This window comes from Moschus berezovskii, chromosome 3 (assembly GCF_049115385.1).
Source record: "Moschus berezovskii isolate FMDL1 chromosome 3, NW_MosBer_1.0, whole genome shotgun sequence".
In the NCBI taxonomy this organism is placed as follows: Eukaryota; Metazoa; Chordata; class Mammalia; order Artiodactyla; family Moschidae; genus Moschus; species Moschus berezovskii.
The window spans coordinates 124,627,962-124,771,402 of NC_142462.1; the positions used below are offsets into that span (position 1 = coordinate 124,627,962).

A 143,441-nucleotide genomic window follows, 5' to 3' on the forward strand; every position below is an offset into this window, starting at 1 on the left:
AGCTGGTGGCTCAGATGGTAAAGAGTCTGCCTGCAGTGCAGGAGACCTGGGTTCGATCTCTGGGTCGGGCAGATCCCTGGAGAAGGAAATAGCAGCCCACTCCAGTACTTCTCCCCTGGAGAAGGGGAGCAGGGCAGGCTACAGCTCGTGGAGTCACAAAGAGTCGGACACGACTTTCACTTTCTTCAGTTCCAGAATCCCTTTCAACCTGTCTTGAAATCAGCAGTTGACCCTGTGGTTTTTGATTGAACGGTTCACATAGTGGAGTTAATAACAGTACCCGACCCTCAAAGGTGTCTTTGCATTTTTGCTTTTTGGCAGAGTCCCTCATAAAGCTAATATATTTAAATTGCTGTGAAGTAGACAATTGAATGTCCTCCCCTTCACCTCTTTACAATAGGGTTCAAAATCCTTTCTTTAGCAAGTGGAACCTGAGACAGAGAGGGGAGGAAAAATGCTTTGAAATATGGCCTCACAAGACGACTAGACAACACTGCCTCCTAGTGTCTAATATAGGTACTGCTTCACATCCGAGGACAGAACCGTGGTGACCTGGAGACGCAGGTTCTGGGGTTGGTTTGAGTGTGTATTTACCCATAGTTTAATCACAAACTGGATCCCAAACAAGGAACTTGGAAATTTTCACAACCAAGATTCAAACCAGGTCTTCAAATTCACATCCCTTCCTGAGCCTGGCAGGCAGGATGCACAGAGCTGTGGTAAAGGCATTCACTTTTCTCAGGGTTTACAGTATCATTCATGTGTATGTTAGTGCGTGCATGCGTGCTCAGCCCTAACTGTTTGGACCCCATGGACTGCAGCCCACCAGGCTCCTCTGTCCATGGTATTTCCCAGGCAAGGATACCAGAGTGGGTTGCCATGTCCTCCTTCAGGGGATAACGCAGAAATGGAACCTGGGTCTCCTGTGTTGCAGGCAGATTCTTTACTGATGAGCCGCCTGAGACGCCCTTAAAGTATCAGGGGACCTCCGTGCCCTCCCCGCCCCCAAACACTTCAGAGGCCCACCTCAGACACTAAGCCACCTGTATACACTTGAAAGACTCTATAAGATGCGACAGAAAAACCCAAAAGAATTTTTTGGCCAACCCATCCATGGGAGAAAAGAGATTTGCTTTCTTTTGGAGTTTCTTTTTTTAAGAGTTTCCCAGAACCAGTGAACCGGGCTCCAGAGTTTGCAAATACAGGCTAGATGTTTACCCAGTCCCAGGTACTGCAGACGTACGGCAGGGTAGGGATACTGTGGTCTTGTAAAGAGGATGGCGGCTGGAACCCACAGGGCTCCATGCTGAGGATGCTTCCACGCTGGGTTCAACATGCTGATGCTAGCTTGAGCTTCTTAACACTTTCCGAACCAAGGTCCCCACCTTTTCCTTTTGCACTGGGACCTGCAAATCATGTACTTGGTTCTGCTTTTAATAGAATTTGCTACCTTTCTCTTTTCTCCCCACTTCCTGCCTTGACTCTCTGTTCTCAGCACCGTGCTGTGCCCTAAGCCTTGCCCGGAAAAAGAGAAGAGTCTCGGTGATGGCAGTCTGGACCCATCTTTTCCTCCCCAACCCCAACCTCTTAGACTAGGAGTGTGTGTCTTCCTTTGAAGTGCACCTGCCGTGGTCACGTGACGGCCCGGACAGGGACGCTCAGGCATCGTCACGGTTTGGACCCATCGTCTCTTACTGGACCCCGTCTGGCTACCATGTTTATTCTTGCTCGCCAGCTGTGTCTTTAAACAGTGTGACCCTGCTGGCAAACCTAGGGATCAGGTAAAGAAGCATATGGGGCTGAACGCTCTTCGGCTCAGGCTACTGTTCTGACATATCTGCTTTTTTTTTTAAATTGTATTTTATTGAAGTATAGTTGATTTTCAATGTCGTGTTAAGTTCTGCTGTAAAGTTGATTCCGTTATACATATTCTTTCTCATATTCTCTTCTACTACAGTTTATCACAGGATATAATTCCCTGCGCTATACAATAGGACCTTGTTTATCCCTCCTGTATGTAATAGTTGCAGCTGTGGGTCCCAAAATGCTAGTTCATTCCTTCCCGCTCCCTTGACCCCTTGGGAACCACCAGTCTGTTTTCCACGGACATATCTCCCTTTTCCCCCACATCTCCTTTTGATCACAGACTTCCTTATACAACTTGTCATCGCCTCTCCCCGCCCAGATCTGGCAGGTTTCTGCTCTCCTACCGGACCGTCAACCACTTCTATCTTCCTCCTACCTACCTGCCTGTGAGATCACACTGAACACCACCTCTATGCCAGACACTATTAATAGGTTACACACGTACCCTTCATATTCAAGATCAGGAGTTTTTTCCCTTCACTTTGGTCTTGAGAAAACTGAAGCTTGGAGAGGTTAGATAACTTGATGGGGTTGGAAACTGATCTCAAATCCTTCTAAGCGTAAAGCTCCCGCTTCTTCCTCTACACTAGTGGTTTTCAAAGTGTGGTCCCCAGATCAACACCCGGAAACTGGTTAGAAATGCAAATTTTAGACCCACCACCCTAGACCTGTTGAATCTGAAACTCTGGGAGGTGAGCCCAGCAATTCCTCAGAACACACCCTCGGGGTGATTCTGATGGATGCTCAAGTTTGAGCCACTGCTTCCCGCCACAATTTATCCCATTGCTGTCTGCCTTCTCTGCATCCTAGAATTGGTAGCCCAGGTTTGGGCCCTCCCCACTCCTGCTCCATCAGAGTCGGAACATCGCTGCAGCGGGCAGGTTGCAATCTGGGTCTAGGTCCCTGCCTTTCCGTCTTCTCTCTTCCTGGGTGTCTGCACCTTTTCAGGTAGCATTTCCAGAAACCCAAGTCATCTTTTCCCCTCCTCAGAATGCCTCCTCCTCGCCTCTTCATTTTGGTTTCTTATTTCACTTCTTTCCCATATATTCAAACTGAAATTTGAAGTTCTCCTCAATTTTTTATTCCTTTTGGTACTCCATCTATGGGGGCTTCCCTGGTTACTTAGTAGGTAAAGAATCCTCGTGCAATGCAGGAGACTCAGGTTTGATCTCCAGGTCAGGAAGATTCCCCTGGAGAAGGGAATGGTTACCCACTCCACTCTTCTTGCCTGGAGAATCCTGTGGACAGGGGAGCCTGGCGGGCTACGGCCCACGGGGTTGCAAAGAGTTGGACTAAATGACTAAACCACCACACCCTATCTATATCATCTTATAAAATCTCTCTCAGCCTACTCTTCCAGCCCTCATGCCAATTTTCTCAGAGTCTTATGTCATCTAGCCTTTTAACTCTTCCCCTTGTCCCTATTTCAGCCTGTCTTACGAGTGTCTGTGAGAGCTATTCCGAAGAGCAGGTCTTGACCCACCAGTCAGAGATAAAGAGCCTCAGTTCTCGGGTCTCACCTCCCCCACAGCCCTGTGTATGCCTTTCAGGGAAACTCACTTGAACTGCAATAATATGTGTGCTTGTCTGACACGATGGCACAGTAAGAAAATGAGACAGGTTTCCAGAACCATTCAGTATAATCAGCTTCAGTGTTTTGTTTTGTTTTTTTATGTAGTCATGTCAACTGGCTGATTAGACACCTGCCATTGGAAGAGAATTTGGTGGGCATCACCAACGTTTTTACGGACCCGTAATGAACATTTGCAGTGACCCAGAACAAACTCCCAATAACCCAGAATTTTCAGGGACTGCAATAAGAAAAGCTCTACTGCTGAAAGCAGAAAGCTTTTTAAATGACCACAGAATCACCTTTGGAAGAGTTGCCTTAGGGCCAACAGAAGAGGTAGACAGAGTCCCAGTATTAGTGCCCTAATGACACAATTACCACCACGCTCCTCATTTAGCCTGATTCATTAAGCCCTTGGTTTCCATTAGCTGAATCCAGTCCTTTTGTTGCTGGTAGAGGTAATAAATAGTGAATGGCACCTTTCTCCAGCCACCCATCTGATTAGCTTAAAATGACCTCATGCTAGTTTTACACACTAGCGTGACTCACACTGATGTCATCAGATCCTGTTAAACGATTGTTGATTCCCCACGGCCATCAGCACCTTCCCAAAGGCTTCCACAGGGACGATTACTGAAAGCCTTTTGTTCTAACTTTTTTTTTTTTGGAAGTTGTACAATAAGCTTTACCCGTGAGTTAATTGTCTCTGTTGACATATAAAGTCTTTACTTTTGAGTGCCTTGAATGCAAACAACTTGTTGAGAATGAGCCACCCTTACATTTCCAGGTTTTAGTGAAAGCCGTGTTCTAATAAGACTAAGTGGAATAAAAAAAAATCCAAGACCAATTTTCTCTGGTTAGAGAATATTCCTGTTTCGGTTCATGAATTATTCATCAGAGCACCTGACGTTTGTGTCACTCTTCTCATTTCATCAAAACGTGTATTATCTCGCTTGCCCTCCCAATCATCCCTTCAGGTAGACGGGGAGACAGTTAGCCCCCTCTGCTGACAGCAAGGATGTGTGAGTTGATCCGGGTCGCTGAAATCCTGCAAGGTCAAGTAAGTAGCAGAAGAGCCCCAGCCTTCTGTCTGCTTCTGGTAGAGGCTGATGCTAAAAGCCTCTCTTAATTATCAGTAAGCAATTGCTTAAAAAAGTTCTTTTTACATTGTGGGGGTGATCCTAAGAAACAGAGTTAATAGGAGGTAAGAATAGGAAGAATAAGGTGTCTGGGAGGATGACAAAGGAAAAGGAAGAAACTTTTTTGAATGGACATCGAATCTCAAGCAGTTTCAAATTTACGGCCTCTTCTTTTTATGGAAAACTTTCGATTTAAATATTACCATAGAGGAGAGCTAGAATTTTAATGGTGATTGATGTTAAAAAGTTAAGAAATGGGAAATCAAAGAAGCAAAATCCTTGATATAAGAATCTCTCTGGTCAACAGCTAGAGTCAAGCTGACCTTAATGGAAGAAGATTCCACTGCTAAATGAGATCCCTTCCACGGTCCCTACATGACTGCCAGTTGCTCCTGTCTCTTCTCTACTGGGTTAGCTGCTTCCGGTGCAAAGAATAGCCTTCCACCCACACTTCAGCTGCGGCTTGTTTCTCTCTGACTTAATCCTGCCCATTTTGGCCCATGACCCAGTTGAATAGATGGATCTTGTGTTTGACTCTCCTGTGAAGACTTGTTGCAAGGTTGACTTGGAAATTTAAACAAAACTGGCAACTTGCTGCTGGTGTTGACAGTGAAATGTTTAAAAGTAAGTTGTACTGAATTTGTGTCTTGCTATGGTTTCCTGAAGCAGCTTGGCCAGCTGGCCAGTAATAACCAATCCATTATTCAACTGTTTATTGAGCACTTATTTTGTTTTCTGCCCAAAGATAGGCACCAGTTACAAAAGCTTAACATTTGACAAGTGCATCACCGGTTTCTAATGCATGTTCATTGCTGCCGGGAGGGAGGGGTTATAAATTAGGAGTTTGGGATTAATATATATACCATATTATACATATTATATTATATACTATATATTATATATAATAGAATATATATATTCTATATATACATATCAAGAATCAGACATGACTAAAGTGATTTATCACACACTGCTGCTGCAGCTGCTAAGTCGCTTCAGTCGTGTCCGACTCTGTGAGACCCCATAGACGGCAGCCCACCAGGCTCCCCCGTCCCTGGGATTCTCCAGGCAAGAATACTGAGTGGGTTGCCATTTCCTTCTCCAATGCATGAAAGTGAAAAGTGAAAGTGAAGTCGCTCGGTCGTGTCCAACTCTTAGTGACCCCATGGACTGCAGCCCATCAGGCTCCTCTGTCCACGCGATTTTCCAGGAAAGAGTACTGGAGTGGGGTGCCATTGCCTTCTCCCATGCACTTAAATTTTCTGTTCAATTAGAAGGTATCATTCATAAATTTTATTTATTTATTTGGCTGGTCTGGGTCTTAGTTGAGGCATGGGGGATCTAGTTCCCTGAGCAGAAATTGAACCTGGGTCCCCTGCATTGGGTGGGCAGAGTCCTAGCCACTGGACCACCAGGGAAGTCGCCAGGTATCTTTTTTTTACTCATTAAATTTCCTAAATGCTTAATTTAAAGCAGAAATTGATGGTGCTTTTTCTATTAAGTAAACACTGTACTATTTTAGTTGAATTTTACTTATACCCTTGTAAGTAAAGGAGTCATATTAACGAATTAAATCTTCTAATTTTCCATGTATCCACCTAAGTCATTGACCGACAAGAGAGTGATATCAATGGCTGACAGCAATCAATCAACCAATTACAAAGCACGATCATGAGAACAAGACTTGTCAGTCCCTTTTAATTTTCTTCTCCAATGGAGTGACTGTTTTAATTGCTAGATGTAGTGAAGCAAAAGACATGCAATATTTTGATTTTCATGAAGCATTGAAGTTTTATATTTTGAGTAACATAGTCATCACCAGATATGAATGTAAAATATATAAAATTCTAATACATGTAGTATATATATATGTATGTATGTATTATATATTTTTGAATTTTTCTTCTAGATATCACAGCAATATAAGGTAAGGGGAGGGGTGGATAAATGACCCCTACATGGTTACACATCTTGATTAAGGCTTTTCATTTCTCTTCCTCTGAAGAGCCACTGGGATGAGAATTTAAAATAATTAGGATTTTCACTTGAAGGGGGCCTGAGAAAATACAGTGAAAATAATGGAAAATTAACGTAGTTCATCCTGCTGCCTTCTAATATTTGTGAGACCAGATTGTTATAACAAATGGTCAGTTAAAATACATGTGTCTCCCACTTCCTGGGTCAGGAAGATCCCCTGGAGAAGGGTGTGGCAACCCACTGCAGTGTTCTTGCCTGGAGAATCCCATGGACAGAGGAGCCTGAAAGGCTACAATCCATGGGGTCGCAAAGAGTAGGACACGACTTAGTGACTAAACAATAACAAACCTAGCTTTATATACTTTATATCTGCTTTAAGATAACTTAATAAAATCAAGTAGGCTGGACTGTAATCTCTGGACATACTTTGCTCTCGTTTTCTATACACAGGCAGTATATTTATCAGCTCCAGCTCTCCCCCGGAGAAGGCAAGCCACTCCAGTACTCTTGCCTAGAAAATCCCATGGATGGAGGAGCCTGGTAGGCTGCAGTCCGTGGGGTCCCTAAGGGTCAGACTTGACTGAGTGGCTTCACTTTCACTTTTCACTTTCACACATTGGAGAAGGAAATGGCAACCCACTCCTGTGTTCTTGCCTGGAGAATCCCAGGGACGGGGGAGCCTGGTGGGCTTCCGTCTGTGGGGTCGCACAGAGTCGGACACGACTGAAGTGACTCAGCAGCAGCAGCAGCTCTCCCCACTTTTGATTCCTAATAACTACTGTCTTCAGCATCTTACATTCTCCAGGTTTCCAGCAGGACGTTAATGCAAACTGCCTTTAGAAATTCAATATGTCAACAGCAATCTCACTCGGAGCAAAAACAACCTGAAGAAAATGTGGACAGAGATAAACAAGAAGTATCTTATCCTCTTCTTCTGGAAGAAGCTGTCCCATAATTTCTGCTTTCATTACTGCCTGCAAATAGTGAACCAAGGAATAGTAAGTCTTGGCTCAAACGTTCCCTTCTACCAGGATTGTGTTCAGACAGGCACAACCTTAATGCTCACTTTCCATTATGAACAAGGGATGGGGGTGTGTGTGCGTGGAAAGTCGCTCAGTCGGGTCCCACTCTTTTCAACCCCATTGGACTGTAGCCCACCTGGCTCCTCTGTCCACGGGATTCTCCAGGCAAGAACACTGGAGTGGGTTGCCACACCCTTCTCCAGGGGATCTTCCCAACCCAGAAATCGAACCCGAGTGTCTTGTGTCTTCTGCATTAGCAAGCGAATTCTTGACCATTATGCCACCTGGGAAGCCCCAGTCTGCTTAGTTCTAATTCTGAAAATGTTCAGAAAGCCAGAGGCAAAGATCTCAAGCGCTGATTTTGTAAAGGACACTCTTTGTCAGGCCAACTTGAATTTTCTTCCACAACAGAGGTTAGCTACGAGAAGAGCTTAGGAGGAGTATGAGGCATTTCAATTTTAGTGAGTTTTTGGCCTTTAAATTCTGAATAATGCAAGAAGGCTTTGGTAGGTTGCGAAACATTTGGGTTTTACTAATAGGTTGATTTACATCACACGCACACACACAGTGATTACATAGGGGTTAGTAAGAGTGAGGACAGACCACAGGGCTGTGATCCCCTGGGGCCATTCTGAAGTTCAAAAGGGCTCTGAAAACAGAAGGGCTTTTGTTTGGTCTGTGGCAAACTTTTTGGCCCTAAAACCGGACCTGAACCGATGTGAGACTATTTTTAGCCTGTATCCTATTTAGTGTGAGAACTCCTGTGTTTCACTGCAGAAACATTAGCGTGATTGATTACAGCGCTGCTCCGGCCCTTGCTGTTACCCGATGGGCTGTACCCGCACCGTTTCCTTTCTAAAACCCCAAATCCTAAGTTCTGAAAGGCAGCTGGAACTAAAGGCAGTGGATAAAAGATTGTAGAAAAGTATTAAATAGTTTCTCTTAGCTTTTTTAAAAGAAAGGATAAAGAAGGTGCAATTAAAACGTATGAAAGATATTAAATTCCCAGAGATAGTTTGCACTGGACTCTTTTAAAAAAATTTTTAAAAAGTTTATTTGATCTTACCTGTTGTGTGCAGGATCTGTTTTGTTTTTTTTTTTAAGTTGCAGCATGCAGGGTCTGTTTTAGTTACAACGTGTGAACTCTTAGTTGCCTGCATGTGGGATCTAGTTCCCTGACCAGCGATCGAACCCTGGGACCCTGGAGTCTTAGCCACAGGACCACCAGGGAAATCCTTGGCCTCTTTTTTTATTTCATACAATTAAGATTTTTTGAGATCATCTGGTCTAACCCCTTCATCTCTCTAATGAGGTAGCGATCTCCGGAGGCTATGTGCTTTGCTTAATGTCCCATATTTCAAAATCCAATAGAGGACATTGAAAATGATTTTCTCAGTCACTTATTACTGCAAAATGAAAGTGAAAGTTGCTCAGTTGTATCCGACTCTTTGTGACCCCATGGACTATACAGTCCATGGAATTCTCCAGGCCAGAATACTGGAGTGGATAGCCATTCCCTTCTCCAGGGGATCTTCCCAACCCAGGGATCAAACCCAGGTCTCTGGGATTGCAGGTGGATTCTGTACCAGCTTGGCCACCAGGGGAGCCCAGGAACACTGGAGTGGGTAGCCTATCCCTTCTCCAGGGGATCTGCCCCACCCAGGAATCGAAGCGGGGTCTCCAGAATTGCAGGCGGATTCTTTACCAGCTGATCCATGAGAGAAGCCCTATTACTGCAAGGCATTCCCTATAAAATAGCCAGGTCCAACTGCAGAATCAAACATCTGTAGCCTTTTAGTTTGGTTCTCTGCAACCCCTGAGTTAATGAGAAAACAACACAAAGCAAAATAAAAAACCACTGGGATCAGCCTCTTCCCCAGTGGGTGGGGCGAGGGCTTGGCTTAGTTGCCATCACACCTGCAACCTGGGACCAGAGGCCAAGACCTGGGGCTCTGCAGTCAGGGCTTGGGGTTTAGTACCCACTCAGGGGCATCTGCTGGGTGACAAGCCGGAGGCTTGGTGCAGGGACTTTTCACAGCATATTGAGGGCTTGTCACCTCCCTGGAGCTTGGACATCCAAGAAAACTCATGAGGTTGCAGGGAAAGCAGAATTCTGATCGGATCTGTCACACTTTTTATATAAAAAGACGTAAGCAAAGCTTTGCTCGTATCTAAGAGGCTGGTGGACACAGGTCAGCACTATAGCTGGTCATGGCCACCCCCAGGGGCTGACACAGCCTCTCCATGGCTCCTTGCTCTCCGCACTTGGTGAAGATGGCAGTTTACCTGCAAGGGGTTAAGCGACTTTATACATTGTATTATTGTTTTACAACTTATTAACAATTTCATTATTTTTTATGGAGGTACCGTTAATGTTCAATGTTGTGTTAGTTTCGAGTGTACGGCAAAGTGACTCAGTTACACACACCCACACACATGAATCTTCTTTTCCATAGCCTTTTACATTACAGTTTATTATAAGATATTGAGTACACTTCCCTGTGCTATACAGCAGGTCTTCGTTGTTTATATGCTTTGTATCCCGTCGTGTGTATATGTTAATCCCAAACTTTTAATTTCTCTCTCTCTACCCCTTGCTTTCCCCTCTGGTAACCATGTTTGTTTTCTATGTCTGTGAGTCTATTTCTGTTTTGTAAATAAGTTTAGTTGTATCATAATTTTTTAAAAAATTTTCCACAAATAAGTGATATCATATTTGTCTTTGGCTTTTTTCACTTAGTATGAAAATCTCTAGGTCCATCCAGTTTGCTGCAAAAGGTGTTATTTTTGTCTTTTTTTATAGCTGAGTAATATTTCATTACATACACACACACACACACACATACATACATACACACACCCATATGATCTTAAATTGTATGGTCTTCACAGAAGTTTTGTAATGAGATGGGGAATGACCCTTAACATGTATTGTACCACACTTCATTTCATTGGTTATTTCATCCCAGAGTACTTCAAAGAATCCTTGAGTCTAAAGAGCAGCTAGCTGTTCAGGGGAATTCCCTGGTGGTCCAGGGGTGAGGACTCGGCGTTTTCACAAGGGTCCAGGGACCCCTGCTGGGGGAACTAAGATCCTGCAAGCCATTTGGCTTGGAAATCACCCCCACCACACACATACCCCCCCAACCAAATAAAGAGGAGCTATTCATTTCTCAGCTTTCGTGAAGTATCTTTTTCAGCAAGATAGGCAAGGTTTAGTAGTGAAATGAGCACAGAAAGAAACCAGATTTGATACTAGACTTTGAATAACTGCATCAGTGTTAAATCAAGATCTTGTGAAATACACAATCACAGAGCACAGCCGCAAAGTAAAGTGTGTTTTATTCTATTAATAGATGAAATGAATGAGAATTCTTGAAAAATGTTATTTTATTCATTCATGTTTGAGAATAATATTAATGTAGTAGCATATACACAAAACTATGTTTGTGTGTGTGTATACACACACGCTCACACAGAGAGAAACACATATATATATATATATATACAGGGAAAGCCCAACGTTTCCTTAGAGCAGCGTATGACCAAGCATTTGGAGGCCAGTTCCCCTGGACTGGCTTCTGCTCTGTACCCTCAGCTGACTCTGAGCCTCTATAGCTGGATTTAGTGAAGTGAAGTCGCTCAGTCGTGTCCGACTCTTTGCGACCCCATGGACTGTAGCCTACCAGGCTTCTCTGTCCATGGGATTCTCCAGGCAAGAATACTGGAGTGGGTTACCATTTCCTTCTCCAGGGGATCTTCCCGACCCAGGGATCGAACCCAGGTCTCCCGCATTGGAGGCAGACGCTTTAACCTCTGAGCCACCAGGGAAGCCCTTTTATAGCTGGATTTAACCTTTCCTTATTAATGCCAAATACCGATCTGGAAAAAACTGCAAAAATATATTTGCTGAGATGCACCAGGCCTGTGCAGTGTGTGTGGGAGGGATCTCTTCAGGTTCCTACTCTATTGCTCTCCAGCCTCGTGCTCTTGGACAAATTCTTTTTCTTTTTTAAATTATGAAAGTATGATAACACATTGACAGGAAACTAGGAAAATACAGAACGAAGTTACATAGAGTTCCACTATATATTGCAATTACATTTTACGTGGATAAAGATGTTTAATTGGAGTTTCACTATCAAAGCCTCAAAAATCAATAGAATGAAGATACAGAGTTTTAGAACGATAAAGTAGAACTGAAAAGCCCTATGAACCAATTCAACCTAATTAAGGTTTATACACTTTTCACACAATAGTAGGATAGAAATTCTATTCAAGTTCCCATAGACTATAGACTAGGAGACGCTAGAACAGATCCAGGAACATAAAGCAAGTGCAAAAGTGTCATGGTCTAAAGGTTCTGAAACCATACCAAATCTGTTCTCTTATCACTGCAGAATTACACTAGAAATCAGTAGACATTTGAAAATAATCCATGTATTTTCAAATGCAGCGTAACATTTACCAAGAGAGATCCTGACTTAGCCATTGAAAGCGTCAATACAGTTAGAAGACTGAAAAAAAACACAGAGGGTGATTGCAGAGAAGAAAGCATTTATACGAGAGACTGACATCAAAATGAGAAATTAGCACTAAAGGTACTTCAGAAACCTCATGCATTTGAAAATTAAACGGCTCTTGGACAACTTCTTTGCCTCTCTGGAATTTTTGGCTCCCTCATCTGTAAAGTGATGACAATGCATCTTCAGAGGGTTCTTGAAGTTTAGGCTCAAACAAGGTAGACTTGAAGTGTCTCCAGCATCGTTAACACTCTCACATCTCTCCATGGATCCCACTCCTGAGAAACGTCCTTCCCCAGTTTTCTTTTACACGTGGGCAACACTCTCACCTAAAGAGGCAATAAACTCTCCGCCGAAGGGGCCTGTCGGTTTCCGTTCATCACCCCTTCCCTGGAGCCCAGAGCGTCTGTGCAGAGGAACAGTGGAAGGAGCTATTAAATGCTGGCTGACCATTTAACTTTTCCATGTCTGTAAAGAGGGCATTTCCATACTCCAAAGTTGCAGACGAGGAAACTAGAGGTTAAGTAATTTGTCCAAGACAGTAGAGCTGGTCGGTGGTGGAACAGGGCTTGTTGACTGAGCTATTTAGGACTAGCACACATAACCATGGGCTTCCCTGGCAGCTCAGTTGGGAAAGAATCCGCCTACACTCTCGGAGACCACCTGCAATACAGGAGACCCAGGGTCAATCCCTGGGTTGGACAGATCCCCTGGAGAAGGAAATGGCAACCCACTCTAGTATTCTTGCCTGATATATCCCGTGGACAGAGGAGCCGGCAAGAGTCAGACACGACTTAGCAACTAAACCACGTGTGTAACCATAAAAATCCATGGAAAGGTTTCTGGAATATCTTGTTATCTTTTGTGTTTCCTCCCTTATTTTCCAGTGCCTTCTATCCCATGGACAAAATAGCAAAGGCATAAGACTTCCCTGGCAGTCCAGTGGTTAAGACTGCTTCCACTGCAGTGGAGAATGGGTTCAATCCCTGGTGGGGGAACTAAGATCTTGCATGCCCCTGGAGGTCAAAATAGCAAAGGCTACTACAGGACGCGGTGATTTTTTTAACCTGATTGATCTCAGCCCAACCAGTTGAGCTTGAGAATTTACATCAGTTTTCTCTCGTCAACTGTAGGGTTATGAATAAAACGGCGTCACTATGAGGTTGGCTACTGCTGTGTGATCACACTCAGTTTTGTTCGACATTTTCTGACCCTCATGGGCTGTAGCCCACCAGGCTCCTCTGTCCATGGGATTTCCCAGGCAAGAATACTGGAGTGGGTTTCCATGTCCTCCTCCAGGGGATCTTCCTGACCCAGGGATTGAACCCGCATCTCCCACATCTCCTGCTTTGAAGGTGGATTTTTTTTTTTAACCAGTGAGAAACCAGGGAAATTAGTAAAGACTGTATAAAAATGCTTCTGATCTTTTGTCTGCTTGTGTATTACTTGGTGCAGGAGGGGTTCTAAGAACCAGGAGGCATGAGCTGACTCCAGTTCCAGTGAAACCCTTGCAGTTTCTTTGTAGATGCTTCATGTTTGCAGATACTGCAGAGCTTACACACCTGCCACCAAAGCAGAGGTGCTGTTAGCATTTCCTGAGTGCCTACGAAGTTCCAGGCACTGTTTCACCAGCTGATTAAACCTTCACACTGTTTCTGTATGGCTGACTCGTTGCCCCCTGTTTTACAGATGGAGGCATTAAGTTTCAGACAGAATGAGAAACTTGTCTCCTGTAACTTAGATTGTAAGTGGCAGAATCTGAACTTGACCCCATGTCCACTTGGCTCAAGATCTCCATCTTTAACTGCTCCTCACACAGCCTCCTGTGAAGATAATGCCCAGAGCTGCTGTGGTGATGGACAAGCTTTTCTCATTTCTGGAATGAAAGCCAGTGACGGTCACTGAGCACTAGTGTCTTGCCTGAGGAGTGTGTGGTTTCAGAGTCTGATTGCTGCCTCTGAACCCCGGATCTATGACTTAGTTCTAAGCCTGCTTTCCTGTCTATAAAATGAGCATAATAACAATAACAGCAACCTCCTGGACCTATCCTAGAGATTAAATAAAATTACCCATGTAAAGCATTTAGCACAGTGATTAGTAAGTTTTTAAAAAAATGTTAGCTATTTTTCAATATTGAATGCCCTGTGATAAAACATAATGGAAAAGAATATGAAAAAGAAAGCATATATGTGTGTGTGTGCATGTATGTATGTAACTGAATCACTTTGCTGTACAGTATAAATTAACACAATATTGAAAATGAATATTTTGTTAATTTATACTTCAATAAAATATATTGTTAATTTATACTTCAATAAAATAAAAATTAAAAATACTAGCTATTTTAATTATCAGGCAACTCCCAATGTAAACATGGATGGAGTTCCAAAAGTGCATCTTACATTTGGTTGTTTGGACTCAGAACATATAAAGAATAGTAGAATTTCTATCTGCGTGTGCGCATGCTCAGTCACTCAGGTGTGTCCCACTCTTTGTGACCCCCTGGACTGTAGCCCACCAGGCTCCTCTGTCCATGGAATTCTCCAGGCAAGAACACTGGAGTGTGTTGCCATTTCCTCCTCCAGGGGATCTTCCTGACCCAGGGATCGAACTCGCATCTCTTGTGTTGGCAGGTGGGTTCTTTACCACTGCCCCATCTGGGAAACCCAGAGGTTCTATTTGATTCCCCCATAAAATGCTGTTATTGTGTGTTGCTGGCAATGTATGCTCTTAGATTTGCATCCCAGAGCGGAGGTTTTGCAGGATGAGGATGGAGCCGGGAACCATCTACTTTTCCGCGGGGTTGTTCTTCCTGGGTGGGGGCGCGGGGAGGGTAGGGGGAGAAGTCCAAGGGCTCTCAAGCTGCCGTGAGCCCTTGCTCCGAGGTCCTCTGAGGTTTGCTGCTTCAGTACCACGCTCTTCCTGCGGTGGTCATGAACTGGTCAGCGCCTCTGGCAGCTGTCCAAACCTTAAAAAACCAACAGTCCTCTTTCCCCCTGCACCCTTGCCCTCTGTGCCCTGAGTCAAACATCCCATTTCCTCAGTAGCTGGCTCAGGAAAACAGCCGCTAATGTATGATGATCTGTGAGCCCTTAACCTCCCCAGAGCTGTTTGCAGTTTTGAAGAAATGGAATCTAGAGTTTCAGGCGGTGAGACAGAGAGCAAGCCCAGCACCGCAAGTGCTGGGGTATTAATGGCGCCCTTCTTCCAATGCGGTTTTGAGAACGACGGGGCTGATTGATGCCCCACCTGGTTTCTTACCTAATACTTTTATGACGAAGATACTTTGAGGCAGACCAACTTCATTTGGAAGTTTGACCTGGGATCGTGCTGATGCTGAAGCTCCAATACTGTGGCCACCTGATGCGGAGAGCCAACTGATTGGAAAAGACCCTGGTGCTGGGAAAGACTGAAGGCAGGAGGAGAAGGGGACGACAGAGGACGAGATGGTTGGATGGCATCGCTGACGTGATGGACATGAGTTGGAGCAAACTCTGCAAGACAGTGGAGGGCAGGGAGGCCTGGCCTGCTGCAGTCCATGGGGTTGCAGAGTTGGACACAATTGAGGGGCTGAACGACAATGACATCTCTCTTAAGCCGATCTTGTCGTCTTCATCACCCCTTCCCTTCTTCCATTCCTTAAGCCAGTTTTTTTTTTTTTTTCCTAAGAGCTCCTGGATTAAAAAAAAAAAGATGGTTGTAAGGTAGACTGACTCTGGTAAAAACTGGGACCTCTGATAGGGTTTGTGCTTGTTCAGTGACCAAGTCGGGGATTGTCGATGTATTTATGCGGGACACAAGCAATACATGCAGGCCGCTGACGGAGTGTGAGGGTGACGGATCACTGATGACTCAGTTCCCATCTTGTCCAAGCCAAAACTCAGGACACATGATCTGACAAGTACAAATAAACTTATGAGACAATGGAGCCAAAGAATTGAAACTGGGATGCATGCCAGAGATATGACAGCTGAAAGAGCCAGACAGATAACCAGAGAGAGGAGGCTTGCGGGGCAGCAGGAAGAGTCTTGACATTTCTATATTCCCGTGTCATGGGCAGAGACCAAGATGAATAGCCCAACGACCCACGGCGCCCCTTCCAAACAGAACCGGGAATTAGTGATGCCCTTTCTACAGCACTGGAGCAAAAAAGACTGCATGCCTGCTCCGCTCCCAACCAGCACTTCCAACTGCTTCTCAAGCATCTTTCCTGGATGTCCAGGAAGTGCCTCAAAGGGAACTTTGATCTTTGGTCCCAGTTCACGGCTTCATGATGCACAGACCCATCCAAACTAAATATAGTGATTTTCTTGTCTCCCTCTTCCTCACTTAAAAATCCAGCTGGCCCCTGAGATACATTCCTACCACTGCAATGTCTTTTCTATTCCTACTGCCATCATGGTCCTCTGTTTTAACTGCTTCATTGGTTCCCTAGTTGATACCCTTGCATTCCATCTCCTTCTCCCTATTTTTCTCAGACACACATGCGAGACACACACACACACACTGTCCTCCCAAAACACTTTGCATATTTATTGTCTAGAATAAACTACAATGCCCCATAATAGTGCTGAAGGTTTTCCTCGATTTAATTTCAAACTCTTCTTTCTAACTTCATCTCAGTCCCTGCATCCTGCATTGACTTATACGGGACTAGTCATTTCCTGAAATAAGCCTCTGTGCCTTTGGAGAAGGAAATGGCAACCCACTCCAGTGTTCTTGCCTGGAGAATCCCAGGGACAGGGGAGCCTGGTGGGCTTCCATCTATGGGGTCACACAGAGTCGGACACGACTGAAGTGACTTAGCAGCAGCAGCAGCAGCCTTTGCAAATGCTATTCTTCCTTTTCCACTTTTTTCTGTTTTATTTTCAAATGTCTCTTTCTCTGTGGAGCTTATCCTGGCTCTCCTGATAAGAATGCATCGTCCTCTCCTGGGCACTCCCTACATTGTCCCCACGCGATTCTAGCACAAAGACTAACGTGCCTACACCTGCTCTTTGACATCCCCTCACAGGTGTGCATCTTTAGACCCCCATCACTTAGCCCACTGTCAGCATCTAAAAAGTACAAGTGCAAGTGTTAGCTGCTCAGTCATGTCCGACTCTTTGAGTCCCCATGGACTGTAGCCTGCCAGGCTCCTCTGTCCATGGGATCCTCCAGGCAAGAATACTGGAGTGGGTTGCCATACCCTCCTCCAGGGGATCTTCCCCACTCAGGGATCAAACCCTGGTCTCCTACACTGTGGGCGGGTTCTTTACCGACTGATCCACCAGGGACTTGCTAATAAATGCATGAAGTCAGAGCTGAAATCCAGATTGAGGGAGTTTGGCTTCAAAGTCTGTACTTCTCACCATTAAAGACTATTTAGCTTTGAATCACAAAATCTTTAGCATCATGACAATGAAGTGTCCTTGGTCACAAGGGAGAGCTGTTAGGAGACATGAATGATTCAACAAAGCTCATCTCCACTAATGGAAAATGATTACTGAGGGCAGGTCAGTCCTTTTTAATACCTTAGTTATCACCCAAACAGCTGGATTGGAGCCATGTGATGTGGCCACAGAAGTCTAGGTTTAAGAGAATTACTAATCAAGGGAAAGAAGCCTCTGAGAATCAGGACAGTGATGATACTGAACACTTTCCATATTATAATGCCTGGTATTTTTATAAGCTAACTTGAAAACTCAGAAAAATCCCTCCTTACAGATAAGGCAGTGAAAGCTTAGAGATATTAAGCTACCTATGCAGAAACATATTTAAGTTCCTGAGATGAGATTTGGACACAGTTCTGAAAGACCTCAAAATTTAGACTCTTTACATACGTCAATAAACAAGCAAAATTAATTGTATACATTTTCTGTTGGTACAAACTATTACAACCAAAAATATCTGGATTAAGAATATGATGTAATTTTTAACTGATAGCTATTTGTTATCAGTTATAATTATTGGGAAAACAGAGAGCAAGTGTTTTTCTGCAAACTGGACAGAGAGGCCTGGCGTGCTGTGATTCATGGGGTCACGGAGAGTCGGACACGACTGAGCGACTGAACTGAAATGAACTGAACTCTTGCTTTGAATTCATCATGCACCTTGATAAGTGAGAAGCACAAAAAACAGTAAGATAAGACTGGAAACATTGTGATGGTGAGTCCAGTTTTCAGGTACACATTGTTGCAACCAGAGTTTCAGCCAGAGGAAAAGACAAATTCAGCAGGCATGGGTTCTCACTTTACACCTTCTTATCTGTTACTGTTCAGATAGAAACTCTTTTTTTTTTTTTAATTTATTTTTAGGCTTCCCTGCATGTGGGATCTTAGTTCCCTGACCAGGGATTGAACCTGTGCCTCCTGCAATGGAAGCATGGATTCTTTTAAAAAAAAAAAATTTAGTTTTTTTTTGTTTGTTTATTTTTGGCTGCACTGAGTCACTGCTGCTTTGTGAAGACTTTCTCCAGTTGCACCAAGCAGGACCTATTCTCCAGTTTTGGTGTTTGGGCTTCTCTTTGCAGTGGCTCTGCTTGTGGAGCATAGAATCAGGAGAATGGGCTCAGCAGTGGCGGTACATGGGCTTAGTTGCTCCATGGCATGTGGAATCATCCTAGACCAGGGATTGAACCCAGGAAGCATGGATTCTTAACCACTGGACTGCCGGCTGAGTGCCAAAGAATCGATGCTTTTGAACTGTGGAGTTGGAGAAGATGCTTGAGAGTCCCTTGGACTGCAAGGAGATCCAACCAGTCCATCCTAAAGGAGATCAGTCCTGGGTGTTCATTGGAAGGACTGATGTTAAAGCTGAAACTCCAATACTTTGGCCACCTGATGTGAAGAACTGACTCATTGGAAAAGACCCTGATGCTGGGAAAGATTGAGGGCAGGAGGAGAAGGGGATGACAGAGGATGAGATGGTTGGATGGCATCACCGACTCGATGGACATGAGTTTGAGCAAGCTCTGGGAGTTGGCGATGGACATGGAAGTCTGGTGTGCTTTAGTCCATGGGGTCACAAAGAGTTGGACACGACCGAGCTACTGAACTGAACTGGACTGCTGGGGAAGTCCCTCAGGTAGAAATTCTATAAGTTTCCCTGCACATCTTCTACTGTCCAAAGGGACCAAGTCAATATCCAGTGAAGATAACTTGAAATGGTACAGTCTTGCTTTCTTTATTCTCTTATATTAATGAGTGTGTGCTGCGATGCTTCTAAACAATGAGTGTGTGCTGCGATGCTTCTAAACAATGAGTGTGTGCTGCGATGCTTCTAAACAATGTTCCAGAATGAACATCAGTAAGGAAACTGGTGGCCCCGGGAAGGCAGCTCCTCCAAAACCTGTTGCTTGCGAGATTGCACAGTGGCAAGAAGCATTTGGGCCAAGCTCTTGGCAGAACGTCCTGTCCAGATTGCCTGGCGTCCAGTTCTACTACTCAGCAGTTTCATTCCCATTGGCAGAAGAATTAGATTTTTATTGGATGCTATTCAGTCTTGAGAACATATAGTGATTGCCTAATGGGAGTCCTTGGGCATTTGTTACTGGAAATAGAAGACATTCAAGGTGAAGAGCTCAAAAAATTTCAAAGTGTATTTGAAATTCTCAAAGGACTGGATTGTTCTGAAGGACTGAATGTTGAGATTCTTTCTGGCTCTAACACACACTGAACCTCTGCTTACCAGATGCTGGCTTCAGACACTTTCAGTTCAGTTCAGTCGCTTAGTCGTGTCCGACTCTGCGACCCGATGAATCACAGCACGCCAGGCCTCCCTGTGCATCACCAACTCCCGGAGTTCACTCAAACTCATGTCCATAGAGTTGGCGATGCCATCCAGCCATCTCATTCTCTGTCGTCCCCTTCTCCTCCTGCCCCCAAACTTTCCCAACATCAGAGTCTTTTCCAGTGAGTCAACTCGTCGCATGAGGTGGCCAAAGTATTGCAGTTTCAGCTTTAGCATCAGTTCCTCCAATGAACACCCAGGATTGATCTCCTTTAGAATGGACTGGTTGGATCTCCTTGCAGTACAAGGGACTCTCAAGAGTCTTCTCCAGCACCACAGTTCAAAAGCATCAATTCTTCAGCGATCAGCTTTCTTCACAGTCCAACATCTCCCTATTTTCTCGAGAATGCCTAAAGAAAGTGCCCAGAACAAAATTAAAGTTTTACTGGCTTCCCTGGTGGCTCAGTCAGTAAAGAATCTGCCTGCAATGCAGGAGACCTGGATTTGATCCCTGGGTCAGGAAGATCCCCTGGAGGAGGGCATGGCAACCCACTCCAGTATTCTTGCCTAGAGAATCCCATGGACAGAGGAGCCTGGCGGGCTACCATCTATGGGGTTGCAAAGAGTTGGACAGGACTGAATGACTAAGCACATATCTTAATTGAAAAGTACAAGCCTTGGTTTCCTTATTTGATTAAGAGAGGTTTTCATAATATCTCCCTCTTGGGATTATGACAATTAAATGTGTGATGGACTGAAAAAGCTTCTGTAAATTATTGCTGTCATCCAGTCTTCTCCCTAAGAAGTGGCTGGGAAATAGTTCCAGATAAAACCATAATACTGTTTGGCAGAACAGAAGACCTCATTAGAGTGCATCTCTCCAGACCTCAGCTGTAGATGCTGACAGAATAGGTGCTTGATTCTGATGAGAGGCATAAAGATGCCCCTGTCCTGAATGAGAAGATGAAGTGGATTTGCGCTGAAATTGGAAGGATGAGTGAGCTCTGCACGGAATCGGGAAGGGTGGAGAGCATGGGGTAGGCAAAGAAGAATGTTCTAGATGGCAGAGCCTGCCTGAAGACCAGATGATAGAGAGGGTTTGGTCTGTTGTCCGTCGTGTCCAGATGTGTCAAGGATGTCTCTTGAGATGAGATTAGAAAGGTGACTTGGGGGACGTCTCTGGTGGCCCATTGGCTAAGACTCCCGGTGCAGGCGGCCTGGGTTCAATTCCTGGTCAGGAAACTAGATCCCACGTGCTGCAGATAAGAGTTTGGATGCCACAACGCAAAGATCCTGCCTGACGTCACGAAGATCCCCAGGGCCACAACCAAGACCGCGCGGCCAAATTGAAAAAAACAAAACAGGTGACTCGGGAGCAGATTCCGGAGGATCTTGGATGCCGCCTGAGGGTTGGGATCAGCTTCTCCAGCCAGAGGGAGTCAATGAAGATTGTGGGGAAAGGAGACAGATGTGAGGGACAGAGCTCTGGGTTTCGCCAGGTTGCTTCTAGCAGCACAACTCACCTCAAAGATGTCTTGGATGGGGAAGCTTGGAGATGGGCCGGCGGTGGGTAGCTACGGAGTAGTTTAGCAAGAGTGACGGCAGGAAAAAGGCAGAGGGATAGGCATCAGGGATGTGAAGAGACTGAAGGAACAGTGCAAGTGGGGAGGCGGTGGAGGGTCAGCTTTCCGGTTGAAATCTTCGCCGTGGGTGCAGGCAGAAGCAGCAGGACTGATGTGAATAAAGTCAGTGTGAGTCGCTCAGTCGTGTCCGACTCTTTGCGAACCCACGGGCTATAACCCACCAGGCTCCTCTGTCCATGGGATTCTCCAGGCAAAAATACAGGAGTCGGTTGCCATGCCCTTCTCCAGGGGCTCTTCCCAACCCAGGGATCAAACCAGAGTCTCCTGCATTGCAGGCAGATTCTTTATCATCTGAGCCTCCAGGGAAGCCCCTGGTGATTTCCTTCCCAGTCTTGTGGTTTTAAGTCGGTTCCCAACTCAGCACACTCTGGCCAATCAGCTGCAGCTTGGACCCCTTTTTCCCACCATTGCCAAGCCCTCTGGGAGGTCCATTGAGTGCACTGACAGGCCCTTCCTCTTGAAGGAGGGTGCCAGCTACTTTCAAAGGAACGGGCCCTACTTTGGGGGCACTCCTTTCTCTATTTGCATCCTCATGGCAACAGAGAACACACTGATGGCTTCTGCCCACAGCTTTGCAACTTAAGATTCACAGAGCTGGCTGGGCAGCTTTTCAGGACAGCCTTTCGTTTTTGTGTTCTTTTTCCTTCTTGGCCCAGCAAGACCAGTTAAATGCAGGAAATGAAGATCCCATTGTCTGAGTGTGCCCTGACTGAATTCCATTAGATTGACAGGCTCTGTAAGTCCTGATTATTTTAAGTTGTCTTCGTATGCATAAAAATGCATTGTAACCAGCATCAAAAATGTTTGTTAAAGGTTCATTGGAGAGTGATGCTGGCTTATCCAGATCTCAGGAGCGTAGTTATGAGACAGTCCTGTTGTCTGCCATGGAAGAGATGCTGAATTCTATACAGGAAGGCTTCCTGTTCCCACGTTTCTGGCCCTTTAGGAGTTGGGGGATGGAGGAGTAGGAGGTCATTGTTGGGTAGAAACATAGTGAAGAGAAGCCTCTTTCTGCCATGGAAAGTCAACTAAAAAGTCCTCTCATTACAAGGAGAGAGTAGAATTTTGCAAAGTATATTGGAAGGAGCAAACCTTAGCAATACAATTAACAGATTGTACTTGAAGCGCCTCTTACAGAATGGGAGGTTTGTTTCTCTGTGGGTGTTTCGGCCTTTGTCAAAAGGGATGCCATCAGTCTCTGATCCATAGGAATTTATGACCTCAGAAGAATAACAGAGAATATGCTTTGATATATAGAAAAACTCAGTGAAAACACTAACACAGAAATCTCACAGAAGGCTCGCTTTTATTTGCTTTTGATGATGACAAGAAAGCAAGTAAAACAATGTTACGTGTAATTGAGAGGCTTAACAACTGCTGATGACTTCCACTTATTTAGGAACCTTCCATTGAGTGGCCACAAAACGTCAGAAGTGCCCGATAACCCAAAGACATAAAATTATCGGAGACATGCTTCCACTCTCAGACTGGTGTGCCAGGGGCGATGGAAGCGCAGCCGTCGTGATGCCATCAGATAAGCGAACACGTGGACGGACGTAGGAGGCTGCCAGGGTCCAAAGGAGAGCGCGATGGCTCTTTCTGGAAGCTGAGGGAGAGCTTCAGAGACAGGCAGAGCTCCAGCTGGATCAGCAAGGAAGAGGCTAGAGGAGTGAGCGACCATATGTGGTTTCATCAGGAGAATTACGAGTGAGGCAGAAACTGTTCATTCCCCATGCATGGGCTAAGTTGCTTCAGTTGCGTCCAACTCTTTGTGGACTACCCTACTGTAGACCTGGAGAAGGAAACTGCAACCCACTCCAGTACTCTTGCCTGGAGAATCCCATGGACAGGAGAGTCTGGTGGGCTATAGTCCCTGGGGTCGCAAAGAGTCAGACATGACTGAGTGACGAACACTTTCACTACTATAGACTGTAGCCCACCAGGCTCCTCTGTTCAAGGGATGCTTCAGGCAAGCATAATGAAGTGGGTTGCCATGCCCCCCTCCAGGGGATCTTCCCGACCCTGTGTCGGGATCGAACCTCTGTCTCTTTTGTCTCCTGCATTGGCAGGTGGGTTCTTTACCACTAGCGCCACCTGGAAAGTCATTCCCCTTACGCTCATCAAATCCCATCCGCCTCAGGTATGGGTACCATATGCTTCTGAAGACATGATGAAGCTCCTCGCCAGCCCAGGGGTGTCGTTTTAATCTAAGGCATCAATCTCCCTCACCAGTGACCGCTTTTGGTACAAGCCGGTGTTACCATGAGCTAAACTGTCTCCCCCAAAGACATGCTGGAGTAGTTACCCCAGTACCTGTAAAAGGGATCTTATTTGGAAACAAGGCCTTTGCAGATGAGATCAAGGTAAGATGAGCTCATTAGGGCAGTCTTAATCCAATGTGACTGGTCCTTATAAGAAGAGAACACCAGGGACTTTCCTGGTGGTCCACTGGTTAAGATTCCACGCTCCCAATGCAGGGGGCCCTGGTTCGATTCCTCATCAGGGAGCTAGACCTTGCATGCAGTGACTAAGTCTGTGCAGCCAAACGCATGCGTGCTCAGTTGTCTCCGACTCTTTGCCACCCTACGGACTAGAGCCCACAAGCCTCCTCTCTCCATGGACTTACCCAGGCAAGAATACTGGAGTGGGTTGCCATTTCCTCCTCTGGGGGATTTTTCTGACCTAGGAATCGAACCCGCCTCTCCTGCATTTCCTTCATTGGCAGGTGGATTCTTTACCACTGAGCCACCTGGGAAGCCCGGAACAGCCACGTAAATAAATTTTATAAAAGAAGAGAACGTCAGGTGATGATGCAGAAACAGAGGGAGAGCACGGCGTTGAGACGGAGGCAGAGACTGGAGTGATGCCTCTATAAGCCAAGAACACCAGGGATTTCTGGGAACACCGGGTCTCCTCCCCGAGGCTTCAGTGAGGACTGGTCCTGCTGACATCTTGATTTTGACCTTCTGCCCTATCGTGAGACGATAAATATCTGTTGTTGTAGGCCATCAAGTTTCTAGTACTTCCACAGTGATGTCATCCAACGGTTGAATTACCCTGAAATTTCTGGATTTTCTTTATATGGAATAATAAAATTTGCTCCTGTGCCCCCTTAAGAGGACTCTGTTCCCCGCATGTGAAAACGCCTTCACTCAAACATCAAGGGTTAGTGGGGTCGAGAGGACACATTTGAAGTCAGGAAGTCTTTTGCTTGCTACCAGTTGCTGGCCTTGGTCGCCATTTCCAGTAAGTCCTTTGCAGAAGGGACACTCCCTGAAAAGGGACCGCCTTTACTACTAGCCAGTTCCAAATCCCACTAAGGCTTCTTCCTGGTGAAGGTGACAGGGCCATCTATGAGTCTTGAGGTCCTCCGGCCGCCTCGTCCCAGAGACCCTCTCCCGCCCCACCCTCTCCACTGAGTGTTCCTCCATCCACCCTCTGGGTTTCTGCTTAGGCACCGTTGCTCTGAGAAGGCTTCACTGACTCCTAAGACAGGTGTAGGTGCCCTGTTTGGCTTTTTTTAAAAAGAATTCTTTATTTATTTTTGGCCACTCTGTGCTTTCTTTGCTGTGAGGCTTTCCTCTAGTTGGGGAGGGCGAGGGTTCCTCTCTAGTCGTGGTACTCAGACTTCTGCTGTCTCTCACAAGACTCGAAAGTCTCGTGGGCAGAGGGACTTCCCTGGTGGCCCAGAGTCTAAAACTCTGTGCAACTAAAGATCCTGCGTGCTACAACGAAGACCCGGTGCAGCCAAGTAAATAAATAAACATTAAAAACAAAATAAAAGTCTTAGGAGCAAAGACTGCGAATGTCCCACTTACTGTTTCATGCCCCATCTAACGCAAGGCCTGTCCCATAATAGGCACTTGATAAATATGTGTTAAGTGAATGAAAGAGGCGGCAGTGCTGACTGTCTGCAATCTAGAGTTTATCCACAGCATTCTGATGAGGGCCATGGAACAGTGGGGTTGGCCAGGGCTTTGGCAAAACACAAAGGAGGCAAGTGAGCCTTTGCCCCCAGCCTCGGGGTCCTATACAGGGTTTCCTCCACACTCCTCACCTTTCTTTTCTTCCCACCTTCTACTCTTTCTAGGTCCCCCAAAAAGTTTCTAGATCTGGGCCTTATTTGACCTGAATAGGTTAAGAAAAAAAAACAAACAAAAAAAGGAATCATCATGGGTTATCTAACGTGATCAAGTAATCTACTACAACTTCTCATTCGGAAAAAGTTTAAAAATGCTTTTAATACCAGTTACACTGCGTGGAACTACGTCTCCAGAAGAGTCCTAAAAAGTAAGGTAAGGAATACATCATGGTGGGGAGGAGGAAGCAAGTGGGACCTTCGCGACCTTCATAACATAGTTGGTAAGTGGTACGTACTTTGGTCCGGGTTCCAGGAAGATCTTTTGGACATCACTCCACCTTTGATACTTGAAAATATGTTCCATAATGATCCTGGTGTAGTGTCAACCTCATCGACGGTCAATCACCCCTTAAAGCTGTCCGTGCATTTGTTGCACAGGCTTTTCTTCTATAGAGGAAAGCATGCAGTGTTCTGACAGGTGTAAGAATTCTAAAGTCAAGTTTTTTTTTCTTTATTCAGAAAACATTTGGGTGTTTCCCATGAATGCACCAAACACTGTGCTTCGCATCCTTGTCATCAGTGGGAAGACATTCAGAAGCTGTATGTAGCGGAGCTTATAGCCTGCTATAGGAGTACAAATAAATATATATACACGGTATAAATTTGCTCCAAATGTTGTGAAGCAAAGCAATAGATTGCTGAGAGAGTGAGTAAGGTGCAGGGGGGAGGGGCACCTAGCAGATGAGCAGGGACAACTTCCCTGAGAAGGTGACATCTGAGCGGAGACTTAAAAGGATAAGGAGTCAGGCTTCGGGGTCAAGTTCACCGCAAGTCAGTTAGAGCTCACAACCTCTCCCGCAGCAAGGTGGGACGTACGGGCAACCCGGCCCCGCTGCCAGCACTAAAGATGGCGGGCGTGCGGGGGCGTGGTCAGGGCGTGTCCGCGTGGTGATTGGTCAGGCGGGGGTGGGCGGGGAGTCACGCGGGCCGGCGGCGAGCATCCGGGCTCCCGGCGGCGGCGCTGCGGAGGCTCCCGGGAGCCCGGCGGCGGCGCGGGGCGGTGAGCGGGCCGGCGGCTGGGGCAGCGTCCCGGGCCGGCCGTGTGGGCCGAGCATGGCGGGCTCCCTGCCTCCCTGCGTGGTGGACTGCGGCACCGGGTAAGAGCCGCGGGCGCCCGCTGCGGCCCCGCGGCCCGGCCCCCGGTCTCACCTGGGGAGGCCCGGGCCCGGGTCGCGGCCCTCGGCGGTGCAGGGGCCCCTGACTCGCTCATCTTGCTGGGGAGGGAGCCACGGGGAGACGCGGCCTCCCCGCCTCGTCCCCGCGCTCGGCCGGGGCTCCCCGCGACCCCTGCGCCTCCCGGGGGTGCCGGCTGCGCGCCTCGCTGCCGTCCCCTCGCCTTCCCTGCTTCACGGCGCCCCTGCCTTCTCATTCAAAAGTGGCCCTCGTCCTGGGTCCCCAAGCGCATGCCCTTTCTCCTCGCTGATAGGGCTTCTTTATCACTTACTTGTGGGAGGTTTTTACAACCGTCTCCCAAGTTGACATCTTTAAAATTTTTTTTTTTTTTGCAGCCCACTCTGTCCTCTTCCAGTGTTGAATGGCTCAGTCAGGCTAAGGTCTTGCTTGAGTTTGCCTAGAGTTGCCTTTGCACTTAAGAATGTTAAAAAAGACTCCATTTTGAAAAACAGAAAAACCTAAAACGTGGGAAAGGATGTTGGTGGTAGTATAGTTTCTATCTCTGTCCCCCAACCCCCCAGCCCGTTATTGTGGGCCGTGATTGCTTCTTTTGATGTTGAGATATGCCAGAGAGACTCTTCGGAAATCTCCCGGTCCTTTCCAGTGGCCCACGCTCGGCTCATTTTTAGGAAGGTGCTCGCTGAATCCATTTAGCTTTTGGTTGAGAAATTCAACCTTGCCTGGTTGCACTGTAGGTGAAGTGCTGAATAAAATAGGCTGGGAGTAAGTTTAGCCTCTTAAAAAGATTTTTCAAGATGGGATTTTAGTCTTTTTTTTTTTTTTGCCACAGAATATTCCATGACACGTTCACCTTAGCCTTGATTCTTCTCTGTAGAGAAATGCACTTGGTTTAGTTTCCTTGACAACCTTGTGGGGGTGTCTTCCTTAATTTGCTACAGTCCATCTCCTACGGATTGTTCTTTCCTTTTGCTGCAGAAAAAGGAGTGGTTTCAAGCTGGAAAAAACTGCCTCTTTGCATGTGTTAATTTTCCTTTCATAGATACACGTTGTACCAGAAGTTTGGGAGCTGTTTATTTCAGTGGTGGTTCTGCTAACCAAAACCCGAGCCAAAAGCGGTGTTGATGCGAACACCCTCCCAGGTCCTGGCTTCCTTCTGTGTCCCCTTCTCCCTCCATCTAGTGTTCCCCCACACCCACCTGAGGTCTGGTTGTATCAGGAGAGAAGGCAGCTGGTCAAAGAATCTTTCATCCCCACATTTGAGGTTTTTGTGGTTTTGGTCTCATAAAACTGTTGAAATACAAAGCATTTCTTAGTAGGAGCAATAAATTGCGCCCACAGGGTTTGCCATACCTCTAATATTAGTAAGCAGGGAGCCTTACTCATCATCCTTGCTATAAATATCAAACGTGTGGTGCTCAGTTATGACCGTTTGAGGTAGGTGCTATCGCACCTGGCGGTATAACTTCAGGATGTCTTTGTTTTCTGGCCCCAAGTTATGTTATCGTCTTCAGGCTGTTGTAGGCGTTGTGTCAGGACTTAGAAATAGTGGCCAGGAATCCTCCCAGTGGGCTTCACATGGACATAGTCTGTTGTGGAAATGGTGATGGTCAGCCAGGAATTTCCAGTGTCCAGTGTGTGGCCAGGCGGAGGAGCCTGGAAGAGCCCAAGTTTATTTAAGCATATTACTGCTTCTTATATTTTCTGCAGAGCCAAGTGATTTTGGATTGACCTTTAACTCAAAATAGGATAAAAAGGGATAAAATGCAGATAAAAATAACTTGGACCGAAGAAAAGAAGGAGCCTGGAAAATCACCTTAAACTGTGGGCCCTTAGTGCAGCTGGTTTGGCCTCAAGCTTGGCCTTCCTGTATAACGAGATTATGAGAGAGTCATCATCAGTAATGTAATTCCTGTCATCAGGGAAGAAGAGAAATACCTGTTTCTCAGGTGAAAAAGCTTTTTCTAGTACTAAATTCTAAAAGAAAAATTCACACTGAATTATACATAGTGGGCATTTATGATTGAGAAGACAGTATACTGCTGCTGTTGCTGCTAAGTCACTCCAGTCGTGTCCGACTCTGTGAGACCCCATAGACGGAAGCCCACCAGGGTCCCCTGCACCTGGGATTCTCCAGGCAAGAACACTGGAGTGGGTTGCCATTGCCTTGGTGCTTTTTTAAAATAGCAAATAAATTTCAGCCTGGGAGCCTGGCCTCATCTAATAAATCCTGAGACCAGCTTGGTGAGCACAGGTGTTCTGGGGGCTGGGATGACATGGACCACGGCTCTGCCTGCTCCACAGACAAAGCTTAAGTGAGTTACTGGGCTGCAGAGTGTTTGGAGAATAGCCTCACTTTTCCTAACTGAACTTGTCGTTTTGAAGATTTTTGTATTCTTTAAACTTATTTTGAGAAATTTCAAATCTACTGAAAAGCTGCAAGAAGAGTACACAAAAAATGCTATATAGTCTCCATCCAGCATTCTGACTACTAACGTTTGCTTTATTGTTCTCTCTATACTTGACACGTTATCTTTCTGAACTGTTTGTGAGTTGCAGCCATCCTGCTGTTACCACCAGGGTACTTCAGTGTATCCTTTACGAGAGCAAACAATCACAGACCAGTGATCAGAACCAGAAGATGTAACGTTTATGCCGGAGTGTTGTCTGCTCTGCATTCTGGGTCCCGGGAATGGTCCATCTGTGTCTCTGGACGCTCAGCTCTCTGCCCTCATCCAGCACCGTACACCGTGTTTGCTTGTCATTTTTTTTAGTCTCGTTTCCCTGGACCAGCTCCTTAGCCTTTTTCTGTCTTTCAGGACGTTGGTATTTTTGGCAGCCAGTTGTTACGGATAATGCGCCTCAATTTACGCTTGTCTGGTGTTTCGTTACAGTAGACAGAGGGTGTGTGTTTTTGTCAGGGGTACCAGAGAAGTTACGTCAGAGCTTCTTAGTGCCTCAGATCAGAAGCTTCCCACCCCTTCCCCACCGCCAGCGTTATTGAGATGTAATTGACATATTACATTGCATAAGTTTAAGGTTACAACGTGTAGATTTGGTGTATTTGTGTGTTGCGGAATGATTATCATATTGCATTACTGACACCTCCATCCTGTCATTGTAAATACCCTTTTCTTGTAATCTAAGATCCACGCAACTTTCAAGTATATAACAATACAGTGTTGCTAATATCATCTCTGTGCTGTCCGCCATCTCCCTAGAACTTAACTCCTCCTATCAGAGGCTTAAGGCAGTTGATGAAGTTCACTTGGATCATTGGATATAGTGCCGTCCACTAGATTTCTCACTGTGTGGTTACCGTTTTCCCCTTTGTAATTCATGTCTTTTGTGGAGAGAGGTTACGAGATTGTGTAAATACCCTGTTCTACCTTAAAACTACTCACCCATTAGATTTAGTATCCATTGGTGGCATTTTTGTTCTAATTGATGATTACAGCAATGGTTGCAAAATTGTGTGTGTGTGTTTTAAACTCGAGTATTACCTACGTTTACTAGTTAACATTTTACAGAAAGGGTGCCCTTTCCAGTAGCGCCCATTTACTTCCCGTCTGTGTGGGTTACGGTTTTCAGAGTTACTTACGTGACTCTCCCTCCGCTCAGTGGTTTATGGCTTCTCACTGCCCTTCCTTGTTTTTGTGCTTCAGCTGTCCAGTAGAAGCAGCCCCGTTCAGGCTGTCTCTGGTCGTCTTGAGACATGTCCCCGTCGGTTTTTGAGCATTCTGTTTTTATCAAAAGACTGCAGTGGAGTCAGTGCTGTGCATTTGCCTTTTTTTGCATTTTTTTTTTTTCCTGGAGCATCTCTGAGACAGGTTTCTAGAAGTGGGACTTCTGAGTCATAAGGTACTTGTGCCGGATCGTGTCAGATCCCACCCCGGAGTGTGTGTCTTCCCAGCGACGTGTGACAGTGCTTACGTCTTCTTACAGACTCGTCTCTGTAATTGCCGAGTTAAAGAAGTTTTTGTTTTGTTTTGTTTTTTTTTTTACCAATCTGGAAGGTGGGAAATGATATCGTTTTAATTTGAATTTCTTATTATGTGGGAAGATGAGTGTCTTTCCACGTGATGAAGTGGCATCTGCATTTCCGTTTTCTGTCTTCATTTCTCCAGCCCGTTTTTCTGCAGGCCTTGGGCCTTTTGCTGCTTTATTTTTGGAGGCTCCTTGTGGATTAGGGTGTGTTGAAGGTCTCACAGGCCACCGCCAGGTTCAGAGATTTGCTGGGAACAATCCCAGGATGACAGTGAAAAGGCAAATGCAAAAGCAGCCAAGGAGAAAGGCGCGTGGGGCGGAGTCTGGGGGAGCCCGCCGCGGGCGTCCGGAGTCCTTTCTCAGTGGGGTCACTGGCACGCAGCATGACACGTGTGCGGCCCTGTTCACTGGGGAAGCCCCTTATACACTCAGTGCCCAGAGTTTCTCTTTGAGGGGCTGGTCGTGGCACCTTCTGCCTGGCACAAACCAAGGTTCCAGCCCCAGAAGGAAAGCGGCTGTTCAGCATCCACTGTATTTGGGGCATGGTGGGAACCCTCCTGAAATCTTAAGTTCCCAGATGCCAGCCCGAGGCCAAACTTCCAAGCAAACCTTCACCTTCACCTTGGTAGGAAGAGCAGGCTGAGGCATATGGCAGCATCAGCCCTTTGTGATCCAAGCTGCAAATACATTTTCCCCGTGTATCGTTTGTCTCTTGCCATGCAGAGTCTTTTTTTAAAGCAGTAGGTTTATTTATCTTCTCCTTATTGTTGTTGGATTTTGAATCATAGTTAAGATGGGTGTTCCCCCTCCCCGTTCCCAGATCCACTTGAGAATTTATCCTGGGCTGGGGTATGAGGAATGGACCTAGTTGGAGCCCATTCTGTCTTCTTTTCTTCTGGCTGCCCCGTTTATCTCAGCCTCATTTATGCAAAACAAAAAGTGTAACAAAACACTGCTTATCTATGCAGTTGTTTATCTCTGGATTCGTTTTGGGTGCTTGAACCTGTCTGCTTATATGGCAGCATCTCTGAGTTTTAACTCCTGAGGCTTTATGACTTCATATCTGATGAGGTTGGTGTCCCAGCCACCTCATTTTTAAGAGTATAAATGACTCTTACTTTATTTGATAGTAAATCATCCAGAAAAATAAATCACTGTGTTCACTGTAAAAAAAATTGTTATTGTCAGAGAATATTGTTTGGGCTTTTTAGTCTTTTTTTTTTTTTGGACTTTTTATTTTGTATTGAGGTATTGCCAGTTAGCAGTGTTGCTATAGTTTCAGGTGAACAGCGAAGGGACTCAGCCGTCCATATACATGTATCCACCTCGTTAAACAAAAAAAATTACTATTTGTTTATTTGGCCGTGCTGGGTCTTAGTTGCTTCACTTGGGGTCAGTTGGAGCTTGTGGGATAGTCCCTGAGCAGGAATCAAACCCAGGCCCCCTGCTTTGGGAGCACAGGGACTTAACCAGTGGAGCACCAGGAAGTTCCTCCGCCTCATTTCGTAAAAGTGTTTTCCAGTCTATTCTTCCTTATTATTTCTCCAAATGGACTTCACATGCAGTTTCTGCTTTTAGTTCTGGGGGCAGATTGCTGATGGTATTTTGATTTGGATTGCGTTAAACTCATATATTAATGAGGACTGTTATATTTATGATACTGTCTTCCCATCAGAGAATATGGCGTATTCTTTCCATCAGTTCAAGTCTGTTCTGTGCCTTGTAGGAATATTGTGTTTACCTCAGGTAGCTTTCTTGTTAATCACCTAGTTATGTGATTTTTCTTTTTGGTTATTGTAAATGACGTTTTTTTTTTCCATTCTATTTTCTATTTTTCTTCACTATATTAAAGTCACTTATTTTGTGTTAATTTTATAATCTGCTTCTTTACTAAATTACTAAATGATTTTTATTGTTTGAATGAATTTTTTCCCTTCATCTTTAGGGTTTTCCAGATAAGAGAATTTTGTCACAGGCAAATAGAGATTGTTTTCCCTTTGCATTTTTAGGAGCTCTGCTGCTGCTGCTGCTGCTAAGTCACTTCAGTCGTGTCCGACTCTGTGTGACCCCATAACGGAAGCCCACCAGGCTCCCCCAACCCTGGGATTCTCCAGGCAAGAACACTGGAGTGGGTTGCCATTTCCTTCTCCAATGTGTGAAAGTAAAAAGTGAAAGTGAAGTCGCTCAGTCGTGTCCGACCCTTAGCGACCCGACGGACTGTAGCCTACCAGGCTACTCCATCCATGGGATTTTCTAGGCAAGAGTACTGGAGTGGCTTGCCATTGCCTTCTCCGTTAGGAGCTCTACTTACTATTTTTTCTGACACGCTGCAGTGGCCATTGCCTCCAAATAGTGTTAGCTAGCAGTGGAGTTAGTGGGCATTATCCTTTCGTTCTTATTTTAGTGGAATAGTTTCTGGTGTTTGTAAAATAAGTAAGATGGAGGCTTTTGGGCCTCTGTTTGTGTGTATATATACACCTGTACAAATACATGTTAAGAAAGCTATCCAAATATGTTAAGAAGTATCTGTCAACTGCTGTGTTTTGGGATGTTAAAACATGAATGCGTGTTGCAGGTTACATGGTTTCTTTATCAAAAACGGGATGTGCGGTTTTCTTTCTTAGTTCATATAGTGGATTTCCTGATGTTGAAGTACTCCTGCATTTCGCAGCAATCCCCCCTTGATCATCATGCCTTATTTTTTGATGGGTAGGTAGATTCTGTTAATACTTTATTTAGGTTTTCCCACTGGAACTTAGTATGCATTATAGTTTAGTTTTCTGGTGAGTTCTTTGTCAGAGTGTGGGATCAGTATTACACGACTTCGTGAAACAAAGGAAGTTTCCTTTCTTTTTCTGTGCTCTGGGGTAGTTTAAGTGACTTTGGGATTATCTGAGTTTTAAGGTCTTGGTAGAATTTCACTGCTCCTGTAGTTCTTCTGAGGCTGGTTAGATGCCCCATCTCGAGTCAAATCCATTTTGGTTATATTTGTCTAAAAACAATTCTGTTTTATCTAAATTTTTCAAATTTATGTATAGAGTAGCCATGATTTTCACAAATCTCTGTTTTTATGGGTATGTTTTCCCTTTGTCACTCAAGTTTATCTATCTTCATCCTTTTTTCTTCAGGGCTTAGCTAATAATACGGCTGTGTTGTGGATCTTTTTATTTTTTTTTTTAAGGATAAGCTTTGGGGTTCACTTATCTTTTCTGTTTTTTTGATTCATTTATTTTTACTTTTATCTCCTCTGCTTTCCTTTTCTTTTTTTTGAGTTGGATATTAAATTCATTTTATTTTCCCTTTGTATTGAAAAGGCATTTGATATTGTGAAAATTTGGCTGTTAAGTCTTTAAGATTTATTTTGGATGTGAGCCATTTTTTAAAGTGTTGAATTTGTCTGTTTTGTGTCTGTTTCTAGTTTTGAAAGTATCTGAATTGTGTCTGTTTCTAGTTTTGGTGTTTTGGCTGGGAGGTTTGTAGGATCTGAGCTTCCTGACCAGTAATGGAACCCACACCCCCTGCATTGGAAGGCAAACTGTTAACACTGGACCGCCAGGAGAGTCCCCAGCTCTGATGTCTTTAACTGTATGTATCACTTACTGGGATTTGGGTGTAGTTTATCGTTACTGTTTTCAAGACATTTCTGTGTTTTTCTTTTGAATTTCCCTCTTAACTCAGTATTTCTATACTAGTATGTTTGAAAATTTTCAAATAGAAGGGCCTTTTCAAATTTTGTTTTTAATTCTAGTTTAATTACATTATGGTCAGAGTGCTGTTTATATTCTCTTCTTTAGACTTCACTGAGTCTAAGATATGGGCAGTTTTGTGAATGTTCTCTATGTACTTGAGAAGAGGTATATTCCCTGTTGGTGTGTTCTGAGTATATCTGTATGAGCTATCTTATTACTGATGTTATTGAGGCCTTCTGCTTATTTTTGTCCACCTCAGTTCAGTCGCTCAGTCGTGTCCGACTCTGCGACCCCACGAACTGTAGCACGCCAGGCTTCCCTGTCCATCACCAACTACCGGAGCCTGCTCAAACTCAAGTCCATTGAGTCGGTGATGCCATCCAACCATCTCATCCTCTGTCGTCCCCTTCTCCTCCCGCCTTCAATCTTTCCCAGCATCAGGGTCCACTTACTTGTCCTTAACTGAGAATGATGTGTTAGGTGTCCTGTCTTTAGTGTGTTTCTTGTTTATTTCTTCTTGTTCTATGAAAGTTACTGCTGCCTTGTTTTTTAATTAATCAATTAAAATTTATTTATTTATTTTTGGTTGCGCTGGATCTTCATTGCTGTGGGGGCTACTCTCTAGTTGTGGTGCGAGGGCTTCTCATTGCAGCGGCTTCTCTTGTTGCAGAGCACCGGCTCTCGGCACTGAGTACGTGTGCTCGGTAGTTACGGCACACAGGTTTTAGTGGCTCCACAGCTTGTGAAATCTTCTCGGACCAGGTGTCGAACCTGTGTCCCCTGCATTGGCAGGCAGGTTCTTATCCACCGCACCACCAGGGAAGCCCTGCCTTATGGAATAGATCAGGTCTGTAGATTTTGCGGGTGATACAGGTGGCTTCCCTCATAGCTCAGTTGGTAAATCATCTGCCTTGTCAATTCAGGAGACCCAGGTTCGATCCCTGGGTCTGGAACATCCCCTGGAGAAGGAAATGGCAGCCCATTCCAGTCTTCTTGCCTGGAGAATCCCATGGAGAGAGGAGCCTGGCGGGCTACAGTCCACAGGGTCGCAGAGTTGGACGCAACTTGGCGACTGAGCCACCACCACAGGTGGATTGTTGTTGGGATAGCTTCTGTCTTAACGGTCTTCGGGTCTTTCCTCTTGAGCTGGTCACTTTCCCCAGAGAGTGCACTTCTGACCCTCTGCCTGGAGGGCCGGGTCTGTGTTCTGAGAGCTGGGTTAGGGGCAGTGTGCACGTCTCAGCTGTCAGGGTTTTCTGTGTTCAGTCGGGTAATTCTCAGAGTGGTTCCTGGACTCGCCCAGGCCCGGTGACCTTGCTTCACGCTCCATGTCTTGCTTTGCACTCCCAGAGTCAGCTGTGGGGACTTGGGGGTCGGGGAAGAGCAACCCCCACCCCGGTGCGGGGTTGGGGGGCACGCTCATCTTGGCCCGTGTTTTGGGCCCTTCAGTCCTGGATCCACAGAGCCCCGTGCAGCTGCCCATCGCGGGGCCATTCTTCAGGCTCCCGGGTGTGTGGGACCGGTTTTCGGACATCCCCAGGGCAGTTAGCGCTGATCCTCAGCTCTCCAGGGCCCGATTCCTGCAGTTGCCGCCCCTGCTTTTCTCCCTGTTGTGGTTTCTGCGTCTTAGAAAGAATCATTTTGTTTTGGTTTTAGTGGGGCTTCAGGACAGAGTGAGATTGGATCACGTGTTTAGTCTACCGTTTTACCCTGGAAGTCAGAATTCACTTGATAATGCCCCAGACCCATAAAGAGGCCACATGTCACGATATTGTATTTACCAGACACTGAGCGAAGGTGGTGCTGGTGGTAAAGAACCCACCTGCCGATGCGGGAGACGTAAGAGACGTGGGTTCCAACCCCGGTCGGGACGATCCCTGGAGGAGGGCACAGCGGCCCACTGCAGTGCTCTTGCCTGGAGAATCCCATGGACGGAGGAGCCTGGTGGGTACAGTCCCTGGGGTCACACAGAGTCAGACACGACTGAAGCGACTTAACACGTAGAAGAAGTGGACGTATCTATTGGGTAATGTAAAATTTACAGGCCAAATAGAAAAAACAACGAAGACTATTGGATTTAGGTAAAATAATCATTTTGAACTTAGATATTTAGCTGTGTCCTGTAAACAGAAACTACCATTTTCTATGTGACAACCCAAGGAATGTTTGAAGAACATTAATTATATATATATATTAATTATATATTAATTTTTGCAGTATACAGTGTGTTGCTGCTGCTGCTGCTAAGTCACGTCAGTCATGTCCGACTCTGTGCGACCCCATAGATGGAAGCCCACCAGGCTCCCCCGTCCCTGGGATTCTCCAGGCAAGAACACTGGAGTGGGTTGCCATTTCCTTCTCCAGTGCATGAAAGTGAAAAGTGAAAGTGAAGTCGCTCAGTTGTGTTGGACTCTTCACGACCCTATGGGCTGCAGCCTACTGGGCTCCTCTGTCCATGGGATTTTCCAGGCAAGAGTACAAGAGTGGGGTGCCATTGCCTTCTCCGATACAGTGTGTGGAGTGTGTATTTTCTAGAACACTATCATTAAGATCTGGGAACAATTTTAGTTTTATCAAAGTCATGCTCTGAGGCAATGTAGTCACTTTTTTTTTTTTTTTTTAAACAGACCATCATAGAAGTGGGTAGAGCTATTCTGGTTGAATTTGGGGTTTGAGACTAGACCTCACAAGGGGTCTCACACAAAAGAACCTCCGTCCTTGATGCAGTTTTAGAAACGCTGTTTTAAGATGTGACATTTCCGCTTTCAAACATAAATTGGTTGAGCTGACACCGTCCCCTGCTCTAGACACACGGCTGTAGGAGGAATGTATGTGAGTGCGTCGAGTTGACACTAGTCAGATCAGCCCTCACCGCAGGCAGTTACTGCTGTGCGGAAAGGGGCCTTTAACGCAGGGGGCAGAAGACGCTTCGCCCAAGGACCTTTTAAAATGTTCGGGGCGAATAAGGATACTTTGTGTTTGCAGACAGAGCCATCGGAGGCTACCCGAGAATAGAGTGGAAGGTGAAATGGGTGGGTGGGTGTCAGAGTGGGAGCGAGACTTCTCAAGGTACCTTGTGAGAGTGTTGGGAAGTTTGAAGTGCAAGAACATACTGGGTTAGTAGGCAGAGTTGTCACTCTTGGTCCTGCCTTATGCAGCCCTTGATTCTGTTTCTGTATCTTCTGTCTGTTCTGATTTCCGAATGAGAAGACGCTTCAGGTCCGGGATGCTCGGAAGGTGGCACTCTGTTTGAGAGGACTGCTGTCTGTAAGCAGGGTTTATGTGTTTTGAGAATGATGCTTGGCTGCACCATGCTAGCTGTCCTTTGGGAAGATAGTTTTCAGATAAACATTAAACAAAGCCTTTTAATGTGAAAGTTGTCAATCTTAATTCTTCAAGTACACATGCTTGGGAAAATCTGACTGCTGTATCCCTTCACGTATGGGTATATCGGATGTTCACAGAGCTGGAAGGGAAATGAGTGTAGGGAGACACTTTCAAAGTGGAAACTGCAAAGGAGATTGTTCAGGAAAATAATCGGTAAATTTGATCATCTAAATTGTTTAAACGATTATCTTTCAGAAAATGTATAATTGCGGGTAAGCTACAAATTCAGAAAAATTAGTAATATATGTGAGCAAACGTTACATCCTCAGTGTGTGAAGTGAAGTCGCTCAGTCGTGTCCGACTCTTTGCGACCCCTTGGCCTGTAACCCGCCAGGCACCTCTGTCCATGGGATTCTCCGGGCAAGAATACTGGAGTGGGTTGCCTTTCCCTTTCTCCAGGGGATCTTCCCACCCAGGGATCGAACCGAGGTCTTCCACGTTGCAGGCAGACACTTGACCATCTGAGCCACCAGGGAGCCCTCAGTGTATAAAAGTTTACACAAGTTGATGATACCAAAAGTCCAGTAGAAAAGTTGTCTACAGGCAGTTCATGGAAGAAATACAGTTGGTGACTATACATCAAATAATATTCAGCAGTTGATTGAAATTATTGACTATGAGGTCCTTTTACTTTTTGGATTAGGAGATCTTTTTCTAGAAACGGTCAGTCATATTTAGCATTGAGGTGTAGGGATTGATACTGGGCTTCCCTGGTGGCTCGGTGGTAAAGAATCCACCTGCAGTGCAGGAGATGCCGGTTCAATCCCTGAGTCAGGATGATCGTGGAGGAAGGAATGGCTGCGCACTCCAGTATTCCTGCCTGGGAAATCCCATGGACAGAGAGCCTGGTGGGCTGCAGTGTTCGGGGTCACAAAGAGTCAGACACGACTGAGCAGCTAAGCAGCCACAGAGGGGCTGTTATTCCCTGGTACTAATGAAGAGGCGGAAGCTGGGGGGGTTCCTTTACTTCCTGAAGTCCCAGAGCTGGAGCTGCGCTTTGAACCCAGCACTGCGGGCCCTGTTTAATTCCCTGCAGTGTGAATATGTCTGCCTCGCAGCTGTTTTCACTATGCACCTTCCCACTAAGAACTGCTTTCGCTGCATCCCATAGATTGTGTGTGATTGTGTTTTCCTTGTCATTTGTCTCAAGGTATTTTTTAATTTCCTCTTTGATTTCTCTGTTGACCGATTCGTTTTTTGGGTCAACTATTTTCAAAGTATATTTATATATGACCAGTAACATGTCTGCTTCATTTTTGATGATTGTATAGCATTTTATTGAATGATTGTAATATATTTATTTAATTTGATGGCATTTGAGTGTTTCCAGTTTTTGTTGTTGGTTTCCTATTATTCTGCTGTAGAGAACATTTTTTTGTGCATTTCTTTTTATACATATGAAAGTGCTTCAGTGGGGTAAATTCCTAGAAATGTGCTATTTGGAGAGTGGGGTGTATGCATTTAAAACTATATGGATAAAATGGTGTATGCATTTACATTATTGATAAATAAGATGAAACTTCTCATTATAGTGAGACTTTAGCTTTTTGATTGTAAAACTAAGTGTAATTTTCAGTGTAAAATTTACTACCGCATTCTTCAGTATTGGCCCAGATTTTGAATGGTTTCGCGTTAAATTTATAGGTGAGTGTAGTGATAACATGTGATGCTTCTTTTAAACCTTTTGACTCTTCCTATATGAGTGAGGTGTGTCTCTGTCTCCTTGTATATGGGGTGTTCTTCCCATCATATGTCTTATTCTCAGGGGTAATGTTATTCTGTGTTGTTGCTGTTCTGAATGGCATCTTTCCATCCAGCATGTATTCTTACTTGTTACTGGTAGGAAAGTTGCTGATTCTTGTCTCTTTTTTTGTTAGAACGTGAGCATGAGGATGGGGAGCTTGCACTTTATAAAAGTTCAGAGATGACTGCATGTGATATATAGTTGAGTCAGTGATTCCTGCACTGGTTGTTCTTCAGAACCGTGGCTGAAGGTGGTGGGGAGGAAGGAAGGGGATGTTTAAAATAAAAAAATCCAGGTGCCTTCTCTGTGACTCTGGGAAAGGCCCTGGGAATCTGCATTTTTCAGAAGCTTCCCAGGTGATCTGGTCAGTCACGCTTACTACTTTCTTTTCAGATGCCTTCCCAGATAATCTTAAACGCACCTGCCAGATAATGTAAGTCATGATGCTGTGAAAAGTGCAGTCTGAAATCATGTTTCTGACAGGTGACCTTTTTTAAAAGAACCTAATTCTCATCATTTATTGTATGGTTTTTAAAAATTTATTTATTTTTACATGACTTTTTTGTTTTTTTAAATTGAAATATAGAGCTTCTCAGGTGGCGCTAGTGGTAAAGAACCTGCCTGCCGAACCCGGAGATGTGAGAGACTTGGGGTTCAATCCCCGGGTCAGGAAGATCCCCTGGAGAAGGAAATGGCAACCCACTGCAGTATTCCTGCCTGGAGAATCCCATGGACAGAGGAGCCTGGGGGGCTACAGTCCAGGGGGTCACAGAGAGTCGGACAGGGCTGAGCACACGGAGTATAGTTGATTTACCATGTTGGGTTAGTTTCTGGTATGCAGCACAGTGATTCAGTTCACTGTGTTGTTTTTCAGATTCTTTTCTTATAGATTATTACAAGATGTTGAATATAGTTCCCTGTGCTGTGCAGTAGGACCGTGTTGTTATCTGTTTTGTGTACAGTCGTGTGTATCTGCGAATCCCAAACTCCTGATTTACCCTCCTTCCCCTTGATCGTCATAAGTTTGTTTTCTGTGTCTGCGTCTGACGGGTGAGCGTTTTGGGGAGCGTCGTGCGGACCATGGCCGGTCTCCCCTCCTCTCCCCCTCAGGGCCCTCATATGTGCCTAGTACGTCGTTCCCAGCTAGCAGTCTGGTTGGAATCTATCTTTGCATAAACAGTGTCTAGAACACCTTCCCTATTTTAAGAGTGGTGGTTTGCTCGATGATTTTTGTGAAGTTGAGCTGTTGTAAGATCACCTCTAACCGGGCATGCCAATCCAACACTGGGTTGTCCTTCTAGGAGAGAATTGTAAGAGGACCACTTGTTAGTTACACATACAAACGTTCTATTTAATAGGGTCTCACTGAGGTTCTGTATCGGAGAAGGCAATGGCAAGCCACTCCAGTACTCTTGCCTAGAAAATCCCATGGACGGAGGAGCCTGGTAGGCTGCAGTCCATGGCGTTGCTACGAGTCAGACACGACTGAGCGACTTCACTTTCACTTTTCACTTTCACACATTGGAGAAGGAAATGGCAACCCACTCCAGTGTTCTTGCCTGGAGAATCCCAGGGACGGGGGAGCCTGGTGGACTGCCGTCTGTGGGGTCACACAGAGTCGGACACGACTGAAGTGACTTAGCAGCAGCAGCAGCAGCAGAGGTTCCGTATGGAATGGACCTGCGTTGATGAAGATTTTGTTGAAATTTTAAATTTGAATGTCTCTTAAAAAATCTTATAAGATGTTCGTTACATTATGAGTATTCAAAGTAAGAAAACCTCAAGTGTGTTTGATGCTGTGTCAGAATTCGCACAGAAGAATTAATGAAGACGTTGAATTACCATAAAGGGGTCTCAGTAATCTGTGCCCTTGCCAGTGTTTTTTTTTTTAGTAAAGGCTTTGGTTTTGCCAGGAAGGTGAGGAGGGAAGGCCGCACAGTGGTTAGCGCCTGCACCTGTTAACGGTCTCTTCATGCTGGTTTTGGAGACCATTGTTTGCAGCATGTTACTGCCGCCTGGTACCCATGTGACTCTGACAGAGGCCTCCTGTGAGCGCTGTGCCATCTTAGCGCGGTGACTTCAGAACCCGAACACCCTGGCAACTGTTGCCGGGCGGCATGTGGTGGCAGCATCATCCGCGGAGGCTCTGGGCCCCAAAAGGGCTGTGTCCATTCGCCCAGCCCGACCTTTGGCCACGGTGGGCCGCTGTTCATGATTTCAGGACACTCAGCTTGGAGATGGGGATGAGACACAGCTGTTGAAGGACACCTGGTATCTTTAATGTCACCGTTGGTGCATTTTCTCTCCTCCACTTCACACATGAGTGTGTCTGTGGTGTGCAGAGTGGGCACAGCAGAAAGACTGAGCAGTGTGGTTTGGGACACATGAACGTAACGGCTTTGGAAACATTTTTTTGTTTTAAATTTAGGAAGTATTTCAGTCCATCCTAAAGGAAAGCAGTCCTGAATATTCATTGGAAGGACTGATGCAGAAGTGTAAACTCCAACACTTTGGCCACCTGATGCAAAGAACTGACTCATTTGAAAAGACCCTGATGCTGGGAAAGATTGAAGGCAGGAGCAGAAGGGGATGACAGAGGATGAGATGGTTGGATGGCATCACCGACTCATTGGACATGAGTTTGAGTGAACTCTGGGAGTTGGTGATGGACGGGGAGGACTGGCGTGCTGCAGTCCATGGGGTCACAAAGAGTCGGACATGACTGAGCAACTGAACTGAACTGAAGCACACATAAAAATAGTAGGCAGATGAAAAATATAGAGAGCACTGCTGTCATGCTTGTTCCCTGTTTACACTTTTAATGCATTAGCTCACCTCGGAAGTGGGCTGTGTTATGATCCAGCTTTTACAGATGGAGAAACTGAGGCACAGAGCAACTCTTTTGGCAAATGAGAGAGCTGGGGTTCGAGCTCGGGCAGTCTGGTGCCAGAGCACATGGCCTCAACCCGTCCAGTACACTCTGTTGCCTTCCAGAAATATAAACAGTAATATAACAGACATGAGTGATACTTAGCACTTAATTTTAATAAATGTTAGCATTTTTCTGTACAGTTGACCCTTGGACAACACTGCGGTTCGGGGCACCGACCCCAGCACAGTTCTAAATTTACATATAACTTTTGACTATCCCAAAACTTAACTACTAATAATCTTCTGTTGACCAGAAGCCTTCAGTTTAGTTCAGTTCAGTTGCGTCCGACTCTTTGTGACCCCGCGGACTGCAGCATGCCAGGCTTCGCTGTCCATCGCCAACTCCCGGAGCTTGCTCAAACTTATGTCCGTCGAGTCGATGATGCCATCCAACCATCTCATCCTCTGTCGTCCCCTTCTCCTCCTGCCTTCAATCTTGCCCAGCATCAGGGTCTTTTCCAGTGAGTCAGTTCTTCGCATCAGGTGGCCACAGTATTGGAGTTTCAGCTTCAGTCCTTCCAATGAATTTTCAGGACCGATTTCCTTTAGGATGGACTGGTTGGATCTCCTTCCAGCCCAAGGGACTCTTAAGAGTCTTCTCCAGCACCACAGTTCAAAAGCGTTAATTCTTTGGTGCTCAGCTTTCTTTATAGTCAGTCGTGTAGTGTATTTATTGATACTGCTAAGTTTACATCATCTGTACGTAAGATGAATCATCTGTCAGTCCCTATATCAATATTATATTACATAAAACACTGTGATTAACAGTAGACATCAAAAATGAAAAGGTAATGAAACGTAAAGTAATTCAGATTTATTTATGGTGCAGTTCATGCATTGATAACACGGAGGCTGAGTGTGACGGAAGCCAGGTGTAATTGCTGTTACAGTTTCTTGGTAGCCCAGCCTCTACACTGGGGAATGAATCGTTACAGAATTTTTATGGCAAACAGTATTACAGCCGTATTCCTAATACAGAGTTGGAAACACTGTTGCATTTTAAACACCACCACTCGCCTGTAGTGATAGCCGGATCTGCAGGTTCTCCAGTTACTGGGGGGTGGAGGGGCAGTCACGCTGTACAATAACGTGACTCCTTGGAAGTAACACAAGGAGTAAGAAAACGAACACATTGTTCAGTTTATATTAAATTTCAGTCATCTGCTGATAGGCTCTCCACTTGAACGCAGGTCTTGCACACATCTTCTATGTATATTTTTTGAAAATAAATCCACCTGTAGGTGGACCTGCCCAGTTCAGACCTGTGTTTGTTTCAAGGCTGGCTTGTTTCTGAGGCGGCCCCGTCACACGCACACGAGGAAAGGAGGCTAAACAGTGTCTTTTTCTCCATTCGGTCCAGTCCAGTCCAGTCGCTCAGTCGCGTCCGACTAAACAGTATCTCATGTGTTAAGCAGTGTCTTTGGTCTTTTTGCATATAAGTTAAACAAACAGGGTGACAGTATACAGCCTCGATGTACTCCTTTCCCAATTTGGAACCAGTCTGTTGTTCCATGTCCGGTTCTAAATGTTGCTTCCTGACCTGCATACAGATTTCTCAGGAGGCAGGGAAGGTGGTCTGGTATTCCCATCTCTTTCAGAATTTCCCACAGTTTGTTGTGATCCACACAGTCAAAGGCTTTGGCATAGTTAATAAAGCAAAAGTAGATATTTTTCTGGAACTTGCTTGCTTTTTCAATGATCCAGAGCATGTTGGCAATTTGATCTCTGGTGCCTCTGCCTTTTCTAAATCCAGCTTGCACATCTGGAAATTCTCAGTTCATGTACTGTTAAGCCTGGCTTGGAGAATTTTGAGCATTCCTTTGCTAGCGTTTGAGATGAGTGCAATTGTGCGGTAGTTTGTGCATTCTTTGGCATTGCCTTTCTTTGGGATTGGAATGAAAACTAACCTTTTCCAGTCCTGTGGCCACTGCTGAGTTTTTAAAATTTATTGGCATACTGAGTGCAGCACTTTCACAGCATCATCTTTTAGGGTTTGAAATAGCTCAACTGGAATTCTGTCACCTCCGCTAACTTTGTTCGCAGTGATGCTTCCTAAGGGCCACTTGACTTTGAATTCCAGGTTGTCTGTCTCTATGTCAGTGGTCACACCATCATGGTTATCTGGGTCATGAAGATCTTTTTTGTATATTTCTTCTGTGTATTCTTTTTTTTTTTTTTCTTCTGTGTATTCTTGCCACCTCTTCTTAATAGCTTCTGCTTCTGTTAGGTCCTTTATTGAGTCCATCTTTGCATGAAATATTCCCTTGGTATCTGATTTTCTTGAAAAGATCTCTAGACTTCCCATTCTATTATTTTCCTCTTTTTCTTTGCATTAATCACTGAGGAAGGCTTTCTTATCTCTCCTTGCTATTCTTTGGAACTCTGCATTAAAATAGGTATATCTTTCCTTTTCTCCTTTGCTTTTTGCTTCTCTTCTTTTCTCAGCTATTTGTAAGGCCTCCTCAGACAGCCATTTTGCTTTTTAGCTTTTCTTTTTCTTGGGATTGATTTTGATCACTGCCTCCTGTACAGTGTTATGAATGTATGTCCATAGTTTTTCAGGCACTCTATCAGATCTAATCCTTTGAATCTATTTGTCACTTCTACTGTATAATTGTAAGGGATTTGATTTTGGTCATACCTGAATGGCCTAGTGGTTTTCCCTACTTTCTTCAATTTAAGTCTGAATTTGGCAATAAGGAGTTCATGATCTGAGCCCCAGTCACTTCCCGGTCTTGTTTTTGCTGACTGTACAGAGCTTCTCCATCTTTGGTTGCAAAGAATAAAAGTCTGATTTCGGTATTGACTCTCTGGTGATGTCCATATGTAGAGTTGTCTCTTGTGTTGTTGGAAGAGGGTGTTTGCTATGACCAGTGTATTCTCTTGGCAAAACTCTGTTAGGCTTTGCCCTGCTTAATATTGTACTCCAAGGCCAAATTTGCCTGTTACTTCAGGTATCTCTTGACTTATCTACCATCATGTATGGATGTGAGAGTTGGACCATAAAGAAAACTGATTGCAGAAGAATGGATGCTTTAGAACTGTGGTGTTGAAGAAGACTCTTGAGAGTCCCTTGGACTGCAAGGAGGTCCAGCCAGTCCATTCTAAAGGAAATCAATCCTGAATATTCATTGGAAGGACTGATGCTGATGCTGAAACTCCACTACTTTGGCCACCTGATGTGAAGAGCTGACTCACTGGAAAAGACCTGATGCTGGGGAAGATTGGAGGCAGGAGGAGAAGGGGATGACAGAGGATGAGATGGTTGGATGGCATCACCAACTCGATGGACACGAGTTTGAACAGCTCTAGGAATTGGTGATGGACAGGGAGGCCTGGCATGCTGTAGTCCATGGCGTTGCAAAGGGTTGGACATGACTAAGCAACTGCCCTGAACTTGGTCTTCTCTGGTTCCATCAGATTGTTTTTCTGACTGTCAGCACCGCCCCCCACCCTGCCATTTCAAATGCTGGTTCCTTCCCCAGCAGTTTGACAGTGACCGCCTCTTCTTACACCCGGTGAGAAGTCATTCAGCAGATGGTTATGGAGTGTCTGCTACTTGTCAGGGCTATACCATTGGTGGGAGACAGTCCCGAAAAAGGACCCTGTCCTGTCATCCTGCAACTCACACTCTAGTCCATGTGGGAAGGCAGACTTATTTATGTACAAGGTGTACATAATTTTGGGAGGGTGTAATTTTGGGAAGGCCTGGGGGCAGTGGGCCATGTGACCTGTTAAAAGCACAGACTTGGGCGTAGTGATTTCAGCGATTCCTGGCCTGGTTGTTAGATTCTTGAGGCTTTAGCCTTGGGACAATCATTCAGTTTATTTATATTTGTTAGTTGGAATATACTTCTAGAAAAATGGTTCGATTGAGGATGGCCTGGGATTTTTGAAGCTCAGTATATATTGCTTTCCTTTCAGTAAATACCTGCCCCTTGGGTTGGCTCTGGACCTCCCTTGTGGGTCTGGCAAGCCCTGGAGTGGAGGTCTTGCATGCCCACTTGTTTTATGTCCTTGAGTAGAACCCGGGAGTACCCTCAGATGGGTCTTGCCTTTTAGAAACTGACCTGATGGGTCTCAGGGACAGGCCTTGCCCCACCTCCTAATGATACCAGGACCTTAGATCCTTGGAGACTGAGCAGTCAGGCGTGATTTAAGTGGGGTTGACTTGCTTTTTTTTTATTTTTTGTCTTCATAAACCTTGTTCATTTATTGTGTGCTCAAAAAAAGTAAAATTAGCAGATGGTTAATATATATTTAAAAATCATAAAATTAGTTTATTAAGATGTGGAATGGTTTAATCACATAGAAAATTTAGGACTTCCCTGGTGGGACAGTGGATGGGAATCTGCCTGCCAATGGAGAGGACACAGGTTTGATCCCTGGTCCGGGAAGATCCCACATGCTGCAGGGCAGCTACGCGTGTGAGCTGCAACTGCTGAAGCCCGTGCTCTGCAGCCAGAGAAGCCCCTGCAGCGGAAGCCCGTGCACTGCCATGAGAGTTGCCCCTGCTCAGCGCAGCTAGAGAGGGCCCCCCCGCAGCACCGAGGGCCCGGCACAGCCGGAACAGCCAGCTGCCTAAACAATGCTTCCCCGAATCTGTCTGCAGTGCAGGAGACTCAGGTTCGGTCCCTGGGTTGGGAAGATCCCTTGGAGAAGGGACTGGCCACCCACTCCAGTATTCTTGCCTGGAGAATCCCATGGACAGAGGAGCCTGGTGGGCTATGCAGTCCACGGGGTTGCACAGAGTCAGACATGACTGAGCGACTGACACTTTTCAAATAAGTAAATGAATAAAAGTATATTTAAAAAATTGAGTATCAAGCATCTTGAAATAATTCATAAAATAAGATGGATTAATAAAGTGACTTTGAGCGTGGCTAGGAAGTGTTTCTGTTCGTTGTAAGCGTTATTGCAGAACGAAGCCTCCTTTCCCGACCTAACCCCTCGGGGTGTGGGCCTGCTGAGAAGGGGGCGCTCAGGAGTGTTTCCAGGGTTGCGTTTCCAGCAGATGGTTCCGAGCAGTGGTCCCCCTCCCCACTTTGTTTTTTTTTTTTTTTAATATATTTAGGAGATTAGCAAGTGCTTTTGGAACAGATAGCAGTATTTTGGCATTCATTTTCGTTAAGACTTTTGGAATCCATCATACAGAGCATCTTGACAGAAAGTGGGCTCCCTCTGCAACGAGATGATAAAGAGACGCTTCTGTCAGATATTCTCAGGAGGTGGCAGTAGCTTTTCTAGACATATGCCATGACATTTTAAGAAAATTATATAATTTCCTAAGCCCCCTAAAAGTTCACCAAGTTTGCGAAGTAAGTACACTTTGCTGAGAGGCAGCTCTCGAATTAGAGCCTGCATGTTGAGATGTGGGCTCTCTTCTGTTCACTGGCTGTTTGGCTTTGGGCAGCTCAGTTAACTTCCCATTGCCTCGCGGTTTCTCACCTGCCAAACGGGGCCAACATTTACTTCCTTTGTAGGATTCTTGTAAAGGTGAAAAGAGCATGCAAGCACCTTAAAAATCATTAGGGATACACAAATGTAATGTATGTATGAATATATGTGTGCAGCAGTTTTTCCAGTAGAGACAAGCATGTTTTACCTTTTTGTTAACTGCTTGCTTATCTGAAATTAGTGTTTGATTCTTAGTCACCACAAGGTTTTTATTTTTAATTTCATGGGGGTATTTTGAGTCTTAATATTTTAGGACTTGGAGAGCTCATAATAAAAGACGTTAATGGAACACAGAGGAGAGTATTATTATCTAAACCTGTGTTGATGACTTTGTGCTTTTAGGTATACCAAGCTTGGCTACGCAGGCAACACAGAGCCACAGTTCATTATCCCTTCATGTAAGTAAAGCTCCGCCCTTGGTTTATAAAGGGTTGTGTTTCTCATAACTGTTCTAAGCATTCTGATTCTGGTTTTCAAGGTATGTTAATTTACTTTTCATCTCCTTTTAGAAGATTGTTCTGGTTCCTGGGGAGTTACTCATCTGGCTGCCGAGAGTTGCTGTTGGCTATAGCTGCCACCTAATTCTCACGCCACCCACCCACCCCCAACATACACCCCAGTCCTCTGATTTTCTTGTGATACAGTCCTCTGTCACAGTCAGTGGAGTTTCAGCTTGGGTGGGCTTCCCTGGTGGCTCAGACAGTAAAGAGTCTGCGTGCAGTGCGGGAGACCCGGATTCGATCCCTGGGTCAGGAAGATTCCCTGGAGAAGGGAATGGCCACCCACTCCAGTATTCTTGCCTGGAGAATCCCATGGATGGAGGAGCCTGGTGGGCTACACAGTCCATAGGGTCGCAAAGAGTTGGTCCCACCTCAGCGACTTCACTTTCTTTTCACTGTTTAGCTGAGGCGGTCGCCTCCGAATTGTAGCCCTTACAGCCTTTTTGCCCTCATTTAGCCTATGTTACTTCCTGAGGCCGCCTGTCTTCACACACAGTTGGTTCAGTCATACATGTCTGAGCTGCTTACAAGAAGTGTACCTGTTCCTTAAGGTTAATTTGCAATTTTAAGTAAGTATAGTTTTACTCATTTAGCACTTTGGTGGATTATCTATTGTGTTACCCTGTTCCCTTTATTGAAGGACTTTTTTTTTTTTTAACTGAGAGGCCCAGTGACTGTTGTACTGTGTTCGGAAGCATCCTGCTCTGTTTTAGTCGGTAGAGCGCGCTAGGGGCAGAAGCGTCCTCACCTTTCGGCCAGCGCGCCTCCTGCCCACTCTTGACGCACAGCCGTCGTCTCCAGGGCAGATTCTTCTCTGAAACGGTATAACTGCTGGGTGATTGTTTGGAGACTGTTGGCCCAAGAGTCAGGTTATGTCAGGCAGGAGTGAGGTTCTGCCTCCTAAATGTAGCCTCTTGTCAGGTAAGTTGGGCTCTTAGAAATGGTATGCGGTTCTGGGCTCAGGACATTTGAGTCGCAGGCTCTGGCGCCAGCATGGAGCGCGGCGGGCAGCCCTGCAGAGCCGAGGGAAGGGGCTTCGTCACGAGTATCTTTTGAGGGAGACTGAACTGAACTGAACTGAACTGAAGGCCTTTTTGGTGGAGATGAGTATTCATGTCACCAGAAAGTGCACCCAGATTCCTTGAGAAGGCCTAACTCACCTCATTCCAGGTCCGTCCTTGCTGGATTACTGATCATGAGTTTGCTTTTCTGGGTCTTAGTACCTGATTTCCGTGATGGGGCGTCCCTGACAATAGGCATCACTGGTCTGCCGCATCCTCATCTTGAATTCATGATTTGGTATATTGGATTGCTAGGGCTGCCGTAACGGAACACCGCAGGCTGGGTGTCTTGACGACAGAAATTAAGCGGACCGCACAGCGGAGGCTCTGCAGCCCCGGCTCTGGGCGCGGTCTGCTTGGTCTCCCGTGAGGCCTCTCCTCCGCTTGCAGGTGGCGCCTCTGACCGTGTCCTCACGTGGCCGCTTTTTTCTGCGAATGACTGAGAGGGAGACCTCTGGTGTCTCCTCCTTTTCACATAAGGACACCGGTCCCGTGGAAGTGAGGCCCATGCCTGTGACCTCATTTAGGGAGACCTCTGGTGTCTCCTCCTTTTCACATAGGGACACCGGTCCCGTGGAAGTGAGGCCCATGCCTGTGACCTCATTTAGGGAGACCTCTGGTGTCTCCTCCTTTTCACATAGGGACACCGGTCCCGTGGAAGTGAGGCCCATGCTTGTGACCTCATTTAGCCTGTGTTACTTCCTGAGACCGCCTGTCTTCAGGTACAGTCACACTGGGGTCGAGGCTTCAACACAGGAATTTTGAGGGGACACAGTTCAATTAAGGGCTTCCGTGGTGACTCAGTGCTAAAGAATCTGCCTTGCCAATGCAGGAGACTTGGGTTTGATCCCTGGGTCGGGAAGATCCCCTGGAGGAGGAAATGGCAACCTCCGGTATTCTTGTCTGGAGAATCCCATGGACAGAGGGGCCTGGAAGGTTACAGTCTGTGGGGTCGTAAAGAGCTGAACACGACCTAGTGACTAAACAACAACAGAATTGGATCATTCCATGCTGAATTGATACATTGGAATTGGCTTTCTGATTTTTCAGAGCTGGTTAGTTTTCACCTTAAGTGTTGCAGCTCTAAGAGGCTGAACTTGCGCCTTTTGCTTTAATAAGGCTGTCAGCAGCATGCAGTTGGCTGCCCCATTGACCTGTCATCAATGGAGAGGGGAATTGAAGTTAGCTATTAGCAGGATTTCAGTCCAGAAGCTCTCAGGTCGGTGCCGTCAGAACAGCAGTGGCAGGAGCTAGAGAGAAAAATGTCGAGGTGGACATCAAGGAAGAGTTACATCACTGGCTGAATTTGAAGAGGTAGAGAAGCTGGGAGGCAGTGCGAGATGTTTGGGATGAAGGGAGTGTGTTGGGAAAGGTGGAGAGCAGGCCTCAGGTACCTTGGGTAGCTGGCGGGCTGCTCCTCCCAGCCCAGGGAACTGAACTGTGTTCCTGGTTACAGAGGCTCTGTTCCCACGGTGGAAGTTCAGGGTGCAGGGTGCCTTCCAGGGAGAGAAGGTAGAGCTTGTATCGGTGCGTGGCTGTGCAGGGAAGCCGGAGCAGGGCTTCCTGGCTCTGTGGGTGCAGAGGGGAGGCAAGCCCTGATGTGTGGTCATCACACCCCAGGCAGAGGGTGGCTGGAGAGCTGGCCGGGAACGTGAAGAATGGGTGGTGTTTGTTACCACCTGCCGTTGTAAGGAGATGTGGTTTTATTTTGCATCCCAGGAATCTTCACTTTCCAGGGGCCTTGTCCCGGCCTAGAGAGAGAGGCACGTGGCCCTGTCCTGTTTCACCAGGGTGGCCTGCTTGAATCTCATTTGTCAGTATTTGAGCTTCTGTGCAGAATTCACTCGATTGTTTGAAGAAAGGTTTCTCTACCTTTATTTTTTCCCCCCCTCGTTGAAAATGGGGAGCGTGATTGAAAAGTTTCAGGTAGACGAGTGTGTGCGTGCTGATCCCACCCGTGGAAGGAGGCCGTGAGAGGCGGGAGGGCTCAGGAGACACGGAACACACTTCAGACAGTCCCGGGTGTGGAGGGAGGGTCAGGTGCACAGGTCCCGTAAGAGGCTGGGCAAAGGCGTGATGCTGTGGGGAAAGGTCTAGACTGGAGACGGAGGCAGGAGATGTGTTTGTGTTTTGAATGTCTTCAAAACCTTTATTTTGGCCAAAAAAAAAAAAAAAAAAGGAAGAAAAAAAGATTATATAACAAAGACCCATTTACCCACCCAGTCAGAAAGAACAGATGTGAGCACAGTTGCGTCCTGTGAATACATAAACGCAGACGTGCATCAGAGCCAGGGCCAGCCCCTTCTCCTCCTCCAGGCCTCCCTGCTGTCCCTCCTCTGCTGGGTGTTTGCTGTATCCAGTGCAGGCTTCATGCTTATGTCTCAGATGCAGGATGCAGTGACAGTTTCTCGTATTGTTTTGTGAGTTTAAACATTTCCAAAATGATATCATGGGGCAAATAACTTCATGCAGTTTTTCTGGGGGGAAAATAAACTCCTCAGCACCATGTTTTTTAAGATGTATCCCTGTTGCTCTGTGCAGGTCTAGATGAGAATTCTTAACACGTGAATCTCTAGCATCTGGGCATTTCCCGGTTTTCTCTGGTATACAAAATGCCGCAGTGAGTCTCTTCTTATCGGCATGTGCCGGTTTCCCAGGAGTCACAATGAGCGATGGGGTCATGTCATCACTCAGCCTTGTCACTTATTGCCAGGTGGCTCTTCTGTACTGACTGGAAGCCTGGACTGACCTCCGTGCCCATTGGCAGCGGACGGCACGTTTCTGGTTCTGCACATCCTAACCTTTGAATGCCAATTTCTTACAAATATCTTTTTGTATTTTATGACGTCTTTTTAAAATTTTCTTTTAGATACAATGTTAAAGCCTTTATCGAGAAATCTGAGACACTGTTTTAAGCATGGTAATTTCCTGTGTATCATGTTTTTGCAAAATTGATTACCTCAAGTATAAACCATCAGTATTTTTCTATGGGATTGCCATATGTTTTTAGTATAACATTTATTCAAACAAAGGAAATTTATAATGCAGCACATGTAATTTAAACACATACAGTCAAATCAAATTTGATTTAAGTAAGAATTTTGAACACGGTGGCTCAGCAGTAAGGAAAACACCTGCCAATGGTAGGAGACATTTGATCCCTGGGTCGGGAAGATCCTCTGGAGAAGGAAATGGCAACCCACTGCAGTACTGTTGTGTGGAGAATCCCATGGACAGAGCCTGGTGGGCTACAGTCCAGGGGGTCGCGAAGAGCTGGGCACGACTGAGCGACTAAACAGCAACATGTAACTTGATATATTCATGTTCACAACTAGCACTTTAAAAAATTTCACGTCGTATGGTTTTTCAGTCTTTTTATAATCTGTCTCTATTAAAAGTGCATTTGTATGCCAATGTCATGAAGATTCTGTGTGTTTGGTTCTAAGGAAATTTTAAGTTTTTAAAAAAATATGGTGTGGGAGAGAAGTGTGGTTTTCCAAGCGGAAGGCCAGTTGTCCCACCACCGTTTGTTGCAGAGTGCCTCTTCAGGCGCATTGAGGCACCTTGTATGGTGGGAAATACTTCTGGTATTGTTTTGTTCATTCGTGCGTTTGTTTGTTCCAAGTTCATTCACAAATTGTTCTGAATACTGTTACTTTGGCCTGTCTCTTTATATCTGGTAGGTCTGGTTCTTCCTCCTTTTTCTGTCTTAAATGGCCTCGGCTGTTCTTAGACCCTTACTCTTTATCAGGCTTCCCTGGTGGCTCAGCTGGTAGAGAATTTGCCTGCAGTGCGGGAGACCTGGGTTCAGTTCCTGGTTTGGGAAGATCCCCTGGAGAAGGGAAAGGCTACCCGCTCCAGTATTCTGGCCTGGAGAATTCTATGGACTGTGTAGTCCAAGGGGTCGCAAAGAGTCGGTCTGACACGACTGAGCAACTTTCACTTTACTTTTTATCAATAAATTTTAGAATCAGTTTAAGTCCATGAAAAATTATGATGGGATTTTGACTAGAGACACATTAAATTTGTAGATTAATTTGGGGGAAAACTTGGTATCTCAATGCATTGAATTTTCCTATCCATGAATATGGTATATGTATTTTATTGTTTATTTCTGTCTCCTGTGTTTTTCAGTATTCATTAAAAAGCCCATACATAGCTTTTGCTACATTTATTTTTAGGTACCTTTCTTTATGTTTTCATTATGAATGTTTTTTGAAATTAAAATTTCTAATTATTGTCAGCATAGTAGGAATGCTGCTGGATCTTTTAAGTCGTTTTTTTAATCCGACAATCTTGCTGTCCTGTCTTATTTGTTCTGATGCCTGCAGGTTCTTTTTAAGTTTTCTATGCAAGCTATTGTATTAACTGCAAATAATGGTTATTTTGTCTCTTCCAATCCTAGTACTTCATTTTTTTTGTTGTTGATCTGGCTGCACTGGCTCGAACTCCTGTCAGTGAATAGAACTGAGGATGGCAGGTACTTTTGTCTTTTTGAATTTAAAAAGAATGGTTTTGGTGTTTCATGAGCGATTGCTGTAGGCTTTCGTGGAAATGCCTTTTCAGGTTAATACAGTATCCTTGTATTCCTAGTTTACTAAAGTGGTTTTTAAAATTAAAAAAAAAAAAAAAAGAATGGTTGTTGACCTTGAGACTTTTTGTGTATCTGTTGAGACGATTATGTGGTTTTGACATTTAAGTTCCTAATATGATGTATTGTATCGATATATTTTTAAGTGTTGAGCAGTGTTTTATCATTCTTGAAATAAACCCTAGATAGTTATGAAATATCAAGTACATGAATTGTATCTGCAAATATTTATTCGGGATTTTTGTATCAGTGTTCGAAAGTGAGATTAGGCTATAATTTTCCTTTTTGGTACTAGTTTTGTCTAGTTTGTATATCAAAATTATACTGGCTTTATAAAATGAGTTTGTTAGCTTTCTCTCTGTCCTTTGGAACCGTTTATGTAAGTTAAGAATTATCCTTTGAAGGTTTAGTAAACTATATGACGTTCTTTTGGGAAATACACTGAATATTTTTATTTTTAAAAATTACTGTTGTCTGTCAACTGCTGTAGCAAAGTTTGAAATACTGTGAGAATCACCAAAATGTGACACAGAGACATGAAGTGAGGAAGTTTGGTTGGAAAAGTGGCGCTAGTAGACTCGCTGGACTCAGGGCTGCCCAGAACCTTCAGCTGGTGAAAAACTAAACAAAGCAAAGTGCAATAAAACCTGGTATACCTGTATATTATTATGATCGAAGAGAGTTGTAGACAGTGTAGAGCTCAAGTCTTTTTTTTTTTTTTTTTTAATCCACTGGACCTGTATCTATCTTTTATCTGGTGTGTTTAAACAACTTACATTTATATGAATTCCCTGGAGGTCCAGTGGTTAGGACTCCATGCTGTCACCACCAAGGGCCTGGGTTTGATCGCTGGTCAGGGAACTAGGATCCCACAAGCTGTGCAGTGCAACCAAATAAGAAAAGACCACTTACATTTATTGTGATTATTGATTAGTGCTTTTTCTGTTTTGTTCTTTCTGTTTTTCATTTCTTTGTTTTGTTTTACCTAACTTTGTGTGGATTATTTTGAGTGTGTCTTAGAATATCATTTTGACTTATCTGGGATGTTTTCAAGTGCTTCTTTTTGTGTTTTTTTTTTAAGTGGTTGCTCTACCCCTTGTATGGCCTTCCGTCATAGCTCAGTTGGTAAATCATCTGCCTGCAGTGCAGGAGACCCAAGTTCGATCTCTGGGTTGGGAAGGTCCCCTGGAAGAGGAAATGGCAACCCACTCCAGTATTCTTGCCTGGAGAATTCCTTGGATGGAGGAGCCTGATAGGCTGCAGTCCACAGGATCGCAAGAGTCGGGCACAACTTAGCGACGAAACCACCACCTTAGTCTGCTTGTGTTAACGTTTACTAGTTTTCGTGACATGTAGAAACCTTATCTGCTATAAAGATAGGTCTCCTTACCCTCCCCTACTTTCTGTTATAATTAAGATTTTGCATTGAGAAGCACATCAGCATTAACAATTTCTGCTTCAGCTGCCAAACAAAGGAGAAGGAAGGTAATCGTCAATGCCCGTTTCCGCTCTTTTCATCATTCTTCCTTCCTTCCCAGTGTCCCAGAATTCCTTCTTTTATCATTTCTCCTCCATGTGAGACCTTTCTTTAGCCATTCTGTTAGAGTAGATTTGTTGGTGACGGATTCTGTTAGTTTTTGTTCATCTGAGAATGTCTTGACTTGTTCTTCATTTTTGAAGGAGATTTTTGCTGAATATAGAATTCTTAGCAGACATTTCTCTCAGCATTTAGAAATATGCTGTTTCCTTTTGGGCTCCCTGATTTCTGATGGCAGATTTGCTGGAGGTCTTCAGAATTTTCTGTTTGGTCTTTAGTTTTTAGATGTTTGACTATAATGTTTCTTGGTGTGGATTTCTTTGGGTTTATTCTCTTTGGAGTTTACTCAGCCTTGAGTCTGTAGGTTTCTTTAGGGTCCTTTTTTTTTGGGTCAGATTTGACAGATTTTTAATGATCATTTCTTTGGATACTTTTTCAGCACTCCTCCCTTTCGTGTTGTCTGGGACTCGGGGTACTCGGGGTATATGAATGTTACATCTGCCTTTGTCCAGCCCACACGTCCTGAAGGCCCTGTTCATTTGTTTTTCTTTGTGTTTTCTCTCCGTTGTTCCGATTGGGCAATTTCTGTTGTTATGTCTTCAAGTTCATTGGTTTGTTCCCCGTCCTTTTCTTCTTCTGGCCCAGTGTTGAGGTTTTATTTCAGGTATTGTGTGTTTCGGCTCTAAAAATCTCCGTGTGGTTTTGTCTTTACCTCTTCTGTCTTTGCCGTGACTGTCTTTTCTTCTTCATTTCTTTCAGGTGTGTTTGTAGTTGCTCACTGAAGCGTTCTGTGATGGCTCCTAAAATCTTGTTTGCTAATTCTGTTATCTGTGTCATCTCAGTATTGGCATTATGGGCCACCTTTTCTTTTTTCATTTGAGATATTCCTGGTTCCTGGATGGTGAGAATTTTTTTTTTTTTTTTAAACCTGGACATTTTGGTTATGCTTTTAGCAGGTCATTTCTGGTGTTGCTTCAAGCAGGAAAAGGGGGATCCCCTTGTTAATGCTAGTTTGGGTTCAAGTTCAGGTTTTCCTCTTGGCCTTTGTTGACAGTCATTGGGGGAGGGGTTGCATGCTACTGCTGAATGAGGGCAGGAGTTTGGCACCACCCCCTCTAGGCCTCTGCAGGTGCCATGCACTGGGGGCAGTGCTGACTTCCACTGGGCCTTCTCTGATGGAGCCCCAGTGTGAGCCGGAGGGGTGGGGTGAATCCTGCCTCCCGTGTGGTGTCTACACTGTATGTGGGGGTTTGTTTTTCTGTTGTGTTTGACTGGAGTCAGGGAGTGGTATGTTTCCACTGCCCTTCTCATTTTCTTTGGCTCAAGATAGCAGGCTTTTGGGGACCAGTTTTGTCTGCTCCCATTGCTGTTTCTGGGTTGTTGGCTTCTCTGGCAGCCAGTGTGTCTGTGGGACAAAGGAGACCCAGGAACTCACCCCTGTCTTGATCCTGGGGTCCCCAGCCAGTCTGCCGCTTCACCCCTCAGCATTTTTATATTTCTTTCAAACATAAAGTCCAGTCATTCCAGCAGTGCTTAGAGAGAGGAGTAGGGAAAAGTGTGTTTATTCCATCTTTCCAGAAGCAGAACTCCAAGTTTAATGAACTTTGGATACTTTTGAACTGTGGTGTTGGAGAAGAGTCTTGAGAGTCCCTTGGACTGCAAGGAGATCAAGCCAGTCAATCCTAAAGGAAATCAGTCCTGAATACTCATCGGAAGGACTGATGCTGAAGCTGAAACGCCAATACTTTGGCCACCTGATGTAAAGAACTGTCTCATTTTAAAAGATCCCGATGCTGGGAAAGGTTGAGGGCGGGAGGAAAAGGGGATGACAGAGGATGAGATGGATGGATGGCATTACCGACTCAATGGACATGAGTTTAAGCAAGCTCCAGGAGTTGGTGATGAACAGGGAGGCCTGGCGTGCTGCAGTCCATGGGGTCGCAAAGAGTTGGACATGACTGAGTGACTGAACTGAACTGGACTGGATAGGCAGTACAGTCATGTGACATACACATTAAATGGTGTTAAAAATGTCCAGCGAAAATTCGCTGTCTCTTGCCCATTGCCCTCTTAGATGGGCAGCTAATGATTCTGGTTTCTTGTGCTTCCTTTCCAAGTTAACCCTCCATGTACCAGCAAATATTAATATTCACAGACGTGTTTGTAGCCAAGTGGTGGCATTCCACAGACGCCGTTTTGGACCTTGCTCTTTCTTTTCTCCCTCATGGTCCTCCATCTCAGTGAACCTCGTGGATTAACACATGGAGGACTGTTTGGTTCTTCTTCACAGCCCCATGGTATTTGGTTGCGTGGAGACGCCGCACCCGTGTGACCAGCTGGGGTGTCTAGGTGTTGATCCTGTTGTCTGTTACGTGTGTTGTCCTACCATCTCAGTGTTCTCCGCGCGCTTCCTGTCTCTCTGTTGACACCTGAGTCAGGGTCCTGTGTGAGCTTCAGTGCGCTGGAGAAAGCTGTGGGTTCCTTAGGTCTGTGTTCTGCGATGAGTCACGTCTGTATACTCCAAGAACACTCGGAGGCTCTCACTGATAGCTGCTCTTCCAGACGCCTTTCTCCATCATGTTCACAAGGGCTGTTTGGACCACGTGTTGCTTTGCATGGGGATGAACAAAAGATTTTGAATATAAACTCTGTGTACCCACCTTTCCACTCTCGTGACTTCTGTATAAGTTAAAAGAAGCACACTTTATGGTTTTGTTGTTGCTCAGTTCAGTTCAGTTCAGTCGCTCAGTCATGTCCGACTCCGCGACCCCATGAATAACAGCACGCCAGGCCTCCCTGTCCATCACCAACTCCCGGAGTTCACTCAAACTCATGTCCATCGAGTCGGTGATGCCATCCAGCCATCTCATTCTCTGTCGTCCCCTTCTCCTCCTGCCCCCAATCCTTCCCAGCATCAGAGTCTTTTCCAGTGAGTCAACTCGTTGCATGAGGTGGCCAAAGTATTGGAGTTTCAGCTTTAGCATCAGTCCTTCCAGTGAACACCCAGGATTGATCTCCTTTAGAATGGACTGGTTGGACCTTCTTGCAGTCCAAGGGACTCTCAAGAGTCTTCTCCAGCACCACAGTTCAAAAGCATCAATTCTTCAGCGATCAGCTTTCTTCACAGTCCAACTCTCACATCCATACATGACCACAGGAAAAACCATAGCCTTGACTAGACCTTTGTTGGCAAAGGAATGTCTCTGCTTTTTAATATGCTGTCTAGGTTGGTCATAACTTTCCTTCCAAGGAGTAAGTGTCTTTTAATTTCATGGCTGCAATCAGCATCTGCAGTGATTTTGGAGCCCCAAAAAATAAAAGTCTGACACTGTTTCCACTGTTTCCCCATCTATTTCCCATGAAGTGTTGGAACCAGATGCCATGATATTAGTTTTCTGAATGTTGAGCTTTAAGCCAACTTTTTCAGTCTCCTCTTTCACTTTCATCAAGAGGCTTTTGAGTTCCTCTTCACTTTCTGCCATAAGGGTGGTGTCATCTGCATATCTGAGGTTATTGATATTTCTCCCGGCAATCTTGATTCCAGCTTGTGCTTCTTCCAGCCCAGCGTTCTCATGATGTACTCTGCATATAAGTTAAATAAGTACGGTAACAATATACAGCCTGATGTACTCCTTTTCCTATTTGGAACCAGTCTGTTATTCCATGTCCAGTTCTAACTTGCTTCCTGATCTGCATATCGGTTTCTCAAGATTTGTAATTTGGGGTCAGAGTACTTGTGTGTAGCTTTTGGGAGGGATAAGACTGACTTTGTTGTTCTGTAAATTTTTGAGTGCAGTGGCTTCATTCTCACTAAATTTAGCATGTTTTTCTTTAAGGTGGTGATTTTTCTTTTGGTTAGATGTATTGCCCATGGTGTCAAGAATTGAAGAATCTTTCTGCCTTTGAATGTCTGAAGTCTTTGATGCTGACTTGGCAGTGGAATTCCAAGTTCAGGCTTGGTTAAGTTTGTTGCCAGCACTGCTGCGCTGTCAGGAGCTCTGAGGTCTCCGGCAGGGCTCTCGCCAGGGCCCTTTGAAATGCCACCGGTGCCTGGATAATTGTGTGTCCGTGTGCCGTGTTGTGGTGTGCTTGGTGTTCACAGGTGGGCTGTGTGTTTCTGCAGGTGCCTTTGCAAGTGTTGGCCCTCTGCACTCTTCTGGCCCTTTGCTCAGCCTTGTGGCCCCGACGGGCTCACTGCTTCTCACCCAAATGCCTTCTCTAGTTCAGTCCCCAGCGTGTCCTGCAGGAAATTCTGGCCCTTCAGATGTGTGCAACCGTTCATAACTTGAAAGCCTCGAGGCTCAACATGGCAGTGGGTTGGAGTGAGAGAAGGAGGCGGGCACAGTAACGTCTGTCTTCTTTTTTTTCTGCTTTTGAGGCTGTACTTGAAGATGCCTTTCTGAGGAAAAGGATTAAAATTCACTCCCATAGCTTTGTTGCTGGTCTTTATTTGTAAATAAATTGGGGATTTCAGATAATCTACTTTTAAAAATAGCTGTACGTGTTTACTAATTTGTTTTGGAATAAAGCTGATGAAGAGGAGTTTATAGGAATTCAGAATGTAACAGGATCTAGGAATTGAAATGGAAAATTGAATGAGGCTTTCCACATTAGATGTTAAATTCTGGAGTTAAGTTTTATATGATTATTTACTATTAAGTATATCTCTAAATATCAAGGTTAAGCTCTTATTAAAATTTTTCCAAAAAGTCATTAATATTTTTATATAATACAGTTGTTTGATGATTATACTTTTCTTTTGTCAGATATTAGCAAATTCTTGGTTTTTCTTGTAATGAGAAATCAGGTTTTTTCTAACAATACTAAAAATGTATTTTAAATCTGACATAGAGCTTTATGAATATGACTTGAGAGCATATAGTCATTTTTCAGTTTACTCTTTAAAATATTTTAAATTTTGTCTCTTTCTGTATTTTAAATTTTTGCACCTATTTGATATTCCATGGGCATTTCCTTTACTATCTTGAGGGATTTTTTTCGGATGAAACTAAGCAATTTAGTGATACCGCGTTTGTGAGCTTTGAAAGTGGACCAGCTCAGCCCCTTTGTGCCGAAAATGACCCTGGGACATGGCAGCTCGTTTCTGTGTTACTTTCTGTGCTCCTCGATAATAGTCTTTTCTGTGAGCACGCTTGACCCCAAATAAAACCCTAACGCTGAAAGTTTACTTATGCATGCATAGGGGTTATGTTACCCTTTCTTGATTGTTGGAGTGTGTGGTGATGGACGCTTTCTGCTGTTTTCCTGCAGGTATCGCCATCAGAGAGTCAGCAAAGGTGGTCGACCAAGCCCAGAGGAGGGTACTGAGGGGAGTTGACGACCTGGACTTCTTCATCGGGGATGAAGCCATAGATAAACCCACATACGCCACCAAGGTAAACCCCTCTGTGAGTGTACAGACCCCACCAGAGTAAACCCCTCTGTGAGAGCAGAGCCAGGAAAGGGCAGCAGGACAGGCGATGCAAAGGGGTGCTTTGTGTGGAGATGGTACCCATGAGCGCTGGAGTGCATTTTATTCTTCTGTTGGAAAAGAGGTTTTTGTTGTTGTTAGTTTGACTCTAGTGTTTTTGATGTGGGCGGGCAGGTGAACTCATACAGCCCTCGGGTGCAGAACTGACCCGGGATGCTGGACCACGTGGGAAGCAAGGTCTGCCCCCATGGGCTCTTGCAGGTGGACTAAATACCCGGCCAGATGTGGAAAGCTGTAGATTGATCAGTTGAAAAAGAAGCACTAAAATTATTTTACTAGACATTTGTTCTAAAAAAAACCCTACAGACTCCACAGATCAAATGGTGTGGTAGGTTAGCTGCACTTTCCCATCTGTTACCTATCCCGTTGTTAAGACGATTCTCTGTGCTAAAAATGGCTGGAGTAGAATATAAGCAATAATCTAATACAATCTTTCTGGTAAAATGCCTGTTACTTCCTTATGTAAGTTAACATTCTCTCCATGCAAAGGCCCTATTTTCTCTAATAACTGGGTCTCTTCCATCTCTCCTGGGCCAGTGCCGTTGTTAAACTGTTGCTCTTACTACTATGAACTGGAGCTTGACATGGTTTGGTTTCTCTTGCTTTAGTGGCCAATAAGACATGGAATAATTGAAGACTGGGATCTGATGGAAAGGTTCATGGAACAAGTGATTTTTAAATATCTTCGAGCTGAACCTGAAGATCATTATTTTTTAATGGTGAGTGACTGGAACTGAGAAGAATATATCCCTGTAAATTCCACATTGCTTAGATTTTAAGCCCAAGTTTCTTTCTTCCCTGGGGAGCTTTAAATTCCTGTTCATATGAATCGGGGTACTTTTTGGGTAAATGACAGAAGGCTCAGCAAAAATGTCTAGAACCAAAAGGGGCTTATTGTCTCACAAAATGGAAAGGCCAGATTCAGGCCGCTCCAGAACTGGTTATTTTAGCAGCTCAGAGACAGGAGGCGACGACCAGCCTAAGGCAGTAGTTTGGCCTCTTGTGTTGGTTCCTTTCAGGCTGGGACAGCAGCCCAAGTTCCTGTACCACCTCCTGGTGTGTTGACTTTCAGACGTAGAAGTGCTTCCTAAGAATTAAGAATCCCTTCCCTGAAACCTTCCTGATAGATTTGCGCCATCCATCCATGCATAACCTGGTCCCTTGCAAGGGGAGTGCAGTGACCTTCACAGGTGTGGGTTAACCAAGATTCTCCCTGGGGCTGATGAGGGGACCACGTCAGATCACCTGGCCCCAGGAGGGCAGGTATGTAAATGGGCCTCCAGTGGCACCAGAAATGGGGGAGGAATGGATTTGGGTGGGAAGCCAGCTGTGTACTCAGATGTCCTTCTGAAGTAAGCATACGACTGTGATTTTGCTTCTTATAGTGGAGGAAACTGAGTCAAGACGTTACTGTGCCAGGATTTAAATCTCACTCTGAAATAAAATTGAGCTGAGCTGTGGGCCCTGGTAGTGTGGTACTTAATTGATCTTGTTCAAGCAAGGTAAAACGTGACAGAGAAATGCAAAGAAATCTCTCGTTATGGAATCTTTCCCAGTTGTTCTCAACATCACATGTTCCCTTCCATGAAATGTTCTTTTTAAGTTAAAATTAATTGCACATAGAAAACACTTGCATTATGGAGAGCAATTGCACGCAACATAAGTTGCACATTAAAACCTACATAATTTAGCTTTGGATTTTTTCCATGCAAGTACATTGTCAAACGGTCCCTGGTCCAATTATGTAGTTCTCTCTAATGTTAAATATGGAGTGTTCTTTAGAATTATCTGACTTAAAGTATGTTAACTGCAGCGACTATTACGGTAGTTGATGGAATCTGTATATTTCATATCTATTCGAGCAAGTCCTTGAAGGTGCTCTGGTCTTTTTTTCTGGCTATGTCATCACAACTAGGAATTGTTGAGGGTGAGTACCGTGTTTTACTGGCCATGTGTATTTTCTCTCCTGTGCATCTACGGTGGTTTATGTAAAACAGTTGGAGCCAGGAAGCTGACGGTGTGTCTGAGCGGCTTTTTATCTTTGCAGCCAGAGCAAACCACAGATTCCCACCTGTCACATTTGGCGTGTCCCCTTCTCTTGCACATCACGTAGCTTCCTGCCTGCTGGACAGGACTTTAGGGGAGGTGCTGCCTGGCAGCTTCCTTCTGTCTGCCCCAGCTTCCCTGCCGGAGCGTTCTTCTTCCTCCACTCGGGATGCCTGCTCTCAGCCTGTGGGGCAGATGCACACCGCTAGGACACAGTCCGCAGGAAACATTTCCTCTGAGATTTTTTTTTCTGCTTGAGCCTGCGTTACCCTGGGAAGCACTAGTGGTAAAGAACCAGCCCGCCAATGAGGAGACACAGGACACGTGAAGTCGATCCCAGAGTCAGGATCCCCCGGAGAAGAAAATGGCAACCTGGCAACCCACTCCAGTATTCTTGCCTGGGAAATGCCATGGACAGAGGAGCCTGGTGGGCTACGGTCTGTGGGTTCACAAAGAGTCGGACACGACTGAGCACACACACACGCACAGGATAAACCACGTTCTTGAAAGAAATGGTGTGTGTTTCATATGAATGTGGAAAAGTTCATTGGCCAAAAATGAGTACTTACAATGAACCCTCAAACATAATCCAGTTTATTAAAGGTCAGAAAATACTGTGTTCCACGTATTGTACTTTGGGCTTTCCAGGTCAGTTCATCGCACAGCGTGACTGAGGAGGTAACGCGAAGGTACATGTCTTTCAGGTCCATGCCCGCAGTCCTCTGTTAATGGGGGATGTTCCGGGGGGTGCAGCTGGCGTAGAGAGATGTATGGTCAAGTCTGAAAGTCACTGAAGACATTTACGAAACTCTGGCATCAGATGAGGGCTTCTTGGGATAAATTAAAGGTCCTCAGTTGCCCCCCAAATTGTTCTTTCTGGCTGCGGTGACCAGATGCCTCGACAGCTTGAGAATGATCATCATGGCTCATGTTTTTCAAGATGTTTCAGAGACTCAACTCCTCTCGGTCATGTGGATTGAGCAGATAGCAAATGGGAGTCCTGCCCTTTTCTTCCAACACTGATTTTTCCAGAGCTCAAAACAGAATCGCGTGTGTTACAACACCTTGGGGTGCTCTTGAGTGGGAATTGAGTTGTCTCGTTGGATAGATTTGCGGACTTTTTGAATATGAGTCAAGGAGGAGGAGCAGGCAGCGTGAATGCCCGAGAACCAGGAGCAGCAGGAAAGATGGATGTGCCGGCTCAGAGAGAACCGCCCTTCTTGCGTGTGTTTCTGCCATGGGGTCCTTGGTGGCCCAGGTGATGCCCGCCCATGTGGGTGAGGGCGTGTCTCTGCTCGGTCCTGACTGCTCATCTCTCCCTGAGACACCTCACAGACGCTCCCGGAAGCGATGCCGTGCCAACTCTCCAGCGTCCCTCACGCTGCCCCTGACTGTGTGTGTCCAGACTCTCCGTGGTGATTCCCTTCCTGATTCTTGAGAGTGACGTGGACCCACTCTGTCCAGCGTGGTGGTCCCCGGCCGGAGCAGAGGTGGACTGCCCCGGGCTCGCGCAGTCCCACCCGGACCACTTGCTTTCCACCTTCCAGCGCCTTGTCATCTCCCCTCCTGTCCTCCCTGCCCTGAGGGTTTATACTTTTAAAAAGGTTCCTTCACTGCAGTTACAGAGAGTCTTGGGGGTGGAGCAATATTAGGCCCATGTGTTCAGTTTGCTGTCTTCATCCAGAAATGTGGATTGCTTTTTCTGGTACTGATTAATTCATTCATTTCGAATTAATGCCAGATGCTGTGTCACCATTATTAATGAGTAAAAATGTGTGTGTAACTTGTGTTCATGTGACATTTTAATCATGTTTCAGTATTAAAAAAAATAAGAATTTGATATCTCCAGTTTAGAGCTCATAATAAATAATGGTTTGGGAAAGCTTCATTTCGATTGGTGTCCTAAAGGAACAGTTATGAGTGGTAAACAATAAGGAAATGCAGGATTGAGAAAAAATGGATTTATGATTATGGTTCTCAGAACCCATGAGAATTTGCCCTTAATAATGCTGAACTTAATTTGGGAACCAGGAGAACCTAATTATATTGAAAACATTCCCTTAAATGGAAGTATACAGATTTTAAGGTAAATTCTTCCCAGATGGTGAATTGTTTGGTAGCAAGTAATTAAAGTGTAAAATGCAGTGGTTTAAGCAACTTAAGGGTTCTGTTTTTCTTAAATACATTTGTAGTAAGCAGGGCCGCATCCTTGTGTCATTAGAGATCTGTTTAGCACATGGCTTCCATTCGAAGGTTACCTTATGATCACAGATTGACAGCTGCAGCTCCAGTCATCACCTCTGCATTCCAGGAAGGTGTTAAGAGCAGCAGAAGGGAGTCTCCTACTTGAGTCTCCCTTCAGCCTTGTAAGGAGCTCTCCTAGAAGCCACATCCACCAGCTTTAGATTTTTGTTGGCCAGAACTTACTCACTTAGCCATTCCTGTCCAGAAGGAAGTCTGGAAAATGCTTTTCCTTTGGGCCCATGATTGATCAGTGATCTGTTATTAAAGCAGAAGGGAGACTAGGTGCTGGGTAGGGAACTTGCATTGCCTGCTGTAATGATGTGACTGTGTGCATGAAGACAGTGGCAAGACAAGATCCCATTCAGCGTCTTAACACTCTGGCCGGGTGTGGCAAGGTCACCTGCGCTGGGAGCCAGCAGGCCACTTCCCCGTCTCTGCTTGCAGCCCTGCCTCTGTGAGTCTCTCCATCTGGATAAAGACATCAGACAGCTGTACTGGGCGTTTCTGTGGAACTTTGCACACAAGCTGTAACCCCAGATTTCACAACACTTGTAAAGATTTTTTAGTATAGGGCTGTAAGTGTGAATTAGAAAATTTGGAAGATATCTGTGGGACTTTTCACACCCCTGTGCCATTAACATACATTTTAATATTTAGCTGATCTTCATTTAATCTTTTCACTGTGTTTTTATATGTTTTTGAATCAATATTGTGTTTTCCATCCCTCTCCCCCATGAGGGGGGAGGTTTTCCTAATCCTCATTTTAGTGTCAATATGACCCTCTATCCAGTGAATATTTCCTGTCTGTTTAGCACTTCCACTATTTTTAGATGTTTACTTCCAATTTCTTGGTTTTATAAGACGTAATATGAAGTACAAGGGACTCTCAAGAGTCTTCTCCAACACCACAGTTCAAAAGCATCAATTCTTCGGCACTCAGCTTTCTTCACAGTCCAACTCTCACATCCATACATGACCACTGGAAAAACCATAGCCTTGACCAGACGGACCTTTGTTGGCAAAGTAATGTCTCTGCTTTTCAATATACTATCAAGGTTGGTCATAACTTTACTTCCAAGGAGTAAGCGTCTTCTAATTTCATGGCTGCAATCAGCATCTGCGGTGATTTTGGAGCCCAAAAAAATAAAATCTGACACTGTTTCCACTGTTTTTCCATCTATTTCCCATGAAGTTGATGGGACCAGATGCCATGATCTTCGTTTTCTGAATGTTGAGCTTCAAGCCAACCTTTTCACTCTCCTCTTTCACTTTCATCAAAAGGCCTTTTAGTTACTCTTCACTTTCTGCCATAAGGGTGGTGTCATCTGCATATCTGAGGTTATTGATATTTCTCCCAGCAATCTTGTTTCCAGCTTGTGCTTCTTCCAGCCCAGCGTTCCTCATGATGTACTCTGCATATAAGTTAAATAAGCAGGGTGACAATATACAGCCTTGACGTACTCCTTTTCCTATTTGGAACCAGTCTGTTGTTCCATGTACAGTTCTGACTGTTGCTTCCTGACCTACATACAGGTTTCTCAAGAGGCAGGTCAGGTGGTCTGGTATTCCCATCTCTTTCAGAATTTTCCACAGTTTCTTGTGATCCACACAGTCAAACTCACACTCTTGAGAGTCCCTTGTACTGCAAGGAGATCCAAGCAGTCCATTCTAAAGGAGATCAATCCTGGGTGTTGATTGGAAGGACTGATGCTAAAGCTGAAACTGCAATACTTTGGCCACCTCATGCGACGAGTTGACTCACTGGAAAAGACTGATGCTGGGAAAGGCTGGGGGCGGGAGGAGAAGGGGACGACAGAGAATGAGATGGCTGGATGGCATCACCGACTCTGTGGACATGAGTTTGAGTGAACTCCGGGAGTTGGTGATGGACAGGGAGGCCTGGCGTGCTGTGATTCATGGGGTTGCAGAGAGTCGGACACGACTGAGCGACTGAACTGAACTGAACTGAACTGAATATGAAGTAATCTTTGCATAGTTTTTTCTATATTTAGAACACTTTAGTAAAAATTTAAAAGTTATGTATTAATATGATTTTGGGGTCCAGAAGTATTAATAACTTTGAATCTTTAGCGTACCATTTCATATTGAAATCTTCAGTGTACAGGAGACCACATTATTTGAACTCTTGTCAGGATTGGATTGATTTTTTTTATTATTTGGCATTAATCTGCATTTTTAGTAACTTGGGCCTTAAGCCTCTCCGTATGTTGGTTGTCCGTCCTCTCTGTGAATCGCCTGTTCGCGTCCTGGGCTGTGTTTTCCATATCAGTGTTATATTGCTTTTCCTGTTGCTGTGATTTCTATGAAATTTTTTTTTTAACCTAAAAGTTTTTTTTTTTAATGTGTTAGTCACTCAGTCACGTCCAACTCTTTGTGACCCCATGTACCAGCCCACCAGGCTCCTCCATCCGTGCGATTCTCCAGGCAAGAGAGTACGGAGTGGGTAGCCATTCCCTTCTCCGGGTATGTACTCAACCCAGGGGTTAAAACCTGGGTCTCCTGCACTGCAGGCGATTCTTTCCTGTCTGAACCACCAGGGATCTGGTCCTGTTACTTCATGATGAATAAATGGGGAAGAAGTGGAAACAGTAGCAGATTTTATTTCTTGGGTTCCACAGTCACTGCGGATGGTGACTGCAGCCATGAAATTAAAAGACGCTTGCTCCTTGGAAGGAAAGCTGTGACAAACCTGCTGCTGCTACTGCTGCTAAGTCACTTCAGTCGTGTCCGACTCTGTGCGACCCCATAGACGGAAGCCCACCAGGCTCGCCTGTCCCTGGGATTCTCCAGACAAGAACACTGGAGTGGGTTGCCATTTCCCTCTCCAATGTGTGAAAGTGAAAAGTGAAAGTGAAGTCGCTCAGTCGTGTCCGACCCTTAGTGACCCCATGGACTGCAGCCTACCAGGCTCCTCCATCCATGGGATTTTCTAGGCAAGAGTACTGGAGTGGCTTGCCATTGCCTTCTCTGGTGACAAACCTAGAGAGCATATTAAAAAGCAGAGACGTCATTTTGCTGACAAAGGTCCATCTAATCAAAGCTGTGGTTTTTCCAGTAGTCATGTACAGATGTGAGAGGGGGAACATAAAGAAGGCTGAACACCGAAGAATTGGTGCTTCTGAACTGTAGTGTTGGAGAAGACTCTTGAGAGTCCCTTGAAATGCAAGGAGAACCAACCAGTCCATCCTAGAGGAAATCAACCCTGATCATTCATTGGAGGGACTGATGCTGAAGCTGAAACTCCAATACTTTGGGCACCTGATGCAACTCATTGGAAAAGACTGATGCTGGGAAAGATTGAAGGCAGGAGGAGAAGGGGACAACAGAGGATGAGGTGGTTGGATGGCATCACCGACTCAGTGGCCATGAGTTAGACTAAGCTCCAGGAGTTGGTGATGGACAGGGAAGCCTGACTTGCTGCAGTTCATGGAGTCACAAAGATTCGGATATGACTGATAGACTGAACAAGTTTCTTTTGTGATAAAATGTACATACCGTAAAATTTACCATTTTAACCATTTTTGAACATCCGTTTTGGTGGACGGAATACATTCACATTGTTGTGCGGCTGTTACCACCGTCCACCTCCAGGACTTGTTCGTCTTCCAGACTGGCACTCTGACCCCGTTAAAGAATAACTCCCCCCTGTTCCCTCCCCCTGCTCCCCCCAGTCCTACTTTGTGTCTCTGTGACTGCAGCTGTCCCAGGCCCTCATACAAGCAGACTTGGACAGTATCTGTCCTTTCGTGACTGGCTTGCTTCACGTAGTATAATGTCTTCAGGGTTCAGTCACAGTGTAGTGTTTCAGAATTTCCATCCTTTTTAGGGCTGATAAATCTTCTTGTTGTATGTATCATATTCTGTTTATATGTGAACTCTTACCTATAATAGGTAGCAGCCTTCTGTCAGGAGCACATACTTGTTTTTATCATTTTTCCCCCTTTGCACATTATGTTTTTGAACATCTATACCTGTGAATTTTTATGTAGTAAGCCTGTTCTCCTTTGATATTGACACATAATTTGCATCCATCTGGGATTTATTTGGAGCACCAGTTGACACTGAACTCAAACCCAGGAAGAATCCAGGAGCCTGGCTTCATCTGTTTTCTTGCTGGGAACGTCTTCCATAGGCTCAGTTTTTGCTTCAGACCAAACAGGCAGCTCTTGACCGGGAGATGAGAAACACTCCCTTTCAGCATGCACACTTTTCATGCAGCTTTTGACTTCTATTGATCCTTTTTTCCCCTCTACTTAGTTTAAATGCTTTGTTTATAAAGTGTACTTATTGAGGTGCTTGCATTCCTCTTCAAGGTGAGAAAAGATTTTGTGGATCTCTAGTCAATATATATAATTTTTTCTGGTTTGAGTTACATTATTGATAGTATAGCTGACATTTACCCAGCACCTGCTGTGTGCCCTGCCCCTCCCCACTCAGTATTTGCATGTATTTATTCAGTTATTTAACCCCACCAACACCCTTTGTTTTTCAGGTTGATAGGACATACTCTGAGGAGATATTTGGTAGCCAGTACTGTTGAAACCTTTGCATGAAATGTTCCCTTGGAATCTCTAATTTTCTTGAAGAGATCTCTTGTTTTTCCTATTCTGTTGTTTTCCTCTATTTCTTTGCATTGATCACTGAGAAAGCTGTATGCAGGTCAGGAAGCAACAGTCAGAACTGGACATGGAACAACAGACTGGTTCCAAATAGGAAAAGGAGTACGTCAAGGCTGAATATTGTCACCTTGCTTATTTAACTTCTATGCAGAGTACATCATGAGGAACGCTGGGCTGGAAGAAGCACAAGCTGGAATCAGGATTGCTGGGAGAAATATCAATAACCTCAGATATGCAGATGACACTACCCTTATGGCAGAAAGTGAAGAGGAACTCAAAAGCCTCTTGATGAAAGTGAAAGAGGAGAGTGAAAGGTTGGCTTGAAGCTCAACATTCAGAAAACAAAGATCATGGCATCTGGTCCCGTCACTTCATGGGAAATAGATGGAAAAACAGTGGAAACAGTGTCAGATTTTATTTTTTTGGGCTCCATAATCACTGCAGATGCTGATTGCAGCCATGAAATTAGAAGACGCTTACTCCTTGGAAGGAAAGTTATGACCAACCTTGATAGCATATTGAAAAGCAGAGACATTACTTTCCCAACCAAGGTCCATCTAGTCAAGGCTATGGTTTTTCCCGTGGTCATGTATGGATGTGAGAGTTGGACTGTGAAGAAAGCTGAGTGCCGAAGAATTGATGCTTTTGAACTGTGGTGTTGGAGAAGACTCTTGAGAGTCCCTTGGACTGCAAGGAGATCCAACCAGTCCATTCTAAAGGAGATCAATCCTGGGTGTTCATTGGAAGGACTGATGCTGAAGCTGAAACTCCAGTACTTTGGCCACTTCATGCGATGAGTTGACTCACTGGAAAAGACTGATGCTGTGAAAGGTTGGGGGCGGGAGGAGAAGGGGACAACAGAGAATGAGATGGCTGGATGGCATCACCGACTCTGTGGACATGAGTTTGAGTGAACTCCGGGAGTTGGTGATGGACAGGGAGGCCTGGCGTGCTGTGATTCATGGGGTCGCAGAGAGTCGGACACGACTGAGTGACTGAACTGAACTGAATGAGATACATACACAGCTGTACAGCTTGGTTTTTAAATTTTATTTTAGACTCAATTGTGATGAAAAGCACTGTGTGAAATGTACCCCTTTAACTGTCTGTTAGTGTTTAGTCCATCGCTGTTGCCTGTGTTCACCCTGTTCTGTGACAAGTCTCTGGAACGTTCCCATCTCATAATCTGACATTGCCCTTCATGCAGCTCCCATTCCTCTCCCCCGCACACCTTGTTTTATTTTTTTTTGAAGTTGTTGACACAGAAGAACATTTAGGAGTGTTCATTTAACAGCTTATTCGAGAGTGTTTTGTATCAGCGCCCATGGAGCCCATCCTTTTTAATTGGTGCGGAAGGTTGTGTTTATGGACGTGGTGTCATTTGTTGCATCGGTTCCTAGTGATGGGCAGTTAGGTTTTTTCCTATCTTAGAAACAGTGCCGCTCTGAGGCGCTTTTTGTTTTTTTGCCTGGACAGGGTAACGTGACTTTGCCTCATGGTCTCAGCCATGAGGCCGTGTCACTGGTAGGCCTGTTTCTCACTGCTGCTTGCTGATGCTTCTGGTAACACTAACTCACCACATGCCAGGTGCTGCCTCGGTTTAGCCTCCTGTGAGGTCAGTGCTAATTGTACATAGAGAGGGGAAGTCACTTTCCAAACTTAGGAGAACTGAAGGCTGGGCGTGGACCACAGAGCTCTTCTCTTAGCCGGGCTGGTGTGGCCTCGGCTCAGCTGTTTTGCTGCACGCTGTGGTGTCTGGTTTTGATGTATTTTGTTTGTGTATTCATGTTTGGAATACTCACGTTTTTCTCTTTGATTTCTATTGGGTGAGTTCTTCCTGATAATTCAGTAATTTTTAAAAATTGTTTTAGTTTTACTTGTACAGTTTAAAATATTTTAAAAGAATGTTAGACTTGAGAAAGTTTTAAAAAAATCTTTACAGATGACTTCCATATACTCCAGCGCCTTCCTCCATATACTCTTAATCTTAACATCTTTCATAACCACAGTGTAATGATCAAAACAAGAAAATCAACACTGATGTGATGCTGCTAACTCATCCACAATCCAGATTTGGATTTTTCGGGTATTTCCCTTTTTTGGTCCCAAGACTCAGCATTTAAAAAAATTTTTTAACGTAGCTCTACTTTTGCATATTTCCTTGTATTTGTAGGTGTGACTGCTTCCTCCTGTGCTTCGTGACTAGGCTGTTACATTTCCACAGTTTCTTAACTCCTCTTCCTTCTGTCACCTGCTTTGGACTGATTGTTACTAAACACGGGGCTTCCCTGGTGGCTCAGAGGGTAAAGAATCACCTGCAATACAGGAGACCGGGGTTCGATCCCTGGGTCAGGAAGATCCCCTGGAAAAGGGAATGGCTACCCACTCCAGTATTCCTGCCTGGAGAATTCCACAGGTGGAGGAGCCTGGCTATAGTCCATGGGGTTGCAAAGAGTTGGACACGACTAACACTTCCACTAAATATTCTAATATTTACATCTATAACGTTATGTATACTAATGTATGTGATACTCTGTCCATAAAACAATTGTTTTTTGATTCCGTGATACAAGGGTATCAGTGTCTTTTTATTCTTTCCTCCTTTCCATGTGTACCTCTCAACTCAATACTGGTTCTGCTGATTTAATTTACAGTGTTTACATTCTGTTCTGTAGCTATAATTCTCAGAAAAGAGAATTATAAAAAAATCTATTTCTACATCTTAAATGGATTAATTGCTCACTGTGAGTCATTGGCTGTACTTTCTGCATTTTTATTGTTTGGCTAAAGCTTATCTCCTAATAGTTAATTCAGGAAAGCTTCATAGGAATGAGATTCTGCCAGGTTCTCATGTGTTTAAAAGTGAAAAGTGAAAGTCAAATCAGTTGTGTCCGACTCTTTGCGACTCCAAGGACAGTCAATCAGTTGTGTCCGACTCTTTGCCACCCCAAGGACTATACAGTCCATGGAATTCTCCAGGCCAGAATACTGGAACCTTTCCCTTCTCCAGGGGATCTTCCCAACCCAGATATGGAACCCAGGTCTCCCGCATTGCAGGCAGATTCTTTACCGGCTGAGCTATCAGGGAAGATTTGTCTTTGCAGCACAGTTGGTTGGCAGTGTGGCCGCACCTTCCTGCCCTGAAGACACTGTAAGTGACCCGGTGGCACTCGCGTGTCTGTGACGATGGCCGAGACTGGCTGTACTTTCCGTGCTTTAAGGGTGTTTTAGTGTGCTCGACCTTTTGTTGTTGTTTAGTCGCTAAGTCGTGTCTGATTGTTTTCGACCCCATGGACTGCAGCTCGCCAGGCTTCCGTGTCCTTCCCTATCTCCTGGAGTTTGCTTAAACTCATGTCCATCGAGTCGGTGATTCCATCCAACCAACTCATCCTCTGTCGTCCCCTTCTCTGCTTGCCCTCAAGCTTTCCCAGCATCATGGTCTTTTCCAGTGAGTCGGCTCTTCTCATCAGGTGGCCCGAGTATCTGGAGCTATTTCTCCACTCTTCCCCAGTAGCATATTGGACACCTTTCGACCTGGGGGGGGGGGTCCATCTTTTAATGCCATATCTTTTTGCCTCTTCATAGTATTCATGAGGTTCTCCTGGCAGGAATACTGGAGTCGGTTGCCACTTTCTCTTCCAATGAACCACGTTTTGTCAGAACTCTCCACCGTAACTCATCTATCTCGGGCCGCCCTGCAGGGCATGGTCATCACTTCGTTGAGTTATGCAAGCCCCTTCGCCGTGACAGACCTGTGATCCATGAAGGGGCTGCGCAGACTAAGCGTGATCAAATCCCTCAGTGTCCTCTCAGAGTTCTGGAGGCTTTGGGTCTGAAGTCACGGTGCCATCAGGGTTGCCTTTCTTCCTGACCTCTTCATGTCCTCCACGGTCTTCCCTCTGTGCAGGTGTGAACGAGGGCTCTCCGCTGTATCTTCCTTTTCTTGCAAAAACATTAACCCTGTGGGATTAGGGCTCCCCCATGGCCTCATGTTCCCCTCTCCCCTCCCGAGAGGCTTTGTCTCCAGATGCATTCACATGAGGGTTAGGGCTTCAATGTAGGAATTCTGGGAGATCCAGCTCAGTCTATAACAAAGAGTAACGTGGAATTTTTTGCCTAAAGGCCCAGAGAATTTTTATTTATTTATTTTTCTTTCTTTTTTTTTGCAGCTTAAATATATGATGTATATCCATATTTATTGACATGGAAAAGTGTTCAGAACATACTGCTGAATGACAAAAAGCAGGTTTATTTATTCTTTTTCTGTTTCTGTAATCCTGTTTACTTCCTCCTCTTTGATAATGGTGGTTATTTTAAAGCAGATATTTGAATTTTCTGAAATGCCTTTACCGTGATTCTCACCTGCTTAGTCTTCCTGGGTGAATGTTTTTGGTCTGCCGTTTGTTCTTCCTGTTACTTTTCTGTCTTCCCTCCCTTCCTCTTGCGGTGTTTTTATACGGCGTTTGGCTGGTTTCTTTGCGTTCTTTTCTTGTCTTGGAATGAAGGGAGTTCTCCTGGACAGCTCTGCGTCTGAGTTTGGGCCGGGCGCAGGTGAAGCGGGTCTGGGCGAAGCTGCTTCTGCGTGGGTCTTTCTGCCTCGCAGCCGATGGCAAAGCTGCCTCATCTGACCTTGTGGCCTGTGCTCTCATGGCAGCTGGGGCTCGGGGAGGGAGGCTTCTCAGCTCTTCTCTGCTCAGACTGGTCTTGTTCCACGCGGGGGCGCCCTGCTTCAGCTCTTCTCTGGAGACCCGCGTGGCTGGCCTGCCGGCTGGAGTCACCAGTCTCCCCCTTCTTGGTGTCCTTTCTTGTCTCGGGGGGTGGCGGGGTGTTACTGCCCTTGGCAACTTGCCACAGGTTACCTCAGTTTCAGGGTGTGTGGGTGTCACATTATCGAAGGTACAGTTTCCTTTTCTGTGTCCTTGTTTTGGGGGTGGCTAGTAAGAGCAGACAGAGAAGGAAATGGCAACCCACTCCAGTACTCTTGCCTGGAAAATCCTATGGAGGGAGGAGCCAGGTAGGCTGCAGTCCATGGGGTCGCTAAGGGTCAGACACGACTGAGTGACTTCACTTTCACTTTTCATTTTCATGCACTGGAGAAGGAAATGGCAGCCCACTCCAGTGTTCTTGCCTGGAGAATCCCAGGGACGGGGGAGCCTGGTGGGCTGCCGTCTATGGGGTCATACAGAGTCGGACACGACTGAAGCGACTTAGCAGCAGCAGCAGCAGTAAGAGCAGAAGTGTTTAGAGAGGCCTTTGCTCTGCTGTGTCAAAGCTCCTAACGGCCTGTAAGACCGTTTCTTAAAGTACAGATTTCTTAAAGTACAGTCCTCCCTGGGTGGGCCCTGCCTGTGAAATTAGGAAATCGTATAGCAGCCTAGTTATCATGCTTTTAGGGTAGCTTTTTCGCGATTCTGTTGTGGTGACGTGCAGTTTGAGTGGCCGCTACACACAGTGAATGTTTTCTTACAGACTGAACCGCCACTGAACACACCAGAAAACCGGGAGTACCTCGCAGAGATCATGTTTGAGTCGTTCAGTGTCCCGGGGCTCTACATCGCAGTACAGGTACAGGCAGAGTGGCTTTTATGATTCCTAAGTGGCGTTGGCTGCCTCACAGTGGAGGTGGTTCTAAAGTGAGACTGCCGTGTGTTCTTCCTTTTCTGTACCCTCCACACACACACACACACACACACACACACACACAGCATTGGGGTTTGAACTCAAATCTGTACGGACATGTTCTGTGATCTGTGTTTTTATTGCTGGTATGGAGTTGTCCAGCTTTTGTCCTTTCACATACATTACCATCTAAGGTATTTCGGTGACAAGCTCAAGACAGTGGTTCTTTTTTGGCTTCTTTCACTTCTGATCATAAAAAAGAAAAGATGCTATAGAATCTGTTGAGAAACAAAACAAGGGTCTCTAGAGGGTCCCCTCTTTGGGATTTGGGCTCCATGAGCTTGTAGAAGCTAATTGTTCTTAATGTGGGCTTTCTGTTGGTTTTGGTTCTTGTTATTTATCTGCTACTCTATATAAAGAAACTGACTGAGATTTTTGAGAATACATTTTTAAACAGTATCTCCCAAAACATTGTCTGCATACTCTGGTCCTTCACTTCTAAGAAAAAGGAAGAGGAGGAGTTATATAGAAAATTAATCTGGGAGATAGCACATGCCATGACCTCTGGTGGTTCTCACCAGCTTTTCTTTGCAAGACTCTAGTTTATTTTGCGGAAAGCTTGACTCCTCAGGTGAAGCCTACAGAATTTGCATGTTAGTCCCCCATGGGACTGGGATTTGAATTCTGGGGGGAAGGTGGAGGGTGGGGAAGGGAAGGAGTTACTCGGGCTTGTTGAGCAGAGAGGCTTGACTGAACCTGAGCGCCCTCAGGGAGGCCTTGGGAAGAGTCTCCCCGAAGGCCCCTGGTCTCCGTGTCTCCCATGCAGGCAGTGCTGGCTCTGGCCGCCTCGTGGACATCCCGGCAGGTGGGCGAACGCACGCTAACGGGAATCGTCATCGACAGCGGGGACGGGGTCACCCACGCCATCCCAGTGGTAAGCGGCATCTTCAGGGCTTCACTCCGTGGGCCTCACCTGATCGAGGTGAGGGAAGAGACGAAGGGGAAACGCCCTTCTGGATTAAGACACCACTTCAGAAGACATGGCTGTACTCAGCAAAGGTAACAGGAGTTTTACACCCAGGAATGTGAGGAAGAAGACAACGCCCAGTGTCCGTGGTGCTGGCAGTTTGGGATCTGCAGTGGGAGGTCCCTGCAGTCAGAATGTCAGCAGTGGTCTGGGGTCTCCTGGGCTCCGCGCGATCCCGGGGGTCTTCCTCGCTCACGTTCTGAGCTGTCCGCTTGGGTGTCAGTAGCTCAGTATGACCTCTTTGCTGTGTGACAAGAGGTGGGTAGCTTGACCCAGCTCCTGCTTTAGAGGAATCGCTTCTTGCTTCTTATTTAAGAGCCAAGAAAGGGAGATTCCCTGGTGGTTCAGATGGTAAAGAATCTGCCTGCAATGTGGGAGACCGAGGTTCCATCCCTGGGTTGGAAAGATTCCCTGGAGAATGGAACGGCACCACACTCCAGTATTCTTGCTTGGAGAATCCCACGGACAGAGGAGCTGCAGTCCATAGAGTTGCAGAGTTGGACATGACTGATTTTCACTTTCAAGGGATGATTGTTTGTTTTGGCCTGCAGAATACCCTGCAATGTCACTTTTATTTTAAATTTCAAAGTATTAGAGAAGTGATTTCTTAATTCAGGCTTCAAGAGACACTATCTGTTTTTTCTTTCAGTTCAGTGGATTATTTAAAATAATTATTTGAAAGTGAAAGTCACTCAGTCGTGTCCAATTGTCTGTGACCCCGTGGACTGTATAGTCCATAGAATTCTCCAGGCCAGAATACTGGAGTGGGTATCTGTTCCCTTCTCCAAGGGGGATCTTCCTGACCCAGGGATTGAGCCCATATCTCCCGCACTGCAGACGGATTCTTTAAGAGCTGAGCCACCTGGGAAGCAAATTATTTGGTTTGCTTTTTTAAAGATGAATTGAAACTGCCTGCAGGGGGCACACAGTGGACAGTCAGACCCCCTCTGATTCCTCCTCTTCCTCCTCCAGACTCAGATTCAACCCTGTTACTAGTTATCAATGGATACTGCGAGTGTGTTTTCTGCATATATGGGTGTGTGTGTGTGTGTGTGTGTGTGTAACTCCTTTTAAAAATGCAAACTGGGTTTTTTTTTATAAAGCAATTCATTTACTTTAATTGAAAAAATAGTCACCATTTCATTTCAGGCATTTGAGAAGTGATATACTAATATGCTAAAGGTTTAATTCCTGTAAGGCCAGTGTTCACTGCAGGGGAAGGTTCCTGTGTTCACAGTCAGGAGGATAAAGCCTTATTCCTCCCGCCTGCCCCCCTGCCAGCTTGCCCCCAGCCCTGGGGGGGTGAGGAGAGACGGGGCAGAGCCTTCTCCATGCTGGCAGAGTGCCCTCCACTGGGGCATTGGAGACCCTCGAGGTTACCACTGAGGGCTGATCTCTGCACTGAGGGCCGATCTCCGCGCTGAGGTCATGCCCTCAGACAGGGCAGACCTGGGTCTGGACGGCACCCCTGCTCTTTGCCTCCCTCTTGCACCTGGTTGAGGAGAAGAAAACTTCTACATGGTGTTCAGGCCCACAGAGAAAGCTATTGTTCAGCTTTTTATCTGTTTCTCATTTCCATTATTTTCCTGATTATAAAAATTACATTTGTTGAACAAAATCTGGACAAATAGAGAAGGAAAAAAAAAGACCTGTAGTACCCAACCAGAGGACTGCATTATGCTTTTGGTTATATATCTTTCTAAGCTATTAAACACACATGCCTATATTTTAAGCAGAATTAGAATATTCTGTGTCTGATTTTGTATTCTGATTGTACAGTGTAATCCTAAATTTATATTTTGCATATTGGTTTATCCCTAGTGTATGGTTAAATATTCTGTGAAAAAAATAGTCACTACATAGTAGCCCATCCTCTGGGTATAGTATCACTCATTTATTTTCCTGTTGGTTTTGTGGGTGTTTTAATATGTTTAATGCTGTGATGAAGCTGATTGAACACTGGTTGAATTCATTTTAGAAAGTATTATATATAAAGCATAGATGGTAAAGAATCTGCCTGCAGTGCAGGAGACCTGGGTTTGATCCCTGTGTCAGGAAGATCCCCTGGAGAAGGGAACGGCAACCCGCTCCAGTATTCCTGCCTGGAGAATTCCGTGGACAGAGGAGCCTGGCGGGTTACAAAGACTGAGTGACTGACGCAAGGCATCGAATATAAACATTATGAGTGGTTTGTGTCAGAGAGAGCTCGTATTCTTATGAGTGTGTATGTTGGTCTTTTATTATTTTAGTAATTTGTTCATGCCTTTACCTCGATCTTAAAATATTCAATAAATGGGTGGACTCTTTGGAAAGGCCGCAGCTCCCCTGCTGGACGGAGTTACATCAGAAGAAGCCCCGAGAGGAGCTCAGGGACCTGCTCCTGCAGCTTAGCTGCTGATGCTGTATGTGCTTACAGTTGTTAGGACTGACACGGCGTAACACGGAGCCGCCTCTGTCCGCTCCGTCCCAGGGGCTCGTGGCCCAGGAGACAGGGCTTCACGGGGGACTGAGGGTCCCTTCCTCACTCGGGAAAGCTGGGGTCAGGTTCCTCGCTGACCGTCAGCTCCCTGGAGCGAGCTGGAGGCACCCAGCCTGGCTTCTTTGGCAGCTGTGCCTGCAGGGTGGTGGGCAGGGGCACTGGGCTGCAGCTCCTTGCTGGCACCGGCGGAGGACGGCCTAGCCCCTCCCAGTGTGGTCCCCCACGGCGGAGCGCTCCGGTGGGCTGACCAGTCATTCCTGAGCAGTGCCGCTCACTGTACGGTGGAGGGGACTGCTTATTGGGCGCTTCCTACCTGCCCGGGACAGGGCTGGGTGCTGGACTTGGCCATGAAGGCTGTATCACCAACATCAACCCCATTTGCCCCACAATATGGATGAAGATGCCGAGGCTGGAACATGTTACCAGCGTCACAGTCCCTCATCCCACACCTGTGGAACCAGACTGAGTCCAGGTTGTTGGGATCTGCGTCCTGCCCACTAACCAGATTGCTGACTTTTCACTACAGGTCCATTTCTAGTTGCTGTAACACTTACAAATAAAACTTTTTCCTTTTCGTTAAGAGGAACAAAAGGCGGATTCATTCATTGTTCTGACAGGCAGCAGTACTTTCTGGTTTTCTCTTCACATTCTTGATGAAAACGTCAGGTTCTACTAACGGAAACACGCTGGTCTCCAGGCCTGAGCCAGCCCTCTGCAGACAGTGTGGCAGCAGGAAACGCCGTGGTGCCAGGCGGCAGGTTTGACTCAGTGCCGGGAGCCCATGCCTCCTGGTCTTGCTCACAGGCCACGCCTCCTCTCCCTTCCTCCTTCCCTAGGCAGAAGGCTACGTGATTGGAAGCTGCATCAAGCACATCCCCATTGCAGGGCGGGACATCACCTACTTCATCCAGCAGCTGCTGCGGGAGCGAGAGGCGGGGATTCCCCCGGAGCAGTCGCTGGAGACCGCCAAAGCCATCAAGGTAGAGACAGGCGGGAGCAGGCCGGTCTGGGGGCGAGAGAAATGGTGTTGGGAGGGTTCCCTTGCTGCCACACACGCCCCCCCGCCCCCGGCCCCTGACTTCATCTTCCTTCCTCCTCCCTCCCCTAGAGAACGTGGGTCTTCATTCGTTTATGCTTGCGGGGGTTCCAGCTGTTAATGAGGGCAGCTTGGTGGCCGGGGTTGAGCACCATACCCAGGCCAGCATCATTTCAAGGAGCCTAATTAGGTTAGAACTTCAGTTAGCCGAGCGTGTCTGCATCCCCTTCCTCCAAGTTCATTTCTAGCTTAGGGAGCAGCAGCAGTGACGTCAGGAGTCCAGTGAAGTCAGCCAGTGTTCAGACACATTTCTAGCACCTGTAGAGTGTGCTTCTGAGCCCTGTGAATTACAGCTCAGAGTAATGCTATTCCAGGGTGGAGTCATTGATCAGCGCCGCCCTGTCGTTTCTAGGCTATGATGACCATGCTGGAAAGGTTACAGAGGGCTTAAGATCAAATCAGTAAGATGAGAAGAAAAACGTCCTCCTGGTCCTTTCTAAAAGCGCCCGCCTGACCCGGCCCATCAGTCTGGTCTTTGTGTTTCTCTGTATGTAGCAGCTGAGAGACCCTTTTTAAAGGAGCTTTCTTTCCAGGTTGAAAATCGGGACAAATTACTGAAAATCAGGACAAATTACTGTTTTTCATTTTAGCCAAAATGCAAGAGATTCTTCGTAACACAAGGGTGATGATTATATAGATGAAGAGCAAGGGTTTTTACGGAGAAGCATTTAAGTGTGGGGGTGACGGGGGGCCTTGGGCGTCTCCCCTTCTCATAGAGCACACAGCATCTGAACCTTAAGGAGTTTAGCCTCCCCTGCCTGTCCCCCACTAAGCACCCAGTACGGGGCTTGAAGGAAAGGGAGCACGGGGGCACTCCCTCATTTCCCTGCCCTCAGTAAGCACAGGTGTTCTGGGGCCGGGGCTCCTGCGAGGAGAGGCCCCCGCTGCCCTGGGTGTCCAGGATGGGAGTTTCCAGGGAGGGGGCGCCTCAGAGCCAAACTCGCAGCCCTGGCCCAGCCCCAGATCTGCCCTCTTCCCCTGGGAAGGTCACGGACGTGTCCTTTTAGATTGAAACCTCCATTTGCCCTCCCTTCCTTGCCTTTCTTCTCATCCCCTCCCCGCCCCCTCTGTCACGCATGTGACCAGCCCTCGGGGTGGACGTTGGGGAGCGGAGCCCTGAGCGGTGACTGGGGGACTGCTTTCTGGGTCCCCGTGGTGGCCTTTCCTTTGTCGTGGGCCCTCTGGGGCCCGGTGCTGACCCTGAACCTGGATCTGGTGCGTTCAGGCTGCACAGCGTGTGGTTCAGCTGTGAGATGGGGGGTGAGAGAAACCCCTGTCCCTCCAGCCAGCTGCCCAGCCTGCGGTTAGTCCTCCCCTCACTCCTCTCTGAGACCGGGGCGGGGGTGTCCTGGAAAGGTGGTGGAGCTCCTGCACCCCACAGGGGTGGTCTCCACAGGCCTGAGGCTGGTGGGCCCGGCACTCATGGTCCTGGCAGCGGGGGTCCAGAGCTTAGTGCAGACACGGCCGCACCCCATCCAGCATCACTGAGGTGTTCATGCCATCACTTAGACCAGCTGAGATGCCCTGAGAAACTTATCAGGCCTCCAGGGCAGCGTCATGTTTCTGTTTGCAGTCTGCAGACTTGCAGTCGTATGGACTCACTCTGATATGAACGAGCACAGCGTTGTGGAGCTGATAATTTGACAGAGTATTTCAAGGACAGCATTAGGATCTGTTTCAGGGATTCTAGGACACTTCAACGGAGAAGGCAATGGCAAGCCACTCCAGTACTCTTGCCTAGAAAATCCCATGGATGGAGGAACCTGGTAGGCTGCAGTCCATGGGGTCGCTAAGAGTCGGACACGACTGAGCAACTTCACTTTCACTTCTCGCTTTCACACATTGGAGAAGGAAATGGCAACCCACTCCAGTGTTCTTGCCTGGAGAATCCCAGGGACGGGGGAGCCTGGTGGGCTTCCGTCTATGGGGTCATACAGAGTCGGACACGACTGAAGTGACTTAGCAGAAGCAGCAGCAGGACACTTCAAACTTATCGTGAAACCACCTTCAGAGGCCCTAAAATGTGCAGTGAGCATGAGCTCTGTGCCTGGTGCTGAACACAACCCACATTGCCCACAGGAAGCTTATTTCAGGATCTGGTACCTGAGAGCCACCTGCTGTTCTGCTGAGGTCACGCTCAGGACAGGTGATTGACCAGAGATCCCCAGGGGAGCATCACCAAATGCCAGGGAGACACTGGTACATCTCAGGCTGATGCTGGTGCCAGGGTGAAAGCCAGGAGCAGGTTCTCAGGCCTCACTGCACGGCTGCTCCGTCCTGCCTGTCGGCCTCTTATTTCGCCCGTGGCACCTGGCGCCTTATGGCATGCTGTGTCGTCTGCTCATCCGTCACAGTTGTTCTCATTCTCCTGACTCTGCGCTGGAGTGTGTGCTCCAGCGGGCAGCGGTGTGTGTGTGCTTTGTTGTGAGTCCTGTGTGTCCATGTTGTGGAGCTGGTGGCATGCCATGGCGGACTGAACAGCAGGTTCACGACCCGTGATCAGCCATGTTCGGCATCGGGGTGAAGTCGGCCGTGTTCAGTGTGGGGCTGCAGCGCAGGTCTGCTGGTCCGGGTGGACGGCCTTGAGTGCCCGGGCAGGCGCCGTGTGGGGCCCCACGAGGAATAAGGAGACAGGAGATGGAGACAAGATACTTCGTACATGCCGTCAGACAGTATTCAGATGATAAGCAGCAAACTATGACAGGGAAAGACTGAGACTAATAGCTGAGCTGCAAAGCAAGCAGGTTTACTCACAGTCCGGAGCAGTCATGGAAAGTCTGTGAGGCTTGACTGCGTCCGCACTGGAGTTGTGATGAGCAGGCAGGACTGGTTTCGGGGTGCCCAGTGCTGGGGGTTACTGGGTCTTGGTCAGAGGCAGACTCTGGTGACTTCTGTGTGTGTGCGTGTGTATGTCTGCAGGAGAAATTCTGTTACATCTGCCCTGATATAGTCAAGGAGTTTGCCAAGTACGACGTGGATCCTCGGAAGTGGATCAGACAGTACACGGGGGTCAACGCCATCAACCAGAAGAAGTTCGTCATAGATGTTGGCTACGAAAGGTTCCTGGGCCCTGAGATTTTCTTCCACCCGGAGGTAAAGATGCAGGCTTTCTGAGAACGAAGCCCATCGTGTGTGGTGGAGCAATGCTGCCCTCTGGTGTATGCAGGCAGCAGTCCTCGGGCCACCTTCCCGTGAGGACCGCTGGGCGCCCGCCATGCCCTCTGCAGCTGTTACAGCACCCTGTGTGATCACCTCTTTAGACCTGACTTTCTGTTAAAAAAACAAATAACAAGTGGTTAGGAAGACACTTTAAGAGCAGTAGAAGATAATGGAAATGGAGTTGCTCTCATAGTTAACCCTGGCAGACCATCAGTGCAGGTGTGGAAGGGCACGTGACCTTTCCGTTCGTTGTGATCGTCTGTCCCAACTCCAGTTTTGAACCCCGGACGGTGGGTCCTGCCGTGTTTCCTGCTGCAAATCAAATTTAGTTAGAGCTCCTGTCGAGCAGCAGCCTTTCCATCAGTTAGATGGGCTTTAGCAATTACAGGCCTCACTGTGTTAACCCTAGTCACAAAGAGTTATTATTAACTCTTGCTGCTGCTAAGTCACTTCAGTCGTGTCCGACTCTGTGTGACCCCATAGACGGAAGCCCACCAGGCTCCCCCGTCCCTGGGATTTTCCAGGCAAGAACACTGGAATGGGTTGTCATTTCCTGAAGAGACAGCATTTTAAGGTTTAAATAAAATGGGTTGTATTCGTATTTTAGTTTATTTTTCTGATTCAGTTTGCTTTTGCTAGGTAGGTTACACGCTGCTGCCTGTTTCCAGGTATGTGTGACCTTTTGTGCGGGGAGATGGCTCACGGTGTTGCCTCACCACAATCTAACACTCATTCGTGTCCTTTGATGTTATAGATTTAAAACAGACATAAAACCGACCATGACCAGTGAACAGCTGGTGAGCACCCGGATGTTACCTTGCGTCCGTTAAAGGTGTCTTTGATTTTTAAAGCATAGTTCAAATTTTAAAATTTGAATTCTTTTACACTTTACCTTATTTGACTTACAGAACTGAATCGAAGACTATTTACAGTGACATGACCGTTACCATATTGTTTCATTTAAGAGCCACCCCCCTGAGCCATGGCACCCCCGCCAGTGGCACGCTTCTGGCTCAGGTTTACAGTGTGACCGTTCATTGGCTGTGTTTTTCTCTTGTATCCTGGCTAATTTTTACATGACGTTCATACTCGTATGTGAGACACTTGTTCTGTACTCAGTGTTTCCGTAACATCACACACGTCACACACATGTGATTTACAGTCTTGGACAGCAGGAGTCCCAGTGTGTCCTGATGCAGGGCTGGGTGCTCTTGGCTCCATGATGTTTTCCCCTCACTGAGCCCACACATGTCGCCGGGACGTGTCACCATCACCCCACGCACACTCACTTGGGTTCGTTTGACATAACATTTGACGTGGTCATTCCAGCCTGTCGGGTTTAAAGGTTACAGTACATTCTGTATTTATTAAAGTCACTTAAAAAAAAAGTTACTGAGAGAAGTATGTATTGTTTCTTTTATGTTTGTACAAAATTCAGTTTGCCAACCCGGATTTCATGGAGTCCATCTCGGAGGTTGTTGATGAAGTCATACAGAACTGCCCCATCGACGTTCGTCGTCCGCTGTATAAGGTATCAGCTGCCTGGGTGAGGTGCTCGGGTTTCATCCCACAGTCTAAGGCCCAGCATTCTTAGAAGAATAGGTTCTTAACATCAGTGTGCAGACGTTCCTGTCTCGCCCCAGTCTTGTAGGATTTGTTAAAGGCCAGCATACTGGTGGAATGTTTTTCTTGGAGTGGTGATGATGTAAATGTTTGGAAATAGGACTCAGTTAACTGGAAGTTTTGAATTTAAGTTTTCTTGTATCTTTACTCCTATATGGCCAGCTGTATTTTAAGGCAGCCCTTCCCCGCGTGCTCTCCAGGGATCCGCTGGTGTTGCTTCACGTGTCTTTGGGTTTGTCCCACGTGCGCTGTTGCCGGAAAGAAGTCAGATCCCGACTGAAGCGTCGGGTGGAAAATACCCATGTAATAATGTTTTCCAGAATTCTGTGTGACCAAGGAGTTCTGAAACCTAAAATGAGAAAAGGCTAGTCTGTGTAATTACAGGATGAAAGATGTTGCTGACAGCTGGATACTGAGAGCAGGAAGTGGCGGTCAGCTGGCCCTCCTTCATGTGCGGTTGCCCTCTGCCTCATGCCCGCAGCCCGCAGCCTCTGCCGAGTCTTACCTTCTCAGCTGGTGGGGCTGAGCTCAGAGGAGACCACCAGGCCCAGTGCTGAGGGTGTACACAGTACAGTACCATGCAGTCTTCCAAAAGAATGAGGTGAATCAGTGTAAATTCAAATGAAGAAATGTTATATAGTATATGTTAAGTGAAAAGACAAATCGTAAAATTTATATATTCTATTGTTTAATTTAAAATGTAGTTTGTGTATATATACATACATACATATATATTTGAAAAGGTTTTGAATGATATATGCCAAACTCAAAGAAAATAAAATATCTTTGGGGTTGGGAGATGGATAACTTTTACTTTCTACTTTATGTGTTTTAAAATTGTTTGAAATTTTATAGTTAACAAATACTATTTTTACTATAGGAACATTTTCCTATAATAGACAGCTCTTTATGGGTGAAAACAAATTACAGTTTGGTTTTTATTGTTCAGTTCAGTCGCTCAGTCACATCTGACTATTTGCAACCCCATGGACTGCAGCTCGCCAGGCTTCTCTGTCCATCACCAACACCCAGAGCTTGCTCAAACTCATGCCCATTGAGTCCAACCATCCAACCATCTCATCCTCTGTTGTCCCCTTCTCCTCCTGCCTTCAATCTTTCCCAGCATCAGGGTCTTTTCCAATGAGTCAGTTCTTCGCATCAGGTGGCCAAAATATTAGAGCTTTACTTTCAGCCTCAGTCCTTCCAATGAATATTCAGGACTGATTTCCTTTAGGATTGGCTGGTTTGATCTTGTAGTTCAAGGGGCTGTCAAGAGTCTTCTCCAACACCACAGTTCAAAAACATCAGTACTTCAGTGCTCAGCTTTCTTTATGGTCCAACTCTTAGATCCATGCATGACTACTGGGAAAATGATAGCTTTGACTAGATGGACCTTTGCTGGCAAAGTAATGTCTCTGCTTTTTTAATATGCTATCTGCTGCTGCTGCTGCTGCTAAGTTGCTTCAGTTGTGTCCGACTCTGTGCGACCCCAAAGACGGCAGCCCACCAGGTTCCCCCGTCCCTGGGATTCTTCAGGCAAGAACACTGGAATGGGTTGCCATTTCCTTCTCCAATGCGTGAAAGTGAAAAGTGAAAGTGAGGTCTCTCAGTCGTCTCCGACTGAGTGACCCCATGGACTCAGCCTACCAGGCTCCTCCATCCATGGGATTTTCTAGGCAAGAGTACTGGAGTGGCTTGCCAGTGCCTTCTTTGATATGCTATCTAGGTTGGTCATAACTTTTCTTCCAAGGAGCATGCCGCTTTTAATTTCATGGCTGCAGTCAGCATCTGCAGTGATTTTGGAGCCCACGGAAATAAAGGCTGTCACTGTTCCCATTGTTTCCCCATCTATTTGCCATGAAGTGATGGGACCAGATGCCAGGATCTTCGTTTTTTGAATGTTGAGTTTCAAGCCAGCTTTTTTCACTCTCCTCTTTCACTTTCATTAAGAGGCTCTTTAGTTCCTCTTTGCTTTCTGCCATAAGGATGGTGTCATCTGCATATCTGAGGTTATTGATATTTCCCCCAGCAATCTTGATTCCAGCTTGTGCTTCATCCAGCCCAGCATTTCACATGATGTACCCTGCATATAAGTTAAATAAGCAAGGTGACAATATACAGCCTTGACATACTCCTTTCCCAATTGGGAACCAGTTCATTGTTCCATGTCTGGTTCTAACTGTTGCTTCTTGACCTGCATACAGATTTCTCAGGAGGCAGAACAATTATACCAAAGAAATTCTCGCACTGTTAAGAAAGTTCTAGGACTCACAACAGATTTCCCAACCTGGGGATCTGGCAAAGGGACTGTGAACCCCCAGGGAATTTGACTTTGGAGGCCAGTGGGATTTGATTTTTATTGTTACATGTGCTTAATTAAACATCTTTCTCCAATAAAATGTGCAAGAAAGGGAAACTAGAGACAGAGGAGAATGTTAAAATTTAGTAAAATTCATGCCTTGTTCTCTTTACTTCTTAAATCTCACCTGACATTAGCTGTGTCTTCTTGTCCGTGAAAGCACGGAACAGTTGTGCTCTCTTTAGTCTTCATTTCATTGTAATGGAAATGAAACTTGTGCCAGTGGTTACGAAGGTTCATGATGGGGTGAGATTTTTCTCTTTAGACAGTTGAGTTTACTTTCAGTAGAATTATAGAAAGTACTTAATAGAGGACGACCCTGAACCTCAGAACTAGACGAACCTAGGTGAAATGGAGCAAATTGGTCTTTGGCTTGTAGTTATTATAAAATATTGACTATATTCCCTGAGTTGTACAGTATAACTGTAGATTATTTTATGCAGAATAGTTTGTATTTCTCAGTACCCTACCTCTGTCTTGCCTCTTCCCCCTAATCCTACTGGTAACCACTAGATTGTTCTTCATAAAAAGTGAAAGTCACTTAGTTGCATCTGACTCTTTGGGATCCCATGCACTATACAGTCCATGGACTTCTCCAGGCCAGAATACTGAAGTGGGTAGCCTTTCCCTTCTCCAGGGCATCTTCCCAAGCCAGGGATTGAACTCAGGTCTCCCACATTGCAGGCGGATTCTTTACCAGCTGAGCCACCAGGAAAGCAGATTGTTTCTATAGCTGTGTCTTATCTCTTCTTTGTTATGTTCATTAGTTTTATTTTTTATATTCCATATATACAATATCATACAGTATTTTTTTTTCTGCCTTATCCCTCTAGCCTAATGCCCTCCAACTCCTTCCATGTTGCTGCAAATGGCATTATTTTATTCTTTTTATGGCTGAGTAACATTTTATTGTATATATGTACCACATCTTCTTTATCCAGTGCATCTGTTGATGGACACTTATATTGCTTCCACGTCTTGGCAACTGTAAATAAAGTGCTGTGAACATAGGGGTGCTTGTATCTTTTGAGTTAGTGTGGTTGTCAGGCTCCTCTACCCCCAAGACCCGTGGCCCCCGCCGGCCGCCGCTCCGCCCGTCGTCTCCGGGGGCTGTCACCCCAGGTTACAGGCTCTCGGGTAGGCAGCCTTGTTCTTTGGATTCACTCTGTACTTGTGGTCCTGGTTCCTGTCGTCAGCTCCTCCTTGTGAGCGTGGACGTGAGCTTGCTGTGGACAGAACCTTCCACCGAGACGTCCGTGTTCATGAAATGCATGGATGTATGGTTGGTGGGGTTTTACAAGTAACTCTAAAGCCCTCTTCTGGTTAGAGATGTGCTACATACAAGTGCTTCTGCAGAACACACGGGCATCTTGCTCTGGAGAGCTGAGTGGGCATGTCTTTGGGAACATGTCTTTCCTCTCCAGTTTTACTGTCATTCTCTTCTCTGTTGCCGATGCTTCTTCTTGCCTGCTGGGCCCACTCTTGTCAGTGTCCCAGGCACCTGCCATGGGGCTTCCAAAGTGCTCAGTAAACCACCCAGGAAGTAGGAAGCAGGTTCGCACCCACACAAGCTCACGACTGGTGTCTGCTGAGCCCTGTTGGGTTACCCACTCAGGCATGAGGCCCTGCAGGACGCTGGGCTCCTGATTTCTGCCTTTGTGCCTGGTCCCTCCTGTCCCCACAGGCTCAGACGGGCAGCTCTGGTGGCGGAGAGGGCCGTAGGGGAACCCGCAGGGAAGGCTCTGAGGCAGCTTCCTGGGGCCCTGAGGCCTGCCTTTGGCTTCCAGAGGAGGGTGTCTCCCCTTTGCCTCACCTGCTCCCAAGGCACTGCCTGGACTAGTCGGGCCAGGATTTCTTGTGTTTCCCAGGCCCAGTTGCGGGAATGGTAGGTGGAGTGTTTTATGGTGAAGTGAGCAGAAGGCTTATCGTAGGCCCTACTGAAAACACCCGAGACCTCCTTGGGCCTTGAGTTGACATGTTCCTCAGGCTAGTAGGTGAGAAAAAGAAGTTGGTGGAGAATACGATGTACCTTTGAAAACTGAGACTCTCACAAAAGCCAATTGTCTTAGACAAAAGGAGGAGTCGTAATCAAATTTTTATTTCAGTCTGGTCTGTAGATAAGACAGCTATTCATGAGACTTTCCTGGTGGTCTAGTGGGTAAGAATCTGCCTGCCAATGCATGGGTTTGATCCCTAGTTCAAGAGGATTCCACATGCCACAGAGCAACTAAGCCCATGCACCACAGCTACTGAGCCTGTGAGCCTCAACTACTGAACCCTTGCTCCACAACAAGGGAAGCCACCGCGGTGAGAAGCCCACACACTGCAGTGAAGACTAGTCCCAGCTGGCTGCAACTAGAGAAAGCCTGTGCAAAGAAGAAAAATTTTAAAATTAATTTTTAAAAAGAAGGGCATTCACACGCCCGCTTTTCCTGTTTAGTCTCTAAGTGTGATGGAAATTGGGTTTGGAGAGGACTAGCATGTGAGACGGAGAAGGCAGTGGCAAGCCACTCCAGTACTCTTGCCTAGAAAATCCCATGGATGGAGGAGCCTGGTAGGCTGCAGTCTGTGGGGTCGCTAAGGGTCGGACACGACTGAGCGACTTCACTTTCACTTTTCACTTTCACACACTGGAGAAGGAAATGGCAGCCCGATCCTGTGTTCTTGCCTGGAGAATCCCAGGGACGGCGGAGCCTGGTGGGCTTCCGTCTCTGGGGTCACAGAGTCGGACACGGCTGAAGCGACTCCGCAGCAGCAGCAGCATGGGAGAGCTGGCTCTTGGCCTGTGACTTCCCCACGAGGCTAAGTCATTTCAGGCAGCACATGCTGCTGGAAACAAGATGTCTTTGGCCCTGGCTGTCTGTGGGCATCATCCCAGGAGCAGTAAAGTACACAGATGTCTGGGTCTCACCCTGAGATTCTGGTATAATTTTCTGGGCATCTGGATTTTAAAAGCTTCCCAGATGATTTTGATGTGCAGCTGAATTGAGAACCACAGTTAGCAGCTAGTCACTCTGAGGTTTTCCCAGCCTGTAAGGAGTGGTTGGCATGGAGCTCTTCAGGGACAAGTGAAGTGTAAGTCGCTCAGTCATGTCCGACTCTTTGCGACCCCATGGACTATATAGTCCATGGAATTCTCCAGGCCAGAATACTGGAGTGGGTAGCCTTTCGCTTCTCCAGGGGATCTTCCCAACCCAGGGATCGAACCCACCACGTCTCCCACATTGCAGGCGGATTCTTTACCAGCTGAGCCAAGAGTGGAACCCAAATACTGCGATCCAAGCAAAACATGCAGCTGTTTTGTGCCTATGGTTTAGAGAGGAAGCCGGCTAAGGTACACAGGATGGTGGCCAGGGGGTGCTGCCAGTCTGTCAGCTGGATGAAGGATAAGGATAGCGCCTCTAGCACAAAATACACTTCATGTTACAGGAGTGGAACTTTTGTCATTTTTAATCCCATATAAGATATTCAGTGGACTTCACTGTTCATACAGACTTTGTCTTTCTACTTAAAAAGGTGACTGACAGGCTCTGGGTAGTATATATGATGATGTTGGCCAGGATGTTTTTTACTGGCATAAAGACACGGCCTTTCCTTCTATGGAGGTAGTTATGACTGAGACTTTTTCTCACATCATGGAATAGACATTTATGCAGCAAAGGATGGACCTGTTGAAAAGTCCAGTCCTATACAGGGGTCTCAACAAGCAGATGAGTGAAAGGTGTGCTGTGCAGATTGGGGTCTGTGGCCTTTCAGCAAGTCCGCGGACAGCACTGTGAAAACACAGTGAGGAAAACCTAGACTCTGCGGGTGAGTAGAGATGACTATTTCCTGATTAAAATGCATTTAGAAAATTTGAGAAGTAGCAACATCTTTAATAAAACAATAACCACTGCTTATCAGTTATCACTTTTTCTCCTTTTCTTGAAAATATAGGTACGTAGGTAAATATGTCATGCTGTATTTATATTTCGTATCTTGTATATTAACCTAGCATTGTGTTGCGAACATTGTCTTAAGGAATTAACGTTTTTCAGAAGCATCATTTTTTTTTTCTTTTGGTATCTAATGCCCCACCCTTCATCTGCTTCAGTACTGAACTCCTGTTTCTGCGTTTTAAGTTTCTGATATTTTTCTAGCTCAGGTCAAGCTTTCCTTCTCTCCCAGGACACACCTGGTGGTGTGTTGAGTAGTGATGCTTCTTGATGGGCGGGTTCCGGTCTGAGGATTTACTGACCGGATGGAGCGGACGCCTTTGGACATGCTGAGATGCTCGCGCGGGTCAGCGGGCTCTGAGCTCGTCAGGATCTCCAGCCAGGATCCTACGGGAGCTGGTGGGAGCGGGTAACTGGGTGTTGGGGGAACGTCTTTCCTGAGGAGGGCGGACTGCTAGACACTCGCACCTTGGAAACTTACCACCGCTCCCTTTCCGTGTGATAGACGATCACCTGGGCTTTTAAATTTGCTTTAGAATGAATCACATTGAGCTTCGGCTTTTGTTGAAAGTTGCTCGAGGAGTGTCATTTTTTGTATTGTAACATGTAGAAGTGTAGGCTCCAGAGCCAGACCGCGGGGTTTCTTCCTGCGGCCTGAGGCGTCAGGCGGCGTCGCTCAGGTTCGCGCTCTCGGAGCCGCCGCCTGCCCTGGAGCATGGTGGGTACGATCAGCGTAAGGGCCCTCAGAACTCTCTCGAGGATTCGCTTAGAGAGCGCATGCGCAGGGTAGAGCGCGGGGCTGGGTGTAGGCGGTACTGTGTGACTCTTAACTACCGCCATTTTATTAGGGTCTCCAAACCTCATGGCCACGAGCTCGGGCTGTGCGGTCCGGCCGGCAGCTTACTGGCTGTGTGGCTCCGGGCTGTGGTTTGACTGCCGGCCCTGCCCTTTTATCTGTGAAGTGGTGTGAGGCTTTCTAACGAGGGACAGCGACCATCACCCGGCACCTGCTAAATTAGCATGTGGTGACCGTTAGGACTGTTCATGGTGAGGCCAGGAATTTGAAATGACATCATAATGTTCTGGTTTAGTTCAGAGAAAATGCTGCGGTGTTTTAAAAATATTTATCGCAATAAAGTGTTGAATTACGCATTTTTGTTATTTGACTCAGTTAAGGGAAGGTAGGAATTCTTTAGTAAATCAGTAATCAGTCTTGCTAAGACTTCCAGCCGGTTAGTGCATTTTGAGTTTTTACTTCTTCAGTTAAGATCAGTCGCTCAGTCCTGTCCTACTCTTTGCGACCCCATGGACTGCAACTTGCTAGACTTCCCTGTCCATCACCATCTCCCAGAGCTTGCTCAAACTCATGTCCGTCAAGTCGGTGATGCTATCCAACCATCTTGTCCTCTGCCGTCCCCTTCTCCTGCCTTCAGTCCTTCCCAGCATCAGGGTCTTTTTCCAATGAGTCAGTTTTTCGCATCAGGTGGCCAAAGTATTGGAGCTTCAGCTTCAGCATCAGTGCTTGCAGTAAATATTCAGGACTGATTTACTTTAGGATGGACTGGTTGGATCTCCTTGCAGTCCAAGGGACTCTCAAGAGTCTTCTCCAACACCAAAGTTCAAAAGCATGAATTCTTCGGCACCCAGCTTTCTTTATGGTCCAACTCTCACACCTGTACATGACTACTTTAAAAACCAAAGCTTTGACTAGACGGATCTTTGTTGGCAATGTAATGTGTTGGCTTTTTAATATGCTGTTTAGCTGGGTCATAGCTTTTCTTCCAAGGAGCAAGCATCTTTTAATTTCATGGCTGCCGTCACCATCTGCAGTGATTTTGGAGCCCAAGAAAATGAAGTCTCTCACTGTTTCCGTTGTTTCCCCATCTGTTTGCCTTGAGATGATGGGATCGGATGCCATGATCTTAGTTTCTGAATGTTGAGTTTTATACCAGCTTTCTGACTCTTCTCTTTTACTTTTATTAAGAGGCTCTTTAGTTCCTCTTTGCTTCCTGCCCTAAGGGTGGTGTCATCTGCATATCTGAGGTTATTGATATTTCTCCTGGCAATCTTGATTCCAGCTTGTGCTTCGTCCAGTCCGGCATTTCATATGATGTACTCTGCATATAAGTTCAATAAGCACGGTGATAATACACAACCTTGATCTACTCCTTTCCCAATTTGGAACCAGTCCATTGTTCCATGTCCAGTTCTAACTGTTGCTTCTTGACCTGCATACAGATTTCTCCAGAGGCAGGTCAGGTAGTCTGGTATTCCCATCTCTTTGAGAATTTTGCGCAGTTTGTTGTGATCCATACAGTCAAAGGCTTTGGCATAGTCAGTGAAGCAGAAGTGGATGTTTTTCTGGAATTCTCTTGCTTTTTTTGTGATCCAACAGATGTTGGCAATTTGATCTCTGGTTCCTCTGTCTTTTCTAAGTCCGGCTTGAACATCTGTAAGTTCACGTACTGTTGAAGCCTGGCTTGGAAAATTTTGTGCATTACTTTGCTCGCCTGTGAAATGAGTGCAGTTGTGTGGTAGTTTGAACATTCTTTGGCTTTGCCTTTCTTTGGGATTGGATTGAAAACTGATCTTTTCCAGTCCTGTGGCCACTACTGAGTTTTGGTTTAGTTCAGAAAATGCTACATTTTAAAAACATTTTATTCTGATAAAGTAGTTGTTGAAATATGCATTTTTTATTATTTGAATTGACTCAGTTAAGGAAAAGGGAAAAGGAGTACGTCAAGGTTGTATATTGTCACCCTGCTTATTTAACTTATATGCAGAGTACATCATGAGGAACGCTGGGCTGGAAGAAGCACAAGCTGAAATCAAGATTGCTGGGAGAAATATCAATAACCTCAGATATGCAGATGACACCACCCTTATGGCAGAAAGTGAAGAGGAACTCAAAAGCCTCTTGATGAAAGTGAAAGAGGAGAGTGAAAAGGTTGGCTTGAAGCTCAACATTCAGAAAACAAAGATCATGGCATCTGGTCCCATCACTTCATGGGAAATAGATGGAAAAACAGTGGAAACAGTGTCAGATTTTATTTTTTGGGGCTCCAAAATCACTGCAGATGCTGATTGCAGCCATGAAATTAAAAGACGCTTACTCCTTGGAAGGAAAGTTATGACCAGCCTAGATAGCATATTAAAAAGCAGAGACATTACTTTGCCAACCAAGGTCCGTCTAGTCAAGGCTATGGTTTTTCCCGTGGTCATGTATGGATGTGAGAGTTGGACTGTGAAGAAAGCTGATCGCTGAAGAATGGATGCTTTAGTGAACTGTGGTGTTGGAGAAGACTCTTGAGAGTGCCGTGGACTGCGAGGAGATCCAACCAGTCCATCCTAAAGGAAATCAGTCCTGGGTGTTCATTGGAAGGACTGATGCTAAAGCTGAAACTCCAATACTTTGGCCACCTCATGCGATGAGTTGACTCACTGGAAAAGAGTCTGATGCTGGGAGGGATTGGGGGTGGGAGGAGACGGGGACGACAGAGAGTGAGATGGCTGGATGACATCACCAACTCGATGGAGGTGAGTTTGAGTGAACTTCGGGAGTTGATAATGGACAGGGAGGCCTGGCGTGCTGTGATTCATATGGGGTCGCAAAGAGTCAGACACAACTGAGCGACTGAACTGAACTGAACTGAAGGAAAAGGGAGGAACTCTGTAATTTAGTAAATCAATAATCAGACTTGCTAAGACTTTCAGCAGGTGAGTGCGTTTTGAGATTTTACTTCTTTTGAGACCTTCATAAAGACTCTGCATGATGGCAGTACAGGAGAGAGGGTCCCATTCAGCTGAAGTTGATTCCCGGAAGGTCCAGGCAGAGGTGGATGGGTGAGCCACCTCCACGGGTGGAGGACAGGGCGGCCGAGGCCAAGACGACCTGTGTGCAGACACGGGCAGGGTGAGCATGGCGTCTGAGTGGGCATGGCAAGGAGTAGCGAGCCCACTCATTTATTCAGTGTGCAGTAAATTCCACTGATATCCCTGCCACCCCAAAACCTTTCCGAAGTGGAAAGGCCATGCCTGCCGCATCCCGCAGGTCGTACTAGAGGAGTCAGTGGCACAGACTGGCGCCTGGCGGGAGGTGCCAGCCCCTGACCTGTGTGCTCTGCAGGCCTGGAGTCGTGCAGCGAGCAGCCCGAGCAGCGGCCCGGGGCCGTGGGGGCTAATGGCAGGGCTTCAGCTCCCAGCCTGAGAGAGCTGAGACGCAGTCCAGGGGGTTGAGCGCAGGAGTAGTGACTGGGTGACAAGCTTTATCGTGGTCACCAAGGTGCTGTGCTGGGAGTCGCCTGGGGGAGATAAGACAGGACTGGGGAGCCCACTGGGAAGTCATGTCAGGGTCCAGCAGGACGGCCACAGAGGTCGTGTCCACCTCTCCACACCCCAGCCTCCCTCGTTTCCCTCCTGGCTGATTCACAGACACACCGAGCACATCTCTGCCCCAGGGCCCTTGCACCTGCCACCCCTGCCAGGGAGCTCTTCCAGGCACGTCCCTGACCTGCTTCCTCTATGCTTTCACGTCCTTGCTGGGATGTTGGCTTCCAGCGAGGCTTCCCAGGCAGCCCGATCCAGGTCCATCTCAGCCTCCCTCATGCTCCATTCCCTGTTCGCGCTTCAGGGCTTCCTCCCTGGCATGTGCTGTCCCTTGTTCATTTGGGCATACGGTCTGTGTCTCCCCACTTGTGATAGGTCAGGGTTCTGTGCCTGCAACAGCTGGCTCTCAGGCCGTGTGGGGCCGCGTGAACGGATGAGCGTGCAGAGCGCCTCATGAACCCCTGACCGCTCACACTCAGGGAAGGAGTGGCCCCTCGATCGGAGGGAGGGACGCCAGGACCTTTGAGACATAGTGACGTCCTGTGGGGAGAGCAGCGCCTGAAAGAACCCGGCGAGACCAGGGAGGAAGTGGGAACGTGGGCTGGGGTGAGATGGGAAGGGCGTGTGTATGGATTAGAGTGCAAGAAGAGAACCTTAGTGAAATGAGGATTTCCAAAGGGAGCCTCAGTACATATTTGCTCAGCTGTTAAACGCTGAGTTAAAAAATCTTATTTTAAGAGTTCGTGTTGGCCTGTGCTGTACAAACAGTGAAGTAAGGTGGGGGGCTTACAGTGTTCTTTCATGACTTCAAAGACGAAATTAGTTAAGGAAGGCGTTAGAAATGCTTTCTCTGAGCTGGGGTTTCTGCTGACAGCTCTCTGTACACATATCTTGTGGTGTCTGCCTTAGGAGGCTGTTTCCTTCCTGTAAGTGAGGGGCTTAAATTAGAGTATTAAAGTTTTACTATTTGTGATATCTTACTGAAAGACTTCCCTTAGAAGAATATCTGCTTACTTTTCTGTGTGGAAATTGATTAAGAATCCTGTGAGGCTAAATGTTCCTATTTCTAAGGTGCAAAATCATTAAGATAAGCACTGTTGCTTCCCTTGAAATGAGAGGGACAGAATCCATGTATTGGTAATTTCATTTATTTCTCTATTTTTGTTTTTTTCCACCACTCTGAAAGTGAAACGAGCATAGGTGATAATAGACCAAAGCCAACACTGCCTATTAGCTCAATTTAAATTCTTAGGATAACTCTGAACAGCCACTTGGGTTGAAAATAATAAGCTCATGTAACATTCTGATGATCATAAAACATTAGTTAGCGAACCAGTCTTATTTCCATGAAACCAGCCAATTACTGCTGGAGAAGGTACGCTGAAAATGGCCAGCAGAGCATGTCCTCTCCCCTGCCTGTGTCATAGTTATGAAAACTTTAAGGAAATATTTTCTTCTAGAAATTCTGTACGTTTTAGCCCTTAAATCTATGATCCATATTGAGTTCAGTTGTGTGTGTGAAGTAAGGTAGTTAGTAAATGTTCATTTCCCCTCCAAGGATATTAATTATTCACCATCATTTGTTGGAAAAGACTGTTCTTTTCCTGTCGAAGCATCTTGGCAACATTGTCCAAACTCATTTAACCATGTATACACAGCACTGTTTTGTGCAAATGATCGAATGAATCTTACATGTTATGCCTTTGCAAGCGACTGAAGATCTTGCAGTGCTTCTGAAATATAATGAACATTGGTTTTTCATACTCTAATGAATTAATTTGTAAATTAAAAAAAATCCATTACAGAGATAGGACTGGTAATTGCAGTCACTGGCCCACGACTGTCTCCTGGACTGGAGTCAGAAATGCTAGGAAGTGCTAGTGGAGCAGGTGACAGAGCTGCAGTAGTGCTGACAGGTGAGAGTAGTCGTGTTGGTGTAAGTTTAGGAGGTTGAGGCTTATTCTGCAGCCGGCGCCCCCGAATGACCAAGCACGCTCTTACACTGTGATTCTCCGTAGCTCACAGGCGCGCAGTCTGTGTGAAGGTGTTAGCAGGGGTCTCGAGGAAGATGGGGTCGTGGTGCTCTGCGGCACCCTGGCGGGGTGGGATGGGGAGGGAAGCTCACGAGGGAGGGGTGTGTGTGTATACCAACAGCTGATTCACAGTGTCGTAGAGCAGCAACCAACACAACATGGCAGAGCAATTATCTTCCAATTGAAAATTAAACAAAAAAAGATGGGGATCAGAAGGCCCTTGTTGCACTCTGTTAAGGTTGCCGTCTCCTGGACTTGGTCCTGGCGCTCTCAGCTCCCAGCCATGTCGAGGGGGCGGCAGTGATGAGGGGTGACCCCTGGGTGCAGCATTGCTGGGTGGCCCCCTGACTCTTGACAGGAGCCAAGCCCCCTCCTGTTGTTTCTGAGCGATTTTGCCACAGATGACAGGGTGCGGCAGTGATTATCGGTGACATTGATGTCAGGGCAGGATGTTGTCAGAAGGATGCAGATTTGCGATTTGTCAAGGGAAGACAGAGGCCTGTGTGGGGCGGGGTGTGGTAGAAGATGCCCCCTCGAGGAGTGGAACAGGCAGCATGATTGTACTTGGTTATGGTGGGGGAAGCACCAAGAGAGAATTTGTGACGCAGGAGGAAAACTCAGTTTGTACTAAAAAAAAAAACATTTAATGCATTTATTTGGCTGAGTTGGGGCTTAGTTGCAACACGCGGGGTCTCCGTTGCAAGCCCGTGGGATCTTTGGTCCTGGCCCACTGACTCACTAGTTGTGGCACGGACTTAGTTGCCCCAAGGTACGAGGGCTCTTCCTTCCCCCACCAGCGATTGAACCTGTGTCCCTTGCATTGCACGGTGGACTCTTAACCACTGGAGCACCAGGGAAGCCCCGATTTATACTTCTCCCTTGATAGTGCTGACTTTGCCTCGGGGATTAGCTTCTCATGTAGCTTGAAGTGTGTTACTCAGACGACTGAAGGGTGGGTGGGGAGTGTGTTGTGGGCAGGTGATTTCACAGGAGGAAACCTTTGTTTTGTGTCTTTTAGAATGTCGTTCTTTCGGGAGGCTCGACGATGTTCAGGGATTTCGGACGTCGCCTGCAGAGAGACTTAAAGAGGGTAGTGGATGCCAGGCTGAAGCTCAGCGAGGAGCTCAGCGGCGGCAGAATAAAGGTGAGGCCTCCGGGCAGCCAGGCGGGGCTGGACGCCGTCCTGGTCTGGGCTGTGAGGGGTAAACCCGAGTTGGAGCCACTTTCTTAGCCACACTGTGAAGTTACAGTCAGACGTCTGTTGCCTGGACTCCCTCCAGCTGTGCAGTTAGGACAGGTGTGGACCTCCCGATGCAGCAACGCAACTCTCCCCAGCCCCGCCCCCTATGCCTGCCAGCAGTTTCTTCCCTGTTGTCAGAGATCAGGCGTGTCCTGTGATGACCAGTACCCCAAGGAGGTGGATCACTTTTCAGTGAGGAACTCTAATGTCCTTTGGAACGTTCTGATTAAGCTCTCATCACTGGTATGAGGAGGGGACTCCACTGTGTTCCCCACGATCATAACCCTTAACCAGCTGGTGGATTTACAGGGTTGGATTCGGTGTGGGGCCCATGGGAGTAAACCCTCCTGTCCTCACCTCCTGGGATCACCCCAAGGTGGTATCATTTCTTAGAGTATTTTTGGGACACTTAAGTGTTATTTCCCCACTGTTTCCCTGATAGCTCAGTTGGTAAAGAGTCCGCCTGCAATGCAGAGAGACCGGTTTGATTCATGGGTTGGGAAGATCCCCTGGAGAAGGGAAAGGCTACCCACTCCAGTATTCTGGCCTAGAGAATTCCACGGACTCTATAGTCCAAGGGGTTGCAAAGAGTCGGACACGACTAAGTGACTTTCACTTTCACTTGGGCTTCTCATGTAGCTCAGTTGGTAAAGAATCTCTGCAATGTTGGAGACCTGGTTCGATCCCTGGGTTGGGAAGATGCCCTGGAGAAGGAAATGGCAACCTACTCCAGTATTCTTGCCTGGAGAATCCCATGGACAGAGGAGCTTGGTGGGCAACAGTCCATGGGGTCAATAAGAGTCGGACACCACTTAGCACTATCTTTCTTAAGTGTTTCTTAGAATTATCTCTAGATGTGAAAACATCTAATTTGCTTAGTTTAAAAAAATAAGCTGTGTGAGTTGCATGGAGTATTTACTTCTTAAAAATGCCTTTAAATTGAGGTAACCTGCCCTTGCCTTATGTTCTTTGTTCTCTGCACCACCTTGGCTGGGGCTGGGACTGGGGCTGGGGGTCGGTGGACTTGGCAGTGGGAGGGCTGAGCACCTTCCTTTCAGGGTGGAGGTGCTGAGCCTGAAGGTGGGGCCTGTGGGGTGGCAGGAGGGTCCCAGGTGGGAAGGCGTCAGGGTGCCCTCTGCACGGGACAGTCAGCTCGCATCATTTCCCTTGCAGCCCAAGCCCGTGGAGGTCCAGGTGATAACCCACCACATGCAGCGCTACGCCGTGTGGTTCGGAGGCTCCATGCTGGCCTCAACTGTGAGTCCTTTCCTGGGCTGTGCTGTCTTTTCATCTCTTTTGAGTCCGGAGATGAAATGGTGTGTGCTCTAATTGTGTGTGGCTCTAAACAGCCCCACATTTAATTCTGAGATAGAAAAAATACTTTAATGACCATTAGTGGTGCAAATTAGTACCACTAATTCATAAATATCCTTGCAAATTAGGGGTTACAGATACTATAGATAAGTGAGTCCGAAAATAACCTACAATGTCGCATTAATCATTAATTCCAGAAATTTTTCTGAGTAATTACTGCTTTTTCTCCTCAAATTTGTGACTAACAAATTGCTAATTTAGGGTGAGCAAGCACATAGTTGTTCCTAAATAGAAGCTAAATAAGTTTTCTTGCCTGAAAAATCCCATGGACAGAGGAGCCTGGAAGGCGACAGTCCATGGGGCTGCCAAGAGGCAGACGCGATTGAGCCCCTGAACAGGCGGGCAAGTTTTTTAAAAAACGAAATCAAACTCCCGTTTGGCAGTTCAGGCTCACGAAGTCCGCGGCCGAGGTGGGGGAGAGGGTGGCGGTTCGGGTGGGGGGTTGTCTCCTCTGCTTGGCCGTCTGTCTGATGCTATTTATTCCCTTGCCGGCGCGTGTCCACGCTCCTCTCGCAGCCGGAGTTCTTGCAGGTCTGTCACACCAAGAAGGACTATGAGGAGTGCGGCCCTAGCATCTGCCGTCACAACCCCGTCTTCGGGGTCATGTCTTAGTGGCGGCTTGGGCACCGCCCCCGCAGTGGTGTCGTCGGAGCGCAAGTGTCCTTCAGACCCGGAGATGACGGGCCCTGTACATAGAGCGCGAGCGTGGTGTCCCTCTGCATGCGGCGCCGCCCGCCGGACAGCTCGCAAAGCCATCTGCGCGCCCGCCCCGCCCATCGCCCTCGCCCCGCCCCTCCCGTCTTCCCCTTCGCCCCCCAACCCCCGCTCCACTCTACCCACTCGCCCCGCTCCAGCCCCTCAGTACGCCCCACCCCGCCCCAGCCCCTCACCTAGCCCCGCCCATTGCCCCGCCCCACTCCACCCAGTTGCCCTGCCCCCGTCTCGCCCTGTCCATCTCTGCCCTCACCCCACCCATCTCCCCGCCCTCATCCCCACCCACGTGTCTGACTCGCCCCGACCCTGCCCCTCGCTCAACACCCTGACCCCGCCCCATTTCTAACCCAGCCCCGCCCCTCCCTGCCCATCGCCCCGCCCTTTGCCCCGCCTCTCATCCTGCCCGTCTCCCCGCCCCGCCCCTTGCCCCGCCTCTCACCTCGCCCTGCCCACGCCCATCTCCCCACGCTGCCGCTTGCTTCGCCCCGCCCTCGCCCCGCCCCTCGCCCTCTCCACCGGAGCTTCTAGTCCACAGTTGGGTTTTGGCGTTCAGCTGCGACTCTGAAGGGTAATCGGTAGGGAAAACCCTAGAACGTGAGAGTAGCTTCTCCACACCCAGGACAGAGTATGGGACTGTAAAGCCTCTTCCTCCCAGACTATTTTTGTAAATAAAATGTTATAAACTTGAAATACAAAATTGATGTTTATATTTCCTATCATTTTGTATTTTATGGTTCTTTGGTACAACTGGCTTGACCGCGAGCACGTGTAGATGTCGGTGTCATGGAGTGTCGTCATAAAGCGTTTCTAATCATGAGTCATGTCCTGACGTGTTTGTAGGCGAGCAGAATAAAGCAGAGCAAAGCGTTTTTGCCACATGTCATGTTTGCTAGAAAACCACTACATTTGATTCAGCGACATGAAGTTTAACCACTGAGCAGTATTGTATGAGAATCATTACAGACAATGTATCTTTTCCTTTTCCTGTGTGAACTTTCTGGAACTGTTTTATAGAAAGATGCCAGTGTGCCGTTGGTGAACGTTGGATGAAATACTACCTTGCACTATTGTAATAAAAGCACTTAGACTCTTTATAAAGATTTCCTGTGGTGCTGTGGTGGTCTTTGGGTTTTCCCCTTGGGGCCTGTGCTTCTTTCAAAGAGTATCGAAATTTGTTCGCATCCGCGGAGGCTTTGATGCTAACAAAAAGTTTGGGGAGGAAGTTTCCTGAAACGGTGTGGAATGCCTGTGATGTAGGGACCACTCCATCATTCAAAGTGGTGTCGATGCTACTGGATGAACTTGTGCGAGTGTGGGGTCTTGGGTGTTCCTGGTGGTTTCCACCATCCCTTTCCAGAAATTCAGAATTCATGACTTTAAGACTGGAGTAACTACTCTGACATCTGCTGAGTAGATTGCTGGCTTAAAAGGTAATTTGCTAAATTAAGGGATTTAGTTTTACCCCATTCTTCATGTAATACTTATGTTACTGTTTAAGATGTTATTTTATGACATTTCTTCTAGGTCACAAAGTATGTTGTTTTTTTTTCTCTAAAGATCTGAATTTGTAAGGAAACATTTTGTCTTATTATTTAAGGTTAAGATGATGTTGGGGATAATAAAGGGATCTTTGCGCTCAGTATGGTAAAATGTGGGTTTCCTGGGCTGTAGGTAGTCCCTGCCACTTGTTCCCAATGGTCAGTGACCCAGTGACCCTCCCGTGGACGGTCTTAGGCCACTTGGTTCTTCCTTTGTCCAGATAGTTTCGCCACTTTCCCTCTGGGGTTTGCTCCACTCAGGGTCCCAGGGCTCCTGTTTGAATCTTCCAGCCCCCACTTTATCACAAGTCCAGGTGGGTGTGTCTCCTTCAGCAGCCCCCCCGCCATGTACCAAACAACATACTGGCAGGATCACCTCCCCTAACACCACTTCAGCAATATGTGAACCGTGAACTTCCAGATGTTCAAGCAGGTTTTAGAAAAGGCAGAGGCACCAGAGATCAAATTGCCAACATCCGCTGGATCATGGAGAAAGCAAGAAAGTTCCAGAAAAACATCTATTTCTGCTTCATTGACTATGCCAAAGCCTTTGACTGTGTGGATCACAATAAACTGTGGAAAATTCTTCAAGAGATGGGAATCCAAGACCACCTGACCTGCCTCTTGAGAAAGCTGTATGCAGGTCAGGAAGCAACAGTCAGAACTGGACATGGAACAACAGACTGGTTCCAAATAGGAAAGGAGTACGTCAAGGCTGTGTATTGTCACCTTGCTTATTTAACTTATATGCAGAGTACATCATGAGGAACGCTGGGCAGGAAGAAGCACAAGCTGGAATCAAGATTGCCGGGAGAAATATCAATAACCTCAGATATGCAGATGACACCACCCTTATGGCAGAAAGTGAAGAGGAACTCAAAAGCCTCTTGATGAAAGTGAAAGAGGAGAGTGAAAAAGTTGGCTTGAAGCTCAACATTCAGAAAACAAAGATCATGGCATCTGGTCCCATCACTTCATGGGAAATAGATGGGGAAACAGTGTAAACAGTGTCAGACTTTATTTTTTGGGGCTCCAAAATCACTGCAGATGCTGATTGCAGCCAGGAAATTAAAAGACGCTTACTCCTTGGAAGGAAAGTTATGACCAACCTAGATAGTATATAAAAAGCAGAGAGATTACTTTGCCAACAAAGGTCCATCTAGTCAAGGCTATGGTTTTTCCTGTGGTCATGTATGGATGTGAGAGTTGGACTGTGAAGAAAGCTCATCGCCGAAGAATTGATGCTTTTGAAATGTGGTGCTGGAGAAGACTCTTAAGAGTCCCTTGGACTGCAAGGAGATCCAACCAGTCCATTCTAGAGGAGATCAATCCTGGGTGTTCATTGGAAGGACTGATGCTAAAGCTGAAACTCCAATATTTTGGCCACCCCATGCGACGCATTGACTCACTGGAAAAGACTCTGATGCTGGAAAGGATTGGGGGTGGGAGGAGAAGGGGACAACAGAGAATGAGATGGCTGGATGGCATCACCGACTCGATAGACATGAGTTTGAGTGAACTCCGGGAGTTGGTGATGGACAGGGAGGCCTGGCGTGCTGTGATTCATGGGGTTGCAAAGAGTCGGTCACAACTGAGTGACTGAACTGAACACCACTTCTGCTTCTGCTCAGAAACCAGGGGACCTGGGGGCCCCTCCCCTGTCCCGTCTCCATATCAGTTGGCGTCTTCACATGTGGGCCCTTTGCCTCCCCAGCCTCCCGGTCTCTGCGCTTCTCACAGTGAACATGCCATGTCTCCTCCCTCCTTCCATTCCCATCTTGCTTTGACTTGGCCAGGCGCCAAGTAGATTGGAGTTACCATTTTTTGTTTCTTCAATCAACCTGCCAGATGCCATAAGTCAAAGTGAAAGTGAAAGTTGCTCAGTCCTGTCTGAATCTTTTGTGACCCCATGGACTGTATAGAGTCCATGAAATTCTCCAGGTCAGAATACTGGAGTGGGCAGCCGTTCCCTTCTCCAGGGGATCTTTCCAACCCAGGGATCACCGAGGTCTTCTGCATTGCAGGCGGATTCTTTACCAGCTGAGCCACCTGCAATGTGCATTGGTCATTCTATAAGGAGGATAAATGCTTAGAGTTATGGTGGTAATTTTAAGAAAGTCTACAAGTACCTTTTCAGATTGAATTAGTACAAGATCATAATATCGTGAGTTAGGTATTACTGGTTGACTGGTAAAATCAGCCTTCTATGATGAAAATGCCTTGTAGCTCTCAGTGAACAGTTTTCTATAAAAAAATTTCAGTGAACTCACACTTTCACAGAATATCTTCTAAAATGTCAATAGTTTTTTTTTTTAACAGCTATTAAGCTTTTAGATAGCATAAGAAATCATATTACGCTATTTGACAGATGTAGACATAATCTCAACTTTACAATGATAAGCATATTATTGGGATGCTTTACTTAAAATTTGGTAACTGATGTGTGAGCATTCCCCCTCTAACCCAAACCCCTTGGTATGTAATGTGTACTAGGGAGCTGCTGATCTAGGATGTCTAGATGTTAAATTATTTTCATTTTCGTTCATAAGGCTTTGTGAATATATGTTTTGTCATGTGCACTGACTGGATTGTATAAGGCAAATAAGATAAAAGAGAGCAATAATGGGACCATGATGAGTGATCAGTAAATTTTAGCCTTTGTTATTCGGTTATAAAGCAATTATTGTGTCTTGAGACATCATATTGTTGTTCAGTCGCTGAGTCGTGTCTGACTGTTTTCGACCCCATGGACTGCAGCACGCCGGACTCCTCTGTCCTCCACTGTCTCCCGGGGTTTGCTCAAATTTATGTCCATTGAGTCAGTGATGCTATCTAACCATCCATCCTCTGCCCCCTTCTCCTTTTGCTTCAGCCTTTCCCAGCATCAGGGTCTTTTCCAATGAGCCAGTTCTTCACATCAGGTGACCAAAGTATTGAAGCTTCAGCTTCAGTCCTTCCAGTCAGTATTCAGAGTTGATTTCCTTTAGGATTGACTAATTTGACCTCCTTGCTGTCCATGATACTCTCAAGAGTCTTCTCCAGCATCACAATCTGAAAGCATCAGTTCTTCGGCGCTAACCTTCTTCATGGTCCACCTCTCACATCCACGCATGAGTACTGGAAAAACCACAGCTTTGACTGGATGGACCTTTGAGGGCAAAGTGATGTCTCTGCGTTTTGCATCATAATTGTAATAAAATTGTATTAAAAATTGTAATAAAATTGTTTGAGTAGGGGAAAAGAAAATTTTAGGATCATGAACTAAATGGCCTTTAGGACTTTCAATAAGAAGGTATTTTTTTAAAAGATATTACAGGACTTCCCTGGTGGTCCAGTGGTTAAGAATCCAGCTTGCAATGCAGGAAACATGGATTCAATCCCTGGTCGGAGAACTAAAACCCCACATGCCTCAGACCAGCTAATAAGCCTGCTCGGCGCAACTACTGAGCCACGTGCCACAACTCGAAGGAAGCCAGAGTGCAGCAACTAAGATCCAACATAGCCAAATGTTTTTTTTTTTAAGGCATTTCTTTTAAAAAAGGTATTAGTATATAGTTGTAGGATCTAAACATCACTGGGTCCTTTCTTCTAATCACGATGCTGATATAGCTGAATCATTTTCATCATCCGTGTAATAAAGCTCTCCTGTTCCTTCACAGTGGCTGTCTCCTCCCCTGGTTCTGGGAGCTGTCACTCTCTGACACCATAGGGATGCTCAGTGTTGGCTGTACATGCTCCACAGACATGCTTCAGTTGAACACGCTGGGATTTGACAGTTTCTCTTTGGTATTACGGCATTGTTTCAGCAGCAGGTTGGTGCACAGCATCCTGAAGGCATCAGCCCAGAAGGGGCTTCTTTCTGAGTGCCCTTGCCCTCCGCTGCAGCAGCACCGGTGTGGGAAGCCTTCTCTGACCTTCCCCACCAAGTCGGTCTCTAGTTACACAGACACCAGTTGTGCCCGCTGTCCCTCACTGGACTGAGATTCCTGAAAACGGGACTGATGTTTGTGCCCCCAGGACCCTCTCTATGCCTGGCACGTGGTGGGTACCCAGTAAATATTGAATGAAGTTTCTTTTCAAGTGAAGACTCCATCCCCTTTTCCAGGCTGGGTGTGAGAAGCATTGTGTGTTGGGGTAACCTTAGATGAAAGCTGGGTTTTGGAGGTGTTGGATGTTAACCATTGTTATTTTAAGATTTTTTTAACAGTATAAAATTTAGCTTGTGAATGGATAAAGAAGATGTGGTACATATACAGTGAAATATTACTCAGCTATAAAAAAGAATGAAATATTGCTATTTGCAGCAATATGGATGGACATAGAGATTGTCGTACTCAGTGAAGTAAAACAGACAAATACTCTATGATATCATTTACATGTGGAATCTAAAGCTTTAGTACAAATGAACCTATTGACAACACAGAGATAGGGTGACAGATGTAGGAAACAAAATTCTGGTTCCCAGGGGGTGAGGGGGGAGGGATAGATTGGGAGGTTGGGATTGACACGTACACACTACTGTATATAATACAGGTAACTAGTCAGGACCAACTGTAAAGCACAGGGAGCTCTACTCAGTACTCTGCAATGACCTACGTGAAGTGAAAGTCGCTCAGGCATGTCTGACTCTTTGAAACCCCATGGACTATACAGTCCATGGAATTCTCCAGGCCAGAATACTGGAGTGGGTAGCCTTTCCCTTCTCCAGAGGATCTTCCCAACTCAGGGATCGAACTCAGATCTCCCACATTGCAGGCAGATTCTTTACCAGCTGAGCCACAAGGGAAGTCCTCAAAGACCTCTGTGAGAAAAGAATCTAACAAAGAGTGGATATATGTATAACTGATTCACTTTGTTGTATACTTGAAACTAACTGAATGTTGTATGAATAAATCAACTATACTCCAATAAATTTTTTTTAAAGAGAAAATAAGATTGTCTACAATAACTCCATTCACCCAATCTAGCTGTTATATCAAATAGATCAGTGATTGCTTGGGAGAGGAGTGTGGGCAGGGGTAGGGAAGGTTGGGAGGAAGTGTAACTACCAACAGGAACGGGGTTTCTTTCTGGGGTGAGTAAACCCTCCAACGGAGCTTCCCAGGTGGCTCAGTGGTAAAGAGTTGCCCCCCAATGCAGGAGACACAAGAGACTCGTGCACGACCCCTGGGTTGGGGAGATTCCCTAGAGATGGCAACCCACTTCAGTATTCTTGCCTGGAGAATCCCATGGACGGAGGAGCCTGACAGGCTACAGTCCATGGGGTTGCAAAGAGCTGGACATGACTGAGTGACTAAACGCACACACAGTGTCCAAAATTGAAGTGAGGATGGCACAACTGTGAATACACTAAAAGCCATTGAATTATTAATATATGCATTAAGTGAGTGAATTCTATAGCATGTGAATTATATCTCAATAAAGTTGTTAAAAACTTGACAGAAAAAAAATCCAGCTCTTAAAGTGTAACTCCAGTAAATATTCTGATGGATATGAGTTTGAGTGAACTCCGGGAGTTGGTGATGGACAGGGAGGCCTGGCGTGCTGTGATTCATGGGGTCGCGGAGAGTTGGACACGACTGAGCGACTGAACTGAGCTGAGAGGTAGGTGTGCGATGCTGTAGAGCTCGTGTGTGAGTAGACCTCTTTCCGCTGTGTCACTGTCTGCAGTGTGGTCAGTGAGAGAGCCCAACAGAAGGAATGGCCCCCCAGGAATCTTGAAAACATAAGCAGGTTTTATGGAAGTGATAACCAGTTCATTCTCCAAGGTAACTAGTATGAATCATGAGCTCGCCTCTGATGGATGCACCCAGAGTTTTGTGATTTCATTGTTTATGATCTCTCCATTTTATCTCATTTGTAAAAAGCACTATTGTGCCAAACAAGCTTGTGAGGTTAATTGAGCGTGTTGCTTATTTAAAACCACAAGAGAGCCTCATTAAGAATATTTATCTGTTAAATAATTCTTTACTTAGTTGAAATATATTTCATAGTGTTTCTTTTAAAAGTAACTGTCAGGATTCTTAAATGGCAAAATAATTGTGTGGGGTTCTGACTGGCAGTTACATCAATTTCACTTGGTCGGAGGGAAATAAATCTCGTTAATTAAAAAGAGGAAAAGTCCTGTAGTTCAATATTGGTATCATGGAAGGATTTTTATAATGTTAAAATATGAATTCCTTCTACCCTCTATTATGTCTCAAAGGTAAGCAGCTGTTTATTCTTTGAAGATTGATTTCTCAGGTTTTTTCCATTTAAAAATTTTTATTTATTTTTGGCTGTGCTTCTCAGGCTTTTCTCTAGTGGTGAGTGGGGGCTACTTTCTAGTTGCAGAGTGTGGGCTTCTCTCGTGGAGCATGGGCTCAAGGGTGCATGGGCTTCAGTAGTTGTGGTTCACAGGTTTAGTTCTTCAAGGCACGTGGGATCTTCCTGGATCAGGGCTCGAACCTGTGTCTCCCGCATTTGTTCAGTTCAGTCAGTTCAGTTCCGTCGCTCACTCGTGTCTGACACTTTGCGACCCCATGGACTGCAGCACTCCAGGCCTCCCTGTCGATCACCAATGCCCGGAGTTCACCCAAGCTCATGTCTGTTGAGTCAGTGATGCCATTCAACCATCTCATCCTCTGTCGTCCCCTTCTCCTCCCACCATCAATCTTTCCCAGCATCAGGGTCTTTTCCAATGAGTCAGCTCTTGGCATCAGGTGGCCAAAGTATTGGAGCTTCAGCTGCAACATCAGTCCTTCCAGTGAACACCCAGGACTGATCTCCTTTAGAATGGACTGGTTGGATCTCCTTGCAGGCCAAGGGACTCTCAAGAGTCTTCTCCAACACCATAGTTCAGAAGCATCAGTTCTTTGGCACTTAGCCTTCCAGCTCTCACTTCCATACATTCTTTACCACTGAGCCACCAGGGAAGGCCTAGTCATTGTTTTAGCCTGGGATGCTACAGATTATTCCTGCTTATGAGGGTGTTTGCAGGTGGCACTAGTGGTAAAGAATCCACCTGCCAACTCAGGAGACACAGGAGACCTGGTTTCGAGCCCTGGGTCTGGAAGATCCTTTGGAGTAGGAAATGGCTGCCCACTCCAGTATTCTTGCCTGGAAAACCCCATGGACAGAGGAGCCTGGTAGTCCAGGGGGTCCCAAAGAGTCGGACACAACCAAGCAACTGAGCATGCACACACACACACCCACACACACACCCACACAATCATATATATATATATTCTTCCTGGTGAGGGACAGGGAGGCCTGGGGTGCTGCAGTCCATGGGGTCACAAAGAGTCAGACACAACTGGGCCACTGAACAACAACATTTACATATGTGTGTGTGTGTATGTTAAGAGTATTTGCCATAAAGAATTAAAAAAATTTTTAATTGATAAAAGGGAAATACAGTTATAAATTATTAACAAGTTAATAATCACCAACCCAAGAGTTTGTGGTGTCCAATAAAATTTAAATGATATGCCATTGGTTATATTTTCAATATTAAGGGGTCAGATCAGCTGCAGTAACTGATCAGCTCTCCATTTAATTCAGTCATGGCTACACTAGCCCTTATTGCAGATAAATTGTTAATGGCTCCCCGTCAGACACACTTTGGCTTGGAGCAGTCTTTCTTCGTGCTTCTAGCTTGTTTGGCCGTGGTGATCAGATGAGCAGGGGGTCTGAGGGAAGGCTGTTGGTGTTCCCTTTCAGGGCAGTGGGGCTGAACGTGGGGACGGAGCAGAGAACTGGCCGCCTGAAATCCTGACTCTAGACCCCGGCGTCGCTGTCGGCTTGCTGCTGGTCCTTGTTAATGTCGGTTCATTTCTGTCTCCTCCTCACCTCTGAGAAGTAATGTGGGCCGGAGGAGTCAGTGACCACAGGATCCCACTGGACGACTCCGATGATGAGAGTTCTGGAAAAATGAGATGAGGACGTGGTCAAGCAAACAGCAGCAGGCTGTGGTCCAGCTCTCCGTGCACCTCTCAGATTGTGTGGTTGCCTCAGGTTTTTATTTTTTTAAACCAGGAAAAGCCATCGTTCGTTGCGTGCTTGCTGGGTTCTGGGTACTGTGCTAAGCCCCCATTCTGTCATCACACATTTGCTAAGTGCCCATGAGCCAGGCTTCCATGATAGCTCAGTTGGTAAAGAATCCACCTGCAATGCAGGAGACCCTGGTTCGATCCCTGAGTTGGGAAGATCCACTGGAGAAGGGATAGGCTACCTACTCCAGTATTCTTGGGCTTCCCTGGTGGCTCTTTCTCTCCAGAACAAAGCCCTCTGTTTACACATCACAAGACTGTAAACAGAAGACGGGATCAGATTGGCGCAGGCGTGCCTGGAAGTTTCAGCCGAGGTTGTAGCTTTTCTCTGGAGACTGAGCAGACAAGGAAGAAAGGAGGGGGTCGGCTGCTCAGGAGTCTTCTCTTGGGAAAGCTGACTCATGAGACCAGAGGCTGCCGGCGAAGAGCTGCAGGATGTTCGCGCCCGCCCTGTAGACCAGCGGGCGGAGGGGATCAGAGCTGTCAGATGAGGGTGCGGGACGGACTCTTCGGGGTCTAGGGAAGTAGGACGCACGGCTATGTGGATGCAGTTAGTTTTCAGTCTTTTAACAGATATTTCTTTCTTTATTCTGGCCGTGCTGGGGCTTCATTGCTGTGCGCGCTTTTCTCTGGTGGAGAGCGGGGTCTACTCTTAAATTGAGGTGCCCGGGCCGCTCCCTGCGGTGGCTTCCCTTGTTGCGGAGCGCGGGCTCTGGGGCGTCCGGGCTTTCGGAGTTGCGGCTCCTGGGCCCTGGAGCTCCGGCTCAGTGGCTGTGCACGTGGGCTTAGTTGCTCCGCAGCACGTGGGATCTTCCCGGATCAGGGATCAAATCCAAGTCTCCTGCATTGGCAGGCCGATGCCTTGCTGCTTCGCCACAAGGGAAGCCCAGTTTTCAGTTGCAAAACTGAAAATTTAAAATTTACGTTTAAAATTAAAAATGTTTAAAACGACTTCTCCTGCTGAATTTAAAAGTGGTAGATATTTTTCACGAGTATTGTCTATTAACGCACGTATATGGGAATGTGTTTTCTATTATATTAATAGAAAAATGGCACAGATGAAGCTATTTCCAAGGCAGGGATGGAGACACAGATGGACGGACGTGTGGACCCCGAGTTGGGGGAGGGCAGAGCGGATGGAGAGAGGCGCGCTGACACGTACAGGCTACCACGTGGAAAGCAGCGGGAGGCTGCGGTCCAGCACGGTCAGCTCCCGCTCCGGCGTGACCGCCAGGGGTGGGATGGGGGCGTGGGAGGGAGGCTCAAAGAGGGAGGGGAGGTAAGTACTCCTGTAGCTGCTTCACGCTGTTCTACAGCAGAAACTAACACGACGTGGTAGAGCAGTTATCCTCCAATTAAAAAAGAATAGTACCTGCTCATGACTCTTCTTAGCACTGTGCTTTACTGCTTTTGCAGAAAAAGAGCTTCTGTGATTTGTCCACAATCGGTGGTATTTGAGAGCTCTTACAGAAGGACTTATGATGCAACACAGTATAGATTAGGTGCTGTAACTCATCATTAAACATAAACTATCAAGAGAAATGAGTTTGTGAGCCATAAAGGTACAGATGACTGGGTGGTTTCCACTGACATGTCTCCTCTTAATAAGGATAGTGTACTGAACTTGCGTTTTGACTGTGCAGTCATTTTCTCGAGCTGAATCAGTATGTTTTAACATGTATCCATTAGCTCTTATGTCTATGATAAATTAAACTTTATAGGTAATCAGAACATTATTGCCTGATATCATTACAGAGCTCTGAATTACAGTTTAAGAATGCTATTACAGTAGTGTATGTAACTTAAATGTCCCTGCTGCAAAGATGAATAGTATTATGAACTTTCCGGTAATACACCCTTCACATCTGGGTTGATTTACAGTTGAGTAACTTTTAAAGGGCTGACGGCCCTTGTGCTGAGCTGTTATGAGCAGTGACCTTTCCAAGAGGGAGCGTCCTCCGTGATTTGGGGGTGATTCCTAAGCCTCTGATAGTAATGCATCTACTAAGTTAGTTGTGTCAATGCCCTGAGAGGTTGTTACATTCATGACATAGGAAAGTCTGTGCCCTGTTTCACAACGTCACGTTACGAAGTTAGCTACATGAAAATGGAATAATGATGTCCATAGGACTTAATAACCACACCCTGGAATAGTTTTTCAGAGTTTTGTTTATAGATGGCTGGTGGGAGAAGGGGACGACAGAGGATGAGATGGTTGGATGGCATCACATCACTGACTCAATGGACATGAGTTTGAGCAAGTCCTGGGAGTTGGTGGTGGACAGGGAGGTCTGGCGTGCTGCAGTCCATGGGGTTGAAAAGAGTTGGACACGACTGAGCGACTGGACTGAGTGGGAAGCTGCTATAAAGCACAGGGAGCTCAGCTTGGTGGTCTGGGCTGGTCTCGAGGTGTGGGGTGGGTGGTGGGTGGGAGGGAGGTCCCAGAGGGAGGGAGTACATGTGTATGCATATGGCTGATGCGCTTCATTGTACAGCAGAAAAGAACACAGCACTATAAAGCAACTACCCTCCAATGGAAACATCACTGACACACTCACACAAAGAGATGGACGTTTTTGAGCATATGTATTTTTTCTTAAATCTTAAGCTCTACCATTCCAGTGGATTGCTGTAGGAAGCCTTGGGCTGTACGTACTGGAACTATACCTATTCAGTTCCTTACCCGGGGAAGGCTTGTTGCCAGCATGAATAGAATGGGCAGTGGACTTGGAGTTCTGTCCCCAGCATCAGAGATGAATTTGTGGGGATGACAGAGTGACAGGCCTTTCGACCAACCAGCTTATCTCTCCCCACCCTCCTCACCGCCAGATCCGCTTGTTAACACAGGATGAGAAGTGATGGGTGTGATCACAATTCCCGCCTGTGTCCGCAGCACAGCGTCGGCCATACTGGATTGCACAGGACTCGAACCAGAGACCCCGTGGAGACCAACAGAAACTACTCAGGACTTTTCATAAGTGGCCTGTGGCTTCCCGAGGTGCTTGTTATAACAGAGAGATGAAAACCAAGTTCCAAGCTCAAGTATATTTAGGAAGCCTTGTGTTAAAGAAGGCATGTTCCTTTCTTTTCTTTCCTTCCTTCTTTCTTTGCAGAAAGCATATTTTGGACTTCCCTCATGGTCCAGTGGTTAAGAACCCGCTGGCCAGTGCAGGGGACACGGGTTCGATCCCTGGTCTGGAAGATCCCACGTGCCTCAGGGAAACTAAGCCAGTGTTCCAGGACCAGCAGGCCGTGCTCCACAACGAGAGAAGCCACTGCAAAGAGAAGCCCACACATCACAAGGAAGAGTAGCCCCCGCTCGTGGCAACTAGAGAAGCAGCAACGAAGACCCAGCGCAGACAAAGCAAAGCCCAACACCCAAGCATGTTTCTTTACTCAATGGAAGCATGAAAGTCGCTTGGTTGTGTCCGACTCTTTGTGATCCCGTGGACTATACAGTCCATGAGATTCTCTGGGCCGGAATACTGGAGTGGGTAGCCAGGTGGTCTGGCTTCTCCAGGGGGGTCTTCCCAACCCAGGAGATGAGAGCATTTAACATGCTGGGAGGCGTGGTGTCCTTCTGAGCAGGATGCCATTTGCTGCATTCCTTCGGTGTCTATCCCTGAAACAGGAATGCCTCTGAGAGCCGCTGGTCCAGAGGGCAAAGTCTGGGGAACCCATCCTCCTGGGATGCCCCGGGGGAGAACTGTGTTCAGAGGGTGCTGGCCATGGAGGGCCATCTCTTATCTTGCTCTTGGTAGACTTTGTGAGAGAAATTGAGGTTTCTAAAAAGGATTTTTTTTTTTTAACTTTGAGATCAGTATGTTTACTATGAACTGAAGAGAAATGAAAATTGTGCTTCTGATGGTCATTGGTGATAAAAAAAAAATTAAGGAAAATGGAAGTTACAGAGGGTATTTTGCAGAAAGACTGTAACTCACAGAATGGGCTGTTCGGCATTCCTTCCTGTGGGTTTTCGTTTCTCACGCTCCTATCTGAGGGGACGCACACGTGTGCAGGGTGTTACCCTCTTCAGGCTGCGTTTGTGCAGTTTTCCCATGAGGACATGATTTCTATTTCTTGGAATTTGCTTTCAAATATGAGCAAAACTCCTGGAGGGAAAGGGCCTAGAGGTGTTAGTGGTTCCTGCCGTGCTAACTGGCTGGGGATCAACAGTGTGCTGGTCACCGCAACATCGGTCTCTGGTTTTTAGGGAAAACAAGCTCCTTTTATGAGTATGACTAAAAATAGGAGCGGTGTGATGCTGTGCTCACTTGTCTTTTGTTCTCGCGTGAGGAATCACCAGTTTTCTTTATTTTTTGTTTATTTAAAAATTTTGACTTTTCACTACTGGGTCTTCCTTGCTGCTTGTGGGCTTTCTCTAGTTGCCCAGAGCAGGGGTGACTCTCTGGTTGCACTGCCGGGCTTCTCATTGGGGGGGCTTCTTTTTTTGGGGAGTGTGGGCTCCAAGGTGTGCGGGCTTCAGTAGTTGTAGGGCTTAGATTCCCCAAGGCATGTGGGACCTTCGTTCCTGGACCAGGATCGAACCCATGTTCCCTGCATTGGTGGGTGGCTTCTTAACCCCTGGACCACCAGGGGAGTCCCAGTTTTTCTTATTTTAATCTCTAGTCACAGTTGTGTGCTTTGGAGAATATTCTTTGTGTGTGTGTGTGTGCGGGGGGAGGGGGTGGATATTCTTAAAGAGGATAATTTTTTTTTTCCATTTAATAGTTGTAGTGGGCATCGCATTTGTGGTTAGTGCAAGGAGTTTCTAAAGGTCATTTACTTGTGGATGTTTTCTTGATTCAGGACTTTGGAGAGCGTGATCAGTTCTCCATTACGTAGGCGCTTCCTGTTATAATGGGGGGGGGGGGCGTGTCTCTGATTGTCCCCCGGCCCTGCCCTCTGGCTGCTTTTCTTCATGAGAATGTAGTTTTACTTCTGGAGAATGTAAAAGAAAATTAAAGATGGAAACTGCTTTCCTTTTAGTTTGGGGAAAAATAATTGGTAGTACAGAAGGCAAAACTTTGTTATATGGAAATAAATGAAGACCCAAGTAAGAGGCTGCTTACTCAGGGTTGTGGGAGCTTGGGGGTCGCCACCGTCCTGTGTGCTTGGCGGGGCAGCTCCATCGTGGGGAAGCGGGCTCTGGGGTGCCTCGGTGGAGGCTGTGGGTGCGGGGGACCTGGGGCAGCTGACTTCCCTGTGACTTGTTAGGGGAGTGTATTAGGCTTTCCCCAGTTGCTCCTAAGTTGGAAGTGAGGGCAGAGATGGAGTCCTAGCCATTTGGGGCTGGTTGCTGAGCTTCCCAGGTGGCTCAGATGGTACAGAATCTGCCTGCAATGCAGGAGACCTGGGTTCGATTTCTGGGCCGAGAAGATCCCCTGGAGAAGGATATGGCAACCCACTCTGGTATTCTTGCCTGGGAAATCCCATGGACAGAGGAGCCTGGTAGGCTATAATCCACAGGGTTGAAGAGTTGGACACGACTTGGCGACTAAACCACACAACCACAAGCTGCCCCTGAGGTTTGGCCTCCTGGGCTAACACGTGATGAAAAATGAATCAGTTGAACTAAGGAAGAGTTGGAACATTTTATTTAAGCCATATTTGGAGATTATAACCTGGGAAGTACATCTCAGAAAGCTTTGAGAACTGTTCCACTCTTTAGAAGTCAAGACACAGTTTACAGAAGTTTTTTGAGATAGAGGGCTGTACATCAAACAATGTATTATTGACAGTTTACATAATCCAGACTTGAGCACCATCAGGGTGGGTCATGTGGCCACTTTACAAGATCAAAAAAGGGAAGGTGTAGTCTCTCAGTTGTGTGTCCAACTCAGTCGTGTCCGACTCTTTGCAACCCTATGGACTGTAGCCCGCCAGGAGCCTCCATCCATAGCATTCAAGGCAAGAATACTGGAGTGGGATGCCATTTCCTTCTCCAGGGGATCTTCCCAACCCAGGGGTTGAACTTGGGTCTCCCACATTGCGGGCGGACTCTTTACCGTCTGAGCCACCAGGGAATCCCTTACAGGATCACGGCGGAATGCTACCTTTAAGGAGTTGTCTTGCTGACGCTGGGAGAATGTTGCTCTTTTCGTCCTGGGCCTTCGTTATTGTTGTTGCTTTGGCTGTACGAGGTCTTAGTTGCGGTTCCCGGGATCTTTTCAGCTGTGGCATGTGAGATCGAGTTTTCTGCTCAGGGATGGAACCCAGGCCCCTGCATTAAGAGTGCGGCGTCTTAGCCCCTGGACCACCAGGGAAGTCCCAGGGTTGCTCTTTTGGGCTGAGCAGGTTTCTGCCAACAGGAGAGGTTTGATCCATTCGTAATGCATAAACACGTGCACAGCAGTCGGGTGGTGGGGGGAGGGAAGAGGTCAAAGGGCAGAGAAGAATGTTTATGTTTAGATTGTTCTTGTCTTGCCGTAAAATATGAGTTTTATTTCACACCCTGCAGGTTGTGGGTCTGAGGCAGGCCGGCTGTCACATTCGGTCTGACGGCCATCAGATCGCATGTTTAGATTTTCAATGGGAAGGTGAAGTTTTGAGTAATGTGTGGATGGTCTGGTCTACATATTTCCCTTCCCCGAAGCACAAACACTGGCCGCCCAAGCTGGAGTCCATGCTGCTCTGTGTGTGGCTATCACTTTGAGTCAATGAAACCTCTGAAGCGTTTCTACCACCGACTGCGTTTTCCCATAAAAGACTTCAGTGATGGCAAAGAGACCCCCAGATGTAGCCACTGCGCAGAGTGCTGGTCCCTGCCCTGCTCCGGCTGTGCTCTGTGGTCCCACGAGCATCGCCCATCCCTGGGCCGCTGGTGGCCTTGGGGGTGGGTATGATGAGGTCCCTAACTCTCTGGGGTCTTATGATGACACAGTGAAACCCAGAAGACAGCTGGGGAGACCTGCATCCATTTCCCGGGGCTGTGCTAACACAGGACTGCAAGCAAGGTCGCTGAAAGCAACAGAAACACACTGTCGTATCGTCTGGAGGCTGAGGGTCCAAGATCACGGTGTTGGCAGGGCAGGCTGGGAGCAGCAGGACGCCTGGTCTCCATGGCCTTCTCCCTCTGGGCCTGTCGGGGCCCACCTTTCCTCTGTTAATAAGGGTACCAGTCATCTCAGGTGAAGGGCCCGCCCTGCTCCAACATGACAGAGTTAAATCTTCAGAGCTACTTACCTCCTGGATGTTCCCAGGTGGTCCGGTGGTTGGGACTTTGTGCTTTCACAGCAGGGGGCATGCGTTCGATCCCGGGTTGGGGTACTAAGATCCTGCATGCTGGTGAGCCAAAAAAAAAAAAGAGAGTAAAACAAAAAACTGCTTTTTTCCCAATAAGATCATGTTCCGAGGTACTGGAGGTTAGGACAATGACATCTGGGTTTGTGAGGAGGCCATTTAATGCATAACGAGACCCCTGAACACACGAGCCTCGGGTTCCTTGGGGCTGCTGGGTGTCTGTCTGCCATGCTCCTGGGGTCTCTGTGGGCAACTCTGTCATGTTACCCAGGCAGTCTCCCCACTTGTAAGAGGAGAGTGGTGAGGCAGACCTCATGTGCTTTAGGACTAAAAGGGAATAGGTGGAAAGGAAAGGGCTCAGCACAGTTCCTGGGATAGAAGAGCTGTTAGAAATGTGACCAGAAGCCCTCGGTCTGTAGGACTGCACGGATCAGCATGCAGAAAGAGCAACAGCATGTCTCACTAAGGGACCAGGCATCTGGGCTCAGGGGAGAAAGTGCTTCCTCTACCTCTGACGGCCCGGCCTGCGTTCCCAGACACTTGCAGACATGGATGGCCCAGCTCAGGCCTCATTTCTCCAGGGAGCAGTTGGCAATCAATGTTCTCAAGTTCATTTTGGGCCATGGACGTTGCTGCTCCTCGCCCCTCTCCCCGGGTCTCTGTTCCTGAGGGCAGGGCCTCGTGAAGAACCTTCTCTGCACATGGACCTCTGCGCCTCGTCACCAGGCCCCTCGTTGAGTGGTTGCAGGACCACTGTGGGAAAGCAAAACACGGACAGCTATGTGAAATGATTCAGAGTTCAGGATGGCAGGAACATGCTGTTCAGGCTGAGCATGGAGTCCCTGTGACCATGCAGCCACAAGAGTTTCCCAGGAGGAGGTGTCCAAAGGACCACTGACATCTGGGGAAGCAGACGTGTGCAGGAGGGCAGGGATGCAACTGCATGCAGCGTGGACCGCCCACCTCACAGGGGTCGATGGCGGGGATCCCCTCCTGGGAGGGAGAGCACAGGCCCCTGGGAGGAATCGCAGTCCTTTGTAAGGATGCCCGTTATCACCAGGTTGCATTTCTCCCCGGGGAGCAGGGGGCGAGACCGCCCAGGGTGACTCTGCCATGGGGCCTGGCCATGCTGTTTACTGATTCATGAGTCTTCCTATAAAGCAGAGGACAAAAGAAACAACGGTGTGCAAAAATGCACAGTCTGAGTCCTTGAGGGCACCCGTGAAACTCTCACACTGAATAGTAAACGGGAGCGGCTGCAGGGCTGCCTGACAGGGCCCGCCACTCTTCCCTCAAGTTCAGGGTTTGGGGGGAACTTGAGTGTGGGGCAGGGCAGACGTGTGGCTTGTGGCTCAGCCCTGGGACAGGGACACTCCTATTGATGCACCTGGTTTGCTTCTCTACCAAATCTCGTTCTCCTTCCTGGTCAAGCACAAATGATTGCCCAGCTTAAACTTGTGTTTGTGTCAGACGAAAGCAAGTGAAGAATTAAAACATTTGCAAGGGTGCATGATGAATGTACACTTGGTACACTTGGCAGGGGCCCAGGGGACGTAGGCAGAGGATGAGGTGGTTGGATGCGCATCACCGACTCAATGGGCATGAGTTTGAGTAAGCTCCGGGAGTTGGTGATGGACACGGAGGCCTGGCGTGCTGCAGTCCATGGGGTCACAAAGAGTCGGACACGACTGAGCAACTGAACTGAACACTTCCAAAGGGAGATTGTCCGTGAACTAAAGCAAGCTCAGGATAGCAAGAGCTACCATGTCCACGGATTTCAGGCAAGAGCGTCTGTAAACTATTGATCAGTTCAAACAATATCTATCTACCATTTATGTCCACAAGATTGTCTTTTCTCCCCCATAAAGAGTCTTCTATTAATATGTGTTTTGTGTGCGTGCGCACACTTAGTTGCTCAGTCATGTCTGACTCTTTGCGACCCTTTGGACTGTAGCCACCCAGGCTCCTCTGCCATGGGATTTTTTCAGGCGAGAAACTGGAATGGGTTGCCATTTCCTCCTCCAGGGGATCTTCCCATCCTAGGGAATGATAGTGCATCTCCAGGGTTTCCTGCATTGCAGGCAGATTCTTTACCCTCTGAGCCATGAGTTTTGCCAAATTGAGGTTGTCCTTTAGAACAGATTATTCTCCTTTCCTGTTTGCAAACATGTGGCATATCTCCAGATAGGATACAATGAAAATACAATAAGTTATTTCAGCAGAATTAGGTTGGGAGGGGATTTTAAGAAATACTTGCTTCAAAACTTGCTTCTGCTCTTGAGACTTAGAAATTTAAATAATATTCAGCGGCAGAAAGCTTGAAGAATGATATTGGATTGGCCAAAAAGTTCATTTGGGTTTTTCCTTATGATCTTATGGAAAAACCTGAACTAATTTTTTGGCCAATCCAATATACAGGTTTAGTACAGAATTTAGTATAGGGCCTTCCCTGGTGGCTCAGATGGTACAGAATCTGCCTGTAATGCAGGAGACCCAGGTTCAGTCTCTGGGTCGGGAAGATCCCCTGGAGAAGGGGATGGCAACCCACTCCAGTATTCTGGCGTGGAGAATCTCATGCAGAGAGAGGTCTGGTGGGCTACATACAGTCCACGGGTCGCTAAGAGTCGGACACGACTAATACTTTCACGACTCTCTTTCATACTCCACTTAAAATTATTATAAAATAATGACTGTACCGAGTTAGAATCTACAAGAACAACAGGGCTTATGGTTTCAGAAAACCCAGGAGGACCAGCGCACAGTCACGAGGAGAAACGCCCGGGGGCAAACCGGACGTGCCGAACCACCGGCCCGCCGCGCCACGAAGCTCCATCCCTGCTGCTGCAGAAACACAAGCCTGCACGCCTGTGCTGCCGGACGTGACTTCTTGGCGTGGGGCTGCTCCTCCCCGCCGCTGACTTCCGCCCGGGCAGGCCTGGTCCATGGGGAGCGCCCCCTGCGAGGCCACGTGGGAAACGCGTCCTCCGGGCAGGTGGCCCACGCTGCCGTCTGCTGGAGGAGGCAGTTGAATTGCTCGGTTCACTCCAGGCTTCCTCAGACCCCAGGTCTGTCTCTGCCTGGCTTCCTCACCGGTCTGATCCTAAACATGGTGATTTACGTCCTTTGTCTCTGCATCTGAACTCTGGCTGTGAGGCACGTAGAATAAAAGCAAATTGAGTTCCTCTCCGGAAGCACTAGGTGGGAAGAGGCTGAACAAGGAAAGAGCTGAAAGAACAAGAGACACCATCATCTGGGAAGGAAAAAGCCGGAAAGCCGCTTCCCCCACCCCCAGCACACACACTGTCCCCTTTGTCAGAAGAGACAGATATGCTAGTTTCAAGTTTGGTTCAATTGTATTTTTAATAGGATCAGATTTTTTTAACCATTTTAGAAATGGAAATGTTATCCAGTGACTAAGAGATACAAGCAGAAACTGCCCGGGTGATCTGAAGACAGAGGCTCAATTTTACTGTTAGGTTGGCGTACTGAGGGTTCAGTTCAGTTCAGTCGCTCAGTCGTGTCCTACTCTTTGCAGAGCAGTGAAAAAAATTGAAAGAATTTAAACTGCGCTAGTTGTGGTAGGTCTATGACTTCTTTAGGGTGAGTAATGATTCCTGTCAGGCAAGTAAGAAAATATTCCCATTTCATGAATCTAATTATCTCCAAACAAGCTTTTCAGGAGTTGAGGAGTTTGCTTTAAAACGCTTCATGTAGAAGCCTATTTTTTTGCCCTCAATATATTTATTGGTCTAGTGAAAGAGTGGAGTTTTTATTTGTAAATAAAAGGAACTAGTTAGTTTGACTGCTTGTGACCAAAAACAAGTATCAAAAGTAATTTCAATATATAAGGTTTTATTTTTTCCTGTAGGCAGGCTGTCCATAGCTGGCATTGCAGTTTCCCTGAGTGCCCCTGGTACCTGCTCCTCCCAGTGTTCTGGCCTACAGTCCTTAGAGTGTGGCCATGGTCCTCATAGCCCAAAGTGGTGGCTGGAGCTCCAGCTAACACACCTGCTTTCCAGTCAGCAGGAGGAAGAAAGTGACAAGAAAGGGAGTGCCCCCTTTTCAGGGTACTACACAGAAGCACTATCCCAGCACTTTCTTGAGCTTGGTTGAACAAGGAGCAGCAAACTACCAGGGATGGTGGTAAATGTAATCATTTGGCTGGGGGACAGTGGCCCTAACTAAGAATCCGTGTTTCATGATTTAAAAGCAGGAGGGTGGATGTTGGGCAGTGATGAGCCGTCTCTGCCACAGCAGAGTTGAAGGATTGATGACGTCAAGGATGATAGGGCCTCCTGCCCTGGCCTAGGTTCAGAGTTGCCCCCGCCCTGCAATGCTGCATGTGCCAACACCAACTTCTATTTCCCAAGGGTCAGGCTGGTGGCTTGAAAGCGCACCTGTGGGCCTTTATGCTTCTTTTCTTTGATCTAAACTTAAGGACATAGGACACTTTTCTGGAGGATATGCTTTGCTGGCCTTGAATATATGGCATCAACACAGCTCATATATTTGGACCGTTGAGAGTAGGAATGAGGTGACAGAAATTACTAGAAGACCCTTCATTTTAATCGTAGGCTATTGATCTCTTCCTTTTCCCCCCGCCCTCTCCCTGCTGTTTAAAGCAAACAAAACAAATGAAAACAAGGCTCCTGGATGAGTCCGCCAGGCCTGCTGTCATCAGACTATCACAAATGGGCGGCTTAAACAACTGACATCTCCACTCTTCAGTTCTGGAGGCTGCAAGTCCAAGGTCAAGGTGCTGGCAGGGCCAGGCTCCCCTTCTGGCTTCTGGAGGTGGCCCCCGGTCCTCCGCCTTCCTTGGTTGCTACGGCATCACTCCAAACTCTGCCTCCGTCGCCCCGTGGCTGCCTGCCCCCTGGGGTCTGTCTTCTCACGGCCTTCTCCTGTATCTCTCCACCTCCTCTTCTCTTGGCTGTGCCATGCAGCTTGCAGGATCGTAGTTCCCCAACCAGGGATTGAGCCTGCGGTGGAGAACGCGCCAAGTCCTAAGCGCTGGCTCACCAGAGAATTTCCTCTTCTCTTCTGATAAGGACACCTGCCATGTGGGACTAAGGCCCACCCTTCTCTGAGATGTGTGCTTAGTGGTTCAGTCGTGTCTGACTCTTTGAGACCACATGTTGTCTGCCACGTTCCTCAGTCCATGGGGATTCTCCAGGCAAGAATCCTGGAGTGGGCTGCCATGCCCTCCTCCAGGGGATCTTCCCAACTCAGGGATCAAACCCAGGTCTCCAACTTTGCAGGCAGATTTTTTACCAGCTGAGCCCCCAGGGAAGCCTTCTCCAGTATGGTCTTATTGTCCCTTGCATCTTAGTTTCACCCTGTTTTCAAATCGGGTCACATCCTCTGGTGCTAGGAGCTAGGACTTCAACACGTGTTTCTGGGGACACACCTCATCCCCAGATGACACATCGCCCTGCTCGAGGCTCAGGTCAGGCTTGGACCGACTGGATCTGTGCACGTTCAAGTTGAGGAACTCTGGCCTAGAAGAGCGAGTGCCTTTGCTCCTTGGGGTCCATGCTAATATGCTTGGATGATTCTCCCCGAGTCTGAGCCCTGGTTAAATCCAGAAGGTAGGCTGTGCTGTGCTCAGTCATGTCTGAATCTTTGTGACCCTATGGACTGTAGCCTACAGTCCATGGGTTTTCCCAGGCAAGAATATTGCAGTGGGTTGCCATTTCCTCCTCCAGGGGATCTTCCCGACTCAAGGATCGAACCCGAGTCTCCTGAGGCTCTTGCACTGCAGGCAGCTTCTTTACCCACTGAGCCAAAACCAGCTGGAAGATAGCTTAATGGTGGCAGGGGTGTGGGGCAGAGCACTTGCCTGCATCAGCCTGACCAGGGAAGTCACGACAAGAGGTGCAGAGTGGTTGTGGCTGTGGGTCGTACCCTGCATTCTAGCCAGGCAGTGGGCAGGAGGTGTGCGAGGCGGGGTGCCCCAGGACAGGGCCAGCGAGTCAAGGAGAAGCCCAAGAGGTCTTCCTCTACACCGCCCAGCTGACACCGCCCCCCTCCCCCCGCAAATTTGCTACCTGCTTTATTTTTCTCCAGCTTTATTGAGCTGTAATGACACACAGCGGGACTTCCCTGGTGGCTCAGATGGTAAAGAGTCTGCCTGCAATGTGACAGACCCGGGTTTGATCCCTGAGTCAGGAAGATCCCCTGGAGAAGGAAATGGCAACCCCCTCCAGTATCCTTGCCTGGAGAATCCCATGGACAGAGGAGCCTGGCAGGCTACAGCCCATGGGGTCACAAGGAGTCGGATAAGACTGAATGACTTTCACTTTCAATGACACACAGTAGTGTGTAAGCTTAAGGTGTACCACACTACTTTTGATACAGTTTGATAGATTCAAGTTTTAAATTTTATAACTAGAAATAACTCACTTGAAAGGCCAGTGTTTTAATTATGGTTGCTAAATATGGGGAAACAGTGGAAACAGTGTCAGACTTTATTTTTTTGGGCTCCAAAATCACTGCAGATGGTGATTGCAGCCATGAAATTAAAAGACGCTTACTCCTTGGAAGGAACGTTATGACCAACCTAGATAGCATATTAAAAAGCAGAGACATTACTTTGCCAACCAAGGTCTGTCTAGTCAAGGCTATGGTTTTTCCAGTGGTCGTGTATGGATGCGAGAGTTGGACTGTGAAGAAATCTGAGCACCGAAGAATTGATGCTTTTGAACTGTGGTGTTGGAGAAGACTCTTGAGAGTCCCTTGGACTGCAAGGAGATCCAACCAGTCCATTCTAAAGGAGATCAGTCCTGGGTGTTCATTGGAAGGACTGATGCTGAAACTGAAACTCCAATACTTTGGCCACCTCATGCACACAGCTGACTCACTGGAAAAGACTCTGATGCTGGGAGGGATTGGGGGTGGGAGGAGATGGGGACGACAGAGAATGAGATGGTGGATGGCATCACCGACTTGATGGAGGTGAGTTTGAGTGAACTCCGGGAGTGGGTGATGGACAGGGAGGCCTAGTGTGCTGTGATTCATGGGGTCGCAAAGAGTCAGACACGACTGAGCGACTGAACTGAACTGAAGCAGAAACGTGGTGGAAAGGGGAGCGGTAAATCAGGAGTGTGGGATGAAGACATATACACACGCTGCTGTACATAAAATGAAAACCAATAAGGACCCACTGTGTAGCACAGGGAGCTCTACCCATCTCTGATGACCCATGTGAGGGAAGAATGAAAAGAGTGGACATGTGCGTGCACAACGGACTCACTTTGCTGCTCACCTGAGACTAACACAGCATTGCAAATTGACTGTGATTAATAAAGTATTAAATAAAATTACATCACCCCCCCCCACACACACACACAGACAAATTTCTTACTGAGGCAGTGAGCTTCTTGAAAGGGCTTCCCTGATGGCTCAGGTGGTAAAGAATCCGCCCGCAATTCAGGAGACCCTGGTTAGATTGCTGGGTCAGAAAGATCCACTGGAGAAGGGATAGGCTACCCATGCCAGTATTCTTGGAATAGTGGACAGAAGTCAGAAGCAACAAATGTCCTTTCCCCAGAGGGATAAGGAGAACAAGACTGAGGGGGAAGATTTGGGGGAGGGACACGTCTTAGCTGACATCTGGTCACTCCCAGGTCAACAAAATATAATGGAAGCTGCTATTTTCATGCTGACCCCTCCCCACCCACCCAGAGCTCCGGGGAAATTGGGTCCTTGCTGCTTGGTGTGAAAGAGCAGAGTTCAGGTTCAGAAGGCTGGAGCCGATGGACAAGCTCTGTGCAGACCCTCACGATCCGCAACTGAAGACACGAGATTCAGTTTCCCATTGACTACATGAGAAATCAAGCCACATGTGTTATAGGGATGTATCATATGGGGAGAGTCAAATAAGGTAAGGTGTAGAAGTGCTCGGTATGCTGTCTGCTCAAGCGCTGCCGCTGCGATGGTGTCTAAAGTTCGGCAGATGTCTGTATAAGGAGCATCATTCATGGAACATTTGCTGACCAAAATAATGGGCAGTAAGATATGACTGCTGTTCTAAACGTTCGTAATTCTGATGCAGAGACGAGATGTCCACAAGACATCCTAAATAACATAAGTCATGTGTAAGTGCTGGAGGCGGCTATGGGTCAAGGGCTCTGGGGTCAACATGACAAGAGATCACGGGGACGCCAGTGGTTGCTGTGGGTTAAGTCGTTCCAGTCGTGTCTGACTCTTTGCGACTCCATGGACCGTAGCCCACCAGGCTCTTCTGTCCATGGGGATTCTCCAGGCACGAATGCTGGAGTGGGTTGCCATTTCCTTCTCCAGGGGATCTTCCCCACCCAGGAACCAAACCCGGGTGTCTGGCATTGGCAGGCAGGTTCTTTGCCTAGTGTTTGTACCACCAGGAGTCACTGGGGAAGCCTTCAGGGAGGAAATGAGACTCTGAGTTGGAGACACAAGCTAAGCAAACAGAGATGTCCTTACGAGCTCCCAACTACCCATCAACCCAGGTTGGGCATCCGTGGCCATGTGCAAGGGTGACCTAATCATACAGATCTGATGGTAGGATTGTCAGAGGACTCACCAGGATTGCTGGGTGCACAGATTTGATCAAGAAGATTAGAACACGGTGGCGGGAGCGGGTCGTGTGTTTCTCTGAGGTTCTAATTAGGGCTCGCAATCGGGGTCTGCACTTTTTTCTTCTGTGCCATCTCAACAAAGCCAGTTAAGCCTTATTGCATCCACACATCACCATGCGTACAGGCTATAAGCAGGCGGAGACCTATTTAGCTTGTTGCCTCTTGCCTTCTAATGGAAAAATCAATTTATTCCTGCTTATTAAGCTATTAGTGCATATTGGATTTTACCTTCCATTTTTCCTGTAAATCCTCCTTCTGCTTCCCCTTTCTCAGGCATTGGGAAGGAGTCTCTTGTGGGTTTAAAAATGGTGAATATGAGACTTCCAAGCTCAGGGGAATGAACCAGATGCTCATCAGACATGTCTTGGGCTCTCTAAGAACTTTCTTGCTGAGTTCTTAAATTCCTCAAGGCTTCTAAGTTCTACAATCAAGCATCAACCTTATTAATTCCATAGTTTGTTAAGAAGTGGTCCCAATGAGGAATATTACCCAGCTGTGTAAAAGAATGAAATAATGCCATTTGCTGCTCCATGGATGGACCTAGAGATTATCAAAACCTAGGCAACGTAAGTCAGAAAGAGAAAGACAAATACTATATGATTACCACTTATGTGTGGAGTCTAAAATAAGACACAAATGAACCTATCTGTGAGACGTCAAGACAGACTTGTGGTTTCCAAGGCCAGGTGATGGGGGAGGGAGAAGGATGGACTGGAAGTCTGGGATTAGCAGATGCAAATCACTGTATATAGAACGGAAAAACGGCAACCCTACTGCAGAGCACAGGGAGCTGTGTCCAGTACCCTGGGATAAACCATAGTGGAAACGAATATGAGAAAGAATGTGTATGTAAGTGTAACCGAATCACTTTGCTGTATAGCAGAAATTAACATAACATTGTAAATCAACTATACTTCAGTCAAAAAAAAAGAAAACCAATGAAGAAGTCTGACTCAGAAGTGGCCCCATTGAGAATCTAACGGCCTAAGCCTTGTTCTAAGGGTACACGAAGTCAATGACAGGTTAGATGAGCAGCCCTTTCTAAACAGGGAGGGAAGAGTCAGGGCGCCCGTGATCGTGCACTTCTTGCGTCCTCTTGGCTGGGCTCTGGTGCCCAGTTGTTTGGTCGCACACTAGTCTAGACGTTACCAAGAAGGTATGACGTGGATGTGAGTCACGTCTATGAGCCCTGACATTAAGGAGACTGCCCTCCATAATGTGGGTGGGCCGCATCTCATCAGTTGAGGGCTCTAAGAGCAAAATGTGAGGGTTTCTGGGGAAGAAGGAATTCTGCCTCTAGACTGTAACACAGACGTCCTGCCCGAGTGGCCAGCTTGCCAAGCTGCCCTGCAGGCTTCAGAGCTGAGACTGTAACACCATCTGTTACTGACTTCACAGATGGTCAGCCAGCCCTCTGAATTTCAGATGTGCCAAGTCCCTCCAGTCACATGAGAGGATGCCTTAAAATAAATCCCCCGCGGAACCCTGCCCGCATACACGCCTCCTATTGGACCTGCTTCTCTGCAGAGCCTTGACCCACAGCTGACCCCCAGGCCTCTCTGCCTCTGTCGTCTCTCGGGCTCGGGGTGTCTGGTGTAATTGCCAGCCAGGATCTTTCCTTCTGATCTGGACTCGGCCTCAGAAATCACCCCAAAGATGCAGTGACTGATTGTGCCCATTCGGCACCACAGAGGGCACCTGCCTGCTCTTCTAACTCTAGGGGGCACTCTTTGTGGATGTCGGCTAATGGAACAGATACCTGTCGTCATGTTAAGAGAGGTGTGATTTTATGCCAGTGGCCACGGTTCGTCTGACCATTGGAAGCAGGTTTCCAGCGCCTGTCCCAGAAGTGGACGCCAGAGGGCGCCCCAGGACCACTGACTGCTCTGGTCTTGCTCGGGCTGGCGGGTTCTGGCTCCAGGCTGACCTTGGAGAGTGCGGGGTGGGGGCGTGGGCTGGGGGTGCGCCCTATGTGGCTGCAAAGTGCTGACCACATTGTCCATCCTCTGAGGTCACTTCCAAGCTGAAATCCAAGGGAACAGAGGACAAATTGCATGCATTAACCCTTCCGGGTTATTGAAAAGCCTCATTACAGTTATTTAGTGGCTCAGGCATGTCCCACCCTTTGCGACCCCCTGGGCTGCAGCAGGCCAGGCTTCTCTGTCCTTCACTGTCTCCCAGAGTTTGCTCACACTCATGTCCGTTGAGTCAGTGATGGCTCCCCCTTTTTCTCCTGCCCTCCATCTTTCCGAGCATCAGGGTGTTTTCCAGTGAGTCGGCTCTTGCCATCAGGTGGCCAAAGGATTGGAATTTCAGCTTCAGCATCAGTCCTTCCAATGAATATTCAGGGTTGACTTCCTTTCGGATTGACTTCTGAGCTCCTGGTGTCTAAGGGACTTATCACCACAGGGAGTGGTAATGAATCAGCTGGGCTTTGGGGGACAGAGAGAGTGTGCCCATATGGCCCTTTTAGTTCTTTGGGGACAAGAACTCAGCGCCAAGGGAAAGCCTGGGTCCAGGGCACTCCGTCTCCCTGCAGGCCGCACACCCAGCAGCCTCACTGTGCGGAATTTGCCTGGGGGCAGGGCGCCCAGGTGCTGGAACCCAGGAGGACTGGTGTGACCTCACCAAACCCTCGTGCTAGGGGGTCTGGGGGCTTCCTTCTCTCAGAGTGACAATTTCTCTCTCTCTGTCACACATACAAACACACGCACACACAAATTACCCAGCGTCTTGCCCACCAGAAGCCACGAATCAGAGTAGGGGAAGGGGCTGCCCTCCAACTGTAGGCCTGACCCCGATGGTGAGCAAGAGGCCAGCTCAGCACAGGACTTGGTGTACATGACGGCGATTCTGAACCAGGAAGACGAAATAGGATCCGTACGCACTGAGGAGACTCGAAGGTGTGTCAGCAGTTTAAGAAAGTTTACAGCTTAAAATGGTTAAAAGGAGGTTTCGTAAATGAATAAATGGAACTAATGGTGCTCAGTCGCGTCTGACTTGTCACCCCATGGACTGTAGCCTGCCAGGCTCCTCTATCCATTGGATTCTCCAGGCAAGAATACTGGGAGTGGGTTGCCACTTCCTACTCCAGGGGATGTTCCCAACCCAGGGATCGAACCTGCGTCTCTTGTGTCTCTTGCATTGGCAGGCAGCTTCTTTACCACTAGCGCCACCTGGAATTTTCACGTGAGGGCCCGTTACCGAGGAGCTGTGTGTTGGTTTGTAAAGACGAGGGTCCTCTGGACCTTGCTGTGGTGCCCCGGTTATCATGGGGGGGTGCAGGTGGTGGGTGGGGATGGAGAGCGGGCAGGAGGGTCCCTCCCCGCCGCCGGCCTGCAACGCCTCCTCGTCCACTCCCTTCTGCATCTCTCCCCTCTTCCCTCCTTCCTTCTCTTCTTTCCTGTGCTGTGCACCTGCCGAGTCTTAGTTCCCTGACCAGGGACTGAACCTACGCCCTGGCAGGGAAAGCGCTGTGTCCTAACCGTGTTTCTAACACCTGCTTTGCGCTGTGGGTGTGAGCCTGGGTCACAGAAACCCTCTCCTTCCCTTCTACACCCCAGGGCACCCACCGCCGCCCTGACCAACTGTAGCTGCCTTCCCATCTCCTCTTGAACACACAGGTACCCCAAAGGAAGTGTTCAGTGCATTCTCGACCCTTGAGATTTTGTAATCTTACTAGGAAAACTGTGTATGTTAATGTGTAACCAAGGCTAAGCCTCTGATCTATCTACAAATGTTGCAGGATTTCAGACAAGACATGAGAGTGGAAAGATGGTATTTGGCTGGGGGTTCACTGTCAGGTGGAACATTTTGGAGGGGTGCCCAGGTGGGGTGCTGGGGCTGACGTTCTTCTCGGTTGGAGGGACTGCGGGCAAGCTGCAATGCGCCCACCCCACCAGCAGGATGATGTCGACAAACAAACTTAATTTACACGCGGCACTTTTAGAATCTGCTTTATACCCGGGGCTGACACTTTTATTTGTTTGGCCGTGCTAGGCCTTCACTGCCGTGCGATCTACTCTCTAGCTGTGGCAAGCGGGCTTCGCATCCTGGTGCCTTCTTTTGCTGCCGATCACGGGCTGTGACGGCTTCAGGAGTCGTGGTTCCTGGGCTCGAGAGCACAGGCTCAGGAGTTGTGGTGCTTGGGCTTCGTTGTTGCAGCACGCGGGATCCTCCAGGACCAGGGATCGAACCCGTGTCTCCTGCATTCGCAGGCAGATTCTCTACCACTGAGCCACCAGGGAAGCTGCACGAGGCACTTCTTACCTGAAGGGAGAGCTGAGGACACACACTCCACCTTCCTCTAGAGAACAGCCCAGCGCTCAAGGTACGGGACTGTGGTCCCTCCTGGCTTTTTCATTTATCTTCACGGGAGTCCCAGGCTGACCAGCAGCTTTAACTGGAGTTCTTCCCAAAGAGCATCTAATCCACACCAGGTTTTAAATACGAAAGCCAGAAAATTTAGTGGGCCGTGTTCTTTGGACTTATGTGTCACATACATGTCTTAGGTCTGGGGGAAGGCAATGGCAAGCCACTCCAGTACTCCTGCCTAGAAAATCCCATGGATGGAGGAGCCTGGTAGGCTGCAGACCGTGGGGTCGCTAAGGGTCGGACACGACTGAGCGACTTCACTTTTCACTTTTCACACATTGGAGAAGGAAATGGCAACCCACTCCAGTGTTCTTGCCTGGAGAATCCCAGGGACGGGGGAGCCTGGTGGGCTTCCGTCTATGGGGTCACACAGAGTTGGACACGACTGAAGTGACTCAGCAGCAGCAGCAGCAGCAGCACACATTTTAGGTATAGAGCTGTGGCTTTTGAAGTATACACAGCACTGCCTGATTTATGCCTTTGGGTGGTGCAGTTTTGTCCTTGGCGATCAGGAGCTATTTGAAAGTTCTTCATCACTGCTGGCTAGAGGGTGTGCAGTGGTGATCAGTTCAGTTTAGTTCAGTTGCTCAGTCATGTCTGACTCTTTGCAACCCCACGGACTACAGCACGCCAGGCCTCCCTGTCCATCAACAACTCCCGGAGCTCACTCAAACTCATGTCCATCGAGTCGGTGATGCCATCCAGCCATCTCATCCTCTGTCGTCCCCTTCTCCTCCCACCTTCAATCTTTCCCAGCATCAGGGTCTTTTCCAATGTGTCAGTTCTTCACATCAGGTGGCCAAAGTATTGGAGCTTCAGCTACAGCATCAGTCCTTCCAATGAATATTCAGGATTGGTCTCCTTTAGGATTGACTGGTTGGATCTCCTTGCAGTCCAAAGGACTCTCAAGAGTCTTCTCCAACACCAAAGTTCAAAAGCATAAATTTTTCGGCGCTCAGCTTTCTTTATAGTCCAACTCTCACATCCATACATGTTCACTGGAAAAACCGTAGCCTTAACTAGATGGACCTTTGTTGGCAAAGTAATGTCTCTGCTTTTTAATATGCTGTCTCGGTTGGTCATAACTTTTCTTCCAAGGAGCCAGCGTCTTTTAATTTCATGGCTGCAGTTGCCATCTGCAGTGGTGATAGGATGAGCCATATCTGAAACTGCCTCTGCTCTCTGGAGCAGATCATACCTTTTCTTTTAATCACAAAAAAGAGAGAGAAATTTTAAGACACCAGGATTTATATCTTGGAACTTGCTCATGTGTTCAGAGGGCCCTCTATGCTCTATCGTGGGCAGTGCTTGAAAGTTTCCAGCTTGTTCTGTGACTTGGCCCTGCTTCCAGGTGGGGACCCAGAGGTTGGGGACCCAACGTTGTCTGAGCAGTGCTGTCCCCAGGGTGCACACAGAACAATGGCAGAGAGCCTCAGACAGAAGCCTGGCTGCTTGTCAACACACCACATGGGGGTCTCTCCATTTCTGTCGTGTTTTCAGCAACTAGAGACTTGACGTGAAAACCAAGGACAACCTCTCTGCCTTAGTCAGAACACCAAGGGTTCATTTCTTCCTAATCTGTGACTTTTCTTAGAGCAGAGATGGTCGATGTTGGAGCAATCCAGTTACCGCTTTCTTTTCTGCAGTATACGTATCGGAGAGAATGTGCAGGCAGGGTTCCTTTCTCGGGGCCGGGAACTGGGAGATGGGCAGGCGTTCCTTTTTTGGGAGGAGGTGGCCCCTGGTGGGCCTCGCTGCTGGCTGATTGGTGTCACTGGCTCTGGAGGGAGGAAAAAGGCTTACTCATAAGCAGGGGTCACCCGTCCCTTTTGGGATTTTCACAATTGCTACCACCACTTGGTTTATTTCACCTTCAGATTTTATTGAGAACCTATTATCCTCCAGGGCATCAGTCTCTGGGCCTCCCAAAAAAACCAGTGCAGACTGGGTGGCTCAGACAACCCGGAAGAGTTATCTCCAGGTTCTGCAGCAGGAAATCCCAGATCAAGGTGACGGTGGGTGGGTTCCTCCTGAGGCCCCTCTCCTCAGCTCGCAGACGTGGGTCTTCATCTTCCTGGAAACGTGGGTCTGCATGTCTCGTGTGCATGTCTGACTGTGTTCAAATTTCCCCCTTTGATAAGGACGCCAGCCATCTTGGAGGAGGGCTCCCCGCCGAGCTCATTTTATCTTGATTTGTGAAGACCCTATTCCCAAATAAGGTCACATGGTGAGGTGCTGGGGCTCAGGGCTCCATTTTGGGGAGGACCCAGTCTGAGCCCAGCTGGAGAGGGGAGGTGGCCCCTCTGTCCTTTCTCCCCTGTGTCTCAGTGTCTTGGTCTATGTTTATTCATTTATTTTAAAAAATTTAAAGATTTCTTTTGGTGTGAACCATTTTTAAAGTCTTTTTATTGAATTTGTTATGATTTTTTTTGTTTTTGCTTTTTGGCCATGTGGGATCTTAGTTCCCTGACCAGGGATTGAACTCACACCCCCTGCATCAAAAGGAGGATTGTTAACCACTGGACCATCTAGTCAAGGCTATGGTTTTTCCCGTGGTCACGTATGGATGTGAGAGTTGGACTGTGAAGAAAGCTGAGCGCCGAAGAATTGATGCTTTTGAACTGTGGTGCTGGAGAAGACTCTTGAGAGTCCCTTGGACTTCAAGGAGATCCAACCAGTCCATCCTAAAGGAGATCAGTCCTGGGTGTTCATTGGAAGGACTGATGCTGAAGCTGAAACTACAATACTTTGGCCATCTCATGTGAAGAGTTGACTCACTGGAAAAGACCCTGATGCTTGGAGGGACTGGGGGCAGGAGGAGAAGGGAATGACAGAGGATGAGATGGCTGGATGGCATCACCGACTCGATGGACATGAGTTTGGGTGAACTCCGGGAGTTGTTGATGGACAGGGAGACCTGGCGTGCTGCGATTCATGGGGTCGCAAATAGTCAGACATGACTGAGTGACTGAACCGAACTGAACTGGACCACCAGGGAAGTCCCTTGATTTATATTTATGTGTGTTTACGCGTGTGTGCTAAGTCACTTGAGTCAGTCCTGCTCTTTACAACCCCGTGAACTACAGCCCACCAGGCTCCTCTGCCCATGGGATTCTCCAGGCAAGAATACTGGAGTGGGTTGCCATTTCCTTCTCCAGGGGCTCTTCCCCACCCAGGATTGATCCCGAGTCTCCTGCATTGCAGGCGGATTCTTTACCACTAGTGCCGCCTGGGAAGCCCCGGTGCATGTTTATATCTGCGCCTAAATCCATAAAATTTGCAACAGCAGGTGCACCCAACCCGAGACCATGCAAGCAACCTGTGGAGTTTCGTTACTGTGACAGTCAGCATCGTGACCCACAAGCCCGGGAAGAGCCAAGAAAATGCAGGGTGGCTGGCACTGCTGGCCTCTGTCCACAGATCACACAGCTCTGGAGTTCCCACCCTCCACCCCCCGTAAAGGATGTCCCTCTCCTGGACCTTAGTTTCTCTCCGGAGCTGGGGGCCCCACCACTCCAAACCCTTAAGCACGGCTCAGATCACTCTCATGTGTCCTTTCCATAATAAAAAGAACCTTTTCTATCAAATCTGGAGTCAAGGACATCTTTTCTGGTATCAGTGCTTCTAACAAAATCACTGCAGATGGTGACTGCAGCCATGAAATTAAAAGTTGCTTGTTCTTGGAAGAAAAGCTATGACCAACCTAGGCAGCATATTAAAAAACAGAGACATGACTTTGCCAACAAAGGTCCGTCTAGTCAAAGCTATGGTTTTTCCAGTGGTCATATATGGATGTGAGAGTTGGACTGTGAAGAAATCTGAGCACCGAAGAATTGATGCTTTTGAACGGTGGTGTTGGAGGAGACTCTTGAGAGTCCCTTGGACTGCAAGGAGATCCTAAAGGAAATCAGTCCTGAATATTCATTGGAAGGCCTGATGCTGAAGCTGAAACTCCAATACTTCGGCCACCTGATATGAAGAACTGACGCATTTGAAAAGATCCTGATGCTGGGAAAGATTAAAGGCAGGAGGAGAAGAAGACGACAGAGGATGAGATGGTTGGATGGTATCACCGACTCAATGGACATGAGTTTGGGTGGACTCCGGGAGTTGGTGATGGACAGGGAGGCCTGGCGTGCTGCAGTCCATGGGGTCCCAGAGTCGGACACGACTGAGCAACTGAACTGAACTGAACACATGCTTAGTGAAGTGCAGCCCCTCCCCGACTCCTCCAGGGGTGGGGGCTGGACCACCCGTTTCCCAGTGGAGACCCAGCAAGGAGCAGGCACCTTCCTGGGGAATTTCCTCCATGAGAGGAGTGGGTGGGAGGTGAAGCTGTTGCCAAAGGCAAGGGGAGTGCGAGACTTTAGGGATGTGTTTGCAAATTTTCTCTTTTTATATTGGAAAACTTCTGCCAGCATAATCTAAATGTTTTAAAAATGAAACGTTGTCCAAACGTTCCCGTTTTTGAGTCACAGACGGTGTGTTGGTTTCGAGCTGCATTTCAGGGCCATCTACTCAGAACTGGATCTGTAAGAAGCTGCCAGGGGCACCTGGGAGGCGGGGCTGGGTGTGCTGGCCCTGCCCTGTCCATCACCCCTAGGGGACCCCTGCCATCATCAGAGGAGCTCACAGAGTCTGCGAGACCAGGAGGCTGCTTGACCAGCTCTCAGACAACTTTGCAGTTTCCTCATAGAATTATATGCTTCTAGAATTTTCCACCAGAAGCCTCTGAAGAGATTCTGAGAACCCAGTGCTTCCTTGTGCAAAGATTCTCAATTGTATATCCCCTCTCTCCCTGGAAAGTGTGCTGGGAATAAAACTGGAGCTGAGCATGTGTCTGGCTGTAGTCACCTGCTTAATGCACTGTCATCATGGGGGTCTCCCTGGGTTGGTGCTCAGAGGCTGGTTGCAGAGACCCTTCCCCGAAAGCTACCACCCCTCCTCCTGCGTTAGTTACTTGATTTACATCCCTGAAAATGCCCACCTGTTTCCCTGAGTCTCCATCGCTCTATTGGTTTGTGCTTTTGGGGAGGGGGAGGGCCCCGTGTGATGGGGGGAGCGGGAAGGAGGGGGCGGTCTGTCACGTGGACCTGACAGTGGGGGTGTGGGGTGGAGAAGCCCCAGAGGAGCCCAGCGGGGCAGGGATGTGTCCTGGCGGCCAGTGATCCTCTCAAGAGGCAAGAGGTGGGAGCTGGAGGGGTGAGTGCATGGGGGGAGGTAACGGCGGGGTGGGGTGGAGGGGGTTGAAGGTGGGTGGGGGTTGGGGGGAGTGCAGGTGCCCAGGGGAGGTCGCGGAGCCCTGGGGGGTGGTGGGGCTGGGCAGACTGGGGAAGCTCTGCCACCCTCTGGGAGTGACGTGGGCCTTGGGGCTTTGAGGGCAGGCATGGGGCAGGGGATGGAAGGGCGGGGCTGGGTTCCTGAGGCCCTTCCTGACTCCTGGACCCGCCCTGGGTGAGCAGGCACTGGCTCTGGGCTGGTCCACGTGTCTCCCACTTTTGCAGCCTGCCTTCAAGTGCTCATGTATTCCAGGAGGTCTCGTTCAAACCAGGCATGAACCTCCATTCTGAAAATGTAATCCGTGGCTCCCCACAGTTTCCAGGCTCAATCACAGCCACGTCGTGAGTTTATGGCCTGTTATGATGACAAGAGAGTGTCAACAAGATCTCCTTGTTCAGCAAGGAGACCCAACCAGTCCGTCCTAAAAGAGATCAGTCCTGAATATGCATTGGAAGGACTGATGCCGAAGCTGAAACTCCAATACTTTGACCACCTGATGCGAAGAGCTGACTCCTTGGAAAAGACCCTGATGCTGGGAAAGATTGAGGGGAGGAGGAGACGGGGACGACAGAGGATGAGATGGCTGGATGGCGTCACCGACTCAATGGACATGAGTTTGAGTGACCTGTGGGAGCTGGTGATGGACAGGGAGGCCTGGCGTGCTGCAGTCCACGGGGTCCCAAGAGTTGGACACGCCTGAGTGGCTGCACTGAACGGATGACAGGAGACCTGGAGGCTCGCCATGAAGGACCCTGTGCCTCCAGCGACCTCGACATCCCCACCCCAGACCCCACCTGGCTGGCTCACCACCTCCAGGTCCCCTCCATCACCTTTTCTTCCAAACATTCCCATCCCCTGTCCCCCGAGGGTGCCACTAGGAGGTCGTTAGCCATCTGACAGACTTGGGAAGCGCTGACCTTCTGAGGTTGGGATCATGACAAACAGGAGGGGTGACCTTCGTAAACCAGCCTGACTGTGAATTGACTTGGTTTCTCTTGATTTCCATCACCGCGTGCTGGGTCGGCCGACACCTGGCTGTTCCGAGTGTTCTGTGTTTCTGGACCTGAAGCTGTCACAGAGCCCTGGCTGGCCCTGACCCGTACGGCGGCCATGGGCCTGAAACTCCAACACAGCCAGTCTTTGCTTTATGTGACAGGCATGTTCCTGGAAAACCACCTGTTGCAACAGAGTCTCCTGCAAACGTAACGGCAGGAGAGGTGGCAGCGAGGCGTGTCCGTCCGTGCTTTTCTGCCGTACTTCAGCACAGCGTTTCCCACTGCTGTGTGTGATGACATGTACTAAGTGACAATGAAAATGCAGACACATAGCGTGGGCACCCAGAGGTGGGCTTCTGGAGTGGGGATGGGATCAAATGCCAGCTTTTTTCCTTTCCCATCCAAGTACTAACCAGGCCTGACCCTGCTTGCCTTCAGAGATCGGACGAGATCAGGTGTGTTCAGGGTGGCGTGGCCGTAGACTGGCTTTTTCTTTCTAGTCCAAAAATCTTTAGCAAGTTAGTTCACCTCTGTGCCTCATTTTTCTAACTTGTCAGATGGAGGTAATAATAGTTGCTATATGATAAGGTTGTGCTACTGTAGAGTTGGTGACGGACAGGGAGGCCTGGTGTGCTGCGGTCCATGGGCTCGCAAGGAGTCGGACACGACTGAGCGATTGAACTGACTGGCTGACTGTACAGTGCAGGGAACTCTATTCAATACCCTGTGATAAACCGTAACAGAAAAGAATCTGGAAAAAATGTGTATATGTATGCATGACAGAACCACTTTGCTATATACTAGAAATTAGCAGGACACGATGAATCCACTATACTTAAAGACACGGTGCCGTGGAAGGAGGTGGTGCCACGACTTCCTGCAGCTCTGATGCAACAGCGGAGCAGACATGAGGCCAGCCTTCTCCTCACGTGACCCCCGACCCCCTCAGGGCTGCCAGAGCTGACCTGATTTCCTCCTCCCTCATATCTCTGTCACATCAAATTTACTGGCAAAGAGACACCTTGTGTAGTTTCTTAGTACCAGAGATCTTTGCAAATTTCCTGACTTCTTGGCAGGCAGGCAGCACGACAGGAGAGAAGCCGATCTCACATGAAAGCCCATGGAGCTGGGGTTGGGGGTGGGCACAGTAGCAGGAGGGCCCCGCAGGGGCAAGGGCACGCAAGGAGGATTGTCAGCCCCCAAGCCTGCAGCGGGCTTCCCTGGTGGCTCAGCTGGTAAAGAATCCGCCTGCAGTGCAGGAGACCCTGCTTTGATTCCTCGGTCAGGAAGATCCACTGGAGAAGGGAAAGGCTACCTACTCTGGTATTCTGGCCTGGAGAATTCCATGGACTACAGTCCGTGGTGTTGCAAAGAGTCAGACACAACAGAGCAACTTTCACTTTGCTTCATTTCAAGGCTGCAGCCCCTAAAGCTCCCTGCTCCTGTGGGCCAGCACCACCCCCCTGCCACAGGCTTCAGGGGAGTTCAAACTTGAAAGAAAACTGCCCTGTGGGTGGAGGACTGTTTACCATCCGACCCAGACCCTACTCCTGGGGGATCATTGGCAAGGTGCACGAGGTGAAAGTATATTTCCTGTAGCTTTCTGAAATGAATGCTCACACTTCCATTTTAATTTTACTTGAATAGCTCACAAGAAGAAAGATCTGGACCCATAATCTGAGATATTTTGTAAACTAGCAAGAGAATTGATTCGGTTCATATAGAGGCAATTTTACTCAGAAGAGGTTGGTTAGGTCAAAATGACTGGGTTAAGAATAGCAAGTTGGTAAGTAAATTCAATTTTCTGTGGCAAACATTGTTCCCGACTCAAAGAGGACAGGCATGATGTTCTGCAAAAACATACTCCAACACATACAGTTTCCTCTAACAAGCATTTAAGGGAATCTCAAGTTGATCTAAACTTAAGGTTATAGGTAGGGAATGAAGACAAATTCTCTGAAGATGGAGACTGATAACGATCAGACATAGAGTGTGTTCCATTTGACCTTAAAGCAAATTTTGTCTTCCTTGGCTAGGGATATGTTTTCTTCTGCTGCAAAGTGTGTGGGTATAACACAAAAGAGCCAGGGGTAAGTGGCAACCTGGAGACTGTTTTCCACTTAATACAGAAGCCGCATTTTTATCAGTGATTTTTCCTAGCATGCAAACTAGTAAAGGAAGAGCAAAGGAAACTCAGATTAGGCAGAATGAAGGGAACAAGAAAGATAAGAACAGAAATCAATGAACTGGATGGCAGATAAATAATAAGGAAAAATCAGTGACACCGAAAGTTGATTGTTGGAGAAGATCAACCAAATTGATAAATGTCTCAAAAGACTGATGGGGAAATAAAGAGATGAGGCCCAAATTACCAGTGTCAGGAATGAGAGGGAAATATTCTACCTGATAAGGATGAGAGAATATTATGAACTGATCGTGCCAAAAAGTTCCACAACTTAGATATAAAATGGATAAATTTCTTGAAGTACAAACTATCAAAACTCACCCAAGAAGGACTAGATTTACTGAATGGCCCTGCATCTGTTAAAAATTGAATTTATAGTTAAAAGCCTTCACATAAAGAAACTATAGACATATTGGGGAAGTTTATTAAAATTGTGGGGCTTCCCTGCTGGCTCAGATGGTAAAGAATTTGCTGGCAATGCAGGAGACCCAGATTTGATCCTGGGGTTGGGAAGACTCCTGGAGAAGGAAATGGCTACCCACTCCAGCATATTTAAGGAAGATATAGTATCAATTCCACACAGACTTTCAGAAAACTGAAGAGGAGGCTACTTTCCAATTCATTCTCTGAATCCAGCATCCTATTGATACCCAAACCAGAAAAAGACAGTTCAAGAAAACACAAAACCACAAACCAATATCCAGCATGAATTCAGATGTTCTTAGCACAACATAGCAATCTGAATCTAAATATATATATATATATATAAATATGTAGTACATCATGGCCAAGAGGGATTTCTCCCAGGAATGTGAGACTGACATTTAAAAATCAGTGTAATCCCATTTGTTTATTTTTGCTTTTATTTCATTTGCCCTAGGAGACAGATCCAATAAAATATTGTTATGATTTATGTCAGAATGTTCTGCCCATGTTCTCTTCTAGAAGTTTTATGGTTCAGGTCTTACATTTAGGTATTTAATCCATAAAAAAATCTCTTTTCACCCCAGGAGAGAAGTAAGGAGTGTGAAAAATGGTCCCCAGAGATCTTCAGACCCTCGACCCTGGAAACTGTGAGTGTTAGCCTCATATGGCAAAAGGGACGTTACAGATATGATTAAATTAAGATCTTAAAATGGGGCGGTTATCGTGCATAATCTAGTGTGTGAGTGTGTTAGTTGCTCAGTCATGTTTGACTCTTTGCAACCCCACAGACTGTAGCTGGCCAGGCTCCCCTGTCTGTGGGGCTCTCCTGGAAAAGAATACTGGAGTGGGTTGCCATTTCCTTCTCCAGGGGATCTTCCTGACCCAGGGATTGAACCCAAGTCTTCTGCATTGCAGGCGGATTCTTTACCATCTGAGCCACCAGGGAAGCCCTGGATAATCTAGGTGGACCCTGGATGAATCACAAATGCCCGTGTAAGAAGGGGCCAGAAGGAGGTCACCAGGCTGCAGAAGAAGGCAATGTGACGACTGAAGCAGGTGCTACCCTTGACTTAGAGAGGAGGGAAGGGGCCATGGAACACTCCAGAAGGAAGACGCTCTTGAAGCTGGAAAAAGCAAGGAAGCAGATTCTCCCCTAGAGCCTTGGGTGGGGCATGGCCTTACCAGCACCTTGATTTGACCTAGTCCTGATTTTTATAAAAAATATTTTACTTATTCATTTGACTGTGTCAATTCTTAGCTGTGGCACTTGGGTTTCTCTTTAGCTGTGGAGTTTGGGCTTAGTGGCTCCAAGGCATGTGCGATATGAGTTCCCTGACCAGAGATTGAATCCGTATGCCCTGCAGGTTCTTAAGAAGGCAGATTCTTCCCAGCTGGACCACAAGGGAAGTCCCGACCCAGCCCTGGTTTTTGACTTCTGACTCCAGACCTGTAGGAGAAGATCCGTGTGCCGTTTTAATTCACGGTTTGTGATGATTTGTTAGAGCACCCATCGGAAACTCATACAGGCAGAGAACGTTATGTGAAAAAAAGCATCTGTCCCCAGGGTCTCTGCAATAGACACCCGAGCTGTACTGACTTTCTAGGGCTGCTGAACAAAGAAAGCACTGCAGACAGGGCGGAATGCTGCTGCTGCTGCTAAGTCGCGTCAGCCGTGTCTGACTCTGTGCAACCCCATAGACGGCAGCCCACCAGCCTCCCCCATCCCTGGGATTCTCCAGGCAAGAACACGGGAGTGGGTTGCCATTTCCTTCTCCAATGCATGAAAGTGAGAAGTGAAAGTGAAGTCGCTCAGTCGTGTCCGACTGTTTTTGACCCCATGGACTGCAGCCTACCAGGCTCCTCTGTCCATGGGAATGTCCAGGCAAGAGTACTGGAGTGGGGTGCCATTGCCTTCTCCGAACACAAGAGAATTAGTCTCATGGTCTGCAGGCTGGAAGGCAGAGATCCAGGGGTGGGCAGGGCTGGTCTCTGTGTCTGGGAGGAAGCACCTATCCCAGGCCTCTCTCCTGGCTGCTGGTGGTTCCTGGCAGACTTTGCTGTCTCTTGCCTGTGGACGTGCTGCCTGGACTCCATGGCAGACCCCAGTAAATCTCTGGACACCACAGCACAGACGAGCTTCCCTGGTTGGCAACACTTCCCGTGTGTTGTGTTGTCACACGCTGTTGCTGGGAGCTGTGTGTCTCTCAGCTGGTAAAGAATCCACCTGCAAGGCAAGAGACCCTGGTTCGACTCCTAGGTTGGGGAGATCCCCTGGAGAAGGGCTAGGCTACCTACTCCAGTATTCTTGGGCTTCCCTGGTGGCTCAGCGGGTAAAGAATCTGCCTGCAATGTGGGAGACCTGGGTTGGAAAGATCCCCTGGAGAACGGAAAGGCTACCCACTCCAGTATTCTGGCCAGGAGAATTCCATGGACTGTATAGTCCATGGGGTTGCAAAGAGTGGGACACGACTGAGTGACTTTCACTTGTAACTGCTCTGGGAGACACACTTGCAAGCTTGTGGCTCGTTCCTCCACCCATGACCTTTTCTCATTGCTGGTTTTAATCTGTACCTTTTCTTTGTCATAAACAATAACCATAAGAATGATAACTTTTCCTGAGTTTTGTGGGTCCTTTTAGTGAATCATCAAGTTTGAAAATAGCCTTAGGGACCCCCTGACACAGTTATATCACACAGACCCCCACACACATCTTGGCTGGAAATGGAGTTCTCTAGGCAATGATGAACCACTAGAGTCTTTGCTTGGGCTGCTCAGTCACTAAGTTGAATCCGACTCTTTGTGACCCCGTGGACCGTGGCCCACCAGGCTCCTCTGTCCATGGGCTTCTCCAGGTAAGAATACTGGGTGGGTTACCATGCCCTCCTCCAGGGGATCTTCCAAACCCAGGGATCGAACCTGTGTCTCTTAGGTCTCCTGCTTTGGCAGGCGGGTTCTTCACCACTAGCGCCACCTGGGAAGCCAAAGGTGCTCAGATAATAACAGTGGTATGTTTCGTGTTGGTGCCAAAGGCCTTCTTTGCCTCTCCAGAGGCACTCCCTGCCCTTCACCATGTACTCTGAGCCCTGGGAGGTTGCCCTGTACTGACTCACCAGGTCCTCGGCTCTCTAGCTCCCCACGAGGGTGGGGGAGCCTAGAGGAAGGTACAGTTCCTTCAGCTCCTTCCGCTGTGGAGCTGCTGACTGGCCAACCCTCTGCTGCTCCTGGGTCCCCCCTTGGGTTCTGGTGACAGCCCCTCCCCAGTCCCCTCATTCTCCACCAATCCTAGCTCTGGGGACCACCCCCATCTTTTCTTGATTTCCCTGGACTAATAGTCCTCTTGTTAAACTCCTCAGTCACCAGCTTTGCGTGTCTGTTCATTTCCTTCTGGGACCCTTCTGACTGATATGGTCGATTTTGAGTCAACTCATAAAGTCAGAAATACACTCTATCTGCAGGAATGTGTTTAGCGCATCTGTATTTTATCAATCACAGTTGCGTCACATCCATTCCCCAAATCGTATGCACAATCAATATTATTTACTCAGTATAAAATCAGAGCTTGGTTCCAGCACAGATTTGTAGACCTCTTGTAATTAATTCCCAGGCTCCCAGCTAGGACCCAGAGCTCTGGGCTTGGAAAGCCTTGTCACAGGTCACTGGAAATTGAGGCATTGGTTACCACTGCCTTGAAAATTACCTGTAAATGCTGTGGTCCCCAACCTGGCTGTAAGGGAACCACTTT

At 47.1% G+C, this 143,441-nt stretch overlaps 1 protein-coding gene across 5 annotated transcripts; it reads left to right on the forward strand.

Annotated features, from left to right (window-relative positions):
- Positions 1–26,528: 26,528 nt before the first annotated feature.
- On the forward strand, positions 26,529–101,089 carry ACTR3B (actin related protein 3B). 5 transcript variants are annotated; one of them, XM_055421622.2, is made up of 12 exons: positions 26,529–26,688; positions 48,260–48,315; positions 60,878–61,002; positions 61,706–61,816; positions 75,497–75,592; positions 76,473–76,580; positions 79,989–80,132; positions 83,168–83,341; positions 84,846–84,938; positions 98,702–98,827; positions 100,097–100,180; positions 100,814–101,089. In XM_055421622.2, the coding sequence occupies exons 1-12, from the start codon at positions 26,645–26,647 to the stop codon at positions 100,907–100,909; spliced, it is 1,257 nt and encodes a 418-aa protein (XP_055277597.1). In that variant the 5' UTR covers positions 26,529–26,644; the 3' UTR covers positions 100,910–101,089. The 5 variants fall into 5 exon arrangements, with proteins under 5 accessions (XP_055277597.1, XP_055277601.1, XP_055277598.1 ...); XM_055421623.2 differs by lacking the exon at positions 26,529–26,688 and adding an exon at positions 53,884–53,958 and having other exon boundaries at positions 48,266–48,315; XM_055421626.2 differs by lacking the exon at positions 48,260–48,315.
- Positions 101,090–143,441: the final 42,352 nt, after the last annotated feature.

Coding starts and splice junctions, on each gene's coding strand:
- ACTR3B (XM_055421622.2), top strand. CDS start 26,645: ATGGCGGGCTCCCTGCCTCCCTGCGTGGTGGACTGCGGCACCGG. Junction 83,342..84,845: donor AGATTTTCTTCCACCCGGAG/GTAAAGATGCAG, acceptor TACAAAATTCAG/TTTGCCAACCCGGATTTCAT. Junction 84,939..98,701: donor TTCGTCGTCCGCTGTATAAG/GTATCAGCTGCC, acceptor TGTGTCTTTTAG/AATGTCGTTCTTTCGGGAGG.